Source organism: Grampus griseus, assembly GCF_964374135.1.
Source record: "Grampus griseus genome assembly, chromosome: 6".
Lineage (NCBI taxonomy): Eukaryota > Metazoa > Chordata > Mammalia > Artiodactyla > Delphinidae > Grampus > Grampus griseus.
This window is the reverse complement of record NC_139000.1, coordinates 90,898,584-91,034,079: the sequence shown is the minus strand read 5'-3', so window position 1 is coordinate 91,034,079 and position 135,496 is coordinate 90,898,584. Positions and strand designations below refer to the sequence as shown.

Genomic DNA, 135,496 nt, shown 5'->3' with positions numbered 1-135,496 from the left:
GCCGGGCCTCTTCTCACGGCAGGCATGGCTGTGAGAGGGAAGAGACGGTTTCACATGGAACCGGGGTGCTCCACTTTCTCGGTCAGAGCTCATCCTGTCCTGTTGTATAGCTAAGGGGAAACTCCAAGTGAGGCCTAGCTTCGAAGGAGCACCCTGATATGCCACGCAGCAGGGTAGGAGTGCAGCAGCTTCCATGAGGCCTTAGTTCTCTCTTCTGCTTCGGTGGAAGGGTTGGAAGCTCTTCGGGACTCCTAGACTCCTCCCGGCAGCACCCGTTTCCGTACCAGGACACTGAGTACCCCGAGGCTCTCCCGAGTCGAAGAGCAACATTCAGACCCGGAGGCACTTTGGAATCCTCGTGTGTGTGCCGAGTGAAGGGCAGCAGCTTGCACACTGCCTCGGGGGAGCTAGATTTCCTCAGCACACCAACAGCCTCGGGAACACTGTGGTAGCTTGGGCAGCAGGCCACGGAAGGCTGCATCATCACTGTAGTCGGAGCTGCGCTGAGCAAAACGTCTTGCTTACAATTCCTTCTAGGACCTCATGCCTGAAGTCAGCCTACCTCAGGGAGTAAGTCGGCTTGCCGTCCAAGGGCCTCTAGAGCACAGTTTCTAGGGTAACGCTGCAGGCATTCGGAAGATGCACGTGAGCCTACGACACCTAAGGCGTTCTTTCATTTAAGCAGTTCGCTACACGCAGGGCACCCTGCCTAGAGAAGATGATTCTCGAGGGACCCAGTGAGCAGCTAGGTCTCTTTGGACTTGTTAGAAACCACAGACGCTTCTTCTGCACGTAAACCTGGAAAAGGCAGCCCTCTGAGGCAAGCCTGGTCTTCCCGGCTTGAAAGCTCCATTCATGCGGCCTTGAAGCTTCCTGAACGACGCTTTGGTTGCTGGACTTGTACTCACTGCAGGCATGGCTCTGGAAGCAGCAGGGTTTTCTCGAAAGGAAGAGGGGGCTTTCAGGCCCTGGGCGGGAGCATACCCTGTCCTGCTCTAGAGCGAAGGGGAATCCCAACGTGGGCCGTAGCCTCTACCTAGGGCCCTGATTTGCCATCCAGAAGGGTAGTTTTGCGGCCTTTTCCTTGAGGCCTTTGTCGCACTCCTGCCCTCGTGTAACGGTACTAATCCTGTCAGGACTCCTGGCCCCCTGGCGTCAGCACCCGTGTCCCTACAAGAACTCTGAGTACCCTCAGGCTCCCCTGGGCCTGCTGGGCCACACTCAGACACGTAGGCCCTTCTGGGTGCCCCTGGCTAGGCCGAGGGAAGCGTAACACACTGCACTCTCTCCTGGGGGGAGCTAGATTGCTTCAGCTCACCAACGGATTCAGGAACACGCTTCTAGCAAGTCCAGCATGCCACGGAAGTCGGCCACATTGCCCTGGTCTGAGCTGTACTGAGAAGAACTCTGCGCTTGCTAGTCCCTCTAGGCACTCATACCTGAAGTCACCGTAGCTCAGGTGCAAAGGCGGCCTGCGTTACCAATTCCGCCAAAGCACAGATCTCTGTGGAACACTTCAGGGTTTCGGTAGAGGCACAGGACCCTGCGAGACCTAGGGTGCTCTGTGGTCCCGGCAGTTCGCTACACGCAGAACGTCCTGTGTAGGAAAGTTGAATCAGGGAAGAGCCAAGTATGTCGCTAGGTCTCTTTTGACTTGACAGAAACCACAGACACTTACGCTGCGTGTCTTCCTGCAGCTGCGGCCTGATGGGACTGGCCTTGTTTTGGCACCTTGAAAGGTCCTGTTAGGCGCCTTGCAGCTCCCTGGAAAACACTGCTGTTGTCGGGCCTCCTCTCACGGCAGGCATGGCTGCGAGAGGGAAAAGACGGTTTCACGAGGAACCGGGGCATTCCAGTTCCTCGGTCAGAGCTCATCCTGTCCTGTTCGGTAGCTAAGGGGAAGCTCCAAGTGAGGCCTAGCTTCGAAGGAGGGCCCTGATATGCCGTGCAGCAGGGTAGGAGTGCAGCAGCTCCCAGGAGGCCTTAGCTCTCTCTTCTGCTTTAGTGGAATGGTAGTAAGCTTTTCGGGTCTCCTAGACTCCTCGCGGCAGCACCGTTTCCGTACAAGGACACTGAGGACCCCCGGGCTCTCCTGAGCTGAAGAGCCACATTCACACCCCTAGACACTTCGGAGTACCCGTGTGCGTGCCGAGTGAAGGGCAGCAGCTTTCACGCTGCCTCGGGGGAGCCAGATCGCCTCAGCTCACCAACAGCCTCAGGAACGTATTTGTAGCTCTAGTTGCAGAAGGCCATGGAAGTGTGCCTCATTACCGTAGTCAGAGCTGTACTGAGAGAAGCACTTTGCTTACAATTCCCTCCAGGACCTCATACCTGAAGTCAACCTAACTCAAGGAGAATGTCGGCTTGGGGAGGGCGCGGGGTGGGGGGAGGATTCCAAGTGCAACCAGAGCACAGTTTCTGGTGTAAAGCCGCAGGCTTTGGGACGATTCGCAGGACCCAAGAAACCTAGCGCATTCTTTCGTTCAGGCCGTTCACCTCAGGAAGAATACCCTGCATAGAAAAGTTGATTGTGGAAGGACTCCGTGAGAAGCTAGGTCTCTTTGACTTGGTAGAAACCACGGAAGAGTCTGCCCCATGTCAACCTGGAAATGGCCGTTTGAGACAAGCCTTGCTTTCCCGCCTTGAAAGCTGCATTTATGCGGCCTCGATGCTACCTGGAAAGCACTGGTGTGGCCCGGATTCTCATCCGTGCCGGCGTGGCTCTGAGAAGAGAAAGAGTTTCCATGAAAGAAACAGGGTGCCTTCCCGTTCCTGTTTGGGAGCTCATCCTCCCTGCCCTATAGTTACCTTAAAACTCCACTGAGCAGAAGCCTCAAATGAAGGCCCTGAATTGCATGCAGAATGGTAGGCGCGCAGCAGTTTCCATGAGGCAGTCGTCGTTGCCCTTCCTTAGTGTACCGCTGCTAAGCTTCTCAGGATTCCTAGGCGCCTCGCGTCGGCCCGTGTCTCTGTACAAGGACGCTGTGTAGTCCACGGACCCCTGGGCCTCCCGAGCAACGTCCAGCCCAGGAAGCCCTTCGGAGTACCCCTGTGCGTACGCCTATTGCTCGGCAGCATTTGCACACTCCCTTGGGAGAGCTAGATTTCCTCAGCTCTCCAGCAGTTTGCGGAACACGGTTCTAGCCAGTGCAGCGTGCCGTGGGCTTCTGCCTCATCGCCCTGGTCTGAGCTGCACTGAGACAATCCCTCTGCTTTTCAGTATCCCTAGCACCTCATCTCTGAAGTCACCCCACCGCAAGGAGGCATTCGACTAGTGCTCCCACTGCAACTAGAGCACCGTTCTCCGTGTAACACTGCCGGACTTTGGAAGCTGCCCTTCTAGGAACTCATACCCGAAGTCACCGTATCTCAGGGGGAAAGGCGGCTTGCCTTCCAACTTCCACGAAAGCACAGGTCTCTGTGTAACACTTCAGGCTTTCAGTAGAGGCAAGGGACCCTAGGAGACCAGAGGCATTCCTTGGTCTAGGCAGTTTGGTACACCCAGAGCACCCCGTGAAGAACGCTTGAAGCAAGTATGTACTAGGTCGCTTTTGCCTTGGATAGAAAGCACAGCTACTTATGCTCCGTGTCATCCTGGGGCTGGTGCCCGATGGGACCAGCCTTGTTTCCGCACCTTGAAGAATCCTCTATCGCGCCTTGAAGCTCCCTGAGAAACACTGCTGTTGCCGGGCCTCTTCTCACGGCAGGCATGGCTGTGAGAGGGAAGAGACGGTTTCACATGGAACCGGGGTGCTCCACTTTCTCGGTCAGAGCTCATCCTGTCCTGTTGTATAGCTAAGGGGAAACTCCAAGTGAGGCCTAGCTTCGAAGGAGCACCCTGATATGCCACGCAGCAGGGTAGGAGTGCAGCAGCTTCCATGAGGCCTTAGTTCTCTCTTCTGCTTCGGTGGAAGGGTTGGAAGCTCTTCGGGACTCCTAGACTCCTCCCGGCAGCACCCGTTTCCGTACCAGGACACTGAGTACCCCGAGGCTCTCCCGAGTCGAAGAGCAACATTCAGACCCGGAGGCACTTTGGAATCCTCGTGTGTGTGCCGAGTGAAGGGCAGCAGCTTGCACACTGCCTCGGGGGAGCTAGATTTCCTCAGCACACCAACAGCCTCGGGAACACTGTGGTAGCTTGGGCAGCAGGCCACGGAAGGCTGCATCATCACTGTAGTCGGAGCTGCGCTGAGCAAAACGTCTTGCTTACAATTCCTTCTAGGACCTCATGCCTGAAGTCAGCCTACCTCAGGGAGTAAGTCGGCTTGCCGTCCAAGGGCCTCTAGAGCACAGTTTCTAGGGTAACGCTGCAGGCATTCGGAAGATGCACGTGAGCCTACGACACCTAAGGCGTTCTTTCATTTAAGCAGTTCGCTACACGCAGGGCACCCTGCCTAGAGAAGATGATTCTCGAGGGACCCAGTGAGCAGCTAGGTCTCTTTGGACTTGTTAGAAACCACAGACGCTTCTTCTGCACGTAAACCTGGAAAAGGCAGCCCTCTGAGGCAAGCCTGGTCTTCCCGGCTTGAAAGCTCCATTCATGCGGCCTTGAAGCTTCCTGAACGACGCTTTGGTTGCTGGACTTGTACTCACTGCAGGCATGGCTCTGGAAGCAGCAGGGTTTTCTCGAAAGGAAGAGGGGGCTTTCAGGCCCTGGGCGGGAGCATACCCTGTCCTGCTCTAGAGCGAAGGGGAATCCCAACGTGGGCCGTAGCCTCTACCTAGGGCCCTGATTTGCCATCCAGAAGGGTAGTTTTGCGGCCTTTTCCTTGAGGCCTTTGTCGCACTCCTGCCCTCGTGTAACGGTACTAATCCTGTCAGGACTCCTGGCCCCCTGGCGTCAGCACCCGTGTCCCTACAAGAACTCTGAGTACCCTCAGGCTCCCCTGGGCCTGCTGGGCCACACTCAGACACGTAGGCCCTTCTGGGTGCCCCTGGCTAGGCCGAGTGAAGCGTAACACACTGCACTCTCTCCTGGGGGGAGCTAGATTGCTTCAGCTCACCAACGGATTCAGGAACACGCTTCTAGCAAGTCCAGCATGCCACGGAAGTCGGCCACATTGCCCTGGTCTGAGCTGTACTGAGAAGAACTCTGCGCTTGCTAGTCCCTCTAGGCACTCATACCTGAAGTCACCGTAGCTCAGGTGCAAAGGCGGCCTGCGTTACCAATTCCGCCAAAGCACAGATCTCTGTGGAACACTTCAGGGTTTCGGTAGAGGCACAGGACCCTGCGAGACCTAGGGCGCTCTGTGGTCCCGGCAGTTCGCTACACGCAGAACGTCCTGTGTAGGAAAGTTGAATCAGGGAAGAGCCAAGTATGTCGCTAGGTCTCTTTTGACTTGACAGAAGCCACAGACACTTACGCTGCGTGTCTTCCTGGAGCTGCGGCCTGATGGGACTGGCCTTGTTTTGGCACCTTGAAAGGTCCTGTTAGGCGCCTTGCAGCTCCCTGGAAAACACTGCTGTTGTCGGGCCTCCTCTCACGGCAGGCATGGCTGCGAGAGGGAAAAGACGGTTTCACGAGGAACCGGGGCATTCCAGTTCCTCGGTCAGAGCTCATCCTGTCCTGTTCGGTAGCTAAGGGGAAGCTCCAAGTGAGGCCTAGCTTCGAAGGAGGGCCCTGATATGCCGTGCAGCAGGGTAGGAGTGCAGCAGCTCCCAGGAGGCCTTAGCTCTCTCTTCTGCTTTAGTGGAACGGTAGTAAGCTTTTCGGGTCTCCTAGACTCCTCGCGGCAGCACCGTTTCCGTACAAGGACACTGAGGACCCCCGGGCTCTCCTGAGCTGAAGAGCCACATTCACACCCCTAGACACTTCGGAGTACCCGTGTGCGTGCCGAGTGAAGGGCAGCAGCTTTCACGCTGCCTCGGGGGAGCCAGATCGCCTCAGCTCACCAACAGCCTCAGGAACGTATTTGTAGCTCTAGTTGCAGAAGGCCATGGAAGTGTGCCTCATTACCGTAGTCAGAGCTGTACTGAGAGAAGCACTTTGCTTACAATTCCCTCCAGGACCTCATACCTGAAGTCAACCTAACTCAAGGAGAATGTCGGCTTGGGGGGGTCCAAGTGCAACCAGAGCACAGTTTCTGGTGTAAAGCCGCAGGCTTTGGGACGATTCGCAGGACCCAAGAAACCTAGCGCATTCTTTCGTTCAGGCCGTTCACCTCAGGAAGAATACCCTGCATAGAAAAGTTGATTGTGGCAGGACTCCGTGAGAAGCTCGGTCTCTTTGACTTGGTAGAAACCACTGAAGAGTCTTCCGCACGTCAACCTGGAAATGGCCGTTTGAGACAAGCCTTGCTTTCCCGCCTTGAAAGCTGCATTTATGCGGCCTCGAAGCTACCTGGAAAGCACTGATGTGGCCCGGATTCTCATCCATGCCGGCGTGGCTCTGAGAAGAGAAAGAGTTTCCATGAAAGAAACAGGGTGCCTTCCCGTTCCTGTTTGGGAGCTCATCCTCCCTGCCCTATAGTTACCTTAAAACTCCACTGAGCAGAAGCCTCAAATGAAGGCCCTGAATTGCATGCAGAATGGTAGGCGTGCAGCAGTTTCCATGAGGCAGTAGTCGTTGCCCTTCCTTAGTGTAACGCTGCTAAGTGATTCAAACCAGTAAGATGCAAAAATCTTTCCCATAAGAGGATGGGGGAGAATGCCTCCTTTATAAGAAAGCTTACTCCCAAAAATTGATCTCCCAGAGATCAATTTTCCAAACACATACAGACACAAACAGAACACCCTAGGAAGATCATCATGTAGAACATTTACATCTCAAAGACACAGAAAGAGAAATGTAAGTTCCCCCTTGAAGGCCTTCGTTTAAAATCAGAATTTTGCAAAGATATTTTTATCAAGCCAGCTTATTAAACTTGATTTAATTTAACTTAACTGTGTATGAAATAAAAGAGGCCCCTCATTTTTAGAGTGAGGTTTCCTTTAATTTCCAACTAAGTAAGTACTTGTAAGTGTAAGTTTTGTACATACATAAACCTGACTGGGGTGTTAGTCGGAGGCTGGCAATCTGTTCTTTCTTTTTGTTTTTCTCTGAAAACTTTTATACCCCATTCAGAGGTTGGTTTGTTGAATTACCATCACTAGTATAGCCAATTCAAGGAAAAACAACAGGCCAGTCTTCCCACTAATTACCCAGTTCAACACCACTCAGCCTTTAACTGAGCAAAGTCTTCCCAGTCTTTCAACTGAGGATAAACCACTCAGTGTCTAAACTGAGTAAAACCTTCCCAGTGCCTTTCACTGAGGATAACCCACTCAGTGTCTAAACTAAGCAAAAATCTTCCCGTTGTCTCTTACACTGAGGATAATCCAGGTACCTCTTCTTGACACTAAGTTTCAAGGAAGACCTACTCCTCCAGAGAGGAGTTTAACATAACTGAATAAAACTTAAGATCATCACCTAGATCTAGGAGATCCTAGAACCCGGAAAGATTCACCCAAATTCGTGGAAGGAAGTGGATGGGCCTAAGAGGCCTCTGCTGGTACCAAGGCTCTGGATCCTCATAGAGTTCAGGCAAAGGAGAGAAGTCTGCTCTGGTCCCTTCATGGTTGCCAAAATACCAGAACTGTCAACTGAAAAAAAAAGCACAACCTAAAAGTTGAGAGTTATGTTTTATTCAGGAGACATTCTTAGGACTTCAAGCCCTGAAGAGAGCCTCTCAGGTAAATGCTGAGAAAACTGTTCTGAAGAGGAAGGCGGGGAGGCCAGAATATATAGGAGTTTTTGCAACAATACCACATAGAACAAAATGTTACTGTTAATAAAACAAAACTAGATATCTCAAGTTAAAGAATTTTTTGCTTTTCTATGTATGAGAAGATGCAAGAGTCTAGATTCACTGAAGTCATTCCCTTGATATGCACCTCAGCTATCTGGGGCCAGTATCCTGAGTTTTCTCATCCTGAGTTTCCTCAGGCTGCACTATCAGGGGTGGCTGCAGTCTGATGACTGCAAGATGGTGGGCATTCCTTTTTGCCATCCTGAACTCCCTCAGAGCCCACTGTTTTGGGTGGTTGCAATTGCTGCAACATCCTTTGTTTACTGATATGGCAGGCAATATTTCATTTATCATTTTTATTAGATGAGATTAAGAATATTAATGATTTCCTTTCAAAACTTCAGCATTGTCATTTCTTTTTTCCACTGCATAATAGAATTCCTTGTAACAAGTGACCCACTTTTGTTGAAAAGATGTTTCCATACCCCATTTCTGGTCATAACTGCAGTGCTATGTGGGAAGAACAGTTCTGCTTAGAAGCCACTTACAGTTTGTAACTCAGACAGTTTTACTTCCTCAGAAACTTCACAGAATCAATAAGCAGCTTATCTAAGAATGACTTTTAGTGATCTGCATATGAAATTGCGACCAGGATTGATTGCAGCATCAGGAAGAAGTTTCCCTGCCTCTGCAGAGTTAGGCAATGCAAAGGGTGTGGAGAGGCTAGTGTCTTGGGCCTCCAACTCAACAGGTTTCTCTGGGTCCCAGTTCTGTGAGCTTCACCAGTATCTAAGGTAACAAAGGCTGTAACAGAGGACAATATGATACAGTCTAAAATATATTTGGAGTTGGCTTTGTTTCCCTAGTAATCAGGCTCATTATCCAGGATTGTGGGCTTACCATCTAGCTAATATTTGTGGATGGTTAGACTGTATTTCCTAGCCACTCTCAGAAGAAGTCAGGGCAACCAAGACTTCTGTGGAAAAGGAGGGGGACTCTACTAAGACTCTGTCTTGTCTTAAGATTTTATGAATGAAAGGAAAATTTTTCTCCTTTTATCAGACCTTGTGGAGACACTTGGAAAGTCTGGACTCCTGAGGAGGAACATGCGGTTGAAGATCTCCTTTAAATTAAAGGGAGATCCTGGGTCTAGTATGCAGAATATATAAAGAACTCTTACAGGACAGAACAGTGGCTGCCAGGGTCAAGGGGTGTGGGAAATGGGGAGAGTTTGTCAAAATGCATAAACTTCCATTTATAAGATGAGTAAATTCTGGGGATGTAATATAAAGCATGATGATACAGTTAATAATACCACTTTATGTACATGAAGTTGCTAATAGAGTAAATTTTAAATGCTCTCACCAAAAAAAGGTAATTATGTGAGGTGATGGAGATGTTAACTAATCCAGTAAAATGGCAATTATTTTGCAGTACATACAGGCATCAAATCATCACCTTAAATTTACACAATATATATGTCAATTCTGGAAAAATCATATTTTAAGAATTAGAAAAAGAAAACTTTTACAACTCAACAACAAAAAGACAAGCAACTTAATCAAAATATGGGCCAAGGACTTGGATAGATATTTCTCCAAAGAAGATTACAGCCAATAAACACTAAAAGATGCTCAACATCATTAGTTGTTAAGGAAACTCAAGTCAAAACCTCAATGAGGTACCATCTCACACCCAAGATGATAACTATGACAAAACAAAGCAAAAATAGAAAATAAGTGTTGGCAAGGATGTGGAGAAATTGAAACCTTCCTACATTGCTGGTGGAAATGTAAAAATGGTCTCACCACTGGGGAAAACAGTATGAGAGTTTCTCAAAAAGTTACACATAGAATTATGATGCAGCAATTGAACTCCTAGGTATAAAGTCAAAAGAATTGAAAAGTGTTCCAATAATTTGTACACAAATATTCATAGCAGCATTATTTATAACAATCAAAAGGTAGAAACAACCCAAATGCCCATCAAATGATGAACAGATAAATAAATGTAGGGTATACATACAATATTATTCAGTTAAAAAAAGAAGAAAATTCTGCAATATGCTACAGCACAGATGAATCTTGAGGATATTAAGCTAAGTGAAATAAACCAGTCACACACAAAAAAATACTGTATGATTCCACTTACATGAGGTTCCTAGAGTAGTCAAATTGATAGAGACAGAAAGTAGAATGGTGGTTGTCAGGGACTGGGGTGAGGAAGAAGTAAGGAGTTATTGTTTAGTGGATTCAGAGTTTCAGTTTCATCTTTCATTGGGAAGATGAAAAAGTTCTGGAGATGGATGGTGGTGATGGTTGTACAGAAATGCTAAAATACTTAATGGTGCAGAACTGTAAACATAGTTAAAATGATAAAATTTTATTTCATGTATCTTTTATCACAGTTTTAAAAAAAGAAATGAAGTATGCTACATACTACAATGTTGATGAACCTCGAAAATGTTATGACAAGTGAAAGAAGTCAATCATAAAAGGTCATATGTTGCATAATTCCATTTATATGCAATATCAAGTCGGTATAGCCACAGAAACAGAAAGCAGATTTGTGATTGCCAGAAGCTGGGGAGGAGGGATTGGGGAGTGACTGCTTGATGGATATGGGGGTCTCCTTTGGTGTGATAAACAATGTTTTTGAAATAGATAGAGATGATGGTTGCACAACCTTGTGAATGTTCTAAATGCCACTGAACTGTATGCTTTAAAATTGTTAATTTATGTTACGTGAATTTCACCTCAATTTTTTTTTAAATGCAGGTGAGGCACCTTCAGGGTTAGCAAAGCCCTGTAGACCAGTGTGCAGATCATGAAAAAGAGGGAAAAAAAGAGACTTTCAATGCAATGCAAGTGATGCAGGTGTACAGGCTAGGAGCTTGACCGGCCAGCCTCCCTTAATAGCACAGTTATTGACCATGTCATCCTTATCCGAAACCCTGGTTTTATTTTGTTATTTTCTTATCATAAGTACCGGTGTTACCTGCAAGCCTATACTAATGTTTTCTTAAATACTGCAACCAATATATTACCTTCAGAACCAAAATCCTTAGAAAACCACAGCAAGGAACTGTGTGTTGCAAACAGCATCAGACTGGAGAATAGGGAGCAAGAAGTGATATGCAGCAAATGGAGCAAGAGTTGAGAGAAAGAATGCAGAGCAAAAGAGAGCTTAGGCAACCTTCAGGAAAGACCTGTGGGACAAGCACAATTTCAGAGGCCTGATAAAGGGCTAGACTTCCAGCATTCACTCAAGGGGGCTAGACTCTTCTTATATAGAAATTAAAGACTAGAGAAGCTTAGGTAATCTGGTTTATACTGAAAAACATATACAATGCCGAGGACCAGCCAGAGAAAGAGGATTTCACCGCCCAGGGTCAGAAGAGAAGGGGTAAGGAACTGAAATAGCACCGACAAGTGGGGTCAGAAGGACCAAGACAACTGATGGTTGCAAGGCAAATTTTATTATGCTACAGTTGCAGATTATATAGACTAGAAAAAGGAGGGTTGCCAGATGGTGGTTTACATTATCTACAGACTGTCTCGGCTCAAGGTTAACTTCCCTGGGAGAAAACCCATAAACCCAGAATCATTCAAAATAACCTGCACGTGCAGGGGGGAGACAGCTTTGCTTGTCTCATTTTACATTCTTTCTGATCTCTGGGCCCTGGTAATTTATCTCCCATGGAATGAAACAAGGAGAGGAACAAGTAGGCACAGTCCCTTCGAGCAGCGGTGGTATGCCTGGCATGTCCACAGCTTGCTCTCAAGGCTGACCGTTTCCCACAATACAGAAGTTTTCCTGTGAAGTGGAATTCTGGAAAAGATCATGGCCCAAAACATAATGCATGCTCCCAGGCACAGCACCTGCCAGTCCTGAAAGAGTGTCAATTCTCTATCTAGGCAAGGACTCTCCCATAACACCCAGGGAAGGGAATTCACATAAAGGTCAGACCAACTTCTCCAAATCTGCCTTAACCATCCTTGTCTATTGATGGTACTTGTGGGTACAAGGTGAAATCCTAAAAGTTGCAGGGAAAATGGTACAAAAAGTGTCACAACAGGAGTTTCCTGGGAAGGTTGGGGCTTGGTATAAACTGTCATTTGTTCTGGTTGGAGGCAAGTATGGGATGACAGCTTGTCCCAGCACCAGGCACATGAAACTCTCCAGTGCCTGAAACTAAGCAGGACCCTGTGGGTCCCTCATGGATACAAAAGCCTTTATGTTTCCCCCATTTCTTGTTTGTAGCAAAAGGTCTGTCAGCCTCCTAGACCTTCCCTGAGTTCCAAAGGGCAGATTCAAACAGTTACCAATTAGCGAAGTTTGGGCTTTTTGAGCATGAGCTGCCTGTTCTCTTTGCTTGGCCCTTGAAATAAAACTTTTTCTGCTCCAAATGTCGATGTTTCCGTTTGGTATCACTCCACGTGGGGCACACAATCTTGGGTTTGACAACATGTCCAGGACTTCTGATGATGACTCCAAAGCACAGTTGGGGAGGCACATGAAATGCAGACCCCATGTGGATAGGTCACTGGCTTTGTTCATGGCAGTGTTCCTAGTGCTGAGAACACTATCTGGCACATAGTAGCTGAAAAAAATAATTGTATGTACCTGAATGAGTGAGAGGTAGGGAAGAGGAATTGATCCCAGCTAGAAACTAAAAGACCTCATTTAAAAAAAAAAAAAAAAAAACCTCCTGTGTAGAAACACTAAAAAGAAAGCTCCTAAGTCAGAAAGAACCCAACTCCATCTCAACACAAAATGGGGATCATCACTGCAGTCCCTTCACTTAAGTTGTTTTGGATTGCTTTGTATGTAATACCTCTGTTTTAAGATAGAAATCTCTCAAAATTCAGATTCAGTTTGTCATTTAAGTCCATAAAAATTCCTCTCACACAAAAAATATAGGAATCAGAAAAATATGGCTTAAGGAGTTTTACTTTGTGTGTCCCCTTCTAGCAGTTTCTAGTATACTCCACAAGGTGCAAAAACAGTTTACTTTAAATGTTGGATAAATTCCAGCTGTGGGATTGACTGGCCACACACCATGAAGGCGAAAGTGTGACAGAATGTTCTCAGTAGGTACCAAGTGCTATGAGCATAGTACAACCCCATAGGATTAGCCCTAATTTTCACATGAAGGGGATCTTCAAGGAGGTTGAGAAATTCCTTTAAATAGTATGAAGGAGCTAAGTCCTCTTTGATGTCAAAGGTGAAACTCATGCACCAGGCAGTGTGGTGTGTCAGCTTCTAGTATCCAAAGATATGGGATTCTGTGTCATACTCTGCTCCAAAACATCCTCTGCTCCCTTCTCAGCCAAAATATCTATATTTTTATTATTAAACATTGTACATAGAATATTGGTAAGTCCATAAGATTTCCATGACTATATTTTTGGAAGGTAACTTGACACTGTTAATTAATTATAACTGATAACATAACCTTATACTCAGCCATCCATTTCAGGCACTCTAAAAATGTATGTGCAGCCTTACTGATTATGTCCTTCCCCCTCCACAAAAATAAAAATGAAAAACAAATTGAAAATAAGTTAATGCCTACCCACAGGAGAAAGATGAGTCAGTCATGATTTATGCAGACTATGAGATATGTGGAGGCTCCCAAGAATGGGTTGGGGCCATGTTGGCTGCCCAACGCTTGCTGTTGAAAGTGTAATGACTTCACCAGGCTTTCAGATGACTTGGTGCTTGCTTCCTTGCTGAGACCATCCTGCTCTGACCTCCAGACTGTCCCTCATGTCCTGCTCACCTTTGTCATATCACAGGATCCCAGTATCCTCATACAACCCATATCCACATGCTCTGTTCATGTACTCTGCTTTGTTCTGTCTCAGCCTTATATCCCATCCATCAAATTTTTCTTCCACAACACTTCAGAATTCAGCCACTCACAATCCCCATTACCACTTCTCATCTGGACTCTGGCAACAGCCTCCTAAGTGGTCTCAGTGTGTCCACTCTGGCCCCTACACTCTATTCACTATACTAGAATTGGAGAAATCATCGCAAAACAAAAATCATTGTGTCGCTCTTGAAACATTTGATGGCCTCCAGCACATTTGGACATTGACATTGCCTCATGGAGGCTACACCTCTTGGCTTCATCTTTCTCTCTATTGCTCTTAGTTATGATGCTCCAGTCACACTGGCCTTTGTCTCTCAACCACCATAAACTCATTTCATTTCTGGGCCTTTTACACAGGCTGTTTCTCCTGTTCTGACTGCTTGCCTCTCAGATCTCCCCATTGCTGCTTCCTCATCATCATTCAGATCTTAACTAAAATGTCTGCTTTTCAGAGAGGATACCTCAAACATCAGGCAAAACCACGCTCATAAATTCTCTACTTTATCTTTTCCATGGTAATTATCAATATCCTTAATGATCTTATTTGTTTCTTAAAATGTTTATTCCCTATCTTTTTGGCACAATATAGGCAGGACTCTGGCTTATGATTAGAACAATACCCAGCTCACAATAGGGAATCAATACACGGAGGAAGAAAAAAAGATAACACACCAAAGTGATCAAATTGGTCTCCCTGAGCACAGAGTGGGCAGGAGAGATAAGGGGGGAAAAGGACTGTAAAATAAAAAGAAAAATGTCCATTATAAGAATGCACACATAGTGAAAAATGTTTTTCACATGCATAAAACTGAGCATGTGTGAGTTTGCGTGTGTGCGTGTGTGTGTGTTATTAAAGAAAAAAATATTTATGACACTTGTTAAAGATAGTAGGGAAGACTTTATTCAAGGGGTCTACTACAATGAGGTTTTTTTTATACATCTTTATTGGAGTATAATTGCTTTACAATGGTGTGTTAGTTTCTGCTTTATAACAACGTGAATCAGTTATACATATACATATGTTCTCATATCTCTTCCCTCTTGCATCTCCCTCCCTCCCACCCTCCCTATTACACCTCTCCAGGTGGTCACAAAGCACCAAGCTGATCTCCCTGCGCTATGCGGCTGATTCCCACTAGCTATCTACCTTATGTTTGGTAGTGTATATATGTCCATGACACTCTCTCACTTTGTCACAGCTTACCCTTCCCCCTCCCTATATCCTCAAGTCCATTCTCTAGTAGGTCTGTGTCTTTATTCCTGTCTTATCCCTAGGTTCTTCAAGACATTTTTTTCCTTATATTCCATATATATGTGTTAGCATATGGTGTTTGTCTTTCTCTTTCTGACTTACTTCACTCTGTATGACAGACTAGGTCAATCTACCTCATTACAAATAGCTCAATTTCGTTTCTTTCTATGGCTGAGTAATATTCCATTGTATATATGTGCCACATCTTCTTTATCCATTCATCCAATGATGGACCCTTAGGTTGTTTCCATCTCTGGGCTATTGTAAATAGACCTGCAATGAACATTTTGGTACCTGATTCTTTATGAATTATGGTTTTCTCAGGGTATATGCTCAGTAGTGGGATTGCTGGGTCATATGGTAGTTCTATTTGTAGTTCTTTAAGGAACCTCCATACTGTTCTCCATAGTGGCTGTACCAATTCATATTCCCACCAGCAGTGCAAGAGTGTTCCCTTTACTCCACACCCTCTCCAGCATTTATTTTTTCTAGATTTTTTGATGATGGCCATTCTGACCGGTGTGAGATGATATCTCATTGTAGTTTTGATTTGCATTTCTCTAATGATTAATGATGTTGAGCATTCTTTCACGTGTTTGTTGGCAGTCTGTATATCTTCTGTGGAGAAATGTCTATTTAGGTCTTCTTCCATTTTTGGATTGGATTGTTTATTTTTTTGTTATTGAGCTGCATGAGCTGCTTATAAATTTTGGAGATTAATCCTTTGTCAGTTGCTTCATTTGCAAATATTTTTTCCCATTCTGAGGGTTGTCTTTAGGTCTTGTTTATGGTTTCCTTTGCTGTGCAAAAGCTTTGAAGTTTCATTAGGTCCCGTTTGTTTATTTTTGTTTGTTTGTTTTTTAACATCTTTATTGGGGTATAATTGCTTTACAATGGTGTGTTAGTTTCTGCTTTAGAACAAAGTGAATCAGTTATACATATGTTCCCATATCTCTTCCCTCTTGCATCTCCCTCCCTCCCACCCTCCCTATCCCACCTCTCCAGGTGGTCACAAAGCGCCGAGCTGATACCCCTGTGCTATGCGGCTGCTTCCCACTAGCTATCTACCTTACTTTTGGTAGTGTATATATGTCCATGCCTCTCTCTTGCCTTGTCACAGCTCACCCTTCCCCCTCCCCATATCCTCAAGTCCGTTCTCCAGTAGGTCTGTGTTTTTATTCCTGTCTTACCCCTAGGTTCTTCATGACATTTTATTTTCTTAAATTCCATATATATGTGTTAGCATACGGTATTTGTCTTTCTCTTTCTGACTTACTTCACTCTGTATGACAGACTCTAAGTCCATCCATCTCATTACAAAGAGCTCAATTTCGTTTCTTTTTATGGCTGAGTAATATTCCATTGTATATATGTGCCACATCTTCTTTATCCATTCATCTGATGATGGGCACGTAGGTTGTCTCCATCTCCGGGCTATCGTAAATAGAGCTGCGATGAACACTTTGGTACATGACTCTTTATGAATTATGGTTTTCTCAGGGTATATGCCCAGTAGTGGGATTGCTGGGTCATATGGTAGTTCTATTTGTAGTTTTTTAAGGAACCTCCATATTGTTCTCCATAGTGGCTGTACCAATTCACATTCCCACCAGTAGTGCAAGAGTGTTCCCTTTACTCCACACCCTCTCCAGCATTTATTGTTTCTAGATTTTTTTTATGGTGGCCATTCTGACCGGTGTGAGATGATATCTCATTGTGGTTTTGATTTGCATTTCTCTAATGATTAATGATGTTGAGCATTCTTTCATGTGTTTGTTCACACTCTATATATCTTCTTTGGAGAAATGTCTATTTAGATCTTCTGCCCATTTTTGGATTGGGTTGTTTGATTTTTTGTTATTGAGCTGCATGAGCTGCTTGTAAATTTTGAAAATTAATCTTTTGTCAGTTGCTTCATTTGCAAATATTTTCTCCATTCTGAGGTTGTTTTTGGTCTCATTTATGGCTTCCTTTGCTGTGCAAAGCTTTGAAGTTTCATTTGGTCCCATTTGGGGTTTTTTTGTTTGTTTTTATTTCCATTTCTCTACGAGGTGGGTCAAAAAGCGTCTTGCTGTGATTTATGTCATAGAGTGTTCTGTCTATGTTTTCCTCTAAGAGTTTGATAGTTTCTGGCCTTACATTTAGGTCTTTAATCCATTTTGAGCTTATTTTTTTGTATGGTGTTGGGGAGTGATCTACTCCCATACTTTTACATGTAGCTGTCCAGTTTTCCCAGCACCACTTATTGAAGAGGCTGTCCTTTCTCCATTGTGCATTCCTAACTCCTTTATCAAAGATAAGGTGACCATATGTGCGTGGGTTTATCTCTGAGCTTTCTATCCTGTTCCATTGAGCTATCTTTCTGTTTTTGTGCCAGTACCATACTGTCTTGATTACTGCAGCTTTGTAGTATAGTCTGAAGTCAGGGAGCCTGCTTCCTCCAGCTGCGTTTTTCATTCTCAAGATCGCTTTGGCTATTCAGGGTCTTTTGTGTTTCCATACAAATTGTGAAATTTTTTGTTTTAATTCTGTGAAAAATGCCAGTGGTAGTTTGATAGGGATTGCATTCAATCTGTAGATAGCTTTGGGTAGTAGAGCCATTTTCACAATGTTGATTCTTCCAATCCAAGAACATGGTATATCTCGCCATCTATTTGTATCATCTTTAATTTCTTTCATCAGTGTCTTATAATTTTCTGCATACAGGTCTTTGGTCTCTTTAGGTGGGTTTATTCCTAGATATTTTATTCTTTTTGTTGCAATGGTAAATGGGAGTGTTTTCTTGATTTCACTTTCAGATTTTTCATCATTAGTGTATAGGAATGCAAGAGATTTCTGTGCATTAATTTTGTATCCTGCAACTTTGCCAAATTCATTGATTAGCTCTAGTAGTTTTCTGGTAGCATCTTTAGGATACTCTATGTATAGTATCATGTCATCTGCAAATAGTGACAGGTTTACTTCTTCTTTTCTGATTTGGATTCCTTTAATTTCCTTTTCTTCTCTGATTGCTGTGGCTAAAACTTCCAAAATTATATTGAATAAGAGTGGTGAGAGTGGGCAACCTTGTCTTGTTCCTGAGCTTAGTGGAAATGCTTTCAGTTTTTCACCATTGAGGATGATGTTGGCTGTGTGTTTGTCATATATGGCCTTTATTATGTTGAGGAAAGTTCCCTCTATGCCTACTTTCTGCAGGGTTTTTATCATAAATGGGTGTTGAATTTTGTAAAAAGCTTTCTCTGCATCTACTGAGATGATCATATGGTTTTTCTCCTTCAATTTGTTAATATGGTGTATCACATTGATTGATTTGCATATATTGAAGAATCCTTGCATTCCTGGAATAAACCCCACTTGATCATGGTGTATGATCCTTTCAATATGCTGTTGGATTCTGTTTGCTAGTATTTTGTTGAGGATTTTTGCATCTATGTTCATCAGTGATATTGGCCTGTAGTTTTCTTTCTTTGTGACATCCTTGTCTGGTTTTGGTATCAAGGTGATGGTGGCCTCGTAGAATGAATTTGGGAGTGTTCCTCGCTCTGCTATATTTTGGAAGAGTTTGAGAAGGATAGGTGTTAGCTCTTCTCTAAATGTTTGATAGAATTCACCTGTGAAGCCATCTGATCCTGGACTTTTGTTTTGTTGGAAGATTTTTAATCACAGTTTCAATTTCAGTGCTTGTGATTGGTCTGTTCATATTTTCTATTTCTTCCTGATTCAGTCTTGGCAGGTTGTGCATTTCTAAGAACTTGTCCGTTTCTTCCAGGTTGTCCATTTTGTTGGCATAGAGTTGCTTGTAGTAATCTCTCATGATCTTTTGTATTTCTGCAGTGTCAGTTTTTACTTCTCCTTTTTCATTTCTAATTCTATTGATTTGAGACTTCTTCCTTTTTTTCTTGATGAGTCTGGCTAATGGTTTATCTATTTTGTTTATCTTCTCAAAGAACCAGCTTTTAGTTTTATTGATCTTTGCTATTATTTCCTTCATTTCATTTTCATTTATTTCTGATCTGATCTTTAAATTTCTTTCCTTCTGCTAACTTGGGGTTTTTTGTTCTTCTTTCTCTTATTGCTTTAGGTGCAAGGTTAGGTTGTTTATTCAAAATGTTTCCTGTTTCTTAAGGTAGGATTGTATTGCTATAAACTTCCCTCTAAGAACTGCTTTTGCTGTAACCCATAGGTTTTGGATCGTCGTGTTTTCATTGTCATTTGTTTCTAGGTATCTTTTATTTCCTCTTTGATTTCTTCAGTGATCACTTTGTTATTAAGTAGTGTATTGTTTAGCCTCCATGTGTTTGTATTTTTTTTACAGATATTTTCCTGTAATGGATATCTAGTCTCATAGTGTTTTGGTCAGAAAAGATACTTGATAAAATTTCAATTTTCTTAAATTTACCAAGACTTGATTTGTGACCCAAGATATGATATATCCTGGAGAATGTTCCATGAGCATTTGAGAAAATTGTGTATTCTGTTGTTTTTGGATGGAATGTCCTATAAATATCAATTAAGTCCATCTTGTTTAATGTATCATTTAAAGCTTGTGTTTCCTTATTTATTTTCATTTTAGATGATTTGTCCATTCATGAAAGTGGGGTGTTAATGTCCCCTACTAGGAATGTGTTACTGTCGATTTCCCCTTTTATGGGTGTTACTATTTGCCTTATGTATTGTGGTGCTCCTATGTTGGGTGCATAAATATTTACAATTGTTATATCTTCTTCTTGGATCGATCCCTTGATCATTATGTAGTGTTCTTCTTGGTGTTTTGTAATAGTCTTTATTTTAAAGTCTATTTTGTCTGACCTGAGAATTGCAACTCCAGCTTTCTTTTGGTTTCCATTTGCATGGAATATCTTTTTCCATCCCCTCACTTTCTGTGTGTATGTGTCTCTAGGTCTGAAGTGGGTCTCTTGTAGACAGCATATATATGGGTTTTGTTTTTGTATCCATTCAGCCAATCTGTGTCTTTTGGTGGGAGCATTTAGTCCATTTACATTTAAGGTAATTATCGATATGTATGTTCCTATTCCCCTTTTCTTAATTGTTTTGGGTTCGTTATTGTAGGTCTTTTCCTTCTCTTGTGTTTCTTGCCTAGAAAAGTTCCTTTAGCATTTGTTGTAAAGCTGGTTTGGTGGTGTTGAACTCTCTCTGCTTTTGCTTGTCTGTAAATGTTTTAATTTCTCCATCAAATTGGAAAGAGATCCTTGCTGGATAGAGTAATCTTGGTTGTAGGTTTTTCTCCTTCATCACTTTAAATATGTCCTACCAGTCCCTTCTGGCTTGCAGAGTGTCTGCTGAAAGGTCAGCTGTTAACCTTATGGGGATTCCCTTGTGTGTTATTTGTTGTTTTTCCCTTGCTGCTTTTCATATGTTTACTTTGTATTTAATTTTTGACAGTTTGATTAATACGTGTCTTGGCATGTTTCTCCTTGGATTTATTCTGTATGGGACTCTCTGTGCTTCCTGGACTTGACTATTTCCTTTCCCATATTAGGGAAGTTTTCAACTGTAATCTGCTCAAATATTTTCTCAGTCCCTTTCTTTTTCTCTTCTTCTTCTGGAATCCCTATAATTCGAATATTGGTGTGTTTAATGTTGTCCCAGAGGTCTCTGAGACTGTCCTCAGTTCTTTTCATTCTTTTTTCTTTATTCTGCTCTGCAGTAGTTACTTCCACTATTTTATCTTCCAGGTCACTTATCCGTTCTTCTGCCTCAGTTATTCTGCTATTGATCCCATCTAGAGAATTTTAATTTCATTTATTGTGTTGTTCATCATTGTTTGTTTCATCATTAGTTCTTCTAGGTTCTTGTTAAATGTTTCTTGCACTTTCTCTATTCTATTTCCAAGATTTTGGATCATCTTTACTATCATTATTCTGAATTCTTTTTCAGGTAGATTGCCTATTTTCTCTTCATTTGTTAGGTCTGGTGGGTTTTTATCTTGCTCCTTCATCTGCTGTGTTTTTTTCTGTCTTCTCATTTTGCTTATCTTACTGTGTTTGGGGTCTCCTTTTTGCAGTCTGCAGTTTCGTAGTTCCCTTTGTTTTTGGTGTCTGTCCCCAGTGGCTAAGGTCTGTTCAGTGTGTTGTGTAGGCTTCCTGTTGGAGGGGACTAGTGCCTGTGTTCTGGTGGATGAGGCTGGATCTTGTCTTTCTGGTGGGCAGGTCCATGTCTGGTGGTATGTTTTGGGGTGTCTGTGGACTTACTTTGATTTTAGGCAGCCTCTCTGCTAATGGGTGGGGTTGTGTTGCTGTCATGCTAGTTGTTTGGCATAGGGTGTCCAGCACTGTAGCTTACTGGTTGTTGAGTGAAGCTGGGTGTTGGTGTTGAGATGGAGATCTCTGGGAGATTTTCACCATTTTATATTACGTGGAGCTGTGATGTCTCTTGTGGACCAGTGTCCTGAAGTTGGCTCTCCCACCTCAGAGGCAGAGCACTGACTCCTGGCTGCAGCACTATGAGCCTTTCATCCACACAGTTCAGAATAAAAGTGAGGAAAAAGTAAAAAGAAAGAAAGAAAGAAAAAACGGAAGAAAGAAAGAGGATAAAGAAACTAAATAAAGTAAGGTAAAATATAATAAAGTTATTAAAATAAAAAATAATTAAGAAAAAAATTTTTTTTAAAGTTAAAAAAAAAATAACAGACGGATAGAACCCTAGGACAAATGGTGAAAGCAAAGCTATACAGACAAAATCTCACACAGAAGCATACACATACACACTCACAAAAAGAGGAAAAGGGGAAAAAATGATAAATCTTGCTCTCAAAGTCCACCTCCTAAATTTGGGATGATTCGTTGTCTATGCAGGTTTTCAACAGATGCAGGGTACATCAAGTTGATTGCGGAGATTTAATCCACTGCTCCTGAGGCTGCTGCGAGAGATTTCCCTTTCTCTTCTTTGTTCCCACAGCTCCCGGGGTTCAGCTTTGGATGTGGCCCTGCCTCTGCCTGTAGGTCACCGGAGGGCGTCTGTTTTTTGCTCAGACAGGATGGGGTTAAAGGAGCCGCTGATTCGGGGGCTCTGGCTCACTCTGGCTGGGGGGAGGGAGGGGTATGGAATGCGGGGCGAGCCTGCAGCGGCAGAGGTCAGCATGACGTTGCACCAGCCTGAGGCATGCCTTGCCTTCTCCTGAGGAAGTTGTCCCTGGATCCTGGGACCGTAGCAGTGGCGGGCTGCACAGGCTCCTGGGAGGGGATGTGTGGATAGCGCCCTGTGCTCGCACACAGGCTTCTTGGTGGCAGCAGCAGCAGCCTTAGCGTCTCATGCCCATCTCTGGGGTCCGTGTTTTTAGCTGCGGCTTGTGCCTGTCTCTGGAACTCCTTTAAGCAGTGCTCTTAATTCCGTCTCGTTGTGCACCAGGATACAAAGAGGGAAGAAAAAGTCTCTTGCCTCTTCGGCAGGTCCAGACTTTTTCCTGGACTCCCTTCCAGCTAGCCCTGGTGCACCCACCCCTTCAGGCTGTGTTTACACTGCCAGTTGTCTCCCTGGGCTCTGAGCCTCAGCTCCCAGCCCCACCTGACCCGGCGGATGAGCAGACAAGCCTCTTGGGCTGGTGAGTGCTGGTCAGCACCGATCCTCTGTGCAGGAATCTCTCCGCTTTGCCGTCCGCACCACTGTGCCTGCACTCACCTCCACGGCTGCGAAGCTCCCCCCTTTTGCCACCCGCAGTCTCCTCCCGTGAAGGGGCTTCTAGTGTGTGGAAACATTTCCTCCTTCATGGCTCCCTCCCACTGGTGCAGGTCCCATCCCTATTCTTTTGTCTCTGTTTATTCTTTTGCGCTACCCAGGTACGTGGGGAGTTTCTTGCCTTTTGGGAGGTCTGAGGTCTTCTGCCAGCGTTCAGTAGGTGTTCTGTAGGAGTTGTTCCACGTGTAGATGCATTTCTGATGTATCTGTGGGGAGGAAAGTGATCTCCACGTCTTATTCTTCCGCCATCTTCCCCCTCTCAACACAAAGTATTTTTTTCAAAAATATAAAAGTCTACAAAGAAAGAGAGGCTGTTTGGTACAAAAATAATTGTAATAAGGATAATAAAAAAGAAGTGTGCACAAGGAAAAAGGTAGCAGACACAGGGAAATTGGCCAGGAAATCTAAATTTTATGTCAATAGTAATATAATCCAAGCTACCTTGGTTGACCTGCACTTCCCAAACACATACCACAGGAAGCCAGGATGAGATCAGGTTTTAGGACCTTTCCACCCATTCAACTAGAGGCGTTAAGTAACGGGGACAGATATGTGAGTTTTGAGCGAACTTTCAGAGTGCTAAAATCAAATCAGTGGAAAAAAGATCAGCTGACCAGGCTGAAGGGAGAGGCAACACAAAACTAGTGAGGCACCACAATGCTCAGCATGTCAACAACAAAAAGATGAGGGTGTTGACTGTGGCTTCAACTGGAGTTCAGATGTCCAGAATTTTCTTCCTAGGCAGTTGTCTTCATTTTTTTGCTTGTTGCCTCTTAAAGCAATATTAAACAAACAAACAAATAAAACCTATTCAACCTCACATACATTTTTAGGTTGACATTTCAATTGCTTTATCATTAGTTTACGGATACAAAGGATGTATTTTCCAGGATATTGCAGACAGGATTTTAAAATTTTTTGTAAAATTCTTGGGGTCAATTTGGCTTTTTCACTTTATGGAAAATAAACACCCTTTGACTTATTTGCCAAAACTAATCATCATTGTCAAATAAGTCAGCCAAATCCAACTCACATTCTGACAGAAATGTTCTCATTTTATTGTTTAATCCAAATAAACATGGTGTTAGTAGTCTCTGTGACTGGAGACTTGACAAGAGCCTGTTGCTTAAATGAAATGTCACTCTCAGGGATGAAGCTTTCTCAAACTGTCCCCTTGTTTGGCCCTTGGAAGTATTTAAAACCAGGGTCTGTGATCAGATTTGGAATGGGTGGAGAGGCTTTAGTGAAGTGGGTGAAGGATGACTATGGAAGGGGATGTGGGAAAGAAGAATATGCAAAGCAGTGACACTTTTTGGAGCAAGGTATCTGTAGTAAAGAGTACCTGCCTAAGGTGAGAATCTGGAAATTAGGTATTTAAAACTATCAATGGCCATATAACCCCTGGAAAGTCTTCTCATATCCCAAGGGGTACACATATCCTAGTCTGAATAACAATAATTTAAGTTCCCTCAAGTTCAGTGTGTGCCAGGATTGAATGAACTAAAAAGTACACTATCAAGGTAGTCAATAACAGTACTAATAAAAATTACTCCAATCTTGGAAATAAAGCAAGGAGATGCCATATCAATACATCATGCTAGAAGACAATTGTTGAAAAAGTCCATCTAAGGGTCATCTGACTCTTTAGGGAAAAGTTTGATTATTTATTTTTAACTATGTATTATTGACTAAGCCCAGATGTTTTACAGCCCTGAAAAGTTAGAAGTTATCCCATAAGAAACTGATGAGATGATTTTCTTTATAATTGTGGGAAAATAAGCCCAAATGTTACATTTAATTACCCTATAGGACATAAAGTAGGGCTGCATCTAATTTAGCAGTCTTAATTCATTATTCCTTTTTGTTCTCATTCATTGTAACAATCAGTTTTTCAAATTCTCTTTGAACTCATTTTATGGGTTCCCTTAATAATGAGATAATGAAACATTGGCATGAGAATTATGTTTTAACATTTAGAGAATTACATGTTGACAGAAAAAGTATACACAAAGTACAAACAAGTTGCAAGGAAAGTGTATGTGATACAGAAGAAGACATATGAGGAAGACCTGGTAGAGATGATACCTGAGTTGAGGGAGAAAAGGAGGCTCTTCTACACAGGAAGAGCCTCAGGTTTGGGAGCACAGTGGCATGGTTGTAGGATGTACTAGAGGCTGAGAGGTGGGAAAAAGTTATCCTGGCATATCATGCTAATGTGTTGGAGACTTGTCTTGCATAAAAACAGGAGACCTTGAATAATTTTTAGCAACAAAGTGACATAAGATGGATTTGTATTATAAAGACCAATTCTGTTTGAGGAGAGCATGCATAGGTGGAAATAAACCCAAAGATAAAGACACTAAACTACTGAGAGATGAGAAGGTTATGAACTATGGCAGTGTCAGTAGGAATGAGCAGGTACAGAATAAATAGGACACAATCGTTGCTTCAATGTGGGGATGGGGAAAGAGAGATAGGAGGTGAGAAAATGCATAAGTATAAGTAACATTTGATAATTGATTATGAGGGGGTGCCAAGGAGCAGGAGGAGCTGACATATCCTGACATATCCATATCAGCAATAATTACTGCTTGAGGCATAGAATTGTATCAGGTGGCAGGAACACAAATATCTAGCATGTGAAACATATAGAAGTAGGGCAAGGGGAAAAGGCTTTAAATTTCTAACTTTTTGCATAGTTCATATACATTGTAGAATAAACTCTTTTTCTGCCTGGATTACTCAAAATTCCATCCCTCCTTATGGAATGTTTGCTTAATTGATCTGATTCTGAATCATCTCAGTATGCATAACAGTATAACTTTTTTTTTTTCAGAAGGTAAGTCACATTTGCCTTTTAGCCAAATTTGTCAAATAGAATGCTTTGCTGGATGGAATGTAAGGAATTGAAAAGATTAAGTAAGTATAGTCCTCCATGAGAAAAAAAGCCAACTAAAGTGAATCCTTTCAAACAAATATAAAAAAATAGATTTGTGTATAAATTAAATGACCTAAAAGGATTGACACCTCAGTGACAATGAGCACACCCACCACCCAAATCTTGGTTTCTAAGAATCATTCTGTAATAAAAGAAACCAGAAATGGCTGATTCTAAGGCTGGGCTGAGAAAATACTAAATGAACCTGGAGCATCCTGTAGTGTCAGAAAGTAACAAAGTTCTAAAGAAAAAAAAAAATTCTCAAAAGGACACAGGAGAAAAACTGAAAGAGCTCCCAATGGCCAAAGATGGAACAATTTGAACAACAAAATAAATAATGATAGAATTCTAGGGTGAGGTTGACTTTTTTTCTTCTTTCAGTACTCTACAGATGTTGCTCCACTGTCTTCTACCTTGCATTGTTCCCAGTGAAAAATATGGTCTCTTTCTTAACTTTGTTCCTCTGTACATAATTGTACATAATGTGTTTCTTTACTTGGCCTGATTTTAAGATTTTCTGTTTACAATTAATTTTAAACAATTTGATTATGACATACTTTGGTGTTTTCTTCATGTTATTTGTGCTTATGTATTATTGAGCTTCTTGGATCTATGGGTTTATAGGTTCATTAAATTTATACAATTTTGGTCATTATTTTTTCAAATACTTTCTATGCCCCTCCCTATTCTCCTTTGGGGACTCAAACTATAAATTAGACCAGTGTGTGTGAAGTTGTCACACAGTGAGGCACTCTTTATTTATTTCCAATCTTTTTTTCACATGGTATTTCATTTTGCATAGCTTCTATTGCTGTTTTCAAGTTCACTAATCTTTTCTGCCAGGTCTAAACTGTCATTAATCCCATACAGTGTACTTTTTATCTTAGATATTGTATTATATTACTAACTCCATTAAAAACCACACCAGCATCCCTATCAAATTACCAATGGTATATTTTACAGAACTAGAACAAAAAATCTTAAAATTTGTATGGAGACACAAAAGACACAAATAGCCAAAGCAATCTTGAGGGAAAAAAATGGAGCTGGAGGAATCAGACTCAAATATAGACTTCAAACTATACTACAAAGCTACAGTAATCAAAGCTATGGTACTGGCACAAAAACAGAAATATAGATCAATGGAACAGGATAGAAACCCAGAGATAAACCCACGGATCTATGGTCAACTAATCTATGACAAAGGAGGCAAGGACATAGAATGGAGAAAAGACAGTCTCTTCAATAAGTGGTGCTAGGAAAACTGAACAGCTACATGTAAAAGAATGAAATTAGAACACTCTCTAACACCATACACAAAAACAAACTCAAAATGGATCAAAGACCTAAATGTAAGATCAGACACTATAAAACTCTTAGAGGAAAACATAATTTGACATAAATCACAGCAAGATCTTTTTTGACCCACCTCCTAGAGAAATGGAAATAAAAACAGAAATAAACAAATGGGACCTAATGAAACGTCAAAGCTTTTGCACAGCCAAGGAAACCATAAACAAGACAAAAAGACAACCCTCAGAATGGGAGAAAATATTTGCAAATGAATCAACGGACAAAGGATTAATCTCCACAATATACAAGCAGCTCATGCAGCTCAATATCACAAAAACAAACAATGCAATCCAAAAATGGACAGAACACTGCAATAGACATTTCTCCAAAGAAGACATACAGATGGCCAAGAGGCACATGAAAAGCTGCTCAACAACACTAATTATTAGAGAAATGCAAATCAAAACTACAATGAGGTATCATCTCACACCAGTTAGAATGGGCATCATCAGAAATTCTACAAACAACAAATGCTGGAGAGGGTGTGGAGAAACGGGACCCCTCTTGCACTGTTGGTGAGAATGTAAACTGATACAGCCACTATGGAGAACAGTATGGAAGCTCCTTAAAAAAACTAAGAATTATCATATGACCCAGCAATCCCACTACTGGGCATATATCCAGAGAAAACCATAATTCAAAAAGACACATGCACCCCAATGTTCATTGCAACACTATTTACAATAGCCAGGTCATGGACTCAACCTAAATGTCCACTGACAGACAAATGGATAAAGAAGATATGGTACATACATACAGTGGAATATTACTCAGCCATAAAAGGGAAGGAAATTGGATCATTTGTAGAGACATGGATGGACTTAGAGACTGTCATACAGAGTGAAGTAAGTCAGAAGGAGAAAAACAAATATCATATATTAACTAATATACGTGGAATCTAGAAAAATGGTACAGATGAACTGGTTTGCAAGGCAGAAATAGACACAGATGTAGAGACCAAATGTATGGACACCAAGGAGGGGAAGTGGGGGGGGGGGTTGTGGGATGAACTGGGAGATTGGGATTGACATACATACACTAATATGTATAAAATAGATAACTAAGAACCTGCAGTATAAAAAATAAATAAAATAAAATTCAAATAAAAAGAGAGCTATTAAGCCACAAAAAAATAAAATGTTACTGCTACTTGCAAACCAACCAATGTTTGAAGTTTGAGGAATGTTAATTCTGTATGAGAATAGATCTATATTCAATAATAATCCTTTGTACCTCTAAAAAAAAAAAAAACCAAAGCAGGATTTCTTTGTGTAACTTGGATGGATGATTCTATAATTCTTCTTAGAAGAGATGTGGTAGATATGACAAATTTCTTTACCACTGGTGTTTTACCGGGATCCTTGTCTTTGAATAGCTCTTCTAGGAGCTGCCTAGAAGGAATACTGCAGGTCTGTGTATGTGGTTGAAGAAGTTCTTTTGGACATATGTATATTTATGTGTGTGTTAAGGGGAATGTAATGGGGAGTGGGAAGGAATGCTGGGATATCAAAGTAAGTAAGGCTTACACTGGTAGTGGAATCCTAGTATGTTTCACTCCTGCACTTCAAAGTACAGTTCCTTTTACTTTTTGTTTTCTTAGTGTCTGCCATGGCACTTCACTCACAGAACTTCAACAGTTTCTCTATTTCTCTTTCAAGCCCCATGAATCTACCAGGAGCACCAGTGTTTTTAGTAAACAGTTCACAGACTTTAGCCTCAGTGAAAATTTCACCATTCTAGGTGTTCCACTTCTACATAGAGAGCTGAGCAATCTGACTGTTTTAAGTGCACTTTATTAACTGCTCCCACATCCAGTCCATAAGCAAGGCCTTTTGGTCCTGTTTCCAATCCATCCTTTTCTCTCCATCCCCATTGCCATCACCCTATTCAAGTCACCACCATATATTACCTGGACTATTGAAGTAGCCCTGTACCTGGTTCTCTTCCTTCTGTTTTTGCCTACAAAGCTACCAAAAGATTTTTTATCCATTTGTTTAATTATTGACTTTGGGCAGATTCTACAAATTGTTAAACTTGTAGAATAGGTAGGTCAAAGGAATATTTATGTAAAAATTTGCTCATATTGTCTAATTCATTACCTCCAAAAAGTTGAACTAATTTACACTTCACCAGTATTTACACATTCACCAACTTTGAATATTATTATTCTGTTTAATCTTTGCTGTTCTTAAAATGGAAAGTGATGTTTCATTATTCTAATTTACATTTCTTTGGTTACTAATCAGAATGAATATATCTTTTTATGTTTTTTAACAGTTTGTATTTCTTATTTTGAAATTGCCCTGTTCATGATTCTTTGCTCATTTGGGGGGAAGAGAAGATTATGTGTCTTTTTAAAATTGATATATAGAACTCTTAGTAAAATACAGATACTAACCTTTTCACTGCCCTCTATGTTACATATTTTCTCCCCCAAATATATTTTATTGCTGCCTTTATTTATTATTTTTTAAACTAAGGATCCAATAAAGGTTGTTTATATTTGGTTGTTAGGTACCTTTAGTTTCTTTTTAATATAGAAGAGTCTCTCAAAAATTTTTGTATGCATATAGTCTCTTACTTCTCTCTGTTGCATAGTGTTCTATAGTATGCATCTGTCACATTAAATTTATCCAGCCATGGAGGCCTAGATTTTCTCCAACACCCTCATCCCACAAATAATGGTACAATAAAAATTCCTGCCACTATCCTTTTATGTGTTGATGTGAGAATTTCTCTGAGATACACAAGTATGGTTTGTTTGGTTGCTGAGCAATGCATATTAACATCAATAAGAATTACCTGATTTCTTTCCAGAAAGGCCTTACCAGCCTAAATTCCCACCAGCATTAGACTACCAAGACTTGTATATTGTTTAACCATTTACTGGCAGCAAAGCAAAGGTAAATTTCTAAATATATCTCATTTGGTTTTATCCATATGTAAATGAAGATTAAAATGCCTACCTTATAAAGTTAAGATGAAGATGAAAGGTAATATATAAATCACTTATCACCAATCACTCACTAAATGATAGCCAGTGTTATTATCACGTCTCTTCTGTTAGACTGTCCGCTCTTTGATAGCATGCATAAGTCTTCAGCTATTTCTGCCTGTCTCTCTTCCCCCATTCCAAATTCTCTGAGTTACAAATTGTGATGGGGGTATCCTTATTAACCTGACAATTTACTTCTAGAAGTCACAAATTGAGTAGCAAGAGTCTAGGCTCTAGCACACATTATAAAACATTTTGCTTTGGAGAAATCACATTTAAGTTGTTTATTTTATTAGATTGTGTTCAGTGAAGGACTAACTCAGCAGGCCTGGCTCACCTAAAGCCTACATATTCCAAACAAAGGTTTGGCCTGGAGGAGCTTCAAGATGGCAGAAGAGTAAGACATGGAGATCACCTTCATCTCCACAAATACATCAGAAATACATCTACATGTGGAACAACCCCTATAAAACACCTACTGAATGTTGGCAGAAGAACTCAGACCTCTCAAAAGGCAAGAAGCTCCCCACATACCTGGGTAGGGCAAAAGAAAAAGAAAAAACAGAGGCAAAAGAATAGGGACGGGACCTGCACCAGTGGGAGGGAGCTGTGAAGGAGGAAAAGTTTCCACACACTAGGTAGCTGTGGGTGGCGGAGGGAGGAAACTTCAGAGCCATGGAGGACAGCATAGCAACAGGGGTGCGGAGGGCAAAGCGGAGAGATTCCCGCACAGAGGATTGGTGCGGACCAGCACTCACCAGCTTGAGAGACTTGTCTGCTCACCCACTGGGGTGGGCGGTGGCTGGGAGCTGAGGTTCGGGCTTCGGAGGTCAGATGCCAGGGAGAGGACTGGGGTTGGCTGCATGAACATGGCCTGAAGGGGGCTAGTGTGCCACAGCTAGCCGGGAGGGAGTCCGGGAAAAGGTCTGGAGCTGCCGATGAGACAAGAGACTTTTTCTTGCCTCTTTGTTTCCTGATGCGTGAGGAGACAGGAATAAGAACACCACTCAAAGGAGCTCCAGAGACGGGCGTGAGCCACGGCTATCAGCGTGGACCCCAGAGACGGGCATGAGACACTAAGGCTGCTGCTGCAGCGACCAAGAAGCCTGTGTGCAAGCACAGGTCACTATCCACACCTCCACTCCCGGGAGCCTGTGCAGCCTGCCACTGCCAGGGTGCCGTGATCCAGGGACAACTTCCCTGGGAGAACACACGGTGCGCCTCAGGCTGGTGCAAGGTCATGCCAGCCTCTGCCGCTGCAGACTCATCCTGAACTCCTTATCCCTCCCTCCCCCCAGCCAGAGTGAGCCAGAGCCCCCGAATCAGCGGCTCTTTTAACCTCTTCCTGTCTGAGTGAAGAACAGACGTCCTCTGGCAACCTACATGCAGAGGCGGGGCCAAATCCAAAGCTGAACCCCAGGAGCTGCGCGAACAAAGAAGAGAAAGGGAAATTTCTCCAAGCAGCCTCAGGAGCAGCGGATTAAATCTCCACAGACAACTTGATGTACACTGCATCTGTGGAATACCTGAATAGACAACGAATCATCTCAAATTGAGGAGGTGGACTTTGAGAGCAAGATTTATTATTTTTCCCCCTTTTCCTCTTTTTGTGAGTGTGTATGTGTATGCTTCTGTGTGAGATTTTGTCTGAGATAGCTTTGCTTTCACCATTTGTCCCAGGGTTCTGTCTATCCATTTTATTTTTTATTTTCCTATTATAATTTTTAGCACTTGTTATCATTGGTGGATTTGTTTTTTGGTTTGGTTGTTCTCTTCTTTCTTTCATTTTTTCTTTTTTTAATTACTTGAAAATTTTTTTAATAATTATTTTTTATTTTAATAACTTTGTTTCATTTTATTTTACTTTACCTTATTTTATCTTCGTTCATTCTTTCTTTCTTTTCTTCCTTTATTGTGAGCCGTGTGGATGACAGGCTCTTTGTACTCCAGCCAGGTGTCAGGGCTGAGCCTCTGAGGTGGGAGAGCCAAATTCAAGACACTGGTCCACAAGAGACCTCCCAGCTCCACATAATATCAAACGGTGAAAATCTTCCAGATATCTCCATCTCAATGCCAAGACTCAGCTCCACTCAACGACCAGCAAGCTACAGTACTGGACACCCTATGACAAACAACTAGCAAGACAGGAACACAACCCAATCCATTAGCACAGAGGCTGCCTAAAATCATAATAAGGACACAGACACCCCAAAAGCTACCACAAGAAGTGGACCTGTCCACTGGAAAGGCAAGATCCAGCCTCATCCACCAGAACACAGGCACTAGTCCCCTCTACCAGGAACCCAGCACAACCCACTGAACCAACCTTAGCCACTGGGGACAGACACCAAAAACAATGGGAACTACGAACCTGCAGCCTGTGAAAAGCAGACCCCACATGCAGTAAGTTAAGCAAACTGAGATGACAGAGAAACACACAGTGGATGAAGGAGCAAGGAAAAAACTGACCAGATCTAACAAATGAAGAGGGAATAGGCAGTCTACCTGAAAAAGAATTCAGAATAATGATAGTAAAGATGATCCAAAATCTTGGAAATAGAATGGACAAAATACAAGAAACGTTTAACAAGGAACTAGAAGAACTAAAGTGCAAAGAAACAGTGATGAACAACACAATAAATGAAACTAAAAATTCTCTAGAAGGAATCAATAGCAGAATAACTGAGGCAGAACGGGTAAGTGACCTGGAAGATAAAATAGTGGAAATAACTACTGCAGAGCAGAATAAAGAAAAAAGAATGAAAAGAATTGAGGACAGTCTTAGATATCTCTGGGACAACATTAAATGCACCAACATTCGCATTATAGGGGTCCCAGAAGAAGAAGAGAAAAAGAAAGGGACTGAGAAAATATTTGAAGAGATCATAGTTGAAAACTTCCTAATGTGGGAAGGGAAATAGTTAACGAAGTCCAGGAAGCACAGAGAGCCCCATACAGGATAAATCCAAGGAGAAACATGCCAAGACACGTATTAATCAAAGTATCAAAAATTAAATACAAAGAAAAAATATTAAAAGCAGCAAGGGAAAAATAAATAAATAACACACCCAGGAATCCCCATAAGGTTAACAGGTGATCTTTCAGCAGAAACTCTGTAAGGCAGAAGGGAATGGCAGGACATATTTAAAGTGATGAAGGAGAAAAACCTAAAACCAAGATTACTCTACCCAGCAAGGATCTCATTCAGATTTGACAGAGAAATGAAAACCTTTACAGACAAGCAAAAGCTAAGACAATTCAGCACCACGAATCCAAATTAACAACAAATGCTAAGGGAACTGCTCTAGGCAGGAAAAACAAGAGAAGGAAAAGACCTACAATAACAAACACAAAACAATTAAGAAAATGGCAATAGGAACATACATATCAATAATTACCTTAAATGTAAATGGATTAAATGTTCCAACCGAAAGACATAGACTGGCTGAATGGATACAAAAACAAGAGCCGTATATACGCTGTCTACAGGTGACCCACTTCAGACCTAGGGACACATAAAGACTGAAAGTGAGGGGATGTAAAAAAATATTCCATGCAAATGGAAATCAAAAGAAAGCTGGAGTAGCAATTCTCATATCAGACACAATGTACTTTAAAACAAAGACTATTACAAGAAACAAAGAAGGACACTACACAATGATTAAGGGATCAATCCAAGAAAAAGATATAACAATTGTAAATATTTATGCACCCAAGATAGGAGCACCTCAATACATAAGGCAAATAGTAACACCCATAAAAGGTGTAACGACAGTAACACAATCACAGTAGGGGACTTGTAACACCACACTTTCACAAATGGACAGACCATCCAAAATGAAAATAAATGAAAATAAATAAGGAAACACAAGCTTTAAATGATACATTAAACAAGATGGACTTAATTGCCATTTACAGGACATTGCATCAAAAAACAACAGAGTACACATTCTTCTCAGGTGCTCATGTAACATTCTCTAGGATAGATCATATCTTGGGTCACAAATCAAGCCTTGGTAAATTTAACAAAACTGAAATTGTGAGAGGCCCGTGTACCACAAAAAAAAGAAAAAAATTCAACATGCATTTATGACAAAAAAAAAAAAAACCCTCCAGACAGTAGGCATTAGAGGGAACCTACCTCAACATAATAAAGGCCACATATGACAAACCCACAATCAACATTGTCCTCAATGGTGAAAAACTAAAACCATTTCTACTAAGATCAGGAACAAGACAATGTTGCCCACTCTAACCGCTATTATTTACATTGTTTTGGAAGTTTTAGCCACAGCAATCAGAGAAGAAAAAGAAATAAAAGGAATCCAAATTGGAAAAGAAGAAGTAAAACTGTCACTGTTTGCAGATGACATGATACTCTACATAGAGAATCCTAAAGATGCTACCAGAAAACTACTAGAGCTAATCAATGAATTTGGTAAAGTAGTAGGATAGAAAATTAATGCACAGAAATCTCTAGTATTCCTATACACTAATGATGAAAAATCTGAAAGTGAAATTAAGGAAAGACTTGCATTTACCTTTGCAACAAAAAGAATAAAATACCTAGGAATAAACCTACTAAGGAGACAAAAGACTTGTATGCAGAAAACTATAAGACACTGATGAAAGAAATTAAAGATGATACAAATAGATGGAGAGATATACCATGTTCTTGTATTGGGAGAATCAACATTGTGAAAATGACTATACTACCCAAGACAATCTGCAGATTAAATGCAATACCTATCAAACTACCACTGGCATTTTTCATAGAAGTAGAACAAAATAGTTCACAATTTGTATGGAAACACAAAAGACCCCGAATAGCCAAAGCAATCTTGAGAAGGAGCTGGAGGAATCAGCCTCCCTGACTTCCAACTATACTACAATGCTACAGTAATCAAGACAGCATGGTACTGGCACAAAAACAGAAATATAGATCAATGGAACAGGAATGAAAGCCCAGAGATAAACCCATGCCCATATGGCCAACTTATCATTGATAAAGGAGGCAAGAATATACAGTGGAGAAAAGAGAGCCTCTTCAATAAGTGGTGCTGGGAAAACTGGACAGCTACATCTAAAAGAATGAAATTAGAACACTCCCTAACACCATACACAAAATAAAGTCAAAATGGATTAAACACCTAAATGTAAGGCCAGACATTATAAAATTCTTAGAGGAAAACAGAGACAGAACACTCTATGACATAAATCACAGCAAGATCCTTTTTGACCCACCTCCTAGAGTAATGGAAATAAAAACAAAAATAAACAAATGGGACCTAATGAAACTTAAAAGCTTTGCACAGCAAAGGAAACAATAAAGAATACAAAAAGACAACCCTCAGCATGGGAGAAAATATTTGCAAATGAAGCTACTGACAAAGGATTAATCTCCAAAACATACAAGCAGCTCATGCAGCTCAGTATCAAAAAAACAAACAACCCAATCGAAAAATGGGCAGAATACCTAAATAGACATTTCTCCAAAGAAGATATACAGATTGCCAACAAACACATGAAAGAATGCTCAACATCATTAATCATTAGAGAAATGCAAATCAAAACTACAATGAAAAAAAAAATAAAAAATAAAAAAAAATAAAAAAAAACTACAATGAGATATCATCTCACACCAGTCAGAATGGCCATCATCAAAAATGCTGGAGAGGGTTTGGAGAAAATGGAACCCTCTTGCACTGTTGGTGGGAATGTACATTGATATAGCCACTGTGCAGGACAGTATGGAGGTTCCTTGAAAACCTAAAAATAGAACTACCATACGACCCGGCAATCCCACTACTGGGCATATACCCTGAGAAAACCATAATTCAAAAAGAGTCATGTACCACAATGTTCATTGTAGCTCTATTTACAATAGCCAGGACATGGTAGCAACCTAAGTGTCCACCGGCAGATGAATGGATCAAGATGTGGCACATCTTGTTACAATGGAATATTACTCAGCCATAAAAAGAAACGAAATTGAGTTATTTGTAGTGATGTGGATGGACCTAGAATTTGTTATACATAGTGAAGTAAGTCAGAAAGAGAAAAACAAATACCGTACGCTAACACATTTATATGGAATCTAGAAAAAAAGGTCATGAAGAATCTAGGGGAAGGATGGAAATAAAGACACAAACCTACTAGAGAATGGACTTGAGGACATGGGGAGGGGGAAGGTTAAGCTGAGACAAAGTGAGAGAGTGGCATGGACATAGATACACTACCATATGTAAAACCGATAGCTAGTGGGACGCAGCCGCATAGCACAGGGAGTTCAGCTGGGTGCTTTGCGACCACCTAGAGGGGTGGGATGGTGGGGCAAGGGAGATGCAAGAGGGAAGAGATATGGGGATATATTTATATGCATAGCTGATTCACTTTGTTATAAGGCAGAAACTAACACACCCTTGTAAAGCAATTATACTCCAATATAGATGAAAAAAACACCCCAAGAAACAAAGGTTTGGCCCGTGACTGTCTTCTGGGAGATAACCTCTAAGCCCTTGGAATTTCCCTATAAGCCTGATAATAATGGCTTTGTTTACCTGGGGCCTTGGAGTATGCTAGGAAGCTTATGCTAACAATGTGATTTATGATGGGGTCTTTGGGCCACTTGGTATCAATATCATCTCTGGAGGGGCTGAGGACTGAGTACCTAAGGTCAGTCACTTGGTGCTCCATGCTATGTGACTGACCCCCAATAAACACCTTGGATACCAAGGCTTAGGTAAGCTTCCTGGGCTTCATGCATATTGTCACACATCATTGCTGGGGTAATTAAACGATATCCATAGCCTCCACTCAGAGAAGACAACTGGAAACTTGTTGCATGGTCTCTCCTGGACTCTGCCCTATGTGCCCTTTAACTTTTCTGATTTCAATCTGCATCCTTTCACTGTAATAAACCATACCATGAGTTTAAAGGCTTTTCCTTTTCTTAATTAAAATGTTTATTAAATTATTTTTTATTAATTATTGCTCCAGCTTTATTGAGGTATAATCAATAAAAACTGAAAAAATTTATGGTGTTCAGTTGATGTTTTGATATTCATATAGACTATGAAATAGTCACTCCAACCAAGCTATTAACATATCTATCACTTCACAGTTGCCATTTTCTTTGGTTTTTCTTTTTGTAATGAGAACACTTAGGATCAACCCTCTTAGCAAATTTCAAGAACACAATACAGTACTGATAATGACAGTCACACTGCTGTACATTAGGTCTTCAGAACTTATTTTGCATAACTGAAATTATATACTCATTGACAAACATCTCCCATTTCTCTCTTCCTCAAACCCCTGGAAACCACCATTCTACTCCACTGCTTCTAGGAGTTTGGCTATTTTAGATTCCACATGTAAGTGACATCATGCAATACTTGTCTTTCTGTATTTGGCTTATTTCATTTAGCATAATGTCCTCCAGGCTCATCCATGTTGTCACAAATGGCCATATTTACATCGTTTAAAATGATGAATTATATAATATTGCAATATACATATATATATATCACATTTTCTTTAAACAATCATCTGAAGATAAATATTTATGTTGTTTCCATATCTTGCCAACTGTGAATAATGCTGCAATAAACATGGGAGTGCAGCTATCTCTTTGAGATTCTGATTTTATTTCTTCTGGATATATACCCAGAAGTGGGATCGCTGGATCATACGGTAATTTTGTTTTTTTACATTTGGGGAGAAGCTCTATACTGTTTTCCACATTGTCTGTACCAATTTACATTCCCACCAGCAGTGTACACATGTTCACTTTTATCAAAATTCTTGCAACACTTGTTATTTTTTGTCTTTTTTATAACAGCCATTCTAACAGATTTGAGGTGGTATCTCACTGTGGTTTTGATTTGCATTTCCTTGATGATTAGTGAAGTTGAGCATCTTTTCATATACCTGTTGGTCATTTGCACGTCTTCTTTTGAGAAATGTCTATTTAGGTCTTTTGCCCATGTGGTTTTTTTGGGGGGTTTTTTTGGGTTTTTTTGCGGTACGCGGGCCTCTCACTGTTGTGGCCTCTCCCTTTGCGGAGCACAGGTTCCGGACGCGCAGGCTCAGTGGCCATAGCTCACGGACCCAGCCACTCCGCGGGACGTGGGATCTTCCCGGACCTGGGCACGAACCCGTGTCCCCTGCATCGGCAGGCGGACTCTCAACCACTGTGCCACCAGGGAAGCCCTTGCCCATGTTTTAATCAGGCTATTTATTTATCTATTTGCTATTAAGTTGCATGAGTTCCATATATATTTTAGATATTAACCCCTTATTGGATATATAATTTGAAAATATTTTCTCCCATTCAGTAGGTTGCTTTTTCATTTTGTTGATTATTTCCTTTGCTGTACAAAAGCTTTATATGCAATCTCACTTGTCTAATTTTGCTTTGTAGCCTGTGCTTTTGGTGTCATATCAAAAAAATATTTGTCCAGTCAGATTTTTTCCGTTTTCCTTCAGTAGTTTTAGAGTTTCAGGTCTTATGTTTGAGAATTTCATCCACTTTGAGTGATGTATGGTGTAAGACAAGGGTCCAAGTTCATGGATTGCATATGGATATCCAATTTTCCAAATACCATAACACACGTATCCTTCAGTGAGTGCCATTATTTTCCTAGAGCCTAGGATGTTGAATTAAATTATGTGGAATCCCAGGTCTTTGACATTGATTAGTGCAGAATTAATTAGAAGGTAAGAATAAGGGTCTATTTAATTCCTATGGTATAACTATCAACACAATGCAATAAATAATTCATCTCCTAAAATTTACTTTTATGACTCTGCAAATCAAGGGACCAGACCTCACAGTGCCACCATCAAATATTACTTCCAGTGTTACATTTCTGGCAATGCATTTTAATTGGGATTTTCACAAACTGGTATGTATTTAGAATATAATCAAGAAAGATGACAAGTTCATTTTGGCATTTCAAACAAATGGAATTAGACATGTTTGTACAGATATAGAAGGCAGAACCAGAATCAAAGTATGGATGAAATAGTTTTTGGCTTAATAAAAAGGACATAATTCCAAAATATGATAGCTATCCATAAATGGATTGGGCCTATTTAACATATCCTCTTTTCTGGCTATATTTAAGAATAGGATAGGGGACAACTGGTCTGAGGTATCGTTGGGGGAATTTCCTACTCACAATTCAAGGCTGGTGGCTTCTAAAATCCTGTCAGTTTCCTAGTGCCGACTAAAAAGCCTTCAGTCAAGGATAAGTAGCAGTAAAGTCCCTGATAGAAGGGGCAGTCTAGGTAGATGACCGGAGCTCAATACAAGAATTTCTATGTTCTTTCAGGAAAAACTGATTTTGGACATCAATATGCTTTGGGAAGCAATGTCTGATCAGTGAGTGTAAATGAAGCTATAACTCAGTACACCAAGTGCTATGGACTCAAGCCCTGGAAGGGACCTAAGCCAATGGATACACAATAGCAAATCAAACAAAAATCTTTAGGATTGTACAAGACCCATTTAAAACAACAACAATAATACAAGATGCAAATCAATAGTGAAATGACTGGACTTACTCCATTTTTCAGTTAAGTCCACCTGGGTCTCTTTAATAAGGAGGAAGACATAAGTTCTTCAGAGTTTCAGTGTTTGTCTTCTTTCAAATAGGCATCGAATTCTCAAACACCTAATAAAAAATATTCTGACTATATTTGTTCCCCAAATTCGTGGAGCAGGTCCTATCTATCACATTAACTCTTTAACTAGCCAAGCCACTTTACTTTTGGAGCTTAGGTTGGCATCTGCAAAGTAGGAATATCTCACAAGGTCCTTTCCAGACAGTAATCATAACATTTATAGAGCCACAATTAGTGTTAGCTGATTTCTGTACATCAGCACTTTACCCAAACATGATCTGAGACTTTGAGTAATCAGTTCATATACACCACGTTGGTACCATCAAGTAGCTCTGGATTGGAACAGGAATCTGTATGTTTCCTAAGACTGTCCTTCTCATGAATCCCACAGCCCAGGTAAGCTCTCTGTCAGCTTCTTTATAGACTTTGAAGAGGAACAGAATATCGTAGTTATAGCATACGGCACTTCCCCGGTTCGGGATTCCAGATCCCGGGGCTCTGTATCCGTGTCTGAACGTGCCCATCCATATACTTGTTGGCGGCACCAAACCAAGACCAGAAGTGCAGTCACTAACAAAACCCCCTGCACCTGACACCCTCAGCTCACCAGGTCCGGTTCTGTCTCAGGAAAAAGAAACTACTCTTGGGGGCCTTGGGAGATGACGCATTTCCGGCGTGCTGCGGAGTCCTGACGCCAAGGAGGCCCGGAAACGTGGAGGCGGGGCCTGAGGTGGGCGGGCGCTGCTGAGGCTTTGGGCGCAGGCGACGAACTTGTGGCGGGAGCTGAGATCCGGGGCGGGGCTTCCTGCCCCTCGCCGGCTTGTGGGGAAGCGGAGCGGGGCTACCTCGGCCGCTGGAGACGCTGTTGGCAGCTTTCTGAGTTGAGTTCTGTTCGTGGCTGTGGCTTGTGCCCGCTTTTAGCTGCTCTTCTCGCCTCGTTTCTCTTGCTGCTCCGGCCTCGGCAGCGCTCACAGCCCTCGGAGTCGCCACTGGCGCCGCCGCCTGAACCGCAGGCCGCTTTGGGCCGCGGAGCCCATGAGAGCGCGGGCCCCGCCGCCGCATTTGCGGCGTAGCTGTAGTCCCGGAACACCCCTAGCCGGCGCGGGCATGGCAGCGGCATGAACGCGGAATCTCCACTGGAGAGGGAGGAGAAGGCGGCGTCGGAGCCCGAGGCGGGAGCCATGGTGGAGAAGCGCGCGAGCGCGCGGGCCGCGAGTGGCAGCTCGGTGAGCGCGGGCTCGGAGTTCGGACGCTTTACTCAGCCCGAAGCCCCAAGCCAGGGGAGGTTGGGCGGCGTCGCGGCCGGAGTCCGGGGACGCCTGATGCGGGGCTGGGGCCTGGGTCGCCTGGGGATGAGGATATACTGATCCTCCGCGTCGGCTCGAGGGGCTCTGGCTGTCGGAAAGCCTGTCCTTTTCCGTGTCAGCCAGCCGAATTCATCACTGCTAGGCTTTCCTAGCACTGCTCATCGCTAGACAAAAATGTAGGCGACTTGGTTATTGATTTAAAAGACACCCGACGTGGGACCGTGAATATAAGTAATTTGGTTCTTTCAGAGTTCTCCATACACGTGACAGTGGATACTATTTTCATGGTGCACTTTCTGGCTTGAGCCTACTTAGAAGATGTATGGAGAACCTTTAGAACCGGCATTGGGCCCTGGACCGGGAAGCTGGCGGTGGAGGCTGGGCAGCGCCTTCCTGTTCCTTCATGGTTCTCTAGGCGGTCGCAGAAGCGGTTGGTGAGCAGGATTTCAGAGGAAGCTGCCTATCCCAGGGCCCAACTGAGGAGCGTATTCAGGCTAATCTCTTTTAACAGTTTCACATGAGATTCAGATGGCTTCCGAAGCACTGGTTTAATTGGCCTGGATTCAGCAGAACAGGCTGTCAGTGGCGCTTAAGTGTCTGACGTTGGAACTCTAAGCATAGAGTGTCATTTCTCAAAGATATATTTTTTTCTATTTAGGACAGGAAATATAGAAACAGTACAATGAATAGAAACTAATGCCAAGGAGACTTTTCCCAAAGAAAATAGAAATTTTAGGGAAATTAAATTATATGCAGTCGGCTTCAGATTTAATTTGCTTTTCAAGAATGCTAAATGATGTTGAAGGCCCCTTCCTGCCCAAGTGTCTTCTTATTTTTGAGAAAAAAAATTAGGAGTTCTTCATTTCGAAGATAAGATTTCTGGAAAGTGGGAAAGTGTTTTTGGTAGGAGGAGGGAAATTCTATAGAATTGGTTTTTCTCGTTTTGTTTTTGATTACATAAAATGTAGACTTATCTTCCTGCCGACTAAGGGAAATGAAACTGCCAGCTCCTCCTCCTGTCTTTGAATTGATAGACCATAATTACCAGTGGCCAAGCTAGTAACCTGAGAGGTAGACTCCATCCTTTCCCATCCCTTCATCCAATAAGTTAGTAAGTCTAGCTAAGTTTACCAGGTAAAGATTTTAGGTTTTTTATCCTTTCTGCATTCCTGTGGTTCAGTTCCTTAGCATTTTTGACCTAGATTTTGACTATCTCTTGAGACCCTTGCTTACTTCATCATCATGCTGCTCTCCATAGTATTGATTAGTGTAATCTAACGTGTAAATATGATCATTACTGCTGTCCTTAAATATTTTCATTGGCTCTCTTTGGCTTATAGGATAAAAAAAATAACCTGGCAGGTTGAAGCATTAAAGCATAGTGATTAGGTGAGCATGCTTGGAATCCCAGTTCCCACTTTTTATTACCTGTATAACTTTGGGCAAGTTATATAACCTCTCCACATTAATGATAGTGTTTACCTCAGAGAATTGTGAGGGTTACTACAACCTGGCACCTGCTAAGTCCTCAATAAATATTAGCTTTTATTGTTATTATTTCTCAATATTTTAAGCATGAATGATTGGTCAGAATGTATGGTGATCCTTGTCTGATAAAAAGCATTCATTTCTCTCCCATTTACTAATCTATAGAGGAACTAGACCCCAACCTAAAAGTTAAAGTTGCTGATTTTATATGCTTAGAACAGGAGTTTTTGAGGAATGTGTACTCAAAGAAACTGAGACAGTTTATTCCCTGATTGCTTTCCCTGTGAGTTGATGCTAATTTAGGCACAAACAGATGCCTGTCCAGTCTTTCCTTACCTCTTAGGGTGTGTCTAGTCAGTATTGATAAATTGCAGTGAATTCTGACAGTGAGTTTTGGTGCTTGCTCTACTTAGATGACTATAGCATGGGTAGGTAGCAGGGTTCAGCCACTGGTGCTTTTTGTAATGTGTGTTGCCTGGGAAAGCAGTGAATGTCTTTAATCATATATGTTCGTGTCATATGCCAGTACCCCCAAATTATACATCTTTCCTGTTTGCAGTTTCTTTCTAGTATTGCTTCCAGGTGCTACATTCTTTGGCCTCCAAGACTTGACTTCATTTTAATGTGTTGGAATTTCCTTATAGCTTGATTCTAGTGTATTCATGGTTTCAGTTTCGATGCCAGAAGCACAAGCAAGACTGCCCACATACAGGAAATCAGCTGAAACTTTTCTACCTTGTTTGGCAAAGAGATGTATTGACCTGAATAATAGAAGGGAATCACATATTTATTCTAAGAGACGATTGCAATCTAGAAAAGGGAGTTTTGTATAGTAAATAAGTTCTTGTTTTATTGTCCTTTCTTTGCCCTATCCCTTCCTAATTGTGCGTGTACATACACCTTGAAATGTTGTGTCAGAATTATTTGCATTATCATTGAATGCATATCCTTTTGGAATCATTTACCTTTGAGCATCTGAAGAGAATTAAGGATTTTCTGCAAAGAAAACACAACTGAGTTTAGCATACTGTGTATTTCAGAATGTTCATTGACTCCAAAAAGCCAGTACTTAGATACCAGTTAAGATCTCTGATGTAGGGCCTCTCAGGATCAATGCCATTCTGGTGACATTTGATGTGTTTTTAGTTGATTTTCCTCAGACCGTTTCAGAGGGGCTCCTGTAAAGACTAATTTTGATTTATAAGGACAAGAATATTATATACTTTATAGGCAAAATGGAAATAGTACTCAAGGGCAGTTTGTTACCCCCCAAAAAAAGGCTAAAATGACTAGATATGTTTTGTTTGTAAAGAGGTGAAAGAGGGGACTTCCCTGGCGGTCCAGTGGTTAAGACTCCACGCTTCCACTGCAGCAGGGCACGGGTTCCATCCCTGGTCAGGGAACTAAGATCCCACATCCCATGGGTGGCACGGCCAAAAAAAAAAAAAAAAAAAAAAAAAAGTGAGAGCGGACCTAGGGACATTTTAGGGGAATTTTTTTTTTAATTAGCTTTCAATTCTTAACACTGTTAGGAATCAGTATGATCATTTTAGTAATAAAATAGTACTGGGACATTAGCACAACCAAACTCTGTTAAGTAAATTATAGCAGATAAAAGAAATGAAAAGCATTTGTGAACGGTTGATCTATCGCAATTCATAAAAGTAAATGCATTGTGCTTTCATAGCAGAAACATTTATATTTCATATTAAGAATTATGCAGATCTCTAGTCAACTTTCAAGCCTTTATCAGAACACAGACGTTGTTGCTGCTGTTATGTTGTTCTTAGGCCTAGTATAGGCAGGATTTTGTAAAACTTGCTTCTTAGGATATCTGAGCATCCTTTCCCACTGGTTTTCTTACTAGATTAAGTCTTTGAAGACAGGAACTACAGCTGTGTATATTTTAATCTAAAATAGTCCTTTAATCTAAAATAGTCTAAAATGAATGTGTGTTAGAGAAGTAAATTAGTCTAGTTTAAACCAGTAATTATGCTTATCAATGAAATTAGCTTGTTGCTTTTATATAAGTTTTGGTTGGACTTATAAAACAGATTGGAGAGTCTGTTTTATTCTCTGAAGAGTTTGTGTAAGATGGTAATACAGTTGTAGAACTTTGTGGTTCTTCAGTTTTTTTGGCTAATGTAGTTCTAGAACAATGTAGATTTTCCGTTTGATTTTCTGTTTCTTTCTGTCAATTTTAGTAAGTTGTATTTTCCTAGGAATTTGTCCACTTCATCTAAAATTTCAAATTAATTGGCATAAAGTTGTTCCTAACAGCCTCTTAGGCTCTTTTTAATTACTGTAGGATCTTTAGTCTATTTTTTTTTTATTGCTGACATTGGTAATTTTTACCTTATCTTTAAAAAATATTCTTTAGGGTCTTCTGGATAAATATTCATGAATTTTTCAAGTGGCATTAATTTCATGTCTTATTTCTGTATTATATGAACTATATCCAGGAAAATGTTCAGTAGTAATTGTAAAAGTGCACAGCCTTCTCTGCATACCAGGAATATATACTTTTTCCACTGTCAAGAATGATGTTAGCTATACAGGTGAGATAAACATGCTTTATTACACTATGGAAGCGTCTTTTTATTCCTCATTCTCCTTCTTGCTGGTGTTTTCTCTCTCCTTTCCCCCTTCTTTCTCTTTCCTTCCTTCCCTCTCTCCCTCCTTCTAGTGTAGTGTCTCATAGAACCTTCACAAGTGGTTTATGAAATCTGATATGTGCCCTGGGGAAAGAGGTTGTGGCGTAGCAAGGGCATTGTTATATGAAAATTGGAAGAGAAATTTGTCCTTAGTATCTGTAATCAATTATAAAAAATAAGAGTTTTTAACCCTGCAAAAAACATCATATTTGTGAAGTTTGGTCAATTTCCTATCTAGATGCCTGACTTTTTTATATGTAGCTTTGTATTTGCTTGTCTTTTAAAAACAGCTTTATTGAAATGTAATTATAAAAACTATATATGTTTACAGTGTACAGATTTGTGTTTTGACACTTGTGAAATCGTTACTGCAATCAACATAGTGAACATATCCATCACCCCTAAAAGTTTCCTTGTGCCCATTTGTACATCCTCTATCCACCTCCACCTTCCCAGGCAAGCATTTATCTACTTTCTGTTACTATATATTAGTTTTAATTATTTTAAGTTTTATATAAATGGGCTCATACAGAATATATTCTTTTTGGTCTGGCTTTTTTCAACTCAGATAAATTATTTTGAGATTTATTCATGTTGTTGTATAAATCAGTAGTGCATTCCTTTTTGTTGCTGAGTAGTGTTCAGTTGTATGGATGTATCAGTTTGTTTATCCATTCATCTCTTGGTGAACATTTGGTTTATCACCAGTTTTTGGCGGTTACAAATAAAGCGGCGATGAGCATTCATGAACCAGTCTTTGTATGGAGTATACTTTATTTTCTTTTAAGTAAATAAGTGGAATGGCTGGATCATATGGTAGGTGTATTGTTTAACTTTTTAAGAAACTGCCCAGCTGTTTTGAAAGTTTTTAAATTTTAATTTTGCATTGGCACTAGCACTATGAGAGTTCATCTACATCCTCATCAACACTTGGTCAGTCAATTTTAGCCCTACCTACTAGAAGTAGGTCTGTAGTGGTATCTTACCATGCTTTTATTTTGCATCTCCCTATGGCTAATTATGTTCAACATCTTTCCGTAAACTTACTTGCCATTTGTATATCCTCTTGGTGAAGTGTCTGTTCACATCTTTTGCCTATTTATTTGTTGTTGTTGGGTCGTTTATTATCTTATAATTGAGTTTTAAGAGTTCTTTATATATTGGGGTTGTAAGTCTTTTATCAGATATATGTTTGCAAATATTTTCTTCTCAGCAGAAGTTTTAATGAAATTTAATTTTATCAATATGCTCTTTAGGGATTGTGTTTTTGGTTTCATATCCAAGAAATCCTAACTCAGTATCACAATAATTTCCTTTTATATTTTTAGAATGTTTTTAAATTTTACAATTAGGTTTATGACCCATTTTGAATTAATTTTTTATATGGTGTACAGTATTAGTGGCAGTTCTTTTTTTGCATATGGTAACGTGAATTGTTGCCTCTTCTGTTGAAAAGACTTATTCACTGAATTGCCTTTGCACCTTTGTCAAAATTCAGTTATCCATGTATGTGTCAGTCTATTCTGGATTCTTTATTTTGTTTCATTGATCTGTTTGTTTATCTTTACATCAGTACCATTCAATCGCTATTACTGGAGATTCATAGTAAGATTTGGAACGAATAGAGTTTGTCCTACAACCTTGTTCTTCTCTTTTAAAACTGTTTTGGCTATTCTGGGTCCTTTGCATTTTAGAATTATAGAATCAGCTTGTCAGTTTCTACAAAAAAGCCTGCTGATATTTTCATTGGGCTTTTGTTGATCCAGAAGATCAGTTTAGGAAGAATTGAAAACAGTATAGTCTTCTGATCCATAAATGAGGTATTTCTCCATTTATTTTAGATCTTTAATTTCTTTCAACTGTGCTTTATAAGTTTCAACAGGTCTTTTGTGTCATTTGTCACATTTTCCCTATATCACATGTTTTAGGTGCTATTGAACATGTAAATGTAATATAAATGTAAATTATTAAGAAATTTTAAATTCACAACTGTTTGTTGCCAATATATAGAAATACAGTTGATTTAAGAAAAAATTTTAATTGTGATATAATATACAAAATTGTAAATTGTAACAAAATTTACAATTTAATTATTTTTATGTGTATAGTTCAGTAGTGTTAAGTATATTCACATTGTTGTGCAACCAATCTCCAGAACTTTTTCATCTTCTAAAACTGAAACTCTATATCCATTAAAGAGCAACTTCCCATTTACTCCAGCTCCTGGTAACCACCATTCTGCCTTCAGTTTCTGAGTATTGACTACTCTAGATACCTCATATAAGTGGAGTCATATACATAATTTGTCATTTTCTGACTGGCTTATTTCACTTAGCATAATGTCCTCAAGACATGTTGTCTTCAAGATTGTTGAAGGCATGTATGGCATGTGTCAGGATTTCCATTTTTTAAAAAAAATAAATTATTTATTTATTTATTTTTGGCTGCGTCGGGTCCTTGTTGCTCCGTGCTTTTGGCTGCGTTGGGTCCTCATTTCTGCTCACGGGCTTTCTTTAGTTGAGGCAAGTGGGGGCTACTCTTCTTTGCGGCGCATGGCTTCTCATTACTGTGACTTCTCTTGTTGCAGAGCACGGGCTCTAGGCACGCGGTATTCAGTAGTTGTGGCACACAAGCTCTAGAGTGCAGACTCAGTAGTTGTGGTGCATGGGCTTAGTTGCTCCTCGGCATGTGGGATCTTCTTGGACCAGGGCTCGAACCCATGTCCCCTGTGTTGGCAGGTGGATTCTTAACCACTGTGCCACCAGGGAAGGCCTTTCCTTCCTTTAAGGCTGAATAATATTCCATTTTCTGTATGTGCCACATTTTCTCTATTTATCTTTTTTTTTTTTTTTTTTTTTTTTTTTTTTTTTTTTTGCGGTACGCGGGCCTCTCACGGTTGTGGCCTCTCCCGTTGCGGAACACAGGCTCCGGATGCGCAGGCTCAGCGGCCATGGCTCACGGGCCCAGCCGCTCCGCGGCATGTGGGATCTTCCCGGACCGGGGCACGAACCCGTGTCCCCTGCATCGGCAGGCGGACTCTCAACCACTGCGCCACCAGGGAAGCCCTCTATTTATCTTTTGATGAGCACTTAGGTTGTTTCTATCTTTTGGCTATTGTGAATAATGCCACTGAACATGAATGTACAAATATTGGGTTGACCAAATTGTTAACATATTATGGAAAAACCCGAACAAACTTTTTTGCCAACCCAATATTTCTTTGAGATCCAACTTTCAGTTCTTTTGCATATCTACCCAGAAGTGGAATTGCTAGATCATTGGATAATTCTATTTTTATTTATTTATTTTTTTTTGGCAGTACGCGGGCCTCTCACTGTTGCGGCCTCTCCCGTTGTGGAGCACAGGCTCCGGACGCGCAGGCTCAGCGGCCATGGCTCACGGGCCCAGCCGCTCCGCAGCATGCGGGATCCTCCCGAGCTGGGGCATGAACCCGTGTCCCCTGCATCGGCAGGCGGACTCTCAACCACTGCGCCACCAGGGAAGCCCTATTTTTAATTTTTTAAGGAACCATTATACTGTTTCCCATAGTGGCTGCACCATTTTACATTCCCACCAACAGTGCACAAGGGTTCTAGTTTCTCAGGTGGAGAAACTCCTCATCAACACTTGTCGTTTTCTTTCTTTCTTTTTTTTTACAATACAGAATACAGTTAACTTTTATTTTTTTAATAAATTTATTTATTTATTTTTTACTGCATTGGGTCTTCGTTGCTGCACATGGGCCTCCTCCACTTGTGGCGAGCAGGGGCTACTCTTCATTGCAGTGTGTGGGCCTCTCACTGCGGTGGCCTCTCCTGTTGCGGAGCACGGGCTCTAGGCACGTGGGCTTCAGTAGTTGTGGTGCATGGGCTTAGTTGCTCCACGGCATGTGGGATCTTCGTGGACCAGAGCTCGAACCCGTGTCCCCTGCATTGGCAGGAGAATTCTTAACCACTGTGCCACCAGGGAAGCCCAACACTTGTCATTTTCTGTTTTGTTTTTGTTGTGGATAGTAGCCATCCTGATGTGTATGAAGTGATATCTCATTTTGATTTTGCATTTTCCTAATGATTAGCATGTTGAACATCTTCTCATATGCTTGTTTGGCCATTTGTATATTTTCATTAGATTTTGAATTGGATTATTTGGATTAACTCCTTATCAGATACATGTTTTGCAGATATTTTCTCCATAGGTTGCCTTTTCACTCTGTTGATTCTGTCCGTTGATGCACAAGTTTTAAATTTTTATAAAGTCCAGTTTATCTATTTTTACTTTTGTTGCCTGTGTGTTTTGGTGTCATTGCCAAGAAATCATTGTCAAATCTAATGTTGTGAAGCTTTTCCCCTATGTTGTCATCTAAGAGTTTTAGAGTTTTAGGTCTTATGTTTAGGTCTATTTTTTTCCCCGCTAATCCCAAACTCCTAATTTATCCCTCCCCATAGGTCTTTGGTTTATTTTAAAAGTTTGTAATTTTGTTGAAGCTCGATATATGTTGTTTCTTTTGTTGCTTGTCATTTTGGAGTCATGTCTAAGAATCCATTACTAAATCTAAGATTTATCTCTGTGTTTTCTTCTAGGAGTTTTATGGCTTTTAGCTTAGTTCATTCATCTGTTTTGAGTTAATTTTTGTGTGTGGTGTGAGGTAGGGTTCCACCTTCATTCTTTATATGTGGAAATTGAGTTGTCTTAGCATCATTTGTTGGAGAGACTGTTGTTTGCTCATTGATTGAATGGGTTTGGCACTGTTGGCAAAAATCAGTTGGACATAGATATATGGATTTCTTTGTGGGCTTTCAGTTTTATTCAGTTGGTATATATGATAGACTCTCTCTTGCTTCTATGTCGACAAGTCACTGGTGTTTACTGTGTACTGTGATCCTTGAGTTGGGGGTTATGTGGGGGACAAAGGGAGTAGCTTTCAACCTTATCTTTTTCCAGTTGGCAGCAGATGACCTGATTGACAAAAGCCAGATGTCCTAGTTCATCTGGACTTTTCAGGTCATGTTGAGAAAGCAGGTGAAGGGGTTGGTGAAGATTGTCCTTTGCCTAGATACACACTATCCAGGCCAGACTTCTTAGTGTGGGTAAGGGATAGGTGGGTAAGTAAAGGTCTGTGCTTTACTTTGCCTGAGACTCCTATTACCACTTAACTCAGGTTGCTGCAGTCCAGGCTACCTACCATATGTATGTGCTGATTCTATTTGTGGAGAAATTCGGGCTCTCTAAGAAAGGCATTGTAAGTAATACAAGTGGTTAGTAGCACATACTCTGGAGGTATGTGACTCCCTGGATGTAATACCAGCTTTGCCACTTACTAATCACTTGAATCAGGCAAGTACTTAAGCTCTGTGCATCTGAGTTTTGTCATCTATAAAGTGGGGATAATAATAGTTCCTGTGTCAAAAGATTGTAGTGAGGATAAAATGATAGTAATGTGCTTTGATCAGGGCTTGGCATGGTGTCTATTGCTGCTGCTGTAAAAGGATAATTTTTGCCTGTGTGTATCTCAGAATCCTTTGTAATAGACTGTCCCTCACCTGTGTCCTTGTCCTTCAGAGTGTTTATTTCCATATTAAATTTTACATTTCATGAAGTGGGAGCCGGGATAGTTTCTTCTATTGCTGCCATGGTTCCCAGCATCTAGCTGACATATGGTAGAGCTCAACAAATATGTGTTGAATGAATTGATCCCTTGGAGTTTAATTTTTTTTTTTTTTTTTTTGGGCTGTGCCACATAGCTTGCGGGATCCTAATTCCCAGACCAGGGATTGAACCCGGGCCACAGCAGTGAAAGCGCCAAGTCCTAACCACAGGACCACCAGGGAACGCCCTGGAGTTGAGTATTTTTATTGTTAAAGAATGTTGATAGAAATAGGAATATTTACAAAGACAGTTCTTGGGATCTTAGTTTGCTTTAAGTTGGTTGGTAGTTGATAAATTAAGTTTGAAAACTTGAGTGAGGGAAAAGCAGTTCTTTTACAAATATTTAATGAGTGCTTGGTCTGTCCTACATGATAGCCATGTCATTTATTCAGCTATTTAATGTGAGACTGACAAATTTTTTTTTTTTTTTTGCGGTACGCGGGCCTCTCACTGTTGTGGCCTCTCCCGTTGTGGAGCACAGGCTCCAGACGCGCAGGCTTAGCGGCCATGGCTCACGGGTCCAGCCGCTCCGCGGTATGTGGGATCCTCCCGGACCGGAGCACGAACCTGTGTCCCCTGCATCGGCAGGTGAACTCTCAACCACTGCGCCACCAGGAAAGCCCGAGACTGACAATTTTTTTTAAAGTTTTGCGAAAAAGTCATTTCATCTGGAGAAATAAGCAGTAAAATTGTTTTTCTGACTTGCATTCCAATATTATTAGGTAGGAGGAAGAAAAGCAAAGCCTTTAGGTATAGTCATTTATTTGCTTTTTAAAACCATTTGTGTTCTCCTCGTGTTTATATTTAAAAGCTTTCTAGTAAAAAATTTATTTTTGATGGAGCATTTTACTAACCAGGTATATATGATATAAGCAGAAAGTATCATAAGTATGAATTATTAAAATATTGAGGGCTAATAGTGAAACATACTTTTCCTACATGTCTTTTATAGTAAAGCAGAGATGACTGACTGAATCTTGTGGCAGTACTTTCCAACTATGGAGTACCAATTTTCAATTAGAATGTATTTTAAAATAATTTTTTTTCTGTCCAGAAGTATGATGGAGCCAACAGTTTACATAGTTATAGACTTGGTTCCTTAAAATATCAAACTCAAATATTTCATTTTAACGTTGTGCATGACATAATAATGTATTTGATAAAGAGATTTATTATTGTACATAAGAAATCCAGGAATAGTGTGCTGTGCTTAGCAGTTTAATATTACCAAGGACCTGGTGGGCTCATTACATTCATAAGCTTCACTCTTCTCAATATGTTGGCTTTTGGTCTTTAGGATTGATCCCTTGTGGTCTCTTAAGTTCAAGTGCATTTTAACAACCCTGCATTTTTAGTCCTGCCACCCCACATTTACTGTTTTTGACATTCTATTTTACATCTTTTTGTTTTGCGTATCCCTTAACTGCTTATTGCAGATATAGATGATTTTGCTACTTCTTTCTTTACACTTTCCCTACTAGCTTTATACATGGCTGATTTATTACCTTTACTGTATATTTGCCTTTACCAATGAGATTTTTCCTTTTATAATTTTCATGTTTCTAGTTGTGGCCCTTTTCTTTTTTTTTCCTCTTAGAAAAGTTCCTTTTAACATTTCTTGTAAAGTTGGTTTGATGGTGCTGAACTCTTAGCTTGCTTGTCTGTGAAACTTTTGATCTCTCCATCAAATCTGAATGAAATTCTTTGTTGTAGGTTTTCCCCTTTCATCACTTTAAATATCATGTCCCTTCCTTCTGGTCTGCTGAGTTTATGCTGAAAAGTCAGCTGATATTCATGGGAATTCCCTTGAATGTAACTTGTTGCTTTTATTCTCTCTTTATCTTTTATTTTTGCCATTTTAATTACTGTTTATCTTGGTGTGGTTCTCTTTAGGTTGATCCTGTTTGGGATGTCTGTGATTCCTGGACCTGGAGGTCTGTGTTTCCTTTCCCCAGTTAAGGAAATTTTCAGCTATTATGTCTTAAAATATGTTTTCTCTCTCTTCTCCTTCTGGGACCCCTATAATGCAAATGTAGTATGCTTGATGTTGTTCTAAAGGTCTCTTAGGCTGTCCTCCTTTCTTTCTTTTCCTTTTGTCTGTTCTGCTACAGTGATTTCTACTCTGTCTTCCAGCTTGCTGATCCATTCCCTTGTATCATTCAGTTTGTTGTTGATTCCTTCTAGTGTATTTTTCATTTCACTTATTGTATTCTTTGTCTCTGTTTGGTTCTTCTTTATATTTGCTTGTTATATGTATTATATACGCACAAAAGTTTAACTCTTTGTTAAACACGAGTTTTTAACTGTAATACAGTCCAACATAACTTTTTCTTGCATGGGTGGTGACAATAGTGTTGTGTATACAAACTCATCATGAAACTAAGGGACCTAATTTTGGGGTCTGTGATCTGTTTTGAGTTGCTTGTTTTTTAGTGTAGCAATATATACATAACATAAAATTTATCATCTTAGACATTTTTAAGTTCATAGTTCAGTGGCATTTAAGTATATTAAAGTTGTTGTGCAACCATTACCATTGTCCATCTCCAGAACTTATTCATTATCCCAAACTGAATTCGGTACCCATTAAACTATAACTCCCCAATTCCCTCTCCTCCCAGCCCCTGGCAACCACCATCTACAATCTATCTCTATGAGTCTGACTACTCTAGGTACCTCGTATAAATTGAATTATACAGCAACTGTCCTTTTATGACTGGCTTATTTCACTTAGCATATTGTCTTCAAGGTTTATCCGTGTTGTAACATGTCAGAATGTCCTGTCTTTTGTACTGCTGAAAACTATTCCCTTGCATGCATATACCATATTTTGTTCATACATTCTCCACCAATGGACACTTGGGTGGCTTCTACCTTTTGGCTGTTGTGAATAATGCTGCTGTGAACGTGGGTGTAGATACCTCTTGGAGACCCTGCATTCAATTCTTTTGGGTATATACCCAAAAGCAGAATTGCTGGACCTCTAGGTAATTCTATTTTTAATTTTTTTTTAGGAACCCCATACTGTTTTTCACAGTGGTTGTAGCATATTACATTCCCATTAACGGTGCACCAGGGTTCCAGTTTCTCTAAATCTTTGTTAACACTTGTTTTTTCTGATTTTAATTTTTTTTTTAGTCATGGCCATCCTAATGAGCACAGGTAATATCTCATTTTGCTTTTGATTTTCATTCCCCTAATGCTTAGTGATGTTCAGTGTCTTTTCATGTATTTATTTGTTCTTTGCCCAATTTTTTTTTTGTCCTTGAGTTGTAGGACTTTTAAAAAATATACTCTGTATGTTAATTTCTTATCAGATATGTGATTTGCAAATGTTTTCTTCTATGCGTTGTCTTTTTACTCTGTTGGTAATGTCCTTTAATGCACAAAAGCTTTCTATTTTGATCAAGTCCAATTTATCTATTTTTTTATTTTGTTGCTTTTTCTTTTGGTGTTATATCCAAGAAATCGTTGCCAAGTCCAGTGTCATGAAGCTTTTCCCCTATGTTGTCATCTAAGAGTTTTATTGTTTTAGCTCTTATGTTCAGGGCTTTAATCCATTCTGAGTTAATTTTTTGTGCATGATGTAAGGTAGAAAAGGTCTACATGTGAATATCCAACTTCCCCAGCACGTTTGTTGAAGAGACTGTCCTTTCTTCATTAAATGGCCTTAGCACCCTTGTTGCAAATGATTTGACCATTATGCAAGTGTTCATTTCTGGATTCTATTATACTCCTTAGGTCTATATGTCTGTCTTTATGCCAGTACCACACTGTTTTGATTAGCTTTGTACTATGTTTTGAAATCAGGAAGTGTGAGAACTACAGTTTTGTTCTTCTTTTTCAAGATTGTTTTGGCTATTCAGGATTCCTTGAGATTCCATGTAAGATCATGATATCCTCAAACAAATAATTTTACTTCTTCCTTTCCAGTTTGGATGTCTTTTATTTCTTTTTTTCCCTAATTAGTCTGGCTAGAACTTCCACTACTGTGTTGAATAGAAACTGAAAGCGGGCATCTTTTTCTTCTTCCTGGTCTTAGAGGAAAAGTTTTTTCAGCCATTGACTATTTTGACATTAGGTGTGGATTTTTCATATGTGGCCTTTATATTGAGATAAGATAATTTCCTTCAATACTAGTTTTTTGGAACTTTTTTTTTATCATAAAAGGGTGTTAATTTTCTCAAATGCTTTTTCTGCATCAGTTGAGATGGAGCATGTGGGTTTTTACCCCCCTTCATTTTAATGTGGTGTATTCCATTGGTTGATTTTTATATGTGAACTATTCTTAACATTCCATGAATAAATCTCACTTGGTCATGGTGTATAACCCTTTTCATATACTGCTGCATTTGGTTTGCTGGCGTATTGTTAAGAACTGTTGCATCAACAGCATAAGGAAAATTAGTCTCTAGTTGTCTTTTCTGGTAGGGTCTTTGTCTGGCTTTATACAGGTAATGCGGTTTTCATAGAGAATGTTGATAAAATGTGGTCAGTTGTGAGAAGAGTTTGAGAGGGATTGGTGTTCTTTAAATGTTTGCTTTAAAGTGAAGCCATCAGGTTCAGGGCTTTTCTTTGTCAGGAGGTTTTTGATCACTGATTCAATCTCTTTATTAGTTCTAGGTCTGTTCATATGTTCTGCTTCTTTATGATTCAGCCTTAGTAGATTTCTAGGAATTTGTCTCTTTCATCCAGTTAATCCAACTTATTGGCTTACACATGTCCAAGTACTGCCTTATAACCTTTCTTTCATTTCTGATTTTAGCAATTTAAGTCTTCCTCTAGTTTTTTTTGGTTTTCCAAAGATTTGTCAATTTTTTCATATTTTCATAAATATCAACTTCATTTTGTTGATTTTCTGTGTTGCTTTTCTGTATTGCATTTATTTCTGCTTTAATCTACTGTTTCCTTTTTCTTGCTTTGTGTTTAGTTTTCTCTTTTCTAGTTTCTTACAGGGAAAAGTTAGATTGTTGATGTCAGATCTTCTGTAATAATCAGGCATTTACAGCTGTAAGTTTCTCTCTAAGCACTGCTTTAGCTGCATTTAACAAGCTTTGATATGCTGTGTTTTCCTTTTCCTTCATCTGAAAGTTTTGTAACTTTCTGTGTGATTTCTTTTTTGACACATGGCTATTTAGGAGTATGTTGAATAATGTTCATATTTATGAATTTTCCAAATTTTCTTATGTTACTGATTCCTAGCTGCATTGTGTTCAAGAACATAGTATGATTTTTAATTCTTTTTTCTTTTTTTTTTTTTTTTTTTTTGCGGTACGCGGGCCTCTCACTGTTGTGGCCTCTTCCATTGCGGAACACAGGCCCCGGACGAGCAGGCTCAGTGGCCATGGCTCACGGGCCCAGCCACTCCGCGGCCTGTGGGATCTTCCTGGACCAGGGCACGAGCCTGTGTCCCCTGCATCGGCAGGCGGACTCTCAACCACTGTGCCACCAGGGAAGCCCCACCTCATTGTGGTTTTGATTTGCATTTCTCTAATGATTAATGATGTTGAGCATCCGTTCATGTGTTTGTTGGCAATCTGTATATCTTTGAAGAAATGTCTGTTTAGGTGTGCTGCCCATTTTTGGATTGCGTTGTTTGTTTTTTAGATATTGAGCTGCATGAACTGCTTGTACATTTTGGAGATTAATCCTTTGTCAGTTGCTTCATTTGCAAATATTTTCTCCCATTCTGAGGGTTGTCTTTTCATCTTGTTTATGGTTTCCTTTGCTGTGCAAAGGCTTTTAAGTTTTCTTAGGTCCCACTTGTTTATTTTTGTTTTTATTTCCATTACTCTAGGAGGTGGGTCAAAAAGGATCTTGCTGTGATTTATGTCATAGAGTGTTCTGCCTATGTTTTCCTCTAAGAGTTTTATAGCATCTGGCCTTATATTTAGGTCTTTGATCCGTTTTGAGTTTATTTTTGTGTATGGTGTTAGGAAGTGTTCAAATTGCATTCTTTTCCATGTAGTTGTCCAGTTTTCCCAGCACGATTTATTGAAGAGACTGTCTTTTCTCCATCGCATATTCTTGCCTACTTTGTCAAAGCTAAGGTGACCATGTGTGCATGGGTTTATCTCTGGGCATTCTATCCTGTTCCATTGATCTATATTTCTCTGTACCAGTACCATACTGTCTTGATTACTGTAGTTCTGTAGCATAACTTGAAGTCAGGGAGGCTGATTCCTCCAGCTCTGTTTTTCTTAAGATTACATTAGCTCTTTGGGGTCTTTTCTGTTTCCATACAAATTGTGAAATTTTTTGTTCTAGTTCTGTGAAAAATGCCATTTTTAGTTTGATAGGGATTGCATTGAATCTGTAGTTTGCTTTGGGTAGTATAGTCATTTTCACAGTGTTGATTCTTCCAATTTAAAAACATGGTGTATCTCTCCATCTGTTTGTATCATCTTTAATTTCTTTCATCAGTGTCTTATAGTTCTCTGCATACAGGTCTTTTGTCTGCTTAGGTAGGTTTATTCCTAGGTATTTTATTCTTTTTGTTGCAGTGGTAATGGGAGTGTTTCCTTAATTTCTCTTTCAGATTTTTCGTCGTTAGTGTATAGGAATGCAAGAGATTTCTGTGCATTAATATTGTATTTTGCTACTCTACCAAATTCACTGATTAGCTCTAGTAGTTTTCTTGTAGCATCTTTAGGATTCTCTATGTATAGTGTCATGTCATCTGTAACAGTGACAGTTTTACTTCTTCTTTTCCAATTTGGATTCTTTTTATTTCTTTTTCTTCTCTGATTGCTGTGGCTAAAACTTCCAAAACAATGTTGAATAATAGTGGTGAGACTGGGCAACCTTGTCTTGTTCCTGATCTTAGAGGAAATGGTTTCAGTTTTTCACCATGGAGAATGATGTTGGCTCTGGGTTTGTCATATATGGCCTTTATTATGTTGAGGTAGGTTCCCTCTGTGCCTACTTTCTGGAGGGTTTTTATCATAAATAGGTATTGAATTTTGTCAAAAGCTTTTTCTGAATCTATTGAGATGATCATATGGTTTTTCTCTTTGAATTTGTTAATATGGTTTATTACATTGAATGATTTGTGTATATTGAAGAATCCTTGCATTCCTGGGATAAAACTCGCTTGATCATGGTGTATGATCCTTTTAATGTGCTGCTGGATTCTGTTTGCTAGTATTTTGTTGAGGATTTTTGCATCTGTGTTCATCAGTGATATTGGCCTGTAGTTTTCTTTCTTTGTGACATCTTTGTCTGGTTTTGGTATCAGGGTGATGGTGGCCTTGTAGAATAAGTTTGGGAGTGCTTCTCCCTCTGCAGTATTTTGGAAGAGTTTGAGAGGGTTTGGTGTTAGCTTTTCTCTAAATGTTTAATAGAATTTGCCTGTGAAGCCATCTGATCCTGGGCTTTTGTTTGTTGGAAGATTTTTAATCAGTTTCAATTTCAGTGCTTGTTCTGTTTATACTTTCTATTTCTTCCTGGTTCTGTCTTGGAAGGTTGTGCTTTTCTAAGAAGTTGTCGATTTTTGTCCATTTTATTGGCATATAGTTGCTTGTAGTAATCTCTCATGATCCTTTGTATTTCTGCAGTGTCAGTTGTTACTTCTCCTTTTCATTTCTAATTCTGTTGATTTGAGTCTTCTCCCTGCTTTTCTTGATGAGTCTGGCTAATGGTTTAACAATTTTGCATATCTTCTCAAAGAACCAGCTTTTAGTTTTATTGATCTTTGGTATCCTTTCCTTCATTTCTGATCTGATATTTATGATTTCTTTCCTTCTGCTAAATTTGAGTTTTGTTTGTTCTTCTTTCTCAAATTGCTTTAGGTGTAAGGTCAGGTTGTTTATTTGAGATTTTTCTTGTTTCTTGAGGTAGGCTTTTATAGCTATCAACTTCTCTCTTAGAACTGCTTTTGCTGCATCCCATAGGTTTTGGGTCATCGTGTTTTCATTGTCATTTGTTTCTAGGTATCTTTTGATTTCTTCTTTGATTTTTTTCGGTGATCTCTTGGTTACTTAGTACGAATTGTTTAGCCCCCATGTGTTTGTATTTTTTACAATTTTTTTTCCTGTAATTGATATCTAGTCTCATAGTTTTCTGGTCGGAAAATATACTTGATACGATTTCAATTTTCTTAAGTTTACCAAGGCTTGATTTGTGACCCAAGATATGATCTATTCTGGAGAATGTTCCATGAGCACTTGAGAAGAAAGTGTATTTTGTTGTTTTTGGATGGAATATCCCATAAATATCAATTAAGTTCATCTTGTATAATGTGTCATTTAAAGTCTGTGTTCCCTTTTTTATTTTGTTTTGGATGATCTGTCCATTGGTGAAAGTGGGGTGTTAAAGTACCCTACTATTATTGTGTTGCTGTCCATTTCCCCTTTAATGGCTGTTAGCATTTGACTTATGTATTGTGGTGCTCCTATGTTGGGTGCATAAATATTTACAATCGTTATATCTCCCTATTGGATTGACCCCTTGATTATCATGTAGTGCCCTTTTCTGTCTCTTGAAATAATCTTTATTTTAAAGTCTATTTTGTCTGATATGAGAATTGCTACTCCAACTTTCTTTGATTTCCATTTGCATGGAATATCTTTTTCCATCCCCTCACTTTTAGTCTTTATGTGTCCCTAGGTCTGAAGTGGATCTCTTATAGACAGCATATGTACAGGTCTTGTTTTTGTATCCATTCTGCTAGTCTGTGTCTTTTGGTTGGAGCATTTAATCCATTTACTTCTAAGGTAATTATCGATATGTGTGTTCCTATTACCATTTTCTTAATTGTTTTGGGTTTGTTTTTGTAGTTCTTTTCCTTCGTGTTTCCTGCCTAGAGAAGTTCCTTTAACATTTGTTGTAAAGCTGGTTTGGTGGTGCTGAATTCTTTTAGCTTTTGCTTGTCTGTAAAAGTTTTAATTTCTCTGTAGAATCTGAATGAGACCCTTGCTGGGTACAGTAATCTTGGTTGTAGGTTTTTCCCTTTCATCACTTTAAATATGTCCTGCCACTCCCTCTGGCTTGCAGAGTTCCTGCTGAAAGATCACCTGTTAACCTTATGGAGATTTCCTTGTATGTAGTTTTTTGCTTTTCCCTTGCTGCTTTTAATATTTTCTCTTTGTACTTAATTTTTTTTTTTTTTGCGGGCCTCTCACTGTTGTGGCCTCTCCCATTGCGGAGCACAGGCTCCGGATGCACAGGCTCAGCGGCCATGGCTCACGGGCCCAGCCACTCCACGGCATGTGGGATATTCCCAGACCGGGGCACGAACACGTGTCCCCTGCATCGGCAGGCGGACTCTCAACCACTGCACCACCTGGGAAGCCCCTGGATCATCTTTACTGTCATTACTCTGAATTCTTATTCAGGTAGACTGCCTATTTTCTCTTCATTTGTTTGGTCTGGTGGCTTTTTTACCTTGCTTCTTCACCTGCTGCATACTTCTCTGTCTTCTCATTTTGTTTAACTTACTGTGTTTGGGATTGGGGTCTCCTTTTTGCAGGCTGCAGGTTCATAGTTACCACTGTTTTTTGTGTCTGCCCCCAGTGGGTGAGTTTGGTTCCGTGGCTTGTGTAGGCTTCCTGGTGGAGGGAACTGGTACCTGTGTTCTGGTGGGTGGGACTGGATATTGTCTTTCTGGTGGGCAGGGCTGTGTCTGGTGGTCTGTTTTGGGGTATCTGTGAACTTCTTACAATTTTAGGCAGCCTCTCTGCTTATGGGTGGGGTTGTGTTCCTGTCTTGCTAGTTGTTTGGCATGGGGCATCAAGAACTGGGGCTTGCTGTCCATTGGGTGGAGCTGGGTCTTAGTATTGAGACAGAGGTCTCTAGGTGAGCTCTCACCAACTGACATTACGTGAGGCCAGGAGGTCGCTGGTGGTCCAATGTCCTGGTCTTGACCTGCCACCTTGGAGGCTCAGGCCTGACACGTGGCCGGAGCACCAGGACCTCTCAACCACACTGTACTCTTGTTTCCAACACACCCTGCAGGCAGAGATCCAGGAGACTGAATGATGTGGTAGGAATTCTCACCTTCTTCTGGCTTCTGTCCGGTGTCCCAGCATCTCTTACTGCAACAGCTTTGGGGCAAGTAGTCTCCAGCCACTAAAGTTGCATCCCATTCTCATCCCAGCTGTTTGGTAGGAAGAAATTGCCCTCTACCCTTCTAGGTTATTCTGGCTGGTCAAAATGGCTGAAACTCTCACCTTAAATACCATCTTCTACTAAAGATAAAAGAGGGTGTATCTTTTATTTTTAAAGGGTATGGGTGCTAGTGGATGAGAGAGAATGATTTAATGTTGCACAATATAAATATCTTTGATATTGATTGTAAACAGGTCCTATAAATGAATATGAAAGATTATACTCTTTATGAAAAAAAGTGTGCAAAGAATGAACAGACAATTCATAGAAAAATAAATATAAATTCCTAATAATCATAGGAAAGAAGCTCAACTTCACTTGTAATCAGAGAAATGCAAAATAAAATGATAATCATTTTAAAAATCTAACAAATTTTAAAATTATTTGTAGTCTTAGAATATGGGGAAACAGGTATTTTCAAACACTGTTAATGAGACCGGTTCTTTTTAAAATTTTTGGTAACTTTTAAAAAGTTTTTTTTGTTTTTTATTTATATTCAGTTATGAATACACTCATATATTCATCCCCCTACTCCACCAGTTGAAACACAGTCTTATTTCATCTGCATTTTGTGTAAACTGGTCCTTAAGTATCAGCTGAGTTGAATCCAAGCTTTTGTTTGTTTTATTTTATTTTGGCAAGAATAAGTTATAAATGGTGTTATTTCTTGTTGTAGCACATGATGCAAGAAATAATCTTTGACTCTCTTAGTGATGTTATGAATGATCAGGTTTCAGGTGTTAGTCTGATTATTCCTTCATGAAGTACCTTGTTCACTTTTACCTAATGACTTTCACGGCCATTAATAGTTATTGCCTAGATTTACTATTTAAGTGAGCTTATTACAAAGTGTGAGGATTATATGTTAATCATTCCTTCTTCATTCATTATTGAAATTCTTAAAAAGGAGAACTTTAGCTAATCAGTATTGGGTTACCCTGAGATATGGAAAAGCAGAATAAATGCTTCTCTCTTTCTCTCTTTTTTTTTTTTTTACTCCACATTTACCAATTTTCAGAATAATGGCTTAGTTTTCTAGCATCCACCAAAGATTGATGGACTTACAAATTTGAATATATATATGTTTCAATCTGTGGCAGACATTACTCTTTTTACTCAGTCTTTGCCCAGTGCCGTTTCCTTCAGGTTGGCTCCTGAATCCTTTTGATATGACTGTAGTCTGTGATAGCATCTTTGCTTTTGGAAAGATATGTTCCAGGATCATGTACATATTTTGCCCCAAACCTGGAATCAGCTCATTGTCTAAAAAGTTCAATTTTCTTTTAGTGGGAAATGATATTTCAAGACCACAGTCTGGGCTCTAGGAGATGTTCGCTTCTGTTGGGTTTGCTCATTTTTTTCTAGGTCTTTTCAGTGAATAGAATTAGGAAATCGTAACTATTTTCCTTTAAGGTAATGTGTATCATAATCTATACTGATATTTTTAAACCAGATTTAGGATTTCAAGTATTTACTTCTTTGATTTTATATTTGTATCTTTTTCTCTTACAAAGAAAATCTTGGTTCCTAGAGACAATAGCATAGTACCTTATTTACTCTGTTCTACTAGTTACATTTGAAAGTTTCAGGAAATAAAAACAATGTTATTAGTACCAACATGATTACTTTAAAACAGTTCAAGATTTTTTTGACCCTTAGAATGTAGCCTCTAAGGATGTGCGTTCAAATTCTGTGTTTTAAAGCAACTAAACAACATCTTGATACACAGGTTGATTTATTTCATTTGGATTTAATTTTGTTTTAGAATTAGGTAACGCATTTACATGGTTCCAAAGTCAAATATATAAAACAAGGTATGAAATCTTGCTACCATCTCTGTGGCCTCCATTTCTCTCCCTCCTTCCTTCTGTATGTAACTGCTTTTCTTTGGTTGCTTATTTTTCTTTCCACCTGTGTTTTGTTTTTTAATATAAGCAAATATATGTGTGTGCATAGGTATTCATATTATTTGATCATCTCTTAGATTAAAAAGTACTGTACATTGCACAGTATTGTGTGCCTTGCTTTTTTTTTACTTAACAACATATTCTGATCATTGCTCCAAAGCAATATGTAGACATCTCCTTTTATTACTGTATAATACTCCAGTGTGTGGATTTACTATAGTCTACTCTGTCAGTACTTTACTGAATGAACCGAGTCCCTTGTGAAGGCAGAAGCACTATCAGAGTGTTCCCAAAGCCTTGTGTGTATGACACCTCATATTTTGGCCGTTTTGTCTTTGGGACAAATCCCTAAAGTGGGATTGTTTCTTTGGAGGATAAATATGTAAGTAATTTTGCTAGATGTTGCCACATTGTACCATTTTTCATCCCATTAGCAGTGTAAGAGAATATTGTGAAACTTTGGAAGTTTTGCTATTCTGATAGTGAGAAATTATCTGAGTAAACCTCAATTTTGCATTTTTCTTATTATGAATGAAGTTGTTGAAGTGCTATTTGATATCTTATTCTATGAACTGTTTGTGCTTACCTTTTGCCCATCTTACTATTGTGTTGTTAGTCTTTTTCTTCTTGATTTTTTAGAAGAATTTTATATGTTAGAGATATTAGTTGATTAGCTGATGTAAGTTGAAGTGTATTTTTTTTTACCCACAGTTTGTACAGCTTTTTGATTATAATTGGTTCTTATTATAATTTAAAGTGTGTATATAACCTTTGGCGCAATTCTACTTCCAGGAATTTATCCTAGAATGCTGTACATTTGTATATATGAAAGGATATTAATTGTCCCAACAATTCCATTCCTTGGTTATAGCCAAGGGAATTGGAAATCTATGTTTCTACAAAAACTTGTACATCAGTGTTTATAGCAGCACTATTCATAATAGCCAAAGGTAGAAAAAACTCAAGTGTCAATTAAACTAATGAATGAATACACAAAATGCAGTATATCTATACAATGGAATATTGTTTGGCCATAGAACTGAAAAATGAACATGGATGAACTTTGAAAATATTGTGCCGAATGGAAGCAGCAAGACACAATAAGCCACACGTTTTATGATTACGTTTGTGAATTCTATTTATATATGATTCTAGAATAGGCAAATCCACAGAGACAGAAGGTAGATTAGCAGTTACCAGGGGATGGGGTGAGGAGAAAATGGGGAGTGAGTGCTAATGGATATGAGATTTCTTTTTAGGTGATGGTTTTAGAACTTTGTGAATATATGAAAAACCACTGAATTGTATATTTGAAAGTGGTGAATTTCATGGGATATGAATTATATCCCAATAAAAAAATTTTAATGAGTATCTCCAACCTAATCATGAGAGAACATTAGACATATTCAAACTGAAGGGCATTCTACAAAATAACTGGTGAAGTATATACCAGAACTCCTCAAAAGTGTCAAGATCATGAAAAATAAAAATCTTAGGAATCATCTCAGATTGGAAAAGCTTAAGGAAACATGAGACCTAAATGCAGTGTGAAATCCTGGATTAGGTCCTAAACTAGGAAAAAGAAAAAATTAGTGGGGAAAATAGTGAATTCAAATAAGATTTGTAGATTAGCTAAAGTAGTGTAGTAATGTTAGTTTCCAGGTTTGAATAATTGTACCATAGTTATTTAAGATGTTAACATTTGGGGAAGCTGGTAAGGGGTATACAAGGACTCTACTGGTTTTACAGCTTTCTATAAGTTTAAAATTATCTCAGAAAGTTTTAAAATGAAAATTATTAATTGCAACAACATTGAAAAAGTGGAAACTCCATTGATAACGATCAATGTGGAATGGTTAAAATAATGCTATATTCATACAGTGGAATACCATGTAGCTATTTGTATACAGTGACATGGAAAGATATAGAATAAGGTAAAAAAAAAAAGGTAATATGTATATTCTGTTACCATTTATATAAAAGGATGTTTTTACCTGTGAATGTACATTCATAAAAATATATGACAGATTTCTAGCATTGTGATTGCCTATGGAGAGTAGAACATGTATATTCCCTTACTTTAAGGTTTTATGACTTTCATTTGTTCATGTAACAGTTGTAATATTTTTAAGTGTATATATTCCATAAAAAGGAATGCAGAAAGATAATAAACTCATTAGTCTCTACTGTTATATAAAACATTAGGTGGAAGAGAAGTGCTAAGTCCAAGTATGTAGTTCCCTTAATACTGCCTTTCATGTATTTGATATTTTGGTTCTTTGTATTAAAGCTCATCAGCTAACTTTTAGGAGTATATGTGCAGTGATTCATTGGTTTGTTGCTGTGTCCTACTTTGAATGAAATCCATGGAGTACTTGTTTTGCACCATGTCTTGTTTTGATGACTAGTTACAAGCTTCTATACTATAGCCAGAGTGATGTTAAACCCCTTGTCATGTCTCCTTAGGAGAGAATCACAGTAGGCTTAAGAGAGCTGAGACTAGGGGCTTCCCTGGTGGCGCAGTGGTTGAGAGTCCACCTGCCGATGCAGGGGACACGGGTTCGTGCCCTGGTCTGGGAAGATCCCACATGCCGCGGAGCGGCTGGGCCCGTGAGCCATGGCCACTGAGCCTGCGCGTCCAGCGCCTGTGCTCCGCAACGGGAGAGGCCACAACAGTGAGAGGCCCGCGTACACACACACACACACACACACACACACACACACACACAAAAGAGAGCTGAGACTAGAAGTTGTTTTCCTTCTTAAGCAATACAATGTTAATTCCTCATATTAAAAAAATAAAATCAGTGCTTACTGTTTCCTATGACGGGTAGTATACAGTCTTTTAAACAGAATGCTATGGACAATGCCTTTTATTTACCTATAAGCTAACTTTCAATATGCTAGGAAAATCATCACTGAGTTAAAAACTTCCTGCATTTAGCACCCTGGAGTACCCTACATGTGAGAGGAAGCTCAAAGACAAGTCTAGACCTACAACTGCTCTTGGCTTTTTCTATTTGAAGTTTATGTTTGAAAGAAATAGGTCTTAATCCATATGGATGCCTCATCATTAATCACACAGGCTTCCTTTCCTTCTATTGAAGAATGCCCTTTTGGGGTCCCTTACATGATTTCGAATATTCCACATGCTTATATATGTAAATGTATGTATATATACATTTTTCTTTAATTGTGGTAAAATACACATAATATAAAAATGGATAAAATGGTAAATTTTAAGTGTACAGTTCAGTAGTATTAACTATATTTGCATTGTTAATCGACAGAACATTTTCATCTTGCAAACCAAACTTATACCCATTAAACAACAATTTCCTCTTTCCTCCTACCCTGGCCTGTGGCTTTGGCATCCATCATTCTACCTTTTGTTTTTGTTTTTTTAAAAAAAATTATTTATTTTTTGGCTGCGTTGGGTCTTCACTGCTGCACACGGGCTTTCTCTAGTTGCAGCAAGCAGGGGCTACTCTTTGTTGCAGTGAGCGGGCTTCATTGCGGTGGCTTCACTTATTGCGGAGCACGGGCTCTAGGCACGTGGGCTTCAGTAGTGGTGGCTCACGGGCTTAGTTGCTCCGCAGCATGTGGGATCTTCCTGGACAAGGGCTTGAACCCGTGTCCCCTGCATTGACAGGTGGTTTCTTAACCACTGCGCCACCAGGGAAGTCTCATACCTTTTGTTTCTATGTGTTCTTCTACTTTAGATACCACATATTAGTGGAATCAAAAAGTATTTGTTTTTTTTTGTGACTGGTTTATTTCACTTAGCATAGTGTCCTCAAGGTTCATTCATGTTGTAACATGTTTCACATGCTTATATTTTAAGTCATTTGTCACCCACGTTCCCCTGCTTCCGAACACCACTGATACTGTGAAGTGTTGTGTGTTTTTTTGTAGTCTAGCGTTCAAAAAATGATTTCTCAGACATTTGTGTTTGCTCTTTCTAATCACAAATGTCTATAACATATAGTGACTACACAATCTACTCTTTTAAATAAGATAGTAAAAAATGATGTTTGTGATGAAGGGTAATCTCACACATTTTTCATTGAGTTATGTTTGGACTAAGGATGATATTGGAGAGTTACAAAAGAGACTCAAAAATAATCTTAAGAGTTTAAAATTAATCATGAGGGCAACGGGGTGGGGAGTTGTATCAGTTACTATTTGCTACATAAGAAACTACCCCAAAATTTAGTGGCTTAAAACAAATATTCTTTGGGTTAGCAGTTTGGGCTAGGCTCAGTGTGGGGTTCTTCACTGGATTTTTTTGGAGTTACTCATACTTCTTTAGTCATCTGCAGGCTTGATTGGAGTTGGATGATCTCAACTGGCCTTGCCCCTGTATCAGGCAGTTGGCAATGGCTATTCACTGGTTGGTCTGGAGGGCCTCATATGCTCTCATTCTCCTATGCCTAGATGGTATTTCTTCATGTGGTCTAGAAGGCCTCTGGAGGCCTATGTCAGAAGTCCGTGTTGTTACTTTACCTATCTGTTGGTTAGATCAAGTTATTAAACCACCCCAGATCTAGGGAAGTGGAGAAATAGACTGTACCTTTTGATGGAACTGACAGCACAGTCATGTTGTAGAAAGGTTTTGTGTACAGGAATGGGAGGAACCTATAGCTCATTTTTTGCAGTCTTCTACAGGAGTAATAGAATAAGATTTGTATTTTAGAATGATCACTCTGAGTGTAGTGTCAAGAAAGATTTGGAGGGGGCAGTGAAGAGGAGTCAAGGCAGGATCATCTGTGGGAGAGATGGTAATGTGAGTGTGTAAAAACATCATCACACACTTTTCATCCTCTGCTTCTAAACATCTCAAGATGTTCCATAGTGATTTATAAAGAGGCAAAATGGAGAGGGGAGACATTGAACTGATCCAGAGAGGCTGCACTAGATAATGTTCAACAAGAAATAATCAGTTAAGCTTTGATAAATACTTTCTAATTAGCTCATAATTTAAAGGAGAAGCCTGTGTCACTTTTTTCATTAGCATACTAGCCACCAAGAGCTTAGGAAGAATTGGAAGGAAAGCAGATTTATTTTTGTCACCATTTCATATCCAGTTGCCCACACAAAGTTCCCACCATACCAGGGCCCGGCTGTCATGCCACATTGGTATTTGCTAGGGATGAATGATAATTCAATTAAAGTAGTTTATGTAGAGGTGAAAGAAAGTGTTTGCATTTTAGAAGAGGTGTTTGTTAATTTAAACAATTTCTCACTGACAGATGTAAGCTTTTAATGTTTGAACAAAAGGTGGGTTGTCTATTTTTTGCAAGGTGTTAAAAATAGCATAATTATATAATGATATGTGCACACAGACAAAAGTGTGTACCTGTTTTTATATTTAATCAGCATTGCAGCCACATGGATCTCTTTTCCAGTGGTCTCCATAAATAGAGCTTGCCTGGGAAAGAAGCACTAAATCACAGAAATTGCAAATGAGAAATAGGGTGGCCCGCCTATGCTTTCTACTGTGGGTGGTTTTCAGAGGGTTTTTTTGTTTTGTTTTGTTTTTAATTCTTGTGTGCATGATGCTTGATAAACAAAATGATTTAAAAGGAATAGTTAGGCTATTTGTTGACATATTCACTCGCAGTTTGAGAGTAGTTTCTTTGCAGTGTGGGGTGGGTAACTATCAGAATTTCCACCCAAATAATTTGGAAATTATTAGTAAATGCATATAACCCATTTACTTTTTTAAAAGTTATTTTTGCCACCACTTCTGCTTTTGTTTTCATGCTGTGGATTTTAAAACAGATTACAGATATCTTCTTATTTCAAAATTTAATACATTAGCATGTGGCTCTAAGGTGTGAGGATATTTTAAAAAATCTTAACTTCAGTACCATTATTACAATGAGTATAAGTCTTGAGTATCATTTAATATTCCATTTTCAAATTTCCCTGACTGTGTTGATGAAAAATTAATCAGTCGATCTAAGAAAGAAATGGAAAATTTTGAGCCAAATTTGAGGATTATAACTGGGAAGAGCATCTCAGAAAACTCTGAGAACTGTTTGGCCCATCAGAAGTCAAGACACAGTTATATTAAGCTTTTTTGAGACAGAGCGTTGTCCATCAAATGACATATTATTGACAGTTCACACAATCCAGATCTGAGTGCCATGTGACACCTTATCAAGAAAAGAATGTTATCTTTAAGGAGTTGACTTAGGAGAATGTTGTTCTTCATGGTTGAGGGGAAATTTCTGCTGATGGGGAAGGTTTGGTTGATGCATAATGCAGATACACAATCCACAGTGGGGAGAGAGGGGGTGCCAAATGGCAGAGAAAATTTTTTATGTTTAAATTTTTCTTGTCTTGGCATAAAATACGAATTTTATTTCACAGTTGACTCAGTTTTTTTCCAGTTAGTTTGAGTCAAAACCCAAAGTGCACATATTGCTTTTGGTTAATATTTCTTAAATTTGTTTTAATCTATATACTGATGTAGTATATGGTTCCTCCCCCCCACCCCATACTGTTTCTTTGAGGAATATGGGTCATTTTTTTCTACATTCTGGGGTTTGCTGTTTAAAAGACCAGAGAAAAGACATCAGTCTCAGAAGAGCTCCTTCTTCTATATCATGTGTATTTTGTCGAGTGCTTGTTATATAGAGAGAAGAGCTATTTGGGATACATCTCTGAACAAAACAGACAAAAAATCCTTTTCCTTCATGGCATTTACATTCCCATTCCAGGGGAGGTAGACAATAAACAGAATGAAGTTTGTTAGACATCTTCTAGAAAACAATAGAGCATAACAAGGGAATAGGGACGTGTAGGACCAGTTGGATGTGTTAGATGTGTGGCCAAGTGCAGTAGGAGCTAGGGAGGGTGGAGCAGAGGAGTAACATCTGATTTACATTTAAATGGTTGCTCTGGCTGCCCTGCAGAGGGTGAAGGAGCTAGGATGGAAAGCTACTCTGTTATTGGCACAATTACAATGGCAGAGTTTCTGACTCCAGGGGCTGGAACAACTGATGCAGAAGGTCTCCTCACAGGCAGAGGCTGATGAGTTGCTACCATTTCCATTCACTATTCTATTGATAAAGAACTGATGAAACTGAAACCTCACAGCTCAGATGGGATTTGAACCCACAGGCTGGGATTCGAACCCAGACTTGAACCCACTGTCTTTTAATTGAGGTCACACACCTGGTCTCAGGATTTAATGATGCTCAGGTTCTTTATGTCTTGTCACAGAAAGAATTCAGTGAGAGACAAAGTGATAGGTAAGTAGATTTATTTAGAGAGATAACACATTCCATAGACAGAATGCAGTTGTCTTGGAAAGTCAGAGCGGCCTAGGGAGAAACACTGCACAGACAGAGTGTGGGCCATCTAAGAAGGCAAGAGGCCCTGAAATATGGGGTGGCTAGTTGTTAAGGGCTGGGTAATTTCATAGGCTAACGAGTGGGAGGATTATTCCAACTATTTTGGGAAAGTGATGGGGATTTCCAGGAATTGGGCCACGACCCACTTTTTGGCCTTTTGTGATTGGCCTCGGAACTGTCATGGCGCCTGTGGGTATGTCATTTAGCATGCTCATGTATTACAATGAGTGTATACTGAGATTCAAGGTCTAGTGGAAGTCGAATCTACCACCATCTTGGACCTAGTTGGTTCTAACTAGTTTATGCTGTATCCAAGGCTATGTCATTCTTTTAAAGGTTGTGCTCTACCCCCTTCCCTCCTTGTTTCAAAACATGGTTTGAAGGCTGGGTTATATTAAAGATCTTTTTTTTAGTTGTTTGATGCTTAATTGCTTCTTTTTCTTTTAAATTTTGTAAAATGCTTTCTGTTTTTCAAATGTCTTATTTAGTGACATTTAAAACTACTTATTATTAGACATTGCAAAAATCTAGAAATTTACAAGTTTGGATTTTTAATAACAATTGTTCTTGGCCCGTTTTGAAAATTTTCAAAACTACAAAAATTAAAAGAATAGTAAAATGAATAGTCATTCCCTTCATCTAAATTCAACAATTTAACAAAATTAAATTTTGTGACATTTGCTTTAGAAAGTATATATGTTCCTTTTTTTTTTTTTTTTGCCAAATCATTTGACAACAAGTTGCAGTAACATTAAGGCTGTTGCAGGAGAGATAGCGGGAGTGAGAGGATGGTCACCTCCTATCTCAGGCGAGTCCCTGGGACAGCCACCAAGTGTGGGTTCTTGGCTTTGCACAGGAAAGAATTCAAGAGCAAGCCATAGTAAAGTGAAAGAAAGTTTATTCAGGTAGAAACACACTCCATATACAGAGTGTGGACCATCTCAGAAGGTGAGAGAGGCACCAGGGTACGGGGTTGTCAGTTTTTATAGGGGTGGGTAATTTCATAGCCTAATGAGTGGGAGGAGTATTCCAGCTATTTTGGGGAAGGGATGGGGATTTCCAGGAATTGGGCCATTTCCCACTTGTCGACCTTTTATGGTCAGCCTTGGAACTGTTATGGCACCTGTGGGTGTGTCATTTAGTGTGCTGATGTGTTACAGTGAGCATATACTGAGGCTCAAGGTCTAGTGGAAGTCGACTTGTGCGCCATCTTGAACCTAGTTGGTTCTAACCAGTTTATCGTGTCCTCAGGCCATGTCATTCTTTTAAAGGTTGTGCCCTGCCCCCTTCCTGTCTCAATGCCAAATGATTATCTAATATATAGTACATATTGAAATTTTTTCCTCTTGTCTCCTTTTTATCCAGGATCCAGTTCAGTATCCCCCATTTGTTTTCTATGACTCTTGTTTCCTTTAATTTGTACAAGTCTCCTACCTTTACTTTGGTCTTTTATGACATTGACTTTTGTGTGTGTGTGTGTGGTACGTGGGCCTCTCACTGTTGTGGCCTCTCGCGTTGCGGAGCACAGGCTCCGGACGCGCAGGCTCAGTGGCCATGGCTCACGGGTCCAGCCACTTCGCAGCATGTGGGATCTTCCCGGACCAGGGCACGAACCCATGTCCCCTGCATCGGCAGGCGGACTCTCAACCACTGCGCCACCAGGGAAGCCCCGACATTGACATTTTTAAGGAGACCAGGCCAGTTGTCTTGTAGAATGTCTCACAATCTGAATTTGATCATTTCCTCATGATTAGATTCTAATTAAACCATGCAGATATGCTTTTACCTTTTGAAGTCTTAAAAATATAAGCTTAGGAATAATGGGGATTTTGCAAAGTCTTTTGTAAGTATCACTTCCAGTTATTACAAAATGCTAGTACAGCACTTGATTTTGTAAAAACCATTGGCACAGAGTCAAAGAACATTAAATTGAGTGGACTTTTAGGTTTTATCTCCAGAAGTCATAAACTGCAGAAAACTAGCAGAATAGGCACAGTTTTTCAAACAAAACAGAAACAGAAAGCTGGATTTTGACACCTTGAGGTATCAAAGTGTGTTTTCAGATTTGACCTAGTCCTTATTGTTCTTCCCCACCTCCTATAATTTTACGTCATCTGTGCTGCCCCTGAAGCTTTTGAGCATATCCCCTGCCTACCACTCTTGTGTAGCAAGGGAAACTTCAGGCTTAGGCCAAATTGCTAAGGAACACATAATTAATGTGTTCAGACAGAATATTCAGGTCCTGGAACTCCAGTCTCTTGAAGAAGCAGTTGATTTCCTACCAAAGTTCCAGTGATTTGCATTGATGGGACAAGTAGAAAGTCTCATCAATGGCACCTTCCATGATTAGGGAAGATGAAGAAATCAGAGATACCACAGAATTAAGTTTTATCTTAAATAATATAGGTAGGTCCTAAGTTTATTTTATACAGTTTGTGTGTGTGTGTGTGTGTATGTTAGATACCATTTTAGGATAATGAGTTTCTTATAGCTGTTTACTATTTTTCATAATAATTTCCTTCCTTTTTTAGCTACAAGGCTTTGGCCGACCAAGTGTACACCATGCTGCTCTTGTCATCTTCCTTGAATTCTTTGCATGGGGCCTATTGACAACTCCAATGTTAACTGTAAGTATTGCTGAACTAGGTCCTTGTTTATGAGAACAGAGACATTGTTAAGCATATGTCCCCAGAGCTATATGTCTAGGTATGTATTTGAGAGTAGCTCTTGACAATAATTTAAGACTGTTTACCATTGGGTTGTTTCCACTGTGTAGACTGTGAACCACCTGCAACTAAATACCTGCTTATTAAATATTCCTGGGTAGCAGGGCCACTCCCAGAATCTCGGGAGTGCTGTGAATGAACTACAGTCTGTATATCTAGGAAAATCTTTAAGAAGTCTTTAAGAAATTATTGCAAAGCTTTGTTGAAGTTTGTAACTTCCTTTGTATGGGTGTAATGACCTTTGACTTAAGAACATAGTAACAGGAGATTAGTAAGTACCGTTTAACAATGACAGTGATGAATGTAAGAATGCCCCGATTTCCGTTTTTGATAGCTGACCTACAGCCATTTCTTTGTAGAAGCCATTGAATTTCTTAGTAAGAACTTGGATGTTTGATATATAGTGTGGTTAGAGGGAAGGGAGATGCTGAAGAAAAGATTGGGGTGCAGATTTTAGGTGCCTAGTAACTACTTAACACTTAGTTTTAGTAAAGGTATTTTTTAATTGGCCTTACAGTTCAGTTGACTTAAATTGTTTTTTAAAAATCGTTGGTTAGGGCTTCCCTGGTGGCACTGTGGTTGAGAGTCCGCTTGCCGATGCAGGGGACATGGGTTCGTGCCCCGGTCTGGGAAGATCCCACATGCCGCAGAGCGGCTGGGCCCGTGAGCCGTGGCCGCTGAGCCTGCGCGTCCGGAGCCTGTGCTCCGCAACGGGAGAGGCCACAACAGTGAGGGGCCTGCGTACTGCAAAAAAAAAAAAAAAAAAATCTTTGGTTAACCCTTCCCAATCACCAGCCTTACCAGAGAATCCCTTTGGGTTCAGATAAACTTTGTTCCCAAGTTAGGTTTAGAAAATAGAGAACTTTAGAGGATGACTATTAGCCTTACATATGACTTTGCTATACCCTTTTTAAAGTTTTAAATTCTTTTGGCACAGTTAAAATTACATTTTGGATGGAACAGGTTAAAAAACTGCCTGTGTTTTTATCCTCTATTTTATTCTTTTTCATTGCATTTCCTTTTTCTTCATAATGCTTTACTGCAGGAGGTAACTGGTTATTAGTTAATGGGGGATGAGTGGTCTCCATTTTAAGTTTCACGAAATCCTGCGTGCTGTGTGAATCACAGTCTCTAGTGCCTAGGGCTGCCTGGAACACAGTTGATGCTCAACGTGTATTTTCTTTGAACAAATGTATGTGTTGTGGGCACACACATAATGTGTTGTCAAGTTATTGCTTCTCCAAGACATATTTTTAGTGTAAATATAGACACACCATGCTGCTCATTTTAATAAACTGTTATAATAATTTTTTTTTTTTTCCCCCGGTACGCGGGCCTCTCACTGTTGTGGCCTCTCCCATTGCGGAGCACAGGCTCCGGACGCGTAGGCTCAGCAGCCACGGCTCACGGGCCCAGCCGCTCCGCAGCATGTGGGATCTTCCCGGACCGGGGCACGAACCTGTGTCCCCTGCATCGGCAGGCGGACTCTCAACCACTGCGCCACCAGGGAAGCCCATATAAAAATAATTTTTCATTAATTTTTAATTTTTGGCCCTAGTTCTCTGAATTTTTCCCCACAGTTTCTTTAGCTTACAAAGTTAAGAGTTTCAAACTAGTATTTTTCTGATGCAACCCGTTGCCTATAATTGCTAAATGTAGAAGTAATTCTGTAATCATTCTTCATTTGGTAAGAATTCAAATTGAAATGAAGAATGTTGTAGTGTTTTTGATACCATGTGAGAAATTCTAAAACCTCCTTCCAGATGGTTAAAATTCTTGGGCCTTTTTGACCCTAGACCAGATTATCAGATCCCTTTTAAATTTAATTAATAAGTTAATGGACTAATAAATGTACCTTCTTCCTTCTTACTGCCCAAAGCAGATAATTTTCTTAGGGTTACTGTGTCCCTGTTAGACCCTGCAGTGCAGTCTTAGAAACCAGCTTAAGTGCTGCTTTACTGCCTCTTTGCAGTTTCTGAGCAATTTTGCTTCTTGCAAAGATTTGGTTAAAAAGAACATTTATGTGAGGAATACAGAGTTACTAGCTTCACTCTACAGTGTCATAGAAGAAGTGTTGTTGAGTTAATAGATGTGCTTATTCTCTTTCTCTAAGCTCTTGGTGTTGCTAAATTAAGCTAAATGTCCTTTACTTTCCTATCTCCCCCAGATTTTACACCACAGTTTAACTCTCTTTCTTTTTTGACATGGGGGGACTGGTTCACTCCTCCTTTTGAAAAGAAAGATCTCTTTTTTTCCCCCCTTGCTGTAGCTAGTGGGCAACACTCTGTCCTGTTTCCAAAGCAAGAAAATACAGTCTTGAGATGAGGATTTGGAAATATAAAACAGTACATACATATTCATATATTGTCCAATCTGATTATCTCTGCATCCTAGCATTCATTAGGACCCTCAGTTTGAAGTAGTGTAGAACAATTTCTTCTTCTTAGTCATTTTCTCTGAGATTTGTTGCCTGTCTCATGTGGCCATGTCATAGATTACAACTTTAGTTTGCTAATTAAGCACCATCAGAAAGGTCTCCACCCCTAATACACTGAAGCAAAACCACAAAGTTGGCCTTACACAGTGACCTTAACCTTCTAGTAGTACTATTAGTTCTTCGTACATAAAAATGACCTTTCTCTTGTCTTACATCCCTGCCTGACATTCTACCCTCTACTCAAAATGTGCATCCTTTTAGAGGGCCTGATCTCATTTTAATATAAATAAAGTAATCTGATTAAATTTATTTAAAAGTCTTTAGGTATATTTAAATAGAACACTTATTTCAATAAAGATATACTTAATATTCTTGTGAGTGAAGAATTTTAGTTTTGCAATTTGCAGATTTTCTTTTATAAGCTCACCTTCCTGGAATCCTGATAGAGATTCAAGGACTCAATATTCCTTACTATACCATCTTCTGTCTGTATGGTGATCTAATAATCCAAAGAATTCTCTTTAAACACTTCCCTGCTGCATTCAGTTTTCCTATCCCTTCTTACTTACTCTCAAAATATGTTTTCATTTAACAAACATATATTCTATCTCATCAGCCCCTTATTTGCTCCACAGTCCAGCGCTTCTGCTTCCTTTGCTTTAATCAGTGTTTCCTCTTGGGAGTTGAGGTGGATGGAATGGATAGAGCTGTTTGTCAGGCATTTTGGGCATAATACACAGGCACTTTGAGGCATGATTTGCTCTGCACATGAAAAGGAAGTAAGTTCTAACTATAGTCACATGGACACTGTTTGCTTTCTGGATTCATAAGATTTTCCAGGCTCATTTTTATGGTTTTGACAGGTTCCTAATAGTGTTTTGACCAAAGTACCCAGAACCTACCCTCTTGTGTGTCATATAATTATTAAAATAAGTAGCATTCACTAAAGGTATCCATAATATATGATGACAGTGTGTTAAATCTTTGCCTTCTTTTGCCAAGCTGACCGTTATGATATCATGAGTATTAATTAGACACAGTGACCTTTGTTTGGCATTTATTTCTGACCTATTTTTGTGTGTTGTATGTTGTAATCTGTAGCATGCTTTTATATCTATAAACTTGTGAATGCTTAAAAAAAACAATGCTGATTTCCAACTTACCTAATTAATACAGTTATAAGAAGAGTTGACATGGAAATACAAGGAAACTGTTGGTGGGTCTCTTCGGCTTAAAATTTGGTATATAAAATATTTAGTGTGCATTCTGTTTTTTTCATAGATTTTTTCAGCATTTTAATATGTCATTATATTGTCTGGCATCCATTGTATCTGACAGGAAGTCAGCTGTTAATAAGTATTATTGTTCTCTTGATGTCAGGGGGTCTGCAAACTATGGCCCACAGGCCTAATCTGGCCTACTGCGTGTTTTTATGTGGTCTGTATACTAAGAATGTTTTTTACATTTTTAAAAGGTTGGAAAATATCAAAAGAAGGTATTTGGTGACACATGAAAATTATATGAAATTCAAATGTAAAATTCTGTTGGACCATGACAATGCCCATTGAATGTGACAGCTTTTGTTCTACAATGGCAGAGTTGAGTAGTTGCACCACAGACAACCTTACCTGAAATATTTACTATGTACTGTATGTTCCTTTATGGAATAAGTCTGTCAGTCCCTGATGTAAACGGTAATTCATTCCCTTTTTCTTGCCGCTTTAGAGATTTTCTCTTTGTCTTTCAACAGTTTGACTATGCTATAATGTGTCTAGGTGTGGATCTTTCTGTGTTACATTTTTTTTGGCCATGCCCTGCAGTTTGTGGGATCTTAGTTCCCTGACCAGGGATTGAACTTGCCCCCTCGGCAATGAATGCTGAGTCCTAACCACTGGACTGCTAGGGAATTCCCTTTTTGTGTTACTTTTACTTGGGGTTTGTTTGGCTTCCGGGGTCTGTAGATTAACATTTTTAATCAAATTTGGGAAGTTTTTGGCCATTATATTTTTTAATATTTTTGCTCCCCTTTCTCTCCTTCTCTTTTGGGACTCTCATTATACTTCATAATGTTTCACAGGTCTTGGAAGCAAAGTTCATCTTTTTTTTTCCCTCAAAAATTACTGTCAGACTTTTGACTTTTGATATTACAGGAGGTCAACAAATTCTGTCCTAATAAAGCTGGACAAAACAGTCAAAAACAACCATTTCAGTGCTCTGGGATTCAAAGGCACACAACAAACTGAGAAGCATTTATTTATTAAGCTACTGAACTTCAGGCAAGAATAGTGAGTTTGCAGTTCTGAGCTATATCCTTTTGCTATAATTATAACTGTGAGTATAACAGTTTCTGAGTCCTGTGAATCCTTTTAGCAAATCTCTGAAATCCGTTCTATCATTGATGGACATTTGGGTTTACTGTGTTTGCCTATTACAAATACTGCTTTTGTGATATTTCTTGTATATGTCTTATCAGTTAAGGTGTAAACATTTTTTCTTGTTTCTTGTAATACATACTTAGGAGAAAAATTGGAGGGTTTTGTTCAATTTAGGTATATACTGCCAAAAGTTTTCCAGAGTGGTTGAATCAATTTACCCTCCAACAAGCCAGGCTCTACATCTTCACTCACAGTTGGTATTTCATTTTAGTCATTCTGATGGGTACAGTGTGGCCTTAATTTGCATCTTCCTAATGATCAATGAAGTTAACCCCCTTTATGTATATTTATTTGCCATGTGAATATCTGATCATATTTCTTTTCCCTCCTTGGATTGCCTTTTCACTCTCTTAATAATGTCTTTTTATGAACAGTAGTTCATAATCTTTACATAGTTCAGTTAACTGATGTTTTTCTTATGTTTGGTTGCTTTCTTAAAATCTTGCTAAAGAAACTTTCTTCTTCCCCAGAGCTTTATTGGTTTATTTTACACACACAGATCTACCATACATCTAGAAAAAAATCACTGTATTTTATAGTGGTCAAGATTCATTTTGGTTCATATATAGTTGAACCAGCATCATTTATTTAAAAAATCTTTCTTTCCCCACTGTATGTGTCAACTTTGTCATAAAGCAGGCAGCCATATTCATGTGGATTTGTTTCTAGGTTTTGTATTCTATTTGTGTATGTATCCTGTGTCGATACTATGCTGTGTTGATTTCCATAGCAATATCTTGATATCTTATATAACTTTCATAACTTGGTTCTTCTTTCTCAAGATTGCCTTGGCTATTGTAGGTCTTTTCTATATCCATATACATTTTGTAGTCAGCTCTTCAATATTCACAAAATATCTTGCTGGGAATTTTGATTGTGATTGCATTACTACAGATTAATTGAGGGAGAACTGACATCTTTACACTATTGAGTCTTCTAATCTACATGGTATATTCTCCTTTTATCCAGTCTTTAAAACTTTCTCTGAATAATGTTTTACATTTCTCAGTGCATGAATTTTTCACGAGATTTATTCCTAGGTATTTGGGTTTTGATGCTATAGTAAATAATGTAGTTTTAAAGGTTAATTTTCTAATTGTTGATGGTACATAAAACAATTTGTTTTTGTGTCCTGACCTTGTGTTTAGTAATTTTTCTAGATTCACTTATTAATCCTTATAGTTTATCTGTAGGTTTTATACACATTCATATCTTTTGTAAATAATGACAGTTTTTAACTCATTCCAATCCTTTTTATTTCTTTTTCTTTCTTTGTTGTATTGATTATGACATCCAGTGTAAGGTTGAATAGAAGCAGTCATAGCGGGTGTCCTTATCTCATAAATGATTTGATATTCTAAAATTCACCACTAAGTATGATGTTTGCTGTAGATTGTTTTTATAGACACTCGTTATCAGAGAAAGGAAGTTCCCTTCTGTTTCTGTTTTGCTTATTGTTATAATGAATGGGTGTTAACTTTTATCAGATGAAGTTTCTGCATATAACCAGACAATTAGATTTTCCCCTTTATTCTGGTAATGTGGTCAGTTATATTGATTTTTGAATATTAAGCCACCCTTGTATTCTTGTAGTAAATTCCACTGTTATGAGAAATATATAATTTTAAAAACCATCACTGGATATGATTTACTAGTATTTTGTTCGTGTCTTTGTAATTATGGGCACAATAGAGATTGGAGTGTAATTTTCTTTTCTTGTAATGTCCTCATCATGTTTTAGTATTAAGGTTTTGTTGGCCTTATAAAAATTAATTTGGAAAGGGTCTCCTCATTCTCTGGGAAAGTTTGAGTGAGATTGCTGATATTTCTTCTTTAAATGTTTGGAAGAATTTGGTGAGGCTGAAGTTTTTTGTTTTGTTTATTTTAGCAAAGATTTTTAATAACATTTCATTTTTTTAATGAGATGTGACTATTCAGATTATGTATATTTTCTAGTGTCTGTTTTGGTAAGTTCTGTTTTTCAAAGAATTTTTTCACTAAACATATAAGAGTCTAGTTTATTAGCAAAAAGTTCATAATATCTTCTTTCCTTTTTTTTTTTGCGGTACGCGGGCTTCTCACCGTTGTGGCCTCTCCCGTTGCGGAGCACAGACTTCAGACGCTCAGGCTCAGCGGTCATGGCTCACGGACCCAGCCGCTCCGCGGCATGTGGGATCTTCCCAGACCAGGGCACGAACCCGTGTCCCCTGCATCGGCAGGTGGACTCAACCACTGCGTCACCAGGGAAGCCCCTACTTTTTTTTAAAATTGAGGTCTAATTGATGTATAACATTAGTTTCAGGTTTACAACATAATGATTTGATGTTTGTATATATTGCAGAATGATCACCACAGTAAATCTAGTCAACTTCCATCACCATACATAGTTATAAATTTTGTGTGTGATGAGAACTTAATTTTAAGATATACCTGCTTAGCACTTTTCAAATATGCAATACAGTATTATTAACTAAAATCAGCATGCTGTACACTACATCTCTATGACTTATTTGTTTAGGGTTTTTTTTGTCTTTTTTATTATTAATTTTTATCCGAGTATAGTTGATTTACAATGTTGCATTAGTTTCTGCTGCACAGCAAAGTGAATCAGCTCAATGTATACATATATCCCTTCTTTTTTGGATTTCCTTCCCATTTAGGTCACCACAGAGCACGGAGTAGAGTTCCCTGTGCTATACAGTAGGTTCTCACTAGTTATCCATTTTATACATAGTAGTGTATATATGTCAATCCCAAGCTCCCAGTTCATCCCCCCTCCCCCCTTGGTATCCATAAATTTGTTCTCTACATCTGTTTCTGCTTTTCAATTAGGTCCATCTGTGCCATTTATCTAGATTCCACATATAAGCAATATCATACGATATTTGTCTTTCTCTTTCCGACTTACTTTACTCTGTATGACGGTCTCTAGGTCCATGACTTATGTGTTTTATAATTGGAAGTTTGTACCTTTTGACCCCCTTCATTAATTTGCCTACTCCCTGCCCCCTTGCCTCTGGCAGCCACAAATCTATGAGCTTGGTTTTTTGCTTTTGTTTTTTTAGATTCTACATATAGGTGAAATTATACAGTATTTGTCTTTCTCTGTCTGACTTATTTCACTTAGCATAATGCCCTCAAGTTCCTTCCATGTTGTCACCAAGATTCCATTCTTTTTTTTTTTTTTTTTTTGGCGGTACGCGGGGCCTCTCACTGTTGTGGCCTCTCCCGTTGCGGAGCATAGGCTCCAGACACGCAGGCTCAGCGGCCATGGCTCACGGGCCTAGCCGCTCCGCGGCATGTGGGATCTTCCTGGACTGGGGCACGAACCCGTGTCCCCTGCATCAGCAGGCAGACTCTCAACCACTGCGCCACCAGGGAAGCCCTCCATTCTTTTTTTATAGCCGACTAATTAATGTTCATATATATGTGTGTATATATACACACATACATACACAGCACATCTTCTTCATCCATTGATGACCATTTCAGTTGCTTCCATATCTTGCCTACTGTAAATAATGACGTGATGAACACAGAGGTGCATAAATCTTTTCAAATTAGTGTTTTTGTTTTCTTCAGCTAAATACCCAGAAGTGGAACTCCTGGATCATATGGTAGTCCAATTTTTTGAGGAACCTCCATACTGTCCTCCAGTAGTTGCTGCACCAATTTACATTCTCACCAACAGTGCACAAGGGTTCCCCTTTTCCCACATCCTCGCCAGCACTTGTTATTTCTTGTCTTTTTGATAATACCCATTCTAACAGGTGTTAGATGATATATCTCATTGTGGTTTTGATTTGCATTTCCCTGGTGATTAGTGATATTAAGCATCTTTCATGTACCTGTTGGCCATCAGTATGTCTTCTTTGGAAAAATGTCTGTTCAGATCTTCTGCCCATTTTTTAGTCACACTGTTCTGTTTTTTGCTATTGAGTTGTATGAGTTATTTATATATTTTGGATATTAACCTATTATAGGTACATGATTTGCACATATTTTCTCCTAGTTAGTAGGTTGCCTTTTCATTTTGTTGATGGTTTCCTTTGCTGTACGTAATCTTCATTCTTGTTATTAGTAATTTGTGTTTTTTCCCTTGGTTAATCTTATTGATAGTTTATCACTTTTACTAAGCTTTCAAAGAAGTTATTTTTGGCTTTGTTGATTTCCATTATTGAATGTTTGGATTTTATTTCATCGATTTCTCTTTTTTATTTTATTTATTTATTTATTTTTTTTGGCAGTACACGGCCCTCTCACTGTTGTGGCCTCTCCCGTTGCGGAGCACAGGTGCTGGACGCGCAGGCTCAGCGGCCATGGCTTACGGGCCCAGCCGCTCCACGGCATGTGGGATCTTCCTGGACCGGGGCACGAACCCATGTCCCCTGCATCGGCAGGTGGACTCTCAACCATTGCGCCACCAGGGAAGCCCCTGATTTCTCTTTTTTAAAACATTACCTCATTTCCTTATTTCTTTGGGTTGGATTTGCTGTTCTTTTCCTAGCTTCTTCATAAAGAAGCTTAGAACATTGATTTCAGCCCTTTTTTGGTTTTCAGTTACATGTATTTAAAACTAAATTCCTTTCAAGCATTAATATTGATATACATATAACTCATGAGGTTTAATTTATTATATCTTTATTATCATTTTGTTCATTCTTTTTTCTAATATTTCTTATAACTTCTTTGAATCACGGATTATTGGAAGTGTATTTTCTAATTTCTAAACATTTGGGATTTTTCTAGCTTGCGTTATTAGAGAACATATTGTGATGAATTGTTTCGGTTCTTTGAAATTTGTTGAAGTTTGCTTTATATTCTAGTATATGGTTAATTCTGATAAATGTTCCATGTGATCTAAAGAGAGCAAGTATTTTGTGGTTGGAATAGTGTTTTAAGTGTTAACTATTTTGAGTTAATTATGTTTGATGCCTTTTATATAATCACTGAAGTTTTTGTCTACCTGTTCTGCCATATGTTGAGAGAGATGTGTTTCTCTTCTACCTCCATTATTGTTGTGCAGCTAAATTATATATTTTTTAAACAATATAATACATTGTTATATTTTATACAGTCAGTATTCAGTTAGATTTACCCTATTGTATTTCCATTCTGGTGCTCTTCTTCCTCTTTCTATATTATCTTCTAATCAATTCTTGAAGACTTTCCTTACTTGTTTTGCTTTGTTTGGTGCTGGTCCTTGTGTAACACATTGTTTTTAATGCATGTGGCATCCTCTTGAAACTTTTGGAGGACACTTATACTTATTTTAAAGCTTTCTTCTGTTTCCTACCATGATTTGGTTATTTGGCAGTGAGGTAGGTTATCTTTTCCTTTCTATGTTCTTTTTTGTGCCTTCCAGTGTTTTTTTTCAACTTCTTTTGTTGAATTTTATACATATTTATATTTACAGATGAGGGGGTAGGTCAGGGATTGTGAAAACAAATGTCTTCTGGGGCTATGCAAGTGTAGTAAACGTGAGAAGTGGGGGTAAGAATGGGTTGGTGTTATCGGTGGAATACATGCTCTTTCTACTGCAGCAGCCACTATCTACTTAGCCAGTCGATGACATGGCAGTTCAGGCCCCATGTTTTGAAATCTTCTGACTTCCTATGAAATACTAGAAAACCATATGGAGTTTGGTGAAATTTCCTGAAATCTACACATGACAGCCAGCTCACTTTGGAAAATATGAGTCAGAAAGCATATCATTTTACCAATTTGCCACCCATGTTCTAGACACCTCAGGTAGCTTATAGAGTGTCATTCTCCAGCCCAGGTGGAAATCCCTGTTCTGTAGTACCGAATACAAGCACTGCTTGTAGGAGTTCTGGAAGTCTGGGTGCTCTGGGATTTCCTCTGTAGTGCTGAAGTAGTTTCTTAAGTGATTGTAAGGCTTTGTGGCACTCTTGGCAGCCATAAGTGACCTGGGAAACTAAGTTTTGAATCCCACCCCCATTCAATTCTGCACGTATCCCACTTACAAGCCCCACTTCAGAGAACTATGCTTGTGATTGTTATCTTGGGGACAAATATAGAGGTCAGCAGCTTTGAGAGCAAGATAGCAGGGGCTTATTTTGTAACCTTTTAATGACCTATTCAGTTATGGATGTTCTTCCTCCTCCTCCAGTTCTGTTTTTTTGTTTTTTCCTTGGATTCTGAAAAATTTACTTCAAAGATCTTTTTCACCTTAACATGTGACTATTTTCTTCAACTCGTTTAGGGTTCATTTTCAGCGTTTTCCTATCTGCTCTGTATCATCCAGAAGTGTTTCACTATTCTTCCAAGTAAATAGTGAATGCTATAAATTGATTTCATATTTTTTCTGTCATATCAGTGATACTTTAGGTAGAAGTGGAGAAGAACAGCTGTATATGTGTGTATGTTTGAATGTAATATATATACACACACAGATATTTATTAGCTTCATTGTACTGGAAGTCAATTCAGTTCTCTGAAGTTTCTAAATTTCTTTTTTAAGTGATAAGCAAATGCCATTGTATTTTATGTTTACTGTATTCCTTCTCAAGAAAAAAGATAATATCTTTCTTGAAGTTTTTAGTATAGAAAGATATTTAAAATGAAAGCTTTGATCTTATCTGAGATATTTAATATACTTTTTATCATTAGGTTTACTTTATTATGGTAACAGTTATTGTCTTTTGTAGTAAAATTATATACTTTATTTTAATTTTTTTGAATTTATCATAAGTTTGGAACGTTGCTGTTTTCAGCTGCTTTATTTTGTGAAGGTTTAGTCCTTAGCTTTGTAAAAAAAAATTTATTGACTTGTTTTGTTTTACGTACTTGTTTAATAAAACTTTACTATTTCTTTTTTTTTAAATAGGAAAAAGTAGGAAAGTTTTAAAAAGCACAGATTGAAAATTTTTAGAGGAACTTCCTGCATCATGGCTCTATTACCCAGAAACAGTCTCTCGTACTGCCAGAAATTCCATTAGATCTTTATTTTAATGTGCAGTTCAGTAAATCCAAGTTCTGTCATTCATACATGGATATGGTTTTGCCAAATTAAAGAGGTTATCTCTTATTCCTAGATTGCATCACCTGCATAAGTGAATGCATGTTTGGGTCATGTTGAGTGTAGAATTGTTTTAGGGGAGGTCAGAGGTCTGGAGGGTGAGGACGAAGCAGGGGGCAGCAGAGGAGAAGCATTGCTGCCCCTTTGACAGAATGAAGACAGCTCTGAAGTTATTGGTGTAGTGTTCACCAGCACTACCCCAACCCTATTGTTTCCCACTGGCAAAAACTGTGAAGAAATCCATGGGCAAAGGGGAGTTAGAAAAATATCTGTAAGCTCTCAGCCTTGGTCTGACAGAGTATAATAGGGAAAAAGTGGGGCTAAGACAATGGATAAATAACTGGCACACCCAGGATCAGAGAAACTTTATTTAAAATATACTGACTCTGGTGTTTTGCTATTGTACCATATTTCGGTGGTGCATATGACAAATTATTAAACAGTTCTAATATTGATTTGTATTCCTTTTTCTTTAAAGAAAATTTCTGTATCTCTGTATCCTGTGAAATTTGTTATTTAAGGAAGATTTTTCTGAAAACTTTGATGATTTTCTGCTTGAGATATTTGGTGTCCTTCATTTACTTTTCTGTTTTTTCAGTACAGGAAGTAGAGTTCAAATGCCACTAGCTTAGATGACACATTTTTTCTAAACCTTAAAAATTATGTGTTAGGAGATAGATTGGAAGTAATTTTTCTATGGATACATTTTAATTTCATTTTTTGAAGAACCTGTGGAGATAAACTGTCTAAAGTTAGAATACAGTTGCTCTATCCTGCCCCCCTTTTTTATAATTCATAGGACTTCAGGTGCATAGAATTAGATTAATCATAACTCTTTTTTCATGATACATAGATTTCATTGTTTCACTCATGGAATGAAACATTCATCCCCCCTTATTTTATGTTTTATCCTTCTTTGTTTTTAAAATTTATTTCTATAACATATTTTTTAAGGATGTTTGGAACACCTGTGAACCCATGCTTAACCCAACAACAATTTATTTCTATCTGTGTCCTCTTTGCCTACTCTTTCCCTGCCTCCCCCACAAAGACAACCACAATTCTGAATTTATTTATTTATCATTTACTTGATTATTTTCTAGTTCTAGCTCACATTATTATATGTATACACACACAAAGATATATCTATGTTATTTAATTCTGACTATTTTTGAACTTCTAAAAAAGAGTATATAACATGTATAATGTTCTGTTGTCTTCTGGGACTTCAAGCTTTTTTTTCTATTATGTACTTTTAACACAAGTTATTTTTCTGTTCTCCTGGTAGTGAACATTTGTTTCCAGTTGTTCCATTGTCTATACAGTGCTGCTATAAACATTCTTGTACATGTCCTGGCGTTCACATGCTTGATTTTCTTTGGTGGTTAAACACTGCTGGATCATAGGTATTCAAAAGTTCAGTTTAACCAGATTTTGCTAAATTGTTTTGCAAAGTGATTATACTAATTTAGATTTCTACCAGCAATGTATAAGAGATCCTGTGGTTCCAAATGCTGTGGTTCAGTTTCTGTCTAAAATTTGGTTTTAGAGTGGTGTACTTTTTGCCTTTTAACTGGTGTATTAAGTCTACGTGAATTCAGTTACCTCATTATTTTGTTCTGTGTACCACAGTTCTCAATTGTCATTTTATTCCTTTTTGCCTTCTTTTGCATTGAATAGTTAGGTTAATTTTTCTCCTATTATATTAGAAGTATTCTACTCTATTCCTGTCATTTTTGGTTACCATGGCATTACATGCAAACTTATCAAAGTCTAATAATATCTTTACTCTCATCTAGGATAATATTAGCATAAATGAGGTAAATGAATTTAACGCTTTATAGTCATTTACCTCATTTATGCTAATATTATTAAGTATTTTAATTCTGTATAATTGAAAATAAAACCTATAAGACCCATTATTTTTGTTTTGTAGCATCCCTGTTCATTTATATTTACCATTTTCTTTGCTCTTTATTCTGTTTTGCATCTTGAACCTTAATTACATCTGGATTATTTTCCTTCTCCTGGAAGTATATTTTTTATATTTTATTAATTGGGGTCTATAAGTTAGTAAACTCATTACTGTAAGTTAGTAACCTAGTTTTTGCTAGGTCAAAAATGTTATATTTGCCTTTGTCCTCAAAGGACATTTTAACTGGGTATAGAATTTTAGATTGGCATTTGTTTTGTTTTTCTCATTATATTGATGATAGAATAGCATGCTCCTTGTCTGGGTTCAGTTGTTACAATTATGAAACAGTCTAACTGTTGTTCTTTTGAAAGCAATCTGTATTTCTCTGGCTGTTTATAGGTATTTTTCTTTGGTTCTCTATAATTTTAATTGTGAATGTGGATTTCTTTTTATACTGCTTAAAAGTTGTTAGGCTGCTTTAATCTCTGCATTGATGTCTGTCATTGGTTCTAGTACATTCTCAGCCATTGGCTCCTGAAATATTGTCTCTGCCTCATTCTCATTACTGGACAAGTTTAATTGTCAGACTTTCTTACTGGACCCTCTGTGTTTCTTACTTTTTCTCTTATATTCTGTCTTTTTGTCTCTCTATGCTGCATTCTGGATGACTTCTTTTGACCAACTTTTCGGTTCAGTTATTCTCTTTAAGCTGTGTCTAATCTTGTTAAACATATCCATTGAGTTTCTAATTTAAAGTTAATGCATTTTTTCTCTTCTAGGATTTCTTTTTGTTCTTTTAATCTGCTACAAAGTTTCAAGCTTGTTTTATATATCTTGCAACAAAGTAATAAACATGCTAATTTTAAAGTCTGTTGAGTAATCCCAAAATGTGAGGTCTTTGAGAGTCTGTTTCTGTTTTGTAGTTTTGTTTGCTTGTTGCTGTTCATGATGTCTTATTTACTTTTGTATCTGATTACCTTTGATTATGTGCTTGTCATTATATTTGAAAAATACACATACGGTTGATTTGAAGCCGAGGTGATGACCTTTTCAGAAATGATTTTAGATATTTTTCTTCCTAGACATCTGGAGGTGCTACCAGTCTGGATCACTGTAATCCAATTTAAAGGTTTGAGGTTTCCTGGACTTCGTAGGTGACATGAAGCTGGGCTGCAGGTTCATACCTGAGTTTGTATAGCTGCTTGTAGTACATACTTAAAATTGTAGGTGGTTGAGGGGGTAGCCAATTTAACAGTTTATTTTTGCTACAAATGCTTTTGTAGCAAAAGCAGCTGAATGTTGGGCATAACCTTTTTAGGTTACTGCTTTATTTAGATTTCTGCCTCACTATCTTGTTACCTTTTCATAAGTCATTGTTACCTAAATTTTTTTCATTCCAGGGTTTATTTTGTTTACCTAGTCTGCCATTAACAGAGGCAGAAATCATTTCCTTTAATTTGCTTTTGAATTTTTCTTGATGTTTGTTTGCTTTTTGTAGGTTCTGCATGAAACATTTCCTCAACACACATTCCTCATGAATGGTCTCATTCAAGGTGTAAAGGTAAGAACAATTTCTGTGTGGTTCACAGTGAACCAAAGCCAGGAACCCTTAGTAGTTTAACTCTGGAAGTTTAAACGGAACATAGGGAAATGGTTACCATTAGTAAATTCTATAAATCAAAATTTTAGCTGGATTATCAAAGTCAAAATAAAATATAACCCAAATCCATAAGACACTGGTAAGAACAGTACTTTATTTTTATTAGCATGTACAGAGCAGTATATGAAGGGTATAATTATGTGAACTTTTTTGTTTGTTTGTTTGTTTTTGTTTTTGTTTTTGCGGTACGCGGGCCTCTCACTGCTGTGGCCTCTCCCGTTGTGGAGCACAGGCTCCGGACGCGCAGGCTCAGCGGCCATGGCTCACGGGCCCAGCTGCTCCATGGCATGTGGGATCTTCCCGGACCGGGGCACGAACCCGTGTCCCCTGCATCAGCAGGCGGACTCTCAACCACTGCGCCATCAGGGAAGCCCTATGTGAACTTTTAATTGCTGTATCAACAGAATAAAATGGGCAAGTATTAATATCTTCTTTTGAGATAGACTTTGAGATTGAAGAAGAGGAGCAATCAGGATTTAGTTGTATATATAGTCTTTCGGCAAGGCTGGTGTTTTAGCCATAACTTTCTGAGCTCTCAACTACTTGACTTAATTAGGCTTAATTCATTGTTTAAATTTAATGTGATATTTGTCAGAAAAGCTTATAAATAAGGGTTAAAATATGATGTTATGTTCCGGTCGCAATTTGTAGTAAAGTATATGGGTATAGCATGTAATTTGTCCTTTTCAACTTAGATAGTATCAACCTACTTAATTTTACTTTGTGCTGAACAGCACACTTAAAATTATACCCTAGTAATTTGCTGAATTCATAGCTTTGAGCAGCATTAATTGTCATTAATACTATTTATTCTCTGCCTAGTAATTTGCTGAATTCATAGCTTTGAGCAGCATTAATTTCATTAATACTATTTATTCTCTGCCTATTTTCAAAAAGCATTTTGAGAATGCTTACAATAATCACATAAGTAAACCAGGGCAATTTAAACAAAGTAAAACAAGAACTTTTTAATACTCATTGAGCGGAGGAATATTATCAAGAATCTGATGTGTGTTCATTTAAGCACCAGTTTGTGAGCAGTTTTTAACTACATGATAAAAAGAAAAACTAAATAAATGAGAGAGGGCATTGATTAAAAATACAACATAAGCTTATCCTTACAGTAGATTCTTGTGGAAGTTACCATGAATCTTTTTCTTTTGTCTTGTGGAGCTAATAAAATGTGTTTTAGTCTGGTTCTGCTAAATAAAACCAGTTAGGTCTGCACCCTAAAGTCAAGTGGCATGCTTATTACACTTTCACTTAGAGACATCCACAATATTATTCTAAAAAACCATAGAACAAAAAGTATTTGATTCAAGGGTGTGGACAAGAATTTATTTAACCTTCAATGACTATTGAACTTCAATTTATTGAACTTAAGTAAGGAGTTATATACTTTAATAATTGGCTATTGTTTCTGGGGTGGGGATATAATAAGAGAACCCAACAGCAAAGCACAGCTCTATTAAGATATCCTAATATGGATATGCGCACAGTGGCATGAATATGGCTTTGGATTGCTTTAACATTAAATCTCTGTCTACATCTTATTAACTGTTACCTTAGTCATATAATTTAATCTCCCCTTCATTATGAAGTAATGAGAAAAACAAAAAAAACCTCTAGTAGGGTGATTATGAGGATTAAATGAGCTAGTAGATGTAAAGCTATTAGCATAGTACATTCATTCATGTGCTAAATACTCAGTAAATTTTGCAAAGAAGAGTACATAAAAAGCAAAAACTATTAGAAGGAAATCTTGGTGACCATTTTTCTTACCAGTTTGGGGAAAGATTTTCTTTTTTTAGAAAAAGAATTCATAAAGGAAAAAATTGAGTCATTTACATCAATATTTTAACTTTAGTAAGTCAAAGCCACCATCATCAAACTGAAAATACAAATGACAAAATGTTATTGGTAATAGAAGGAGGAATACATAAAAGCACTCACAAAGTAAAACCATAGGAAAATGACTGATGTCCCAGAAGGGCAAAGAAGGGTGTAACTTGGCAGTTTACAAAAGATGTCAGTGTGAAAATAAGTTTATCACTAATAAGCAGTAAGTCCCAAATTAAATGAGATAATATTTTTACATACTGGAAGAAATTTTAAACTGACAAGAACTACTTCAGTTTGTGGTAAATTGGGTCCCCGTGCACTGTTGATGACAGGATAAATATAGCTCTTCTGTAAGGCAGTATTTTAAGAGTTAAAAATATTCACATATTTTAACAAAGTAATTCCATTTCTAGAAAGTTGTTCTTATCAAATAGAGTTATTCAGAGGTTTGGGTAAAGGGCTATTTGTAATAGTAAACATAGAAACTTTTTAAATGCCTTAAAATTAAAAGAATAAATATGTTGTGGGGGCTTCCCTGGTGGTGCAGTGGTTGAGAGTCCGCCTGCCGATGCAGGGGACACGGGTTTGTGCCCCGGTCCGGGAAGATCCCACATGCCGCAGAGCGGCTGGGCCCATGATCCATGGCTGCTGAGCCTGCGCGTCCGGAGCCTGTGCTCCGCAATGGGAGAGGCCACAACAGTGAGAGGCCCACGTACCGCAAAAACAAAAACAAAAAAAAAGTTGTGGTATAGCCATATAATGTAATACAGGCATATAAAGAACATGTTTTTGAAGAACACCATGTAATGTGTGAAACAAAAAGAATATACAACTATACAGTATGGTTTCAAGTGTGTTTTAACCAAAATAAATGTAAATAAGCAGGGGGAAAAAATGATTTCAAACCTGAAATTTGAAAGTATGTGGATTTATGGATGATTTTTAATTTTCTTCTTTATGTATTTTGTTTATCTTTGTAGATTTTCTACAGTTAACTTTTACTTTTTAAGTTTACTGTCATAATGCATGGAAGAGAAGGTTTAGATTTGGGGTGAGCATCAATTAAGGATGCAAGAGTAACCAGTTCTGTTTTGTGAATTCTCCAGTTTTAGTTTTGGAGTTGTTTGTTTGTTTTTGTTTTTGGTTATTTCAGCAGCTTTATTGAGATATAATTCACCTATCATGCAAGTCACCCACTTAAAATGTACATTCAGTGGTTTTTAATATATTCACAAAGTTGTGCAGCCATCAGCACACAATTTTAGAACATTTTCATTGCCCCTGAAAGAAATCCTGTACTGATTAGTAGTCATTTCTCATTTCCCCCTAACCTCTTCAGTGTTAAGCAAGCACAAGTCTACCTTCTGTCTCTATAGATTTGTCTCTTCTGAACATTTCATGTAAATAGAGTCATACAGTATGTTCTTTTGTGACTGGCTTCCCTCACTTATAATGTTTTCAAGGTTCACCTGTGTTGTAGCACATAGTAGTACTTCATTCTTTTTATGGCCAAATAATATTTTACTGTATGGATATACCACAGTTTATCCATTTATCAGTTGATAGACATTTGGGGTTGTTTCTAGTTTTTTGTTTGTTTGTTTTTGCGGTATGCGGGCCTCTCACTGCTGTGGCCTCTCCCGTTGCGGAGCACAGGCTCCGGACGCGCAGGCTCAGCGGCCATGGCTTACGGGCCCAGCCACTCCGTGGCATGTGGGATCTTCCCAGACCGGGGCACGAACCTGTGTCCCCTGCATCAGCAGGCGGACTCTCAACCACTGCGCCACCAGGGAAGTCCTGTTTCTAGTTTTTGATTATTGTGACTAATGCTGCTGTGAACATTTGTGTACAGGTTTTCATGTGGACATATGTTTTCACTTCATCCTAGGTACATGCTTAGGAGTAGAAATGCTGGGTTATATGGTAACTTGAGTTTTTTTTAAATTATGTTTTTAAATTAACTTCTTTCTTAACCCTGTTTCTGGCAAGTAATATATGTTCCTCATCTCCTAGACTTCTGACAGATGGGTGGCTGAAGCCATGGACAACAATTTCTTTTATCTCTACACTTACTCCCTTGGTGGTATCGTCAGACTTACTCACTTTCAACTCTCAAATAAATATCTTCCTCGACCTTGGGCCAGAACTTCAGACTTGTCTATCCAGTTGCCTAATTGACATCTCTATTTCCTTGCCTAATAAGTATCTCAAAGTTAACAGCTCCAAAACTAAGATCCTGGTCTTCCCCTCCAGCCTGACCAACCCACAAGTCTTCCTCATATCAGTTACTGGTCATGCCATTCTTGCTCATGCCAAAATTCCTGGAATCAGTCTTCTTTCTCTTCCATATCCCAAACCCAATCCATCAGCAAGTTCTGTGATTCTACCTTCAAAATAGAACTATAATCAAAACAGTACCTGGTCTCCTTTCAGTAGAGATCATGATAAAATATAAGCCAGTTTGTGGCACTCTTCTTAATCAACCCCACCCACAGCCTGTTTTCTCCTTTGGTGTCATCCCTGTTCTTTCCTCCACTTCCTGCTGACCTTGCGCAGCCACAGCTTCCTCAGCCAGTGCTTGCCTGAGGGCTTTGCAGGTACTGTTTTTTCTGCTTGCTTTTCCCAGATTTTGGCAGGCTTCACTCCTTAACCCCTCAGCTCTTCACCCAGATGTCATTTTTCAGTGAAGCCTTCAATGACTACCATCTTGAATAATGTGTCCAGTTCTCATCACTTCCAATCCCCCTTCTTTGCTTTTTCTTCAAAGCATTATCTTACCTCTGACATGCTGTATATTTTGCTTTATCTTATCTTGTTATTATGTGTTCTCATCCCCCCTCCTCTTTTAGACTGGAAGTTTCTTAAAGACATGAATTTTTGTCCACTTTGCTCATTGCTGTCCCCAGCACCTAGAACAGTTCTTGGCACATGGTAGGCACTAAGTAAATACTATTGAAATAACATTTCTTTCCAGTCTTTTTCTATGCATTTTTATATAGTCAAGATCCAGCTTACTCAGAGACTTTAACTGTGTATCTTTTTTTTCTTGTATCAGCGGTAACTAATTATATCATAGTAATTTCCCCATAACATTAAAACTACATAAAATACAGGCAGCCCCCTCTTGCATGTTCCAATATGCACAAATTTCAGTTACCACAGTTCGGTTATATAACATGAGTCTCCCAATTCAGCACGATGCAGAATTCCGTTACCTGGTGTATTAACTGAGAAGCTGCATGAAATACAAACTGCTGCTAACTCCTCAGTCCACAAAACACTACATAAATAACAGATGCACATCATAACCAGTCACGCATTTCAAAGTGTTGGTGACCAGTCACTGTGCATCTTAGTTCATGCACGTACAGCAAAACATGCCATTGTGTTGCCTCCTTGATCCAGTGAGAAACCCACATGACAGTTTACAAAAATGGATCATTGAAAGAAGGAATTGGCCAACAAGGATGAGAATGCAATAAAGAAATAAATAATGATAATGCTGGAAGTGGGATTCATATAGAACCTCAGAGGAATTACAGAAGAACCAGCTGGTTGGAGAGACTCTAGATGTGTAGCCAAAGGAACTTAGTGAAGATAAATTTATCAGCATAAATGAGGAAAATGGTTGTGATGAAAAGGATAAAGATGTCCCAGAGGAAGTGATGCCAGCAAAAAGCTTGGACTTATATACACTACCAAACGTAAAATAGCTAGCTAGTGGGAAGCAGCCACATAGCACAGGGAGATCAGCTTGGTGCTTTGTGACCACCTGGAGGGGTGGGATAGGGAGGGTGGGAGGGAGGGAGACGCGGGAGGGAAGAGATATGGGGCCATATGTATATGTATAACTGATTCACTTTGTTATAAAGCAGAAGCTAACACACTATTGTAAAGCAATTATACTCCAATAAAGATGTTTAAAAAAATAAAAGAGCTCTCAGAGATGATATTGCATGACACTGAAAGCACAAAGGATAAATGTTGGAAGCTGATCCAAACTTAAAAAGGCGTGTGACAGTTTTCCAAAGCAAAGAAGATACTGTGCATCATACATTATATGCCTTACAAAGAAGACAAGCACTGTTCAAATGACTCTTGATAAGTTTTTTACAAAGAAATAAAACACTTTAATTCTTTACATTACAGTGTACTAAATACATACTATTGATAGTTTTACTATTTTTTTCATTTCACTAAATATGTATAACTGATAGTAAAAGTTTTCAGTGTTCTGACAAAAATTTCTAAATGTCGTAGAATAAATCAGTTTTTCCCATTGATTAAAATCACTTTACATGGTTTCAGCTTGCACATTTTTTTTCAGTCCTGTACTACCATGCAAAGCAAAAACTGCCTGTATTTGAAGTGGTTATACGTATACTATTCTATTGTATGAATATGCTATAATTTATCCATTTCCTTGTATAAGTGGTTTCTAATTTCAAACTACTGAAGATAATTCTGTAACAAATTATTTTTTATTTTTATTTTTTTGCGGTATGCGGGCCTCTCACTGTTGTAGCCTCTCCCGTTGTGGAGCACAGGCTCTGGACACGCAGACTCTGCGGCCATGGCTCACGGGCCCAGCTGCTCCGCGGCATGTGGGATCTTCCCGGACCGGGGCACGAACCCGTGTCCCCTGCATCGGCAGGCGGACTCTCAACCACTGCGCCACCAGGGAAGCCCCTGTAACAAATTTTTTTAAATAAATCTTTACATTTTTTATTGTTTCCCAAAAAATTAGAGTTGTAAAGGTATAACTAGTGAGTAGAAAAGTTTGGGCATTTTAAAAGATCTTGAATATATAGTACCACATTATCTCCTAGAGCAGTTGTGCCATTTCACACATCCATCAACAGTGTATCTGTTTCACCATGCTCTAATACAAGTATTACTTTTCAGATCTTCACTAATCTGATAAGCTTGAAAATGATGTCTCAATGTAATTTTATTTCTTTGATTTCAAGTGAGGTTGGGTATTTTTACATTATTTGCTGGCTACTTTTATGAAGTGCCTTCAAGTTCTTTGTTTATTGTTTATTTTTCTAATGAGGATTGTTCAGTTCTTTATTTTTAAATGATGTACTTCATTTTATGATAATCCCCTCATTTTAATGATTATTAGTTTAAGTACCTGTTCATCTTAACAATTATAAAGGGAAAAACTCACACTTGATCCCTCTTCTCAGATTTTGAAAGTCCTATTCTCCAAACATTTTTCAATAGCAGTTTTTATTTTTATGGAATTGAAACATATGGTAGACATTGTTATGTGACTAGCAATAAGAAGTTTTGTTAGCGTTCTCCAGAGAAATAAGACCAATAGAATATATATAAAGAGGGTTATTTTAAGGAATTGGCTCACATGATTGTGAGGCTGGCAAGTCTGATATATGTACGGCAGGTTGGCAGGCTGGAAACTCAAGCAGGAGTTAATGCTACAGTCCTGAGGCAGAATTCTTTCTTCTACTGGAAACCTCAGATTTTGCTCTTAAGCCCTTCAGCTGATTAAACAAGACTTTCATATTATTGAGGGTAATACCCTTTACTTTAAAGCCAACTGATTGTAGATGTTAGACCACATCTACAAAATACTGTCACAGCAACACCCACACTAGTATTTGATTAAATAACTCGGTACTATAGCCTAGCCAAACTGACACATAAAATTAACCACTAAAGTATTATAGTTTTGGCTACACTTCATTGGAAGTATAACCAGACTGAGATGCTGTGGTTTGACTTAGTAGATGAAGTCTAGGTATTACTGCTGGTTAACATGAGCAGATAGAGTGACTGTAATCATTTTTTCATGAAGACCAGCTGGTCTGATTGCCCAATGTCTACCTTGAAACTTCTTGAAGCTTCCTTCTTTAGCATGTTTTATATTTAATACAAAACTAGATATCTTCATCAGTGTCCCAAACTAAAACTAAGTGGGCCAGATGCCCAGGGTTGATTTACACCTGGATCAATTGATATGAAGAAGATGCCTCTGTAGCATGCAGCTTTAATCTTGTCTAGCTTTGACTTCACAGCAAGGGGTGGGAAAGGCAAAAAAGTAGAAGACCCAGCAGTCCATCCCAGGGCTTGGCCACAGAAGTTCACATGCATTGCTTCTTAGTCTAGACTTGATGGTCAAGTCTGATCAAGGAGATGGCCATGTAGATCTACCAGGACACTCATCCGGGGACATTTAATATGTCAAGAGTTTCTCTAATCCTGGGAATTGCTGCTGAGCTGTCTCATCCTGCTATTTAATGAATTAAATTATGAAGCAGCGCATAGCATAAGCACACAGAGAAACTGTTGGCTGATGTTTCTAAGAATTAAAAATAAAAAACAAGATACCTTTAAAGTCCTCTTATAGCTACTCTTTAGGATTACTAAGTACCGAAGTGCTTTGCGCGCACACACACACACACACACACACACACACACAGTAATTCTTGCTTTCTTAATTTGGACAGGAACTTGTCCTTTTAATATCCTTTTAATTATCTGTAAATAAAATTGTTAAAACAACCTACTTGAGAGAGATGACTTCATAAATTTTAAATAGTTTTTTATAACAAGCTGCTAATTTATCCATTTATTAAAACATGTTTAAGAGAATTCACAAGTAGATAAGTCTAGTACTTTATATGCTTCAGGATAGAGCCACTAAAATGTCAGTAAAAAAAAAAAGTGTAATAATTGGTTTGAATTATGGGCTTATGGGTTAGTCTCAGGTCCTAGAGCCACCTCACACCTGAGCTGAATCCCTCTTCTACTGCTTATGAGCCGTGAGCCTTAGGCTACTTACCCTAATAGTACCCATCTCAGAAGGTAAGACATTTGTGTGAAAGGCATAGAACAGTTTGGCATATAGGAATGCTAGCTGTTATTCTTTCTTGTAATCAATTTGAAGTAATGGCCCTACTACTTCTAAGATTAAGGGAAAGCCTGTGACAGTCTGTTTCTTTATATTTTAATTAAATTTAATTGCACTTTCATATGCTTTTCTTTCTGCTTTCAGTGGATCTTCCCTACATCCATCCCCTTTTCTCCCCTTATCAAAAGAAAACACTCCAGCCCTCTTGCCCATATTGTTCTTTCCTTGAAGTCTCAGGATTACCAGCTGTTCTTAGACCTTCATGCTTCACAAATTCCCTTTCCCGGACTTCAGTTGAACTAAAGTCATTTTGTGGATCATATTTCTCATTTGCCCTGTTAAACTGATTGTTATGCACCCTGGGAAGGGAAGCTGTGTACTGTACAGGGTCTTACTGGGTCCTAGGTCTGAAAGGTGACCCCTGTTTTAGTACAGTTATTTTATGTGAAAGGATTTGCATTTGTCAGTTATGTAAATAAAAACCACAATTCCATTAGTGTGAAATTTTCTCTTTGATGTCCTTTTAAGAAGTGAAAGAAATGAAAGTCATTATTAGTAAAATACTGCATGAAAAATCAAAGTGAATGAATATAATTTTGGGATAAACTATGTCTATATGTTGCAGGTTCCTTGCGGCTTATAAAGGATACTTATAAAAGGATACTTGTTATAAGATGCGAACTTTTTCATGGAAAAATGAAAATTTTCAGAAGTAGTTAAATAACTGTACTTTATTCTTCATTGGTGGTACCATTGCCCCCTCAAACTCAGTTGTAAAGTTAATTAAAATATTTGAAGGAAAAAAAATTTTAGTTTTAAAACTTGTTAAGGGTTTTGACCTAATTATTTTAGTCAAATGTTTGCCAACTGCATATGTTAAGGAAAACTTACGCTTAAAACTTTTATGATGGCTATATAAAGTATAAAATTCATGTACTTTTGCTTCAGATGAGTTGTATTTGCTATTCTTTGTATGCTCTAAAAAGTTTATTGGATAATTGTATTTAATTGAACAATAAGCTTTAATTGCTGTTTTGTCAAATTAGAGCCTGTAAGGCCATGTCAGAATTACTGGCCAATTAATTATGCCACCTTAAAAACCTGTTGGACTGGGAAGCTAATTTACAAAAGTGACGTATTAACTGTTGGTTAATTTTGCCATCCACACCTAGGCTCCTACACACCATGTTTTATCCAGTATTCGTTGGGCCACGATAGCATGGCTTAGTACATTCAGTCCTCATTTTTCCCGGATTTCATATTTGCGGATCTGCCTACTCGCTAAATTTATTTGTAACCCCCAAATCAATACGGTGCTTCCATGTTCATTTATGTATGGCATAAGGAGGGAATTTGAGTTGCCCAACTGCGAGTTTCCAGCTGAGGTTGAACAAGGGGACATTCTCTCTTCTTGTTTCAGGTCTCATACTATAAACATGTTCTTTTTGCAGTCCATGTAATGCCATATATTTTGCATTTTTGTTCCTTTTGTTGACAATTTCTCTGTTTAAAATGGCCCCAAGTGTAGTGCCAAAGTGTTGTCAAGTATTTCTAAATGCAGGAGGGCCTTGATGTACCTTATGGAGAAAATACTGTGTTAGATAAGCCTCATTCAGACATGAGTCATAGGGCTGTCAGCTGAAACTTCATTGTTAATAAATCAACAATATACATATTAAATAAGGCATCTTTAAACAGAAACACACATTAATCAATGTTAGGTATTGATCAGTTAATGAAACTATGTGACCAGAGGCTTGCAAGAACCCAACCTTGTGTTTCCTCTATCAACAATGGTTCCATGTTCTCTGATTCTGTGAATAATGAGAATCAACTGTATTTGTGTTAAAGGCTAGGGCCTTGATGTCAGTCTCGTTTTAATTTTTAAACATTTTGTTCTCATTTGCAAATTATGCTCTGCATCTTTAGGACTGATGAAGTACTTGCCTAATCAAGGTACAGATATCCTTCTTAATCTACTGTTGTAATAATGTGGTCTGATAGGATCTAGGGCTAGATTGGGTAGTGAAGAAATAACTCTGGGACAGAAAAAAGTCTTTGATTTTTAAGAAATACAAGTTTTCCAAAGAGGCAAGTATTTATTAGATTGAATTTTAGCATCTTAATAAAAATGTAGGTTCTCCCAGAGGGTATTTTCAACATCTGTTGTCACTGAGAATTTTATTTAAATAATAATTATTTAATGAATAGATTAAATTACAACTTAAATCCAGAATCTAGATAGCAGTATCTTTTATCTGTAAAAACTACATTATTTTAAATAAAACTTCAGTGCTTGGCCTTCTCATATCCTTTGTTTTAATGGCATGCATTCTATAGCTTAAAGCATTGTATGAAATCTAAAATCAGAACTGTCCAAAAAGTTTTCCAGGGTTCTTTGTGTTTAGAGTTTTTATTACTGTTTTTGTGGTGGTTGTTACTTCAACTGCCTTGTCCTCTTAAATTTCTTTACGTATTTTTCTTGACCAGTTCTATACTGAACTGGTATTTGATATGCCAAGAACTCAGGCATTTGATATTTTTAAATTTTATTTATTTATTTATTTATTTATTTATTTATTTATTTATTTATTTATTTATTTATTTATGGCTGTGTTAGGTCTTCGTTTCTGTGCGAGGGCTTTCTCTAGTTGCGGCAAATGGGAGCCACTCTTCATCGCAGTGCACGGGCCTCTCACTCTCGTGGCCTCTCTTGTTGCGGAACGCAGGCTCCAGACGCGCAGGCTCAGTAATTTTGGCTCACGGGCCTAGTTGCTCCGCGGCATGTGGGATCTTCCCAGACCAGGGCTCGAACCCGTGTCCCCTGCATTGGCAGGCAGATTCTCAACCACTGCGCCACCAGGGAAGCCCTGATATTTTTAGAGAATTTTAAAGCAACGTAAAAGATTTTCGTTTCTAAAATTTATGAAACTGATAGTTGCAAGTCGTGAATTTAAGCCCTGCTTCTGCAGTCGTTTAGCTCTTAGTTAAAAAGGAGATCATTTAACTGTCTTGATGCAAGAAGAGACCAAATGCCCTGGAAATCCACTGTGGCTTATAAATTACAAGGTTTGATGCCTGGGTAGGGTTAATATTTTATTTCAGAGGAGCCAAAATGCTTTTCTCCTCAACTTGCCTGCCCTCCATTGAGTCTTCTCTCACCTCCCCTTACATCAGTTTACTGGTGACTGATAAGGGATTAGAATCCTATTCTTCTTCTCAGCCATGTGACCTTGGAAACTACTGTGAGTTGATTTGCTCTTAAAAGTTCTATTCAGTTTACCAAACCTCTTTGAAAGCCCTTATTACCAGACCCTGTGATAGGCATCAAGCCTACAGAGAAGGAAAGAAACCATTCCTCTGACCTTAATCTCAATTTCTAATCCAATAGAGAAGATAGACAAATAACAAGTAATTGTAATAGAGTGTTACAGTTATAATAGAAGCAATATGTACCAGGTTGGGGGGGAGGGTTGTTTGTTTTGCACCCCTCAAAAACCAGTGTGATTAATTCTGTTTGAGTAGCTAAGAAAATAGAGGAAGAGGTGCTTCTTGCTCGGAGTTGAGAAGAATGACTAGTAGTTTACCAGGTCCAAGTGTGGGACGCATACAGGCACAACAAGGGCCTTTGCAATGCCTTTTGGCACAAAGGAACACAATGTTGTATATGTTCAGAAAACTAAGAAGTATTGTATATAGACAAAACATAGAGGATGTGTGTTAGGTGATAGATGTTGGAGTGTTCTACCTGTATGCTATGCTGAGGAATTTTTTTAATGTATTATGAAATTCAAATACACAAAAGGAGAGAATAATGTAATAAACGGCCATGTACTTATCACCTAGTTTCTATTTGTAGTATTTAAAAGCAAAGTTCAGACACTCATTATTTCACCTATTAAATACCTGCTAAAGAATTTCAACTCTGCACAGTGGAGAGTTTTAAACAAAGGATCAAAGAACGGAAGTCTGCAGCTCATCAAGGTTCTCTTGGGGGTATGTGGAGGACAGATTGGAGGGAACTAGGACCAGGGGCGGGAAGTAGTTAGAAAGCAGTTTTATTTAAATCCAGGCAAGAAATGCTGAACAGTGTCACACAGCAGGGGATGGATAAAGAGAAATCATTACAAGAGAATGGTCTGAAAAACCGCCTTGGGGAGTGGAGGGATGATGGGAAAGCTTTGGACAGCTTCTTAGCAAAGATAGGAAGTGTGGGTGTTTGGTCAGGTTTATAGGGAACAGTGTGCATGTTAAATGTCGAAATAGGGAAGTCCATTTGGCTATAGGCACAGAGCTCAGAAGAGATATTGCAAAGCTGTTCATAATGTAGGTGGTGGTGGCCATGTGTGCAGACAGAGCATGTAAAGGGAGGATGATAGCACCAACAGGGTCTGAGAGGCAAGCCTGTGGCCACCTCAAAGGGCCCTGATTTCAAAAAGGAAATAGATACGGAAGTGGCCAGCCAGCAGAGTGACTGGCAAATTGTGAGGAAGTGGTAAATGTGAGTTTCTTCCTTTGCTTATGTGTGGTGTTCTTGCTTCCCCTTAGCCTCAACTCTTTTTTCAAATCTTATGCAACTTGCATTATCTCTGTCCTAAGTTCACCAGGCAAATGGAACTTTAAATTTGATGCCAAGAAAATTTGCTTTTCTTATGGACATTTAGTATATGCATACTTATCCTGCTATCCCTATTAGTTTATCCCTTTGAGAGCAGAAGGTGTGTATTCATTTGAGTGTCTTCACTTCGGTTAATTCAGAGCTTTGCACATGATAGATATGGTATACATATTTATTAAAATGAATTAAGTGTCTGGCTTCTTTCCATACACTTGGTGTGTGTTCACGTTATGGGCCAACTGTGGGTGTATATATTTTACATCACCTCTCTTTTCCAGTTTCTCCCAGAAAACGAGCTCTTATCCCTTTCTTCCCTCTCAAACAGCACGCTTAAAAATTTTGTTAGTTTTTTTTTTTTAATGACAGGTTATATTTAATGTTTCAAATTACTCTGTTTTGGAGCCACTGAAATGAATTGGAGCATTTAGAAATACATTTAGAAAATAAGAATTACAAGTAGTTGGGGGATCACATTATAAATCTGACCTTTGCTTCTGCTTTCTTCTCCAGGGCCTGCTCTCTTTTCTGAGCGCCCCACTCATAGGTGCGCTGTCTGATGTGTGGGGAAGGAAGCCCTTTCTCCTCGGCACCGTCTTCTTCACCTGCTTCCCAATTCCACTGATGAGGATTAGTCCATGGTGAGTGGCTAGGTCCTCCATCATGACTGTCTGTTTTGGGTCACATGTGGACAGTACACCTGCAGTGTGCTTTTTAACCTTTGCAAAACAGTTGTACCTGTGTTTTCATTTGAACTCTTCGGTAATACTGAAAGCTAGTAGGCAGTTGCCATCATGCCCACCTAAGTTCTTCACTTAGGTGAAGAAATAGAAAGAAAAGATGTCTCTAAGGGCAGCTATTGTTGCCATGAGGTAAGTTACAAGATTGGGTCCTGGGAGGGGGCAGACAATCCCTGTACTCACTCAATTGTGGCTCATTTGACTTTGAAAATATGTTGTTTTTGTCAACTCATTGCTCTAGGGCACTGACATGAACATAGTTTATATCAAAAGGCAGGAGTCACTTTTGTGTGTACTGTATTAAGACCAATAACCTATTCTAAATCATAATGTGAATTTTAATTTGATCTCATTTTTTCATGATAAATAAGGAGAGAATAGTTAGCATGTAACCAAGGCTATTTAGTTAATAAAAATGGGTTGGAATTTGCACCTGAGCAGTAACTTAGTTTTTCTGGAGTACAGAGGATGGTATTTTGGCCAAAATTCCTGTTGCTGAGATGCTATTCCTATGTGAAGAACATACTTTAGAATGGAGGGTTTTTGTGTTTCAGTTTTTTGGGTTTTTTTTTTAAATTCAATTAATAGTTTTGGAGGGGGGTGCTCATGTGAAAATACTCTCATTTGATAGAAATTTTAGGTCAACATTTGTCATGTTCCAAATGTGTTGGCTATCTATAATGAATCATTTTATTTCCTACCAGATAAATTTTTATAAAATACTTTTTGGTATTGAGTCTTTCTGTCCAAGAACAAGTCATGCTTTTCTGATGAATTAGGGTTTTTTTTTAATGTCCTCTCAATACCTTAAAATTATTTCCTTCAGATCTTTAAATGATTTTACCTCTTCTCTTCCAGTTTTTGTTGTTGTTTTTTTTTTTGTTTTTTTTTTTTGCGGTATGCGGGCCTCTCACTGCTTTGGCCCCTCCCACCGTGGAGCACAGGCCCTGGACGCGCAGCCCCAGCGGCCACAGCTCATGGGCCCAGCTGCTCCACAGCATGTGGGATCCTCCCGGACCGGGGCACGAACCCGTGTCCCCTGCATCGGCAGGCAGACTCTCAACCACTGCGCCACCAGGGAAGCCCTCTTCCAGTTTTCATGCTGCTGCTTCTGCTACTTGTGTAGACTAATGAATAATGTTAAATAAAAGTAATGATTATGGACCTATCTAGGACCTATCTACCTCATATATATGAAGGAAATATAATGTTTCATCATTGAGTATTAAAATGCCTTTTGGGTTTAAAAATACTTGTTCCTATTTTATTTAGAGATTTTCTTTTTTAAAATCAAGGTTGAATGTCAAATTTTATTTGATGCCTTTTGCATCAGTTGAGATCATTTGAATTTTCTTCTTAGATCTACCAGCATGATGAAGCATATTAATAGATTTCTAATATTGAAACATCCTTACCTCCTAGGATTAAACCCTACTTTTCTGTGAGATTCTGTTTGCTAATATTTTAACTAGATTTTTTAAGCATCTATGCATATGATAGAAATTTTTTGTCTTAATTACATTAATTTTTAAAATGCTTCCTGCTTTTGTGTATATGTATTATTCTTAGCTAAAGCTAGGAAGTTTAGAAAGTTTTAATTTCTGTTCTGGCTACCTTTAAAAGTATAACTTTACTGCATACCCTTACTCTTTCATTTTTTTAAACTGCATTTACTGAAACCCCTTGAACAATGACAAAATTAGTATGTTTCTCCTTCCTCTCCATCTTGATTATAATTTTATTAGTTGTCCTCTATATCTTTAAATATACATGTATTTTTTAAATTTATTTGTTGGTTTATAGTCTTTACATGGTATCTTTGGCTTTGGTTATAAAAGTGTGTATACACTACCTCTCTCATGGGTGTTTAAAATAATCTTTTTATAGGTGGTATTTTGCAATGATTTCCATGTCTGGAGTCTTCTCAGTCACGTTCTCTGTGATATTTGCCTATGTAGCTGATGTTACTCAGGAGCATGAGCGAAGTACTGCTTATGGATGGGTAAGATAATAGATTGTTTTTTAATCAGAGAAATAATGAACATTCTACTAAAAATTCACTGGAAAGTGAGATTTTATTAAAATAGTGTTAAATATTGACTTATGTAAAAGAAAATCCAAAGCAATTGAAATGAAAAAGGAGACTTATGAGAAGTTAAAAATAGCAAGATAGAAATTGCTAGTAATTTATTTTCTGGTTTTAGTGTTGTAAGATTGGCAGGATGTGTTGAGTTGTCAGTTGCAAAGTTTTTCTAAAGTTGGTTTGATTTGTTTCTTGTTAGCTAATCTCTTGAGGAAACATAACAGTAAACAAGTGCTACGATCATAGGTCTCTGTGTACCTAATAAGAATTGGAGAGGTGATAAAACCTCAGCCATGTTAATCCATTGTTACTGTATTGCTAGTTGTGTGACTCGGGCACTTATTTGGGACATGGTACTACAGAAAAAGGACTACATTCATTCAGCAAATAATTGCTGAGTGTAAAACAAAAGTTATAGGAGAACTTTTTTGGGTAATTGACAATCATTTCTAATTTTCTTAGGCAAGGTAATGGCACTGTGGTTACATAGGGGAAGAAAGACCTGTAGAAGATGGCAGGCTGAAGCCATTTAGGTCAGAGTGTCACAACTCTGAAAATTACTTAAGTGGTTCAAGGGGAAAAGATGACAGGCGAGCATTTGTGGGTATGTGTTCAGTGTGTGAACCTCTTGGGGTAATTGGGTGTGGACAGGAAAAATTTTCCCTTCTTCCCTTTTAGGTTCTTTGGCCAGCATAATAATTAAATTGACGTAAGACAGATTAACAGGAGAAAAACAAATTTAATTTCATTTGTATGGGAGTCCCACAAAGATGTGAGATACTCAAGGAAAGTCAGGCAATTGAGGCTTATATACCATCCTGAGCTAAGGAGAAAGAGGGTAGGGGTCTGGGGCTTCAAAGGGAAGGAAGACAATTCACAGGAAGATGAGAGCAAATATCTGGTAAACAAATGTTTGCCATTCCATGCAGATAAGTCTGATATAAAAAGTTATCTTTACTATTTGCTCTCTTCCTGGCATAGGCCTCCTGTCTAAATTCTTTTAGGCTGTTAAGGGAAAGGTAAAAAGCTTTTCCTGAGTCTCCTGGGTCTTAATTGCCTTCAGCTAAAAACAATCTACATGCCAAAGTGGCACATTTTGGGGTGGCTTATTCTGCTCCCCTTCAGTGTGCAGTGTGCACTTCTCTCCACTTTCCTGTGTTTGAAATGTTTATAGTAAGAAGATGGAAGAAGAAAGATGATCTGGCTGGGTTGTTGAATGTTTGGAGGGGGATTGAATGCCAGAAACTCAGGTGACTTCTCTCCTGAGTCTTACTTTTTCTTTTAAATCCCACTTCCTAGAAGACAGTAAGTAGTCATTCAGTGTTGACTGAATGAATAATTGTATGGATCAATGATGGACATATAAGTCAGTCACTGCTGTTCCACAGAACACAACAGCAATTTTTACTTTGTTGACTTTAGACATCAGTAGTTTAAAAACTTCTCCTTCGACCCCACTTACCCTGTAGCTATTACTTGCTCTCTCCTTTCCTTCTTCCCTCCTTCCCTGAACGTTTCTCATGTCATGTCCTAAAACAGGGGCATCTCCAGAGTACTGCGGAGGAGGATAGAGGGAGAAGCAGATAGGAAGGCTTCAAAGAAGGCAGGGTGTTCAAGGTGGGCTCTCAGGGTCGGTCAGCAGATTTGAGGGGTGCCAGAAGCCTCATTTATCACACTTGTGCAGCTTTTCTCAACATCACAGAAAACACTCATTTCCCTCCAATTTTGTTCGATTTTTGTTCCTTGCTTCCACCAGAAAAACCCCTCATGAAGCTGTTGTGCTAAGCAGTCGTACTTAGGAAAGATTTCAGAGAGAGAGAGAGTTCTGGAACCAAAGTGATCATGACTTAGTTCCCCTGTCTCCAGCTCAGTTCTTCATCTGTAAAATGGCAATTATAATAATGGCTGTTCGTAGGTATGTTGAGAGAAGTTAGTGAGAGGAGCGCCCTACTGAAGTGTGCCCTCAGCCAGCATGTAAGGCTTCCTGGACTTGGTCACAGGACCCAGGATTTGGCCAGTGGCTAACCTTTACATTTACCTCTACATGTCAGATGTTGAGATGACAAACCTGAAAAAAGTAAAAGAAAAAAAGCTTGCAGGCTACCTTACAGATATAGGAGGATTTATTGCCAGTTAATTATAGGATTGTCAATCAAGTCTAGCTGAAATTCTAAGAAGCATTTTGAGATCTGTTAAAGAATATATATGTATATCTTCCTTACTGAAACTCCTCCAGTAAACAAAGAAAAGTGGTAATTTCTTTCAATGGCTGCAATAATGAATTTAAGTTAATGCTCATTGAGAGACTGTTGTGGTGAAGTCATCCTTTAGATTTATTCACTCGTGTCGTATTGAGTGTTAAAGAGGGATTTTAGATAAATACACAAACTAAGCAAGTAGGCTGCTTTAAGTTTTAAGAAAGATGCAACATTTTACATAGAATTTCATGGGGCCATAGATTCTCAGAAACTCATTCAACAAATATTTATTGAGCAATGTAACTAATCAAATAAAACAATTAGGAAACCACTGCTGCTCCCTGTCCCCTTCTGATATTTGAAATTTGGTGACTAACCTTTTTATTTTCATTTCCATATTCCACATGATTAAATTGGCTCTCAGAGTATTCATTATTAAATATTTTAATAACAGATTTTTTCCCACTAAATTCCTGTTGTTTCTCACTATTACTACATGTATATAATAATTATGTTTTACTTTTTGCATACTTGAAGAAATTAAACTGATCTTTAAGTGTTATACCTGCTTCAGTGGACCGCTAAGGGAATGGAGGGAGGAAGATTAGGGTATTATAGGTGGGCATTAGTAGACAGAGAGATGGGAGGAGGAAATCCTGAGCACTGTAGGACCTAAACAAATTGGGCTGTGTTAGGAGGAGGGGATAGGCCTGCCCCTCTGTGTCTGAGAGAATTTGCCTTGCGGTACCATCTAAGTCAAGTTATGAAGCTTTCAAGTCTTCAGATACATAGACTTGTAAATAATAATGCTCATGTCTTTTTCGTGGTTTGCAAGACTTAAAGATTCTCATTAAGATTTCTGCCTTTGGTAATTTCTCCATGGCAGTGTACAAATGTTTGAATTATGGAAATACCAGAAAATAGAGCACTTCTCCCTTAGAGCAGTGTTGCAGGATACATCACATGGATGGGAAAGATGAATTTAAAAGTTTACCATGGTTTGGAGTGCATCATTTATTGATAATGAGCATTAATCTCATAATCAATCATTATTTATCCCTCTTGTTTATATCTGAAGTAGTTACTGTATCCCCTTCAAATTTGTGGGGGAGCTTAGTAAAGAAGGCAGTCATTTTCTATTCAAAACTGATGTATCGTGTATTCTTATATATTAAATTATTGTTATATAGATAATAATTTAATTCCATTGTTCTTTTTTTTTTGCGGTATGTGGGCCTCTCACTGTTGTGGTCTCTCCCGTTGCGGAGCACAGGCTCCGGACGCGCAGGCTCAATGGCCATGGCTCATGGGCCCAGCCGCTCCGCGGCATGTGGGATCCTCCCGGACCGGGGCACGAACCCGTGTCCCCTGCATCGGCAGGTGGACTCTCAACCACTGCACCACAAGGGAAGCCCAATTCCATTGTTCTTAATGACCAAATCTTGAGTTATTGAACAGTCTTTATCTTAGAAAATGTCCAATTGGCTAGAATAGAATTATGATAGTAGAATTAGAAATGTCTTTGACAAATAACGAAATAAATGATTGAGTGTTTTCTTCTGTATACTCCATGATCTTTAGATTCTTTACACTTGGAATGCTGTGGAATTATAGAAGCACTTTTAGCTGAAATTTAGGTCTAAGTCTGTGCATTTTAGTGAGAAAGATTAATTTGAGAAATTGGAAAATGGCTTCCAGTTCTTGCTCATCTATGTGAACTTAAGACATATATTGTTTCTTTATTTGTATATTGAGTTGTAGAATATCTTCTCAATTTACATACAGTAATTTGATAAGGATTAAGTAGTGGAAAACTGTTATGAATAAATGAATGAATGACCCATTTTGTGCAGGTATGATGTTGTTAGTATTAGCACCTGAGGACCCTGCAGCAGTGCTTCCGTAGCACGTGAGGATGCTGCAGGAGTGCTCCCATAGCTGTTTGCATGTCATTGCAATTTATAATATAAAGTTACATGATTGCCTTGATCTTCTTAAATAAAATGAAAAACCCTGAAGGGCAGGAGCTCTGTCTTCTTATTTATCTGGCACATAGTAGATGCTCAATAAATATTGAACCAGGGAATTCCTGTTCCCCAAATTAGAATTCTCTATACTCCCTTTTTTTCTCCAGAAATTTTTTTACTTTTGGCTTTTATAATATTTTTAGTATAATACTAATTTCCAATACGTTGTATTATCACATTCAGTTGGGGGGTGATGGATGAAGAAAAAATGTTATTGGCTACCCAGGAGTCATAATTTCAATCATAGATAATGATTTCTGTAGTTTCTGTTAAAATCCATTAGAAGTTTAAATAACCAACTTATTATAAATGTGCTTTTGACACTCAGTCTGGTTATAATTTGGAGACTACCCATTTAAGCTTCTGAACATTCAGATTACATTTCAGAATAAAGGGAGCTTTCTACGTGCTTGTAGGAAAGCAGTGTGAAGAAGCTTCACATGGATTCAAGTTGCAAGGGTGATCAGTTGAGTCAGTGGTCTCTGGTATTAGGTGGAGGTTGGGGATGACAGCATGACAAAAGTCCCTAGCCTGGGGATTTCTCCATTTAAAAAGCTTTGACATCTCCCTCAACAAATCTTTTCGGATTTTTTGTTGTTGTTATAGCTTTTTCTAAGATTACCAGAGATTTTTCCCCCTCTCAGTGCTAATGAAATGGTGAAACAGTACATGTTTTTGGAAGATGAAATCAAGCCTAGTCTCTGAGTAATTTGTAGATTTTATCATCAACCCTGCAGAAATTTTTTTCATACCTTTCTCTCTACATCCCCATTCCCCAAATAAAGAAGATTAAAACATGTATATTTTATTTATGGGGAAGGTTTTACAATTTTTATTTCTAACAAATCATTATTTTGTATTCTTGTAGCTTTCTAGAATAACTCCAATTAGTTAATAGCTTATGAACAAGTCCTTAAAACAAAATTACTTTCATTCTTTTTCATTCTTAAAAGTTGTGTGCAGCACAATCCTTTTGTCTTTTTAAAGCCAGGGATGGATGACTTTAGGTATGTACCTGTGGGAACCTGGATGAGAACAGGAATATAGCTGTGCACCTGCAGCAGATGGGACCCTGGGTGAGAGTGTGCTTTTTCCATAGGTCTCAGCCACATTTGCAGCCAGTCTGGTCAGCAGCCCAGCCATTGGAGCATACCTGTCCGCCAGTTATGGAGACAGCCTTGTTGTGCTGGTGGCCACAGTGGTGGCTCTTCTGGACATCTGCTTCATCTTATTGGCTGTTCCAGAATCTTTGCCAGAGAAAATGAGACCTCTTTCCTGGGGAGCTCAGATTTCTTGGAAACAAGCAGACCCTTTTGCGGTAAATAAAAACATGAAAACATTTACTTTCCTAAATATCTTTCTAAGCCATGCAAATAAAAGAACATTCCTGCAGCCTCAAGCATCCTAGCAGTTGTTGATCTATTTTTTTTTTTCCAGTAAAAATAGAAAAAATGTATTTGCAAGTAAGGGAATGAGGTAGACTGTATACCAAGGAATATATAGAATTGCTACTTCTTAAGTCAAACGTGGTTATCCTGTGGGAAGAGACAAGAAATGTCCAGTTTATCCCTGATGAAGACTTGGGAAGGAAGGTTTTTTTCTTTTTGCATAGTTGTTTTCATCCTTCTTTTAACAAAATAAATGAAAGTGGCCATTTGAAGAGGTTGTTTCGATTCACTTAAATTCAAAAAGGTTAAATACATTTGGACCGACTAAAGTAGTTATTATCTAAGTTGTTAACATACACCCACGTTGAACAGAGGCTTTGAACTTGTCTTTTGCAGATTGAGTAGAGTCTTTGTTTTCTCTTTTGTCATGGGGGAATCCCATTAACAACTAGAAAAAGTACTGAGAAGAAGAATCTTCTCTCCCCACCTTCTCTGGTTTGAAATTGTTCTTGAAGAAAATATGTGCGGAAAAATATAACCAGAGATTTGATATTTGCATTTTTCCCTTAAGTTTACCTTTTAGGAAAAATACATATAAAAAAACTAACTCATGAGAAATTCTTTTCTAAAAAGCTCCCTCATTATATGACCTGGGGACCCTGCTCATTCTGTTTGTGCTGTAATGTCAGATATCAAGAAGTAGGTGTGGAGAAAAGGAAACCAGGAGTGGAGCCAGTCAGACCTCCCACCTTGTCAAGCTACACAGAGAAATTCCTCTGTGAAGTGGAACTATTGTGGCTTACTTTTCAGGGCTGTTACGAGGATTGCAGTGAATGTATATAAATTAACCAGTCTAGTGTCTGGTATATAGCAGGGTCCCAATAGACATTAGCTACTTTTGCTTTTAATTATGTGAAGGTTACAGTTATGATCACCTAGAATGCACTGCAGAATTCTACACTCTGTAGACAACTTTTGGTGCACCTTTTGGTCTACTCAAACATCCTGTGTAGAGAGGAGTATAGGATTTTGGACAAGGTTGTAACATTCAAAAAGTTGTTACTGGTCAGAGAATCTTGTCGTCACTGACCCCATGGCTGGAGCATACTTTTTTGTCTACCAATTTTAAAGGCAAATTTAATGCTAACATTTAAAAAAATAGAGTAAATTTATGTGTAATGAAAACACTGTACTGTTTATGGCTTTAAAGGAGTTGTATTATGAATGAAAGAGAGAGAGGAGATTTTCTTAAAAGGTTCTGGAGCAATGTTTTTTCAGGGTCTGTTCATAGGACGTTCAGGGTCTGTTTCAGGATGTGAACCAGTATTGTTAACAAAGAGAGAAAGCTGTAATATTTGAAACATACCTCTGAAATTAGGACTTGTAACCTCCTTAAAGAGATGGTGATAGATTTAATGTTAAGGCTCAATTCCTTTTATAATCCATTCATCTTTTGTTATCCACCTTAATAGATCAAAACAGTGCAGCCAATATCCCAGAATATCAGTGACATCAGTATCTATTTGCTTTTAATATGTTTCTGTTTCTGCTTATTCCTAGTCACTGAAGAAAGTTGGAAAAGATTCTACTGTCTTACTAATCTGCATCACCGTTTTTCTTTCATACCTTCCTGAGGCTGGACAGTATTCAAGTTTTTTCCTCTATCTCAGGCAGGTGAGTAGTGAGTGCCTAGTAGCTTTTGAACATGAGGAAAACCAGAGATTGGGATCTGGCTAGAGGTGTTTTGTGGGAAAACACTGTAGAGAAAAAAAATGTGTTAACTTGCTTCTAGTTATAAATGTAGGTGCTGACATATAATTAGTAGTCAGGAGACCTTTAGTGCAATAATTTTAAAAACACAATAAAATGTTTACTGTGGAAAAAATTTCTTTGAGAGTTATACAGAAAGAGAATTAGTAGAAACAGAATTTATTAAATCTTTAATAATACCCATTAAATTTCACAGAGAGGTAAAGTTTATTTCAGAAGTGCCCTGACCCCTGGGTCTGATCACAGCCAGCTTGCTTAGCCATCTGTAGTAGGCCATAGCTCAACACCACTGTAGACTTCAAGGTGGCTCACAAACAATAACCAAAATAATCTTTTCTCCCTTCTGATTTTTCTCTTTAAAAATTTACACTTTGGGCTTCCCTGGTGGCGCAGTGGTTGAGAGTCCGCCTGCCGATGCAGGGTACGCGGGTTCGTGCCCCGGTCTGGGAAGATCCCACATGCCGCGGAGCAGCTGGGCCCGTGAGCCATGGCCGCTGAGCCTGCGTGTTCGGAGCCTGTGCTCCACAACGGGACAGGCCACAACAGTGAGAGGCCCGCGTACCGCACACAAAAAAATTACACTTTGTCCTCCCCAAAAGGCAATTGACTTACAGCAATTAAAAAAAAAAGTTCCCTTTTCCAACTGTTGTTTTAGGTCTCTGGGATTGCTAAGACCTGAGTTGCCTTCCATTGCAATCCTGTCTTGGTCTTTTACTGATTTCACTAGAAGTCCTCCTGCTAATGGTTTACTTCACTTTGTCAGAGCAAGCCTCCTCCTAAGATAAATTCCTCTATTTTTAGAGATATTTTTAAATAAAATTCGTTAAATTCTCCATTCTCATAGTTTTCCTGAGAGTATGAGACTATAATATTTTATATGGTGGCACGTTTAAGTAAAACTTTTTTCAAGCAGTTTTATTTTTGCTTTTGCTCATTATGGTGGGTGGATGCTGGAGATTCGGACGGAAGAGTGGTGAGATAGTGTGGTTAATGTAGAAAATTATATATGCATATATTAAATTACATTAAATTTGCATTTAATATAGAAAATAATGTAGGAAAAATGGGAAAGTCCAAGGAAGAAAGTGAAAAAACATGTCTCCTTTTCAAAGTGTTCAACATAGAGTTCCCAGCAAATCTATTTCTAGGTATATAGCCAAGAGAATTGAAAACACATACCTATACAAAAACTCTTACACAAATTATTATTCATAGTAGCCAAAAAGTAAAAACAACCCATATGCCTATTAACTGATGAAATGGATCAACAAATGTGAAATATCTATACAATGGAATGTTATTATTTGGCAGTAAAAAGCAATGAAGCACTGATACACGCTACAACATGGGTGAACTTTGAAAACATTATAAGTGAAAGAAGCCAGACCATATATAGTATGATTCCATTTGTATGAAATGCTCAGAATAAATAAATCCATAGAGATAGAAAGTAGATTACTGGCTAGGTGGTAGAGTAGGCTGGGGGAATGGGAATCCTAATGGGGTACGATGTTTCTTTGAGGAGTGATGAGAGCTTTTAAAATTGATCATGGTGATAATTTCCCAACTCTGTGAATATAAAACTAAAACCATTGAATTGTACACTTGTAATGGGTGAATTGTATGGTATTTTAATTCTGTCTCAATAAAGCTGTTTTAAAAAGTATATTTACGGGGGGTGTGGGGAGGGATGGACTGGGAGTTTGGGGTTAGTAGATGCAAACTATTACATATAGAATGGATGGACAACAGGGTCCTACTGTATAGCACAAAGAACTATATATTCAGTGTCCTGGGATAAACCGTAATGGAAAAGAATATAAAAGAGAATGTATATTATGCATAACTGAGTCACTTTGCTGTACAGCAGAAACTGATGCATTTTAAATCAACAATACTTCAATTAAAAATATATATATATTTACAAATTAGACTGAGAAATAGATTCCAATTTTTAAAAATTGCATTTGATTAGAGAGTAATAGGATATTATTAATGTCAGCAGCACTGGTTTGGGAACCAGAGGTTCTAACTCTAACTCTTTTTATTAGCTCGTTGTGTAACTTGAAGCAACACGGTCATTTATGAAATGTGAAGATTGTATACAATAATTTTTAAAGCTTTTTTGGAATTTTATAAAGTTTCAATAGATAGGGCAAATAAAAACTTGATATTTAAAACTTAAAAGTTTTAGTAGGCATTTCGGAGCTGCTGTTAAGATTAAGAGGCTTAGAAATCATTACCAGCTAACTTTGGCTGCCTATTAGAATTAGAATCACCATGGAAGCTTTTTAAAACATACCTGTGTCTGGGCCCAGAGAGTCTGATTTAATTGGTCTCAAGTGGATTCCAGCATCTCATTTCTCCTCTCTCCCTTCTTCTCTTCTCCCCTTCTCTGTTGCCCACATGATTTTAATGTGCAGCCAAAGTTGAGAGCCACTGACTTTGCCAGTGAGCATACTCTGTGTTGGCAGCATCAAAAATCGAATCATTTTCTTCATGTTCTCTCCAACGCTTGATAATGTTATGTTTGTCTCTTGGTGAGTTGCAGATGGGGATGGATATGAAAAAAATAGGTAGGCCTACAATAGAAAATACTATCTTAATATTTAATATTTGTTAAATTAAGTTGTGCCACTTATAATGATTTCTTATGACAGATTTAGATATAAATTATTGGTTAAATAGGTTCAACTTTGAGCACTGCCTAATTTGCCATTGTCAAGGTTTTATGAACTTTCCTCAACTATTTTATTTTATGGCTTTAATGGAACATAACATTCCTTATTTTTATAATATCTGTATTACAAAGTGTTTTCATTTCCACAGGTCATAGGTTTTGGATCTGTTAAAATTGCAGCATTCATAGCTATGGTAGGAATTCTTTCTATTGTGGCTCAGGTGAGTGTTATTTTACCCATCCTTTTTTTTTTTTTTTAGTGTTTTTAATCTGAAGTAACTGTAGATTCATAGGAAGCTGCAAAGAAATATTCATGGAGATCTCCTGCATCACTACCTCAGTTCCCCTCCTCCTCTGCCATGGTAACATCTTGTGTCCTGTGGTACAATATCAAACCCAGTAAACTGACAATGGATACAGACCATAGAGTTATTCCATTTTTAATAGAATCTTAAGGTTATGATTTAGGAGGAATTTAACACAACTTTTCAATACTTTGTAGAGCATGTGTTGTTACCTCTAATGGATCAATTCAGCAAATAAAAATTTGCTTTTACAACCACCAGCCACAATCTAACTCCAGTATTGCAAAATTAACCAGAAAAATGTTTCAATGTTATTTTAATATTGAAAAGTAATGAAGGTGAAAAGCAGAAATGAAATTTTGTAACTATTACAATCCTTGCTATCCCCAGGACTGAAGAAATGGTGGTAAGTCAGTATGTTAGGATATATGTAATGAGTAAAGAGTATTTATTAAACGTTTCCCCATCTATTATAGGACCACAAAAGGCAGGGCATATGTGCTTTAAATTAATTCATTGATATGCTTAGGTGCATTCACTATATCATATGGGACTATTATGAGGCTATTTTCCTGGAACCGCTATATGCTGCTTTAAAGCATGGTAGGCCAGGTGGAGCATTCTTCTGTGATAACTCTTTCAAAGAGAAATGAGAAGCCTGCAAAACTGCTTTGCCCAAATATTAGAATTGACAAGGCTTATAGGAATGCATCAAACCAAGGGCCTTTTATTTTTTTTAACTGTATCAGCAAATGTAAATTATGTTAAACTTTCAAGTTGCTTATGGTTTTGGCTTGTTTTTTATATTAACTCTGGTTAGTCAGTTAGCCCAGATTCACCTTTTATCCTATGCCTTTTCAGGCTATATCACCTAAGTTTTTAGTAGAGTATATATTTGTTAAAATCACATTTGTATCAGTCCAACTTTGTGAAACTGTTAACCCCCACCAAAATCCCACATACTCTGTAAATGTTCATCAGGGGTTTGCTATTCACTGGTAGTTAAATTATTGGCATTTCTCCAAAGAGACAGAGGCATTTTCTTCTCAATCACAGTAACTGTTGAACAGCTGTGATGACCTTTTGGGAAGTGATAAGCACCAGATAAACAGGTTTCTGGGGAGGAGGCCGAAGGCCCTGAGCCCAGGTTAGTCTGGGAAGGCCCCGAAGTTTCACCCCTTTTGAGCTACATCAGTACTGCATGGCCTCCAAGGTCTTAGGTCAGGTGGTCTGCTATTTTGAGATTCTTGGTCACCATTAATGGGCTTCCCCACAGAACTTGCATCAGATCTTGTGCTTGTATTCATATGATTACTCAGGATTATCCCCTTTGCTTTGCAGACGGTCTTTCTTACCATCTTGATGAGGTCATTGGGGAATAAGAACACCGTTCTCCTTGGTTTGGGTTTTCAGATGTTCCAGTTAGCCTGGTACGGTTTTGGATCTCAGGCATGGTAAGCCTCTCCCATAGATTCTTATGAACTAATAGACAGATGTATCTTTTAGAGGAGCTCGAATTAGTTGAGTGTGATGTGAAGGAAGCAGGAGTTATTTTACTGGCATAGTGTATTCAACATTTCAAAAACTGTTTAGACTTAATTTGGGAAAGGGTAGAGCTGGTAATTTAGGATTATTTGTATAGATTGCCTTCACCTCAGCAGGCTTTCAGTGAGTTGTTACTTCCTCCGACCCTCCAAAAAAAAGTTTTATGCCTAATTTTTAAACACATTTGTCAGTTTTTGGAGACAACACATTATAGGCAAAAACAAAACAAGAAGACAAGGAAAAATGACTGATTATGGTGGGATTTATTACTATCATTAGCTGAGTGACTTTAGACAGTGACATAACCTTTATAATACAAAGCATATGAGTTAGATGAACACTGAGATCTCCTCCAGAATCTTGTATATCCTGATCAGTTATTACTCCTAATGTATTAGATTCCCATTAAGAGGAAGGAAGGTCAAATTAAGCCCTGTGGAATAAGAAGAAATAAAAAGAATTTTGAGTGCTATTTTGTTGTGTGGCAAGTTTCCCTATGTGCCTGGCTACCAAATACTAGAGTCCATATCTCCGTTTTAGATATTTGAATTGGTCCCCATTTTGCAGTCATAAATGGATGACACAATTTAGAAGAACTCGAAATGCTTTAGGTGGTCAGTGGTTGATTCTTTTTGTTCTTGGAAATCTTAATTTCATCCCATGAACTTTGATTCAGTAGCTGATTCAGTCAAACTCATGCTACCTTAGAAAGATTCTGTCAACCTAAAGGGTTTTTCCTTTTAAGTAAGGACGTGCATGTCATCCCCCAGAGAGTCTGGCCAAGCAGGTTTTAAGCCCAGTTGGGGCCTCACTTTGCTCACACTCAACGCCTAATACTGACACACATGTAGGTCCCTTTCATTGAGAAAAAAACAAAGGTCTAAAGGAAGCACACTTGGAAGTCTGCAGGATGTCATCCTGAACTTCAGGTCTCTGAAGTGTTATGTGCCACCAACTTTTTCTGTAGGTGACACACAACACTTTATTGAGGGGTAGAAAACTGAGCAGCTCAAAGACAGTATGGAGGTGAGCCTTTGAGAAGTACAAAGAAAAAAGTGGAAAATTGGTAGTGAAAATGTGGTATTTATAGGAACAAGAAATCCTTCTGCATTTCATTGAGCTTGCATCTAAATACGGTAATAGGGAAACTAGGAAGAAGAACAGATTTGACAGAGGTAAAATAAAGAAATGAAACTTTCCCAGCCCGTGAAGTGATCAGTATAAACAGATGCATAACCTTCTAGGTTAAAAAAAAAAATCCATTTTTAAAGAGGAAAAAAATAAATGCAACTTAACACAAGAAAACAGAAAGCATTTAGTGCTTTTGCCATTGATTGTACTCTGAACAGCAAGCTCATTGGGGCTGGCCTGCTCCCTGACCGCAGCCTGTCCTGTCATTGCAGGATGATGTGGGCAGCAGGGACCGTGGCCGCCATGTCCAGCATCACATTTCCAGCAGTCAGTGCCCTCGTCTCTCGGAATGCAGAGTCAGATCAGCAAGGTGAGGTCACTGTTTTCCTCCTTCAACGGAGACGTACCTGCCATAAGCATGAGCAACTCTGACTCTCTCTTCACATTAACAAAGCAAGAGGTTACAGCCATGTGGTCCTGCTCAACAATCATACCTATTTACTTTGGCAAATAGGAAAATTCTGTTTTCCTTCCTACTTTGATCTTTGATCATATTTTTGAAATCTGGACTCAGCAGGTCAGAATACTAAGATAGTTATCCATTTTCTCTTTTCAGTTTTGACTCCTCTTTTATTTGTCACTGTTAGAATTTACTAGACTTTAATCATATTTTAACAGACTAGTTAGTAAAACAATGAGGTCTTTATTTAATCACTGAAATTTCTTTAATTTGGAATCACTCAAAGTCCATTACTCAATTTAGGAAATGATTCTTTGAGTGGACAAAGAAAAATAAATCTGAGTAGTTCTTGATAATTGGATGCAGAGTGAGAGACAAAATTAAGATGACTGTGTAGAGTAGCACTCTGTCTAGACTCTTCATCCTTCTTGTGCCTCTGGCTTCCCTATCAAGCAGTTCCTACTGCCAAAATTAGTCCTTTTCTTTCACCATCACTTAATGGCTTACCTGACTGTAGTCAGGAAGTAGTGAATTTTAGAAGAAAAAAATTTTAATGCCTTAGAGATACTTCTAAAGTTTCAATTAAAAACTAGATTGGAAAAGCTAGTTTATTCATTGGAACTATTTTTCCGCATCAGAAATTAGCCATCTTATTCATATCTACTTTTTTTTAATGTTTTTTTTTTTTTTTAACAGTAGGTCCTTGTTGGTTATCTATTTTAAACATAGCAGTATCATTTGAAGACCACAAATTCTGTGTGTTACCCTGGTTATGTTAACTTAGCTGACTGCATCCTTGGGGAGGTGTTGTGCTTAAAGTAAAGGCATGAGCTATCTGTGAAGGATGGGCATTGCCTTGGCATCTAAGAGACACTATCCTATCTCTCAGGGCATGAATTTTCTTTGGCTTTTTTTATGCTTACATGTATTAATACAGATGTTTCTAAATGTCAGCATATAAACTTATTAGAACACACTGTATTAGGGTGAATTATATTTGACCATTTTTGATTTACAGAAATATTCATCTCATGATTCAAGCTAATTTTTGACCTGCCACATTAGATACCAGAGATATCTAGAAATTAGCACTTGGATTTTTCAGTAGAGGTGTACAGGGAGATGGACCTGGAATATGGAGGTCACTGTGAGGAACAGAATCTGTCTGAAGGTGCTGGGAGCACACAGCATCAGGACCTCTGTGGACTCACACATGGGCAGGGATACAAGAGGCAAAGGGCAGATTTTTATTGTAAAAGTGCCATTAAGTGAGTAGAAAAGGAAAATCTCAATCCACAGAAAAGTGTAAATTGCCTATAAATGGAGAATATTAAAACTTTTTTATTATTCCCTGATTATAGGAAGATCTGCTGTTAGGGAATTCAGCCTCAAAAGGATTTTAGAAACATCACTGTCATTTCATACCCTATAGATCTTAGGACATTGAGTGAGGACAACATTAAAAGGACATAGAAAACCAAGGAAACATTTGTGCAATGAATGAAAATATGATGGGTAAAGTCCCTAAAATATCCTTTCCACAGCCCAGACTACTCAGTCCAGCAGAAGCAGTATTTCATATTAGTAAGAAAGTACTGTTAAGTCTCCAGTCTTGAGATGCTTATCTGAGAAGACTGGCTCCCTTCTCTTTTTTCTGACTTAGGAGTTGCCCAAGGTATCATAACTGGAATAAGAGGACTGTGTAATGGCCTGGGGCCAGCCCTGTATGGCTTCATATTCTACATGTTCCACGTGGAACTGACTGAGTTGGAACTGGAATTGAATTCTAACAATGCTGCCCTGCAGGTAATTTGGTAATAAGTCTAGGTTTACAATAGCAGTTGTGTCTGATTATAGCAAAATCTTCTGACCTTAAATTTGGAAAGTGTTCTTATTTTTATAATACTATTGTATTTGACAGTAGTAAGTGCTATGTTCATTGCTTCCTGGGACTAGGGAGGGATCATTTCAGTGATTTAATATCTTATATAAAAGATTTGTCTTAACTTTGTTCAGATTCTGTTTTCACCTATATAATTACTCTGATCAGAATGCTGTCCTCTGGTGAAGCTCAGGCCAAATAAAAGATGAAATGACCTAAAATTCCAGCTAGAATTTGAGCTAGAGTGCTTTTTCTACTATTTATTTGCTATTACTTCCCTCCTTCCAAGCTATATTTAATATAGATTTCTATACAAAATTGGAATTACTGTTCATGTACATAGTTAATGATCTCAGGTCACAGGGCAGGATTAGAGATAAATAACTGTTGTTTACATGTTTGGTTAACCTGTTGGAAAGTTTGGTTAAGCTGTTGGAAAGTGGTGCACAAAGCAGTGATTAGTTGCCCTCCATCATATTCCAGACACCAGGCTCTGTTAGAATTTGCTATGACACTTAATGAACATTTGCTTATGAGAAAATAACTCACTTCTCAGTGGTGTGCTTTTTTGGGGTCGTCCAGGACTAATTTTGATTGGAAAGACTAACCAGATTCTTCATTTGTTTCCCACACCCATCAGGGAGCTGTCATCCCAGGCCCACCGTTTTTATTTGGGGCATGTATAGTTCTTATGTCTTTTCTGGTTGCCTTATTCATCCCTGAATACAGTAAAGGCAGTGGAATTAAAAAACATAACAACAGCATCAGCGGCAGCCTGACCAACACAATAGAACGAGGCAGTGATGAAGACATTGAGCCACTACTGCAGGACAGCAGCATCTGGGAGCTCTCTTCCTTCGAGGAGCCTGGGAATCAGTGCACTGAACTATAAACTGCAGAAACTAGAATTCTGTAGACTCCATCTCTGAGAGCCATGGAGGAGCCACACCACACTGGAGACTTCATGGTGCTGGAGGAGAGATACTAGTGGCATGCTTCAGGGCTGAGTTTGAGAAGTAACCACCTCCATCCCTCGTCTCCCGCCCCTTCCTCCTCCTGTTCCTTTTCTACCATTCTCTTTCTTTCTGTTTATATGTTAGAACAAGTTAAGGTTTGAAATACTTTTCTGCAAATAATATGCAACTCTCAAAGTTATCTGGAGTCCACACTTCGAAACTCAGAAAAAGTCATCTCTGGTAGAAAGGATGACTTTCCTTTAATAACTCCAGAGTAAGAGTGACCATGTCCTTTTCAGTAGAAGGTGCAGGATTATAGTACAACTGCCTTCTCTGGCAAAATTTGAGATAAAGAATCCCATATTTTCTTCCCTCCTGTTTCTCTGAACTGTGCCCGTTTAGCCCATAGGTGTTTATGAGTGGCTGCTCAGTATCGGGGATCTATTGCCTTTGTTCAAAGGTCAAGCAAATAACTAGTCTTACTCTCCTTTCCTTATCTCTACTTCCTATTCTTGGCTAGAATGAAATTCAGCATATACACATCTGGACAGTAATAATATTGATTAGTGATAACCTTTACCAGATGAAGGAAATTTTTTAAATAAATTTAAATCATGAAGAACTAGCAATTCAGATTCCTGGGCCTAATGTTTTGGTTAGATCCAAGGTGATTTTACAGAAGAAAAACATACATCAGCCATTCTGGCAACATAGAAATTGGAGGGTGCTTGTAAGAAAGTTTTCAACAATGTAAACATTCCTAGGTGAGAATGAGAGTTAGTAACTGGATACCAGTGGAGTTTATATCCAAGTTTAGACTCGTGTAATGCATTCTTACTATATTTGCTCCCACCTACATCTCCTGTGTCTTACTTTTCAGTGTTTTTCATTCATCACACCCCTGCCTTAACTGCTCTATGTAGGCATTTGTTTTCAGTCAGTCTTTATTTTCATCTATGTATCTGCCACTTGAATCTCATGGGAATATGCACAGTAAATTCCTTTCTAAAATATGATGGTTTAAGAAGCTCAGTTTCAAAATAAGTGTCTTGCTAATTTTTCGAGATGTTTTATGGACAAAGAAAACTTTAGATTATATGTGTTTTCCTGCACCAGTAGGTGGACCATTAACTAGGGCCCATCTTTAACACAGCACTCCTTTGAAAGTTTTATAGGTATGAAATATATGTAGATATTCATAAGGAGTTTTAATTTTTTTTGATGGGGTGCTATGTAAATCTTGTATTTATAAATGTAATGAAGGTATTGACAGAAAAAAATATATACAACTTTTATAAAGGATTGTGTACTGACTGAATACATTTAAAAGAAAATATATTTTGAAACCTGTTCTGCTGCGAACAAAGATAACATATCTTTTTACTATGCTGTTGGTTTTTAAGTTAAGCTTCCTAATGCATAATAAATTTGCAATGGATACTTTTATGTCTTTTGTGTTTCTTTACAGCGAACAGTACCATTGATCTTTGCGTTCTCCTTTGGGTGACTTTCAACTGAAATAAGTTTTTAGTCCTTAAGCTAATGAAGAAGATGTGTGTATTTTCAAAATAAGTTTCATTTCAAAATCTCCCTTCAAAAAGTTGTGATCTTCAAAAAGAGATCACAACTTTTTTTTTTTTTTTTTTTAAAAAGCAGGGATACAAACATACTTGTACACCCATATTTATTAGCAGCATCATTCACAGCAACCAAAAGGTGGAAGCAACCCAAGTGTCCATTGTTGGATGAATGGATAAAGAAAATATGGTATATATTATACATAAATGGAATATTATTTGGCCTTTAAAAGGAACGAAATTCTGACATACACTACAATGTGGATGAACCTTGAAGATATTATGCTAAGTGAAATAAGGCAGTCACAAGATGACAAATACTATATGGTTCAATTTATATGAAATATCTAGTCAAATTCATACAGAAAGTAGAATAGTGGTTGCAGGACTAAGGGGAAAGGGAAGTGGGAAGTTATTATTTAATGGGTAGAGTTTCAGTTTTGCAGGTAAAGTTCTGGAGATGGATGGTGAGGATGGTTACACAACAATGTAAATGTACTTAATGCCACTGAACTACTTAAAAATGGTTTAAATGATCCATTTTATGTTAGGTATATTTTGCCACAATTTTTAAAAGATGCTCTCATGGAGTCTTTGTTCTTTACCACTGCTTATCAAAATTGTAGTTTCGTTTCTTTTTTTTAATTGTAGTTTCTTTACCCAGTATAACAAATGTCATTTTTTAAAATTAGGTAGGTTTTTAAAATTGAGATAAAATTAACCATTTTAACCATTCCAAAGTGTACAATTCAGTGGTTTTTAGTTTATTCACAAGGTTGTACAGCTATTAGCACTATCTAATTCCAGAACATTTCCATCATCCCAAAAGAGAAACCCCATACCCATTAGCAATCACTACCAATTCCCCCTATCCCCATCCCCTGGAAACCAGTAATATACTTTATGTCTATAGATTTGCCTATTTTGGACATTTCATATAAATGGAATCATACAGTATGTGACCTTTTGTGTCTGGCTTCTTTCACATAGCATGTTTTCAAGGTTCATCTGTGTTGTAGCATGTGTCAATTTTTATTCCTTTTTAAGGCTGAATATTCCATTGTGTGGCATATACCACATTTTCTTTATTTAGTTAATTGATAATGTATCAATCAAATGTCAGTTGGCATTTGGATTGTTTTCACTTTTAGGTTATTATGAATAATGCTGCTATAAACATTCTTGTCTAAGTTTTTGTGTGAACATGTCCTCCTAGGTGTATGTCAGGGAGTAGAGTTGCTAGGTCATGTAGTAACTATGATTAGCCATCTGAGCAACTGACATAGAGCTGCACATTTTACATTCCCATCAGTAATGTAAGAGGGCTTCAATTTCTCTGTATCCTTGCCAACATTTATTATTTTCTGTTTTGTTGTTGTTTATAGACATCCTAGTGAGTTTAGAGTGGTATCTCACTGTGGTTTTGATTTGCATTTCCCTTATGATGATGATGTTGAGCATCTTTTTGTGCTTATTTGCCATTTATATCTTTTCTTTGGAGAAATGTCTATTCAAGTCCTTTGCCTATTTTTGAATCAAGATGTTTGTTCTCGTTGAGTTGTAAGAGTTCTTTATATATTCTGGACACCAGACTCTTACCAGATGTATGATTTGCAAATATTTTCTCCCATTCTGTGGGTTGGCTTTTCTGTTTCTTTATGGTGTCCTTTGATGCACAAAAGTTTGTGTTAATTAGGTCCGATTTATCAGCTTTTTTTCTTTTTGGTGTTTTGTATGGTGTCATATCTAAGAATCTGTTATCAAATCCAAAGTAATGAATTTATCCATTTGTTTTCTTTTTTCACACATCTTAAAAGTTACCATTTTAACCACTTTAAAAGTACAATTCAGTGTTTTTTAGTATAGTCATAATATTGTTTAGCCATCTGTACTATCTAACTCCAAAATCTTTTTGTGTGCTTGCTGGCCATTTGAATATTCTCTTTGCAGAAATGTGTATTCAAATCCTTTGCCCATTTTTAAAATGGATTATCTTTTGTTGTTGGCTTGTAAGTGATCTTTATATATTCTGGATGTAGACTCTTATCAGATATACTGTTTATAAATACTTTCTCTCATTCTGTGGTTTTTCTTTTTACTTTCTTGATAGTGTCCTCTCATGCACAGATTTTGATAAAGTCCAGTTTATTTATTTTTTTCTTTTGTCAGTTTTGCTTTTGGTGGCATATTTGAGAAACCATTGACTAATCCAAGGTCATGAAGGTTTACAACTATTTTTCCCTTCTAAGTGTTATATAGTTGTATCTCTTACATTTAGGTCTTTAATCCATTTGGGTAAATTTTTTGTATATGGTGTGAGATAGAAGTCCTAATTTATCCTTTTTCATGTAGTTATCCAGTGCCCTGTACCATTTGTGGTTGTCTTTTTTTAAAAAAAAAATCTTTATTGGAGTATAATTGCTTTACAATGGTGTGTTAGTTTCTGCTTTATAACAAAGTGAATCAGCTATACATATACATATATCCCCATATCTCCTCCCTCTTGCGTCTCCCTCCCTCCCACCCTCCTTATCCCACCCTCCCTATCCCACCCCTCTAGGTGGACACAAAGCACTGAGCTGATCTCCCTGTGCTATGTAGCTGCTTCCCACTAGCTATTTTACATTTGGTAGTATATATAAGTCCATGCCACTCTCTCACTTCGTCCCAACTTACCCTTACCCCTCCCTGTGTCCTCAAGTCCATTCTCTACGTCTGCGTCTTTATTCCTGTCCTGCCCCTAGGTTCTTAAGAACTTTTTTTTTTTTTAGATTCCATATATATCTGTTAGCATACGGTATTTGTTTTTCTCTTTCTGACTTACTTCACTCTGTATGACAGACTAGGTCCATCCACCTCACTCAATTTCGTTTCTTTTTATAGCCGAGTAATATTCCATTGTATATATGTGCCACATCGTCTGTCAATGGAAACTTAGGTCACTGCCATGACCTGGCTATTGTAAATAGTGCTACAATGAATATTGGGGTGCATATGTCTTTTTGAATTATGGTTTTCTCTGGGTTTATGCCCAGTAGTGGGATTGCTGGCTCATATAGTAATTCTATTTTTTGTTTTTCAAGGAACCTCCATACTGTTCTCCATAGTGGCTGTATCAATTTACATTCCCACCAACAGTGCAAGAGGGTTCCCTTTTCTCCACACCCTCTCCAGCATTCGTTGTTTGTAGATTTTCTGATGATGCCCATTCTAACTAAGTGTGAGGAGGTGATACCTCATTGTAGTTTTGATTTGCATTTCTCTAATGATTAAGGATATTGAGCAGCTTTTCATGTGCTTCTTGGCCATCTGTATGTCTTCTTCAGAGAAATGTCTATTTAGGTCTGCCCATTTTTGGATTGTGTTGTTTGTTTTTTTGATATTGAGCTGTATGAGCTGCTTGAAAATTTTGGAGATTAATCCTTTGTCAGTTGATTCGTTAGTAAATATTTTCTCCCAGTCTGAGGATTGTCTTTTCGTCTTGTTTGTAGTTTCCTTTGCTTTGCAAAAGATTTCAAGTTTCATTAGGTCCCATTTGTTTATTTTTTATTTTATTTCCATTACTCTAGAAAGTGGATCAAACAAGATCTTGCTGTGATGTATGTCAGAATGTTCTTCTTATGTTTTCCTCTAAGAGGTTTATAGTGTCTGGTCTTACACTTAGGTCTCTAATCCATTTTGAGTTTATTTTTGTATATGGTGTTAGGGAGTGTTCTAATTTCATTCTTTTACATATACCTGGCCAGTTTTCCCAGCACTACTTATTGAAGAGACTTTATTTTCTCCACTGTATATCCTTGCCTCCTTTGTCATAGATTAGTTGAACAGAGGTGCGTGGGTTTCTCTCTGGTCTTTCTATCCTGTTCCATTGATCTATATTTCTGTTTTTGTGCCAGTACCACATTGTCTTGATTACTGTAGCTTTGTAGTATAGTCTGAAGTCAGGGAGTCTGATTCCTCCAGTTCCATTTTTTTTCCTCATTACTGCTTTGACTATTCGGGGTCTTTTGTGTTTCCATACAAATTGTGAATTTTTTTCTTCTAGTTCTATGAAAAATACCATTGGTAGTTTGATAGGGATTGCATTCAATCTGTGGATTGCTTTGGGTAGTAGAGTCATTTTCACAATGTTGATTCTTCCGATCCAAGAAACGTGGTATATCTCTCCATCTATTTGTATCATCTTTAATTTCTTTCATCAGTGTCATATAGTTTTCTGCATACAGGTCTTTTGTCTCTTTAGGTAGGTTTATTCCTAGGTATTTTATTCTTTTTGTTGCATTGGTAAATGGGAGTGTTTCCTTAATTTCTCTTTCAGATTTTCCATCATTAGTGTATAGGAATGCAGGAGATTTCTGTGCATTAATTTTGTATCCTGCTACTTTACCAAATTCATTGATTACCTCTAGTAGATTTCTGGTAGCATCTTTAGGACTCTCTATGTATGGTATCATGTCATCTGCAAACAACCACAACTTTACTTCTCCTTTTCTGATTTGTATTCCTTTTATTTCTTTTTCTTCTCTGATTGCTGTGGCTAAAACTTCCAAAACTATTTTGAATTAGAGTGGTGAGAGTGGACAACCTTGTCTTGTTCCTGATCTTAGAGGAAATGGTTTCAATATCGCACCATTGAGAACGATGTTGGCTGTTGGTTTGTAATGTATGGCCTTTATTATGTTGAGGTAAGTTCCCTCTATGCCTACTTTCTGGAGGGTTTTTATCATAAATAGGTGTTGAATTTTGTTGAAAGTTTTTTCTGCATCTATTGAGATGATCGTATGGTTTTTCTGTCTCAATTTGTTAAAATGGTTTATCACATTGATTAATTTGCGTATATTGAAGAATCCTTGCATTCTTAGGATAAACCCCACTGAATCATGGTGTATGGTCCTTTAAATGTGCTGCTAGATTCTGTTTGCTAGTATTTTGTTGAGGAATTTTGCATCTGTGTTCATCAGTGATACTGGCCTGTAGTTTTCTTTCTTTGTGACATCTTTGTCTGGTTTTGGTATCAGGGTGATGGTGGCCTTGTCGAATGAGTTTGGGAGTGTTCCTCCCACTGCTATATTTTGGATGAATTTGAGAAGGATAGGTGTTAGCTCTTCTCTAAATGTTTGATAGAATTTGCCTGTGAAGCCATCTGGTCCTGGGCTTTTGTTTGTTGGAAGATTTTTAATCACAGTTTCAATTTCACTGCTTATGATTCGTCTGTTTATATTTTCTATTTCTTCCTGGTTCAGTCTCGGGAAGTTGTGCTTTTCTAAGAATTTGTCCATTTCTTCCCATGTTGTGGGAAGTTCCCCTCTATTCCTAGTTTGTTGAGTGTTGTTTTTGTTGTTTGTTTTATAATAAAACGATGTTGGATTCTGTCACATGCTTTTTCTGCATTGAGATGATTGTGGGGGTGGTTTCCCTCATTCTATTTTGTAGTGTATTGCATTGGTTGATTTTCACATGTTGATCTACCCTTGCATTACTGGGATAATTCCCACTTGGTCATGTTACACAAACCCTTTAATATGTTGCTGGATTCAATGAAATTTTTTTCTTTTTAAGGATTTTTGCATCTATATTCATAAGAAATATAGGTCTTGTGACGTCTCTGGCTGGCTTTGGTAATGGTGGCCTCATATAAATGAGTTGGGAAATGTTCCCTTTTCTTCTATTTTTTGGAAGAGTTTAAGAAGGATTAGTGTTGATAACTACTTTAAACATTTGTTAGAATGCTACAGTATTAGGGTATCACACACCAGTTATTTAAACAGAGAGTTTAATATAACGAATAGTTAACTATACTGTTAACTAGGCAACCAAAAGAGTGAAATGAGAACTCTGAGGCAGTGGGAAGTGATTCCCAAATTTCAGCATGCATCAGGGTCAGCTGGAGTGCTAAACAGATTCCTGCTCACACCATCTGAGCCACTGACTCAGTAGGTTGGGTGGTGCATGGGAATCTGCATTTCTAACCAGTTCCCAGGAGATGCTGATGTTGCTGATCCTGGCACCACGGTTTGAGAACTGCTGTTTCAAGTATCATGAGGGTAACAACTGTAGTTTCCCCAGGCTGAGGGAACAAAGAGTACAAGTTTGAATTATTAAAACATAGAATCTTAGGGAAGGGTCCCTGTGTGGTTTGATCTCAGATTTCTGAACAGGGATTGCCAAATGGTCAATGGTGGTGTTTCTAGGCCTGGAGGTAAGGTCTGTGGGGGTGGTGTATGGAGCTGGCACAGTGTACCTGGGGTTCTGCTTGTGTTGGGAAAACTGCAAACTGGGTTTAGCTGCTGCTATGGGAAGGAACCACCACTGTCAGGGTAAAGAAATTGTTGGAATGTGGGTGTGAGAAATGAGAACATAAGAAGGAGTAGTCAGTCACTCACTCTTCCTCTTCAGTTTGCAGTTTCCTTCTAGCATCCTTTATTGGCAGAGCTAACAGCCAGCTGGCAAAAGCAGAATGGGTATGCCAGCTAAAGGACAAGTTGGAACTGAGAGACAATAATTGAACCACTGGCACCATCAACATACCTGCTACACCTGTGTGAGCTCCTATGTGGCCACCAACCAACTCCATTTTTCTATTTAATGGCGTGTAACTATCTTATTTGCAATTGATGCACCCACCCTCTCCACAAAATCAGAGACACAAAGTCTTAGCAGTCAGTTATCTGTCACTGGACTATGTAGATTACTCCCCCCAAATCAATCATAGTACCATTTGAAAATTCTCTTACAAAAAGGTATAATTAACCTCCAATAAAACTTGTATAAAATAAGAAGGAAAGAAAAGAAAATGCTTACTCTCTATATATAAACACATACCAGCAAAAGGAAGGAGATGTTATATTTAGCTGCTCTGTCCTCTTTTCTGTGACTGGTCACATGGCCTTAGCTAGTATTTATAACTTCTGCTTTTACCCATTCCATATTTCTTTGGCCTTCACTAGCACTTCATCTCGTTGGGGTTTTCTACCTGACCGGTGACCAAGATCTTCATCGCGGAAGGATCTGCACCCTCAGCAGTCGTGCCATTTTTCTTGGTAGCTGTAATTTTCTACTAACCTTTCTACTAAGTATGGAGTACTATGAGACACCTCAGAGAATCCCCTGGGTTCCAGACATAGCTCTCCTTTCCCCATTGTCAGTACAACCCATTTGTCTCCTGCCTCAGTGACATGAGGAAGCCAAGTGGCAGTCTCATCTTCCAGTGCAATAGAGCGGAGAGGGGGAAGATGGCGGAAGGGTAAGACGCGGAGATCATCTTTCTCCCCACAGATACATCAGAAATACATCTACACGTGGAACAACTCCTACAGAACACGTACTGAACGCTGGCAGAAGACCTCAGACCTCCCCAAAGGCAAGAAACTCCCCATGTACCTGGGTAGGGCAAAAGAATAAACAGATAAAAGAATAGGGACGGGACCTGCACCAGTGGGAGGGAGCCGTGAAAGAGGAAATGTTTCCACACACTAGGAAGCCCCTTCAAGCGTGTAGACTGCAGGTGGCGGAGAGGGGGGAGCTTCAGAGCCGCGGAGGAGAGTGCAGCAACAGGGGTGCAGAGGGCAAAATGGAGAGATTTCCGCACAGAGGATCGGTGCCGACCAGCACTCACCAGCCCGAAAGGCTTCTCTGCTCATCCCCCGGGGCAGGCAGGACTGGGAGCTGAGGCTCAGGCGTAGGTCCGAGTGCAGGGAGAGGAATGGCGGCATGAACAGAGCCTGAAGGGGTTAGTGCACCACGGCTAGCCGGGAGGGAGTCCGGGAAAAAGTCTGGACCTGCCGAAGAGGCAAGAGACTTTTACTTCCCTCTTTGTTTCCTGGTGTGCAAGGAGAGGGGATTAAGAGCGCTGCTTAAAGGAGCTCCAGAGACCCGTGCGAACCACGGCTAACAGCACGGACCCCAGAGACGGGCATGAGACGCTAAGGCTGCTGTGCCACTTGCAGCACAAGTCACTCTCCACACCTCCCTTCCAGGGATCCTGTGCAGCCCACCACTGCTAGGGTCCCGGGATCCAGGAACAACTTCCCTGGGAGAACGCACGGCGCACCTCAGGCTGGTGCAACGTCATGCTGGCCTCTGCCACGGCAGGCTCGCCCCGCACTCTGTACCCCTCCCTCCCCCAAGCCTGAGTGAGCCAGAGCCCCCTAATCAGTGGCTCCTTTAACCCCGTCCTGTCTGAGCGAAGAACAGACGCCCTCTGGTGACCTACATGCAGAGGCAGGGCCAAATCCAAAGCTGAGTCCCAGGAGCTGTGCGAACAAAGAAAAGAAAGGGAAATCTCTCCCAGCAGCCTCAGGAGCAGCAGATTAAATCTCCACAATCAACTTGATGTACCCTGCATCTGTGGAATACCTGAATAGACAACAAATCATCCCAAATTGAGGAGGTGGACTTTGAGAGCAAGATTTATGATTTTTTTCCCCTTTTCCTCTTTTTGTGAGTATGTGTATGCTTCTGTGTGAGATTTTGTCTGTATAGCTTTGCTTTCACCATTTGTCCTAGGGTTCTATCCGTCCATTGTTTTTGTTTTTATTACTTAAAATTTTTTTCTTAATAATTATTTTTCCATATTAATAACTTTATTTTACCTTACTTTATTTTATTCTCTTTCTTTCTTCCTTTCTAATTTCTCTCCCTTTTATTCTGAGTCGTGTGGATGAAAGGCTCTTGGTGCTGCAGGCAGAGGCTTGCTGTGCCTCTGAGGTGTGAGAGCCAACTTCAGGACACTGGTCCACAAGAGACCTCCCAGCTCCACGTAATATCAGATGGCAAAAATCTCCCAGAGCTCTCCATCTCAACACCAACACACCCAGCTTCACTCAACGACCAGCAAGCTATAGTGCTGGACACCCTACGCCAAACAACTAGGAAGACAGGAACAAAACCCCACCCATTAGCAGAGAGGCTGTCTAAAATCATAATAAGTCCACAGACACCCCAAAACACACCACCAGACGTGGACCTGCCCACCAGAAAGACAAGATCCAGCCTCATCCACCAGAACACAGGCACTAGTCCCCTCCAACAGGAAGCCTACACAACACACTAAACCAACTTTAGCCACTGGGGACAGACACCAAAAACAATTGGAACTACAAACCTGCAGCGTGCAAAAAGGAGACTCCAAACACAGTAAGATAAGCAAAATGAGAAGACAGAAAAACACACAGCAGATGAAGGAGCAAGATAAAGATGCACCAGACTTAAAAAATAAAGAGGAAATAGGCAGTCTACCTGAAAAAGAATTCAGAATAATGATAGTAAAGATGATCCAAAATCTTGGAAATAGAATAGAGAAAATGCAAGAAACATTTAACAAGGACATACAAGAACTAAAGATGAAACAAGCAATGATGAACAACACAGTAAATGAAATTTAAAATACTCTAGATGGGATCAATAGCAGAATAACTGAGGCAGAAGAATGGATAAGTGACCTGGAAGATAAAATAGTGGAAGTAACTACTGCAGAGCAGAATAAAGAAAAAAGAATGAAAAGAACTGAGGACAGTCTCAGAGACCTCTGGGACAACATTAAACGCACCAACATTCGAATTATAGGGGTTCCAGAAGAAGAAGAGAAAAAGAAAGGGACTGAGAAAATATTTGAAGAGATTATAGTTGAAAACTTCCCTAATATGGGAAAGGAAATAGTTAATGAAGTTCAGGAAGCACAGAGAGTCCCATACAGGATAAGTACAAGGAGAAATACGCCAAGACACATATTAAACAAACTGTCAAAAATTAAATACAAAGTAAACATATTAAAAGCAGCAAGGGAAAAATAACAAACAGACAAGGGAATCCCCATCAGGTTAACAGCTGATCTTTCAGCAGAAACTCTGCAAGCCAGAAGGGACTGGCAGGACATATTTAAAGTGATGAAGGAGAAAAACCTACAACCAAGATTACTCTACCCAGCAAGGATATCATTCAGATTTGATGGAGAAATTAAAACCTTTACAGACAAGCAAAAGCTGAGAGAGTTCAGCACCACCAAACCAGCTTTACAACAAATGCTAAAGGAACTTCTCTAGGCAAGAAACACAAGAGAAGGAAAAGACCTACAATAACAAACCCAAAACAATTAAGAAAATGGGAATAGGAACATACATATCGATAATTACCTTAAAAGTAAATGGATTAAATGCTCCCACCAAAAGACAGATTGGCTGAATGGATACAAAAGCAAGACCCATATATATGCTGTCTACAAGAGACCCACTTCAGAACTAGAGACAGATACAGACTGAAAGTGAGGGGATGGAAAAAATATTCCATGCAAATGGAAACCAAAAGAAACCTGGCGTTGCAATTCTCAGGTCAGACAAAATAGACTTTAAAATAAAGACTATTACAAAAGACAAAGAAGGACACTACATAATGATCAAGGGATTGATCAAAGAAGAAGCTATAACAATTGTAAATATTTATGCACCCAACACAGGAGCACCTCAATATATAAGGCAAATACTAACAGCCATAAAAGGGGAAATCAACAGTAACACATTCATAGTAGGGGACTTTAACACACCACTTTCACCAGTGCAATGGAATCATAGTTGTGTCACCTTGTGGCAGCATTATCCACTTATCTCCCCCTGGCAGCTCTCAGAGTTGCAAAGATGGGTTAATGTTGGTACGTGTGATGGTAAGAGGAGCCAACCCACTTCCTCCCTTGAGTCCTACCTAAATCCTTGTATTCTGGCTCTGAGAGACAATACCCTATATTGTTTCTCATACAAAACTATGGAGTTTGGATTTTATTCTTTTTATGCTTTTTTTTTCTTTCTCAGTTCTTTAAGGCAGAGGGAGTGAGCCTCTTGACTAGATCTCCTTGTCTCTTTCTGGCTTGCTTGTGTTTGAAAGCTTCTTTTTCCTCCTTTCTTTTTATTTTTAATTTTTATGTGTTTGCCTGATCTTCCTTGATGTTGGGCCCAGAAATCTATCTCACAATTCCTCCGATTAGCAGTGCAGCTCCACTGCTGTGGCCTGAGCTATGACCTTCTCTGCAATGACTCTCACATGGCCTCATGTGCCAGCTGGGAATCATTGCACATTTAGGTCTTTGGAATACTGAAATACATGGATATCTAATACTGATTGTTACCATTTTAGTTCCAATAACTTGATTTTATATTTTGGTCATTTGGGGGTAAGAAGAATAAAAAGGCTTACATTAAAGGAACATAACTTGAAAAAAACGTTATGAAAAACCCCATGATATTTGGGGGACCGGGATGAGTGATGTGAAGGTTATTAGACCCTTCGTACTTAAGTATGAATTGTTTCTTTTCAACTCTGTGTGAGATTAACTTCACTAAATTGAGTCATTTAGAATGCTCAAGAATGTGAATGTGTAAAGATAAACGTATTACAAAATATTAACATGCATTAGATGTATTAAAGTACTTTGGTATATTAGCTATTTTGGTTTTGTTTATGGGTTATACATTTAAAGTTGCTTTAACAGTCATGACCATTTTCTTTTTTGAAGCTATTACTTGTCTTAGAAAGAGCATAATGATCATTAGAGTCATTGTGTTCTAAAGTACACTGACCACTAGATGACAGAAGCTAGACAGTGATTTTCAATGTTAGGCCCAATGCAGAGCATTGCTAGGTTCTGTTAGAACCTTTACTAAAATAAATAAATAAATAAATGGAATTTTGTGAAAATGGACATTTTTAAATATCTGCATACCAAAATTCTTGAGCAGTAATATCAAGACACTACAAAGTTGTACTTCTAAATTTTCATTGTTCTTACCTGTGTTTGGCATCAGTCATGATTTCATATTAAATGTATATAGTACATAAAAAGAGTATTAAAAGGAAGAGTGGTAATAACATATAAAATATGCTCATCTATTTTTTTTTCTGACCATAGTGATTCTAGAAGAAAGCATTGTCCTCTTCTGTCATGTAAGAGTACTTGAATCTTCCATTTTCTCATCTGGCTTTTCTACCAGTGTGGCAAGCTGTGAAAAGTCTACTTAGGGGAGTTCTAAGTCTGGCCAATTGCTGGTTTCAAAACTGTGAGTTTAGGATATCAGCAAAGATAATTACATACCAAAATTTCTTGTGGATTTTCTGTTGTATGCCTATTGCTTTGTAATTATATAAGAATAAAAAAACCTTTTGTCTAAATAGATTTAGAATCTACTTTCCTGCAGTTAAGAAAAGAAATATTCTTTCCCTCAGAGTTTTCAAGTGACCAAAATTCAGCTAATTTATTATAATTTTTTTAAAAATTAGTTTCAATTAGGTTCTCAGATGCCATTTCCTTGAATACTGAATGAATGAATATACTTCATCTTTCAGTTGGATGTGGGTCCAGTGTTCTCAATGAGTGTTATGACCCTTATTCTTGGTGTAGCACTGAGAAGCTCTCATAATTTTGTGGCGGAAAGTGAACAACAACAGCTATTCAAGGAAAAATTAGATTATTCCCATACTAAAGCAGGGGACTAGGGAGAAACTGACTTCAACCCATTGCATTGCCTAGGAAGTATGGGGACCCCAGGGGGGAAATATATATATATAATCTTTGGAGGAGAAAAAAGTCAATTCCCCAATCCCAGAAAGACAAACACTTTCATAATCATTCCACGGAGGCCAACAGGTTGCAAAACCAACTGAATAGCCCTGCAAACATAAATCTCCACCAGACTCCTAAACTCTTTTTTTTTTTTTTTTTTTTTTTTTTTTGCGTTACGCGGGACTGTCACTGTTGTGGCCCCTCCCGTTGCGGAGCACAGGCTCCGTACACGCAGGCTCAGCTGCCATGGCTCACGGGACTAGCTGCTCCGCGGCATGTGGGATCTTTCCGGACCGGGGCATGAACCCATGTCTCCTGCATCGGCAGGCGGACTCTCAACCACTGCACCACCAGGGAAGCCCCAGACTACTTAACTCTCATCAAAGTAAGTGGGCTCCCAAGAAACTACCCAGAATGCTAGAGTGATTCAATCCTTCCCAGGGAACTCATTCAGTTGTTTACTCATTTGACACTGTTATTGAGGGTTCAGTATGTATTACACATTGCTGTAAGGAATAGGGACACAGGATGACTAGGACAGGGACCCTAATAGGAAACAACAACAACAAAACCTCCAGATGTTCTGTCTCTGTGCATCACTCCTGACTGTTCCAATATCTTCTGAAATACCTGTCATTGAACTGACCCAAGCTTAGTTTAATTTTGATGGGTATAGTGAGTGATGATGATGATTACAAAAGTTCCCATTTGGCATTT

General features: G+C 38.7%; 1 protein-coding gene across 1 annotated transcript; it reads left to right on the top strand.

Annotated features, from left to right (window-relative positions):
* The first annotated feature begins 40,306 nt into the window (after positions 1-40,306).
* MFSD14B (major facilitator superfamily domain containing 14B) lies at positions 40,307-122,098 on the top strand. Its single transcript, XM_082656536.1, has 12 exons — positions 40,307-40,697; positions 72,476-72,571; positions 87,998-88,060; positions 102,007-102,134; positions 104,121-104,235; positions 109,641-109,859; positions 111,490-111,603; positions 114,529-114,600; positions 116,026-116,138; positions 117,633-117,730; positions 119,484-119,626; positions 120,343-122,098. Exons 1-12 carry the CDS (start codon positions 40,590-40,592, stop codon positions 120,592-120,594), a joined length of 1,521 nt encoding a protein of 506 aa, XP_082512662.1. The 5' UTR covers positions 40,307-40,589; the 3' UTR covers positions 120,595-122,098.
* Positions 122,099-135,496: the final 13,398 nt, after the last annotated feature.

Bases quoted from the DNA above. Each gene is read 5' to 3' on its own strand.
- MFSD14B (XM_082656536.1), top strand. From the start codon at position 40,590: ATGAACGCGGAATCTCCACTGGAGAGGGAGGAGAAGGCGGCGTCGGAG. The intron at 72,572-87,997 runs GTAAGTATTGCT...TGCTTTTTGTAG, and splicing joins TGACAACTCCAATGTTAACT to GTTCTGCATGAAACATTTCC. The intron at 117,731-119,483 runs GTGAGGTCACTG...TTTCTGACTTAG, and splicing joins TGCAGAGTCAGATCAGCAAG to GAGTTGCCCAAGGTATCATA.